The 118,947-nt window shown below is 44.0% G+C and overlaps 2 protein-coding genes across 10 annotated transcripts; both read left to right on the forward strand.

The window, feature by feature from the left end:
- Positions 1 to 14,701: 14,701 nt before the first annotated feature.
- ANAPC5 (anaphase promoting complex subunit 5) lies at positions 14,702 to 44,283 on the forward strand. 5 transcript variants are annotated; one of them, XM_074205585.1, is made up of 17 exons: positions 14,702 to 14,995; positions 17,022 to 17,101; positions 21,227 to 21,336; positions 22,203 to 22,401; positions 29,575 to 29,641; positions 30,263 to 30,364; positions 30,961 to 31,151; positions 32,196 to 32,277; positions 32,881 to 32,970; positions 34,258 to 34,439; positions 35,458 to 35,593; positions 38,656 to 38,730; positions 39,798 to 39,919; positions 41,868 to 41,975; positions 42,575 to 42,722; positions 43,425 to 43,587; positions 43,948 to 44,283. In XM_074205585.1, exons 1-17 carry the CDS (start codon positions 14,789 to 14,791, stop codon positions 44,157 to 44,159), a joined length of 2,274 nt encoding a protein of 757 aa, XP_074061686.1. In that variant the 5' UTR covers positions 14,702 to 14,788; the 3' UTR covers positions 44,160 to 44,283. The 5 variants fall into 5 exon arrangements, with proteins under 5 accessions (XP_074061686.1, XP_074061688.1, XP_074061690.1 ...); XM_074205586.1 differs by lacking the exon at positions 14,702 to 14,995 and adding an exon at positions 15,330 to 15,476; XM_074205587.1 differs by lacking the exon at positions 21,227 to 21,336 and having other exon boundaries at positions 14,907 to 14,995.
- Positions 44,284 to 53,495: 9,212 nt separating this feature from the next.
- Positions 53,496 to 116,674, forward strand: CAMKK2 (calcium/calmodulin dependent protein kinase kinase 2). Of its 5 annotated transcripts, none has more exons than XM_074205595.1 (17): positions 53,496 to 53,579; positions 79,554 to 80,081; positions 85,671 to 85,718; positions 87,020 to 87,073; positions 88,593 to 88,644; positions 90,063 to 90,196; positions 92,340 to 92,376; positions 99,675 to 99,696; positions 99,831 to 99,919; positions 101,295 to 101,494; positions 102,523 to 102,576; positions 104,662 to 104,735; positions 105,168 to 105,255; positions 106,552 to 106,680; positions 110,436 to 110,536; positions 112,804 to 112,846; positions 116,376 to 116,674. In XM_074205595.1, exons 2-17 carry the CDS (start codon positions 79,611 to 79,613, stop codon positions 116,550 to 116,552), a joined length of 1,773 nt encoding a protein of 590 aa, XP_074061696.1. In that variant the 5' UTR covers positions 53,496 to 53,579; positions 79,554 to 79,610; the 3' UTR covers positions 116,553 to 116,674. The 5 variants fall into 5 exon arrangements, with proteins under 5 accessions (XP_074061696.1, XP_074061692.1, XP_074061693.1 ...); XM_074205591.1 differs by having other exon boundaries at positions 53,500 to 53,579; positions 116,379 to 116,674; XM_074205592.1 differs by lacking the exon at positions 106,552 to 106,680 and having other exon boundaries at positions 53,500 to 53,579.
- Positions 116,675 to 118,947: the final 2,273 nt, after the last annotated feature.

Here is a 118,947-nt window from a genome sequence, read left to right on the forward strand (position 1 = left end):
CTTTTCAATAAAATATACTGATTGTAATAATGCAAGAACATAAAACATTCAAGACATTACAGGTTTTTGCCAGAAGCTTAATTGCTCTTTTGGTACAAGGCCATTTAGAGTAATGAAAGCAGAGAAGAATAGAAACATCCAATTTTTGAGATTTAATTATCAGTGAACTGAAGTTACAGGGCTTTGCATAAAATGTGCTCTCCATCGCCAAGGCGATGAGCAATGTGAAACTGTTTTGAGTTGTCCCATCAATTTGGCTTGACAAGGACCATTTGACCATCAAACCAAAGCAGGTTGTACTAGAATCAAGTACATATCATGTGTTGGGCTTGGGTAGGGATGAGAGCACACCATAATGATTCAATAGGAGATGCTAAGAATGTGTTTCTAATTTGTTCTGATCAGACTCTGAGACGCTGCAAAGTTCAGATCCCGAGAGCACTGTCTGTAGTTGGGAAGAATGCTTTTTCTTGCTTTGTTCCAATAAGTTAGTCTGTGGGGGAATAGGGAGGGAGGGAAGAAGTGAAGAGTGAGGAGAAGGGGAGGAAGGGGGGGTAAAAGTGGAAAGAAGAAGGGCATCAGAGGCAGAGCAAGAGAGAGAGACAGAAAGAGAAGAGAGGAGAGAAAAAAAGAGGAGAGAGGAGACAGAGACAGACATAAAGAGAAGAGAGGAAAGAAAAGAGACAGGAGAGAGGAGAGAGAGACAGAAAGAGGAGAGAAAAGAAAGGAAACAGAAGAGAGGAGAGACAGAGACAGAAAGAAGAGAGGAGAGAAAAGAAAGGAGACAGGCGACAGGACAGATAGAGAGATAGAAAGAAGAGAGGAGAGAAAAGAAAAGAGAGGAGAGACAGAGAGAGACAGAGACAGAGAAAGAAGAGAGGAGAGAGATAGAAAAGGAGAGAGAGAGAAAGAGAGGAATGAAGTGGATGAGAGAAAGACAGTTGTAAATCTACATCTAAAATAATTAAATTCAGTCCATACATAAGAATAACAACTTACATTTACATAATGCTTTGTGGTTACAAAACACTCAGTCCACATTATCTCATTCTGAGCACAGAACAACCTTGTGAGCTTTCACAGATTTTCATTTTCACAGAATTAAAGAGATGGAAGCCCAATTCCCACCTGGAAAATAATTTCCTCTACAACCTATCTGACAAGAATCTGCATCAGAAGAGCCCAGAGAGAGGGCTTAAGGAGGGGAAAGGTCCTCCAGTCTGAGCCCACTCCAGCTTGGAAACAGTCCAGTTTTAGGGAAGTTTTTTTTGCCTAAAATCACCTCTTTGTGACTTTGCTTTGCTCCCCGGGGCCAAGCATGAAACCTAATATCTCTTCCATATGGGCCTTCAAATACTTAAATATTTAATTGTCTTATCTAACCAAGGTTCTTCTCCCACCTCCTCCCCAATCCTTGTCTCATTCCCAAGACAAGTTAGCTAAGTCTTCTCTTGCCAGGGTTCATGTCAGCTAGGACATTTATGGAATGAGCTACTTTTCCCTGGTGCTTTCCTGGTTATCAGTATCCTCTGGGCTCAAAGCCACTCATAGCATTCCCTTTTGGTCCCATTTTGCAGATGAGAACACTGAAGTAAGAGAGTTCATAAATGGCAGAACCTGGTCATCCAATACATGATATATGCACAAAAACTTGTATAGTCTAAAAAACACACAAATTGTGACTGTTTCTGCTCTTTTGGGACCCAGTCTTGCCTTCTTCCTATTCAGAAAAGAATTAAGGTTTCAGTCAACTTCTCCAAATGGATTTTTTCTGTTATGCTAAAGATGGGGACAGGGACTAAACTTCCAGATGAAAACATACCCTCTACCAGTGCAGGTCTCTCACTCATAGTCTCAGAGCCTGACCCTAGCCCCCTGAGAGCTTCAGTGACTTGTCCAGAGTCACCTAGCCAATAAATGTCAGAGGTAAAATTTGAATCCAGGTCTTTCTGGATACATAGCTCCTGCTTTGGTTGCTAGAACATGCTACAGAACAGAATTTAACATGCAGTGAAAAGGAAAGAGTGCCCATTCATTAAATAGTCCTGCTTATAGATTAATTGTAAAAATCACTCATTCATCATCTTAAATTATGACCTATTTCTTGATTACAGATGCCATAATGTCAGAATAATGGCATTATTCTGGGGTCCCTTCAAGGAAATGCAAGAGGCATGAAATTCATAATTCTGGAAATTAGCCATATTATCTCTTGGTGACAAGTTCTAATGAAGAGGAGGGCAGTCAGCTTAAAGAAACAAATTATTACAGTTGGCAACCGAAGTGTAAACTGGACCTGAATTAATCAATTTGCTAATTGATCTTCTCCACTGTGGCTGGTGACATTTATTTTCCAGGGGACGACTGGGCTTGTGAGCGGATGAAAAATATCTGCCTTCCCCAGGGAGGGAGTTCAGTTCACTTTTTATGCCTTAAAGCTGGAATGTTACCTTGGGTCTGGAAATCTTTAGTGATGCTTGTCAGGGAATAGATTAAGTTTCTCCAGTGGCTCAGTTAATTACCCAGAACTTTCTGTATTGATTGTGCCAGGAGATGATCTGATCCTTTCAAAGTCAGTGCTCACTCAACATCAAAGATCTTTCCTCCCTGGAGGCCCAGTTTCTAAGTCATGTCGTACTGTATTTTCTCGGGATATTCCAAGCTTGTGTATATATGTTCCCTGGAGGATCGGTTCGTGTATTATTACATTTTCCTTGGGAAGCCTCTGTTGGGTAATTCACGTTGAGCATGATCACAGTGATGATCTGTTTTCCCTAACATGCTGTCTTAGAATTGCCCAACAACCAGAGTCGGAGTTTGTAATTTTCCAAAGCATCAGCTCTTGCACGGCTCACATCAACAGCAGGTAATGCATGATTTCTGCCACTCCGCCAGTTTTCCCATCTGTTGAGGGAGATGAAGCCTCAGTGCAAACACTTTGCTCCTGGTGCACCACTACCCAATGAGGGACATGAAAAATGAGCAATGGAAAATTCCTGTGTTTGGTAGGCCCTATGGCATCTACAAGATCACTTATATCCTCATCCTTGAAACACTCCAAAATTCACCCCGAGATGTTTCTGGTTTGTGTGGTTCTCACCCAGCTCTATCAACAAGCTTATTCTCTATTGGGTGCTGGGAATACAAAGACAGAAATGAAACAGTACCTGCTTTCCAGGAGCAGATCTTCTTCTGGGAGTACAAGTTGTACAAAGATAATTGAGCATATAGAACCAACATCAGGCAAGGTGTTCCTCACAGGTGGTCCCCAGACTCAATTTGGAAGGGTGGAGGTGAGGAGTGGGAGGTAACAGATATACATGAGATGCAGAAACAAAGGACAAATTGAAGTTGAGAAACTGCCCAGAGGCCAGTTGGTCTAGAATGTCAAAATGATGAAGGGGAACAAATGAAATGAGTCCAGAAAAGTGAGAAGCAGATTTCGTGACCCTCTGTTATCACTGAGGCAATTGGGAGCCACTAAAGATTTTTTTTTAGGTTTTTCAAGGCAAATGGAGTTAAGCGGCTTGCCCAAGGCCACACAGCTAGGTAATTATTAAGTGTCTGAGGCTGGATTTGAACTCAGGTACTCCTGATTCCAGGGCTGGTGCTTTATCCACTGTGCCACCTAGCCGCCCCCACTAAAGATTTTTGAGCAGAAGAGTGATATGGTTAAATTATTGACTTGGAAATATCAAGTTGGCAGTGGTGTTCAGAATGGGTTGGAGAGGAGAGAGGTAGGAAGCAGGGAGACTAACTAGCTAGATTCATAATAATCGAGATGGGAGCCTGAACTTGGATGGCAGCTGGGTGAGTGGAGAGAGTAGGAATGTTGCCAAAGAAGCATCAAGATTTGGTAACAGATTAGATATGAGGGATGAGGGGATGGGAAAAGTTGAGAATGGCTCTGAGATGGGCATGTTGCAGGTATATGGTCCCTGCTATTGGGAAGGTTGATGCACTAAGTCAGTCTGATGATGCTGAGCTATGGTAGAACTACAATCATTGGGGGTCCACACAAAGACTCCATCAATATGGTGAGCCTACAGGGGTGGAGAACCACCTGATGAGAGGTGAATTAGTCAAGGCTGGAAAAAGAACAAGTTAAAACTTCTATGCTGATCAGTTTGTGGATTAAGTAAGAGGGTGGTCACTATAAATTTTAACCTGGGAGAGATAGGGGAGGCCTTGTCTCAAAAATAACTATAACAACATTAAGAATAAAAAAAAAGATAAAGGAAAGAAAAAAAGACCGGAACGATGAATTTTCAGGACTGGAAGGATGTTCGTTGTTTGTCCTCAATTCTTGGTAAAATTCTATAAAGAATTTATTATTAGAAGAGTGGTTAGTGTATATCTGGAAAGGGGAGCCATGATCACAAAAATCCAGTGTGGTTTTAAGAACTATTATTCGAGTTATCCTTATTTCTTCTTGTGACAGGCTTTACAGGCAATAGATGAAAGTTATATAGTCTACAAAGATTAGGAAATCAAGATAACAAAGCTCTCATTCTAGGATTATGGAAAACATGAACTAGAAGATAGTGTATTTTCATGGATTCAAAACTAGTCGAATAGCTAGATCTTTGCCAATTGTCAGTGTTTTAATAATGACTTGGATAGTATCCACAGGCAGCAAGGTAGTGGAGGGGATAGAGTACTAGCCTTGGAGTCAGGAGTCCCTGAATTCAAATCTGGCCCCTGATACCTACTAGCTATGTGACCCTGGGCATGTCACAACCCCCAACTCCAACTGCTTCAAAAAAGGGGATGGGGTGAGGGAGAATATAGTACTACCATAGTACCATGGAAATCTAGGCTTATTTAACATTTTTATCAGTTACTTGGAAAAGATATAGATGGCCTGCTTGTCATTTTTCAAAGGACACAAAGCTCCAAGAGTTAGCCAACATGGTTTTCTTATTTCTGTTGAGGGGCATCACCATCCTTCATTCACCCAGATTCTTGCCTTTGGCACAATCTCTGACTCTTCCTCTCCCTCACCATCTCCAACCAGTCGGTGCCTTTCATCAATTCTATCTCAATAATATCTCTTGACCTTTTCTCCTTTTTCCCTCACAAGGACACCACTTTAGTTTTGCATTTCTGTAATAACCTTCTGACTGAATTCCTGACTCTGTCTTTCCCTGCTTTCATCTATTCTCCTCACAGCTGTGAGATAAATCTTCCTAAAGCATAGGTATGACAATTATGTTTTCTTATTTGAGAAACTTCAATGACAACAGATTGCCTCTATGATAAAATACAAATTCCTCAGCTTGGCATCCAAAGTCTTGTGACTTTAACTAACCTTTCCAGGCTTCCATTACTCCCTCAATTTTATGTACTCTGTGCCAACCTGGTCTACCTGCTATTTTCCAAACTTGGCTCTCATCTCCCATCTCCACTCCTTTGACATGCTGCTTCCTATGCTTGTGATGATTTTTCTCCTCCCTTCCATCTCAAAGAATCCCTAGGTCTCTGCCATGTGCCATTTTCATAGGGCAACTTTTCACAATCCCCAACACATACCTTGAGTTGCTGGTATTCTTTCCCTTCTCATATTATCATACACACACACACACACACACACACACACACACACACACACACACATATATATATAATTATCTCAATATGTTGCATCACTCCCCGCCCCCAAGAATGTAAACCTCTAGGGACTGGGTTTTGGTGTTCTGTCTTCAGTTCCTAACCCAGTAATTTGCGCAAAGTAGATGCTTGGGAAATGTTTGTTGAATTGGATCAGTTAAGTTGAATACAAAATGATCAAAAAGATGTTGACAGGCTAAAATATTGGGTTGAATTTAAAAAGATGAAGTTGAATATCAACTAATTTATATATATATATATATATATATACATATATATATATATATATATATATATATATTTATTAAGGGCTTACCAAAAAAATTCCTGGTCAAGGAGCTTATAACCTAATGAGGGGAGGCAGCATGTGTATATTCATATAATCACAGAGATAATGCATTGAAATGCAGGATGGAAAGAAGAAAGAGAATATGGAACTCAAAATTTTAAAGAAATGAATGTTAAAACTTTTTGCAAATATGTGAGAAATTTTTTTTTAAAAGTCCAATATATTTTCTTTCTTTTTAGGTTTTTTTTTTTTGCAAGGCAATGGGGTTAAGTGGCTTGCCTAAGGCCACACAGCTAGGTCATTATTAAGTGTCTGAGGTCGAATTTGAACTCAGGTACTCCTGACTCCAGGGCTGGTGCTCTAGCCACTGCACCACCTAGATGCCCCCCAATATATTTTCCCTAAAAACCCACTTCTCTTCTGAACTTCCTTATTGTTGTCAAGGACATTATTATCTCTCTAGTTAGTCAGACTAGAAATCTCATTGTCATTGCTGATTCACCCAACATAGAGTTGGAAGTCACCAACTCTATTATTTCTGATAAGATGGAGGAGCACCAAGCTTTACCATTTGTCCTGTTTCTTTACCTTCTAGACCCCTCTCCAGATAAGCTTCTTGATATGCTCTAGGAACTCCTGGGCCTCCTAATCTGTTGCTGTATGCCTAGACCTTTTGAGCCTTGCTATCTACTTTACAGCTGAATTCTCTCTCTCTGTTTTTTTTTTGTTTTGTTTTGTTTTGTCTCCTCCAGTTAGAATTCCCTGAGAACAGATAATGTCTTGATCTTCTATTTACATCTGGAATGCTTAATAAATACTTTTTCATTCATTCATTTCTCATATACAGCTCCTCTTTTCTTGGACTTAAGTACACATCACCTGTTGCCTGGACTATTACAATAGTCTTCTAAGTGGTCTGTCTTAATTCTCTCCCCACTCTAGTCAATCCTTTTCCTAAAGTATGGTTCTGACCATTTCACATCCACTGTCCATACATTCAAGTGGCTCCCTATGGCCTCTAGGGTCAAATTCAAATTCCTCTGTTTGTCCCTTGAAGCCCTTTGCAGGTTGATTCCAATATAAATCTCCTAGGCTTAACATTCTTCCTTTCACTCTGCAATCCAGTCAAAATGGCCTTTTTGCTGTTCTGTACATATAATATTCCATCCCTGAGTTTTTTATGAAGGTTATCTCTTATGTCTAGAATGCATTCATTGTGCTTTTAGTTTCTTTTTTTTTTTTTTTTTTTGGTTTATGCAAGGCAATGGAGTTAAGTGACTTGCCCAAGGTTACACAGTTAGGTAATTCTTAAGTGTCTGAGGTCAAATTTGAAATCTGGTCCTCTTGACTCCAGGGCCGGTGCTCTATCCATTAAGCCACCTAGCTGCCCCTGCACCCTTTCATTTCATTCAAGGCTTACATCAAACATCATTTTCTTTATCAGACTTCACCTGATCCCATCAGCTCCTAGCATCTCCTTCCACCCCAAACTGTCCTCCATGTGTCTTGAGTATATTTTGTACAAATGGAGCAAATCACCCTTTGATCCAGCAATACCACTACTGGGTGTATACCCTGAAGAGATGATGAAAAAAAGGGTTAAAAACATCACTTGTACAAAAATATTCATAGCAGCCCTGTTTGTGGTGGCAAAGAATTAGAAATCAAGTGAATGTCCTTCAACTGAATGGTTGAACAAACTGTGGTATATGTATGTGATGGAACACTGTTGTTCTATTAGAAACCAGGAGGGATGGAAATTCAGGGAAGCCTGAAAGGATTTGCATGAAGTGATGCTGAGTGAGATGAGCAGAACCAGAAGAATATTGTGCACCCTAACATCAATGTGGGGGTGATGATCAACCTTGATGGACTTGCTCATTCCATCAGTTTAACAGTCAGGGACAATTTGGGGCTGTCTGCAATGGAGAATACCATCTGTATCCAGAGAAAGAACTGTGGAGTTTAAACAAAGATCAAGGACTATTACCTTTAATTTAGAAAAACAAAACTGATATCTTATTGTCTTGCTATCTCTTATACTTTATGTTTCTTCCTTAAGGATATGATTTCTCTCCCATCACATTCAATTTGGATCAATGTATACCATGGAAACAATGTAAAAACTGGGAAATTGCCTTCTGTGGGGGGTGGGGGTAGGGAAGTAAAATTAGGGGAAAAATTGTAAAATTCAAAATAAATAAAATCTTTAAAAAAAAAAACAGAGCAAATCCCTTCTACCTGAGCCAGACAGGCTTTATTGGCCCCTCGGGGTTCTAGGTATCCTGACATCTGGGTAACTAAGACTCCTGAGGTGCCTTTTTCCCCTTTCTCTACTTCCACAAGTTCAAACCCTTACCAGTTGTGTTCCTCTCTTGTCAGGGGAACACTGCTGAATTAGATCAAATAAATATCAAAAAGACCTTGATAGGTTAGAACTTTGGGCTGAATTTAAGAAGAGAAAGTTGAAGATCAACCAGTCAATATGTCTTTATTAAGGGCTGTTAATCAGAAAAAAATAAAATCTTAAAAATAGAGGATTAAAATAAAAAAACAAAAAATATAGGTTAGACATGAAGTTTTATTTTCTGTTATTTTCCATTTACCTGTAGGTGTAGGCCATTCTAGTAATGACTACCCCAAGTTTAGGGAGATCAAAAAGCTTGTACTGGGCAAGGAGAGGGGAACAGGATATATAACAAGAGTGGACAAAACCTAAAACTTCTCTGGAGACCATTCTATTATTTGATATCAAAGAGGACCATCCTTCCACAAAGCTATCTTGCCAGAGGGAGGTAACATTTCTTATGAGTTCAAACACCAGAAAGGCAGGACAAGTCTCCTTTCAAAGTCTAAAGGAGAGCATGTTCCAGATCTCACAAAAACTAAGATCAACCTTTGACCAGAAACGCTGGAGTAAAAACTTAATAATAATAATAATGATAATAATTGTTGTTATACTTTGAAAGGGCATACAAGAAAAAGGTCTCTAACCTCCTGGAGCTTCTAACCTAGTAAGGTAGGACAACACGAGTATATATTTGTATGTATGTAAACAAACAAGGTACATATAACAGTTGATATGTATGTGTGTTGACATATATTTATACATGGTAAATAACTAAACATATTCTACTATAAAACCTGTTTCAAGAGGCAATTTGAATAATTGATATTTTTTAATCTCAAGTTTGTTTCATTTTTTAATTTTTTAATTATTTTTCATTTTTTATATGTCATTTTTAAGCATAATCCTTATGTACAACGATAAAATGAATTGTGAGGTTTTTCTGTGATATTATTGTTACCACTGTAAGATTACAGCCCAAAGTGGCATATTCTGATTCTTTAGACTATAAAGTTTAGAACTAAATCTCTGATTATAGGAATTTGCTATTAAAGATTTCATAAAACTGAAAACTGGCCTTCTGTATAAAGTCTGAAATACAAGTATCAAGGGAATTTAGGTTGAACCAATGTCTATGAGACCAGCAATTCTATGGTGTTCATCTGTGGGTGTCAGGCTCATTGAGAAATGTGGGGGAAGCGATTTTCTTTTTTTTTAATTTTAGAAAGCTTTTATTTATTTTCAGTTTTACAATTTTTGCCCCAATCTCACTTCCCTCCCCCCACAGAAAGCAGTCTGTTCCTTTACATCATTCCCATAGTATGCATTGATCTAAGTTGAATGTGATGAGAGAGAAATCATATCCTTAAGTAGGAAACATATAGTATGAGATATAGCAGAATTACATAAAAAGGCAATTTTTTAAAAATTAAATTAAAGGTACATGGAAAGTCTTTGGTCTTTGTTCAAACTCCACAATTCTTTCTCTGGATACCGATGATATTCTCCATTGCAGACAGCCCCAAATTGTCTCTGATTGTTGCATTGATGGAATGAGCAAGTCCATCAAGGTTGATCATCACCCCCATTTGCTGTTAGGGTGCACAATGTTCTTCTGGTTCTGCTCATCTCGCTCAGCATCAGTTCATATAAATCCTTCCAGGTTTCTCTGAACTCCCATCCCTCCTTGGTTTCTAATAGAACAATAGTGTTTCATGACATACATATACCACAGTTTATTAAGCCATTCCCCAATTGAAGGACATTTACTTAATTTCCAATTCTTTGCCACCACAAACAGGGCTGCTATGAATATTTTTGTACAAGTGATGTTTTTACCCTTTTTTCATCATCTCTTCAGACCCAGTAATGGTATTGCTGGATCAAAGGATATGCACATTCTTGTTGCCTTTTTGGGCATAATTCCAAATTGCTCTCCAGAAAGGCTGGATGAGTTCACAGCTCCACCAACAATGTATTAATGGGGGAAGCGATTTTCAACACATTTTGAGTATTGAACTTTCCTAACTCAGTTCCTCAGATATAACATTGGAAGATTTCTCATGTAGTAGATTTAAAATCTGGGTCAAGGCATTTGGTCAACCATAGATGATCCATCTAGAAACTGACAACTAAATGAGAAAGAATAGTTTTCCTTTCCTATGTCCTTGATGCTTGTGGTAAATTCCTGTAATCATGTCAGATGATCAATATAAAATAATAATAATAATAATAATAATAATGTTTACAACTATCTAATTCTAATAGTCAGCTAGGCTAGTGTATGGCTTTGTTATATGTTGTCAGATATATGCTCCTGTGAAAATTAAATTCTTTAGCTTTTCAAATGCTAAGGGGTATTTAAGTAAGTTGTGTGACATTAGAATCTTATTTGCTGTCATAAATATCTCAAGTTCTGTTTTAAGAAAAGGAATGTTGGTCAACTAGGCACATCTATCACCTGTGGTCTATTTAAAATTTTTTTATTTTTGTTAATTTTTTTAAGAGGAATCCATATATAACTAAGATTTTACTTTCTTTCTAATTGCTTTCAAACATAGGCAAAAGGTTAATATTTATTTTATAAATCACCTACCAGAAATTCACTGATCCAAAAATGATTATCAAATGTGTGTATTCTTTATTCTTATGGAAGTTTTTTTTTTAGTTTTTTTTTTTTGTTTTGCTTTGTTTTTAGGTTTTTGCAAGGCAATGGGGTTAAGTGGATTGCCCAAGGCCACACGGCTAGGTCATTATTAAGTGTCTGAGATCGGATTTGAACTCAAGGACTCCTGACTCCAGGCCTGGTGTTCTATCCACTGCGCCACCTAGCTGCCCCTGGAAGTTATTTTTGTTAGTGGAACAGCATCTTCCAAATGGAGAAATAAAATAATGCCAAGTATTTTTAAATGAGTTTTAAAAATGGATTGTATAAAACTAATTTCTTAAAATTTTCTATTTGTAAACGAAGTCTCTGGGTGACAATCAGTAAATCAAAGAGGTTCCAAAATCATAGGTTTTGACCTAAAATTTGTGTTGAGATATTTCTTTTACCAGAAAGGAATATACATAGGAGTAACCTGAAATGCAGCAGAGCTTTTATTTACTTTCTCCTCTTGTGCTTCTTGATTCTAAAGGTTACTCAAACAAAGGAGATGTTCCCCTTTTGATCTTTGTAACTTGTCATTGACTCTGTCAAGGCTTCATTAAAATGGCTCATAATTAGGGCAGTTAGGTGGCACAGTGGATAAAGCACCAGCCCTGGAGTCAGGAGTACCTGGGTTCAAATCCGGTCTCAGACACTTAATAATGACCTAGCCATGTGGCCTTGGGCAAGCCACTTAACCCCATTTGCCTTGTAAAAACCTAAAAAAAAAAGGCTCATAATTAAAAACTTAGTCTGGAGTGATTAAAATAGCTTTTATTAACTTCTCTACAGAAAAGGTCCATTTCCCCTATTGGGAAAAGACCCTGAGGTGTGACAATGTTCAGTTTCTTATGTAGTTTGAAAGGTTTCCCCTCCGAGCCAGCCATTGGTCTGAATTGTCAGGGTTACAGGCTAATGACTAGGCCCACTCCATAAGGTCTCTACTTGGTCATTATGCACAGCGGGAGTGTCTAGCAAGGTGTGTGGGCCTCATTGAGCAGGTGCACTTGCAGAGGATTGGGACCTAGGTCAACTCAGGACTAGATGGAGCAGCCTGGGCTAATCTCAGGTATGATCTTCCATTTCTGGGATTGGTTGGGGTCAATTCCCTTGTCTCCCCTTTTGTTTTACTTTCGCATACCAATAATAATATGCCACAGGCAGACCCCAGGCTTTGTCCTGCAAACCTTAGACAACCTCCTTCCTGTGGAAACCAAACACCCTACATTCCTCACATGCTTCATCCATCCTTATGCTCCCCTCATAGACAGACCTCTCTTGTCTGTTGCCTGCCCATTTCTTCAAGCTACCCTAGGTCTCCTAAAGATGCTATCTCTCCCTCCAATATGCCTTTCATTTTTTTCTTTAGTTCATCATCTTTGATCAAAATGAGGGAATGTCAAAGTATAAGAACAATAATAACAATAATAATGATTACTATAAATTTTAAAAACTATAATCCTGGTTGAAGGCTGGTTTTCTTAGCTATTGTGAGGATTGGTACTGTGTCGCCCTTTAGACTTGGAAAAGAAGACTTGGTCTGTCCTGTTTCTTAAATTCATTTTAAAAAAAGTTACCTCCCTCAGGCAAGATATTGTAGAAGGATGATTCTCTTTGAAAACAAATAATAGAAGGGCTTCAAGGAAGTTTAAGGTTTTTGTTTATTCTATGTAGACTCCCTTGCTGCTGAGTAAGTTTTCTGATCTTCCTCAGCTTGGGGTGGTCATTACTAGAATGATCTCCACCTATAGGTTAATCCTAGAGAATAAAACTTCATGTCTAACCTATAATTTGTCATTTTATTTTAGTCCTTTATTTTTAAGGTTTACAGTTTTTAGGGTTAAGTTTCTACACTTGCATTGTCTCCTCTTACAGATTATTGACTGCTTCTACATATATACTAAATGTACATACATACATACTCAAGATAATTTTGGGGGGTTCAGGAAAGATTAGCTATAGAAAGTGATGGTCCAGATGAGCTTGAGGGAACAAAGGACATTAGCAACAGTTCCATTTAAGCACTTAATATCAATTAACTTTTTTTTTTAGGTTTTGTTTTTGCAAAGCAATGAGGTTAAGTGACTTGCCCAAGGCCACACAACTAGGTAATTATTAAGTGTCTGAGGTTGGATTTGAACTCAGGTCCTCCTGCTGTCCACTGTGCCACCTAGCAATGAACTTCTACAAAGAGATATGTACTCCAAAGTTAGCATAAGAACAAACATATATTTCCCCTGTAGAATATATGCTTCTTGAGGGCAGTTTTAGTATTTGCATCTCTGGACCCTAGCCCAGGGGCCCCCCTCATAGATTGCACTTAATGAATTCATTGTTGATCAATTATTGGATTATCTCAGATTATTCCTTCTTCAAATTAAAAAAAATAAATCAAAGTGTGTGTGTGTGTGTGTGTGTGAGAGAGAGAGAGAGAGAGAGAGAGAGAGAGAGAGAGTGCTACCCCTACTTCCAATAGATCTTTTTTCCCCTTGTCCAAAAGGGTGAGCTCATTGGCATATTGAACTCCTCCACTGATAGAGGTGGGGCACTCCTCTGCAGCCAAGAGTCTTAGAGCCGGGTGGCAACACCAAGAACCTCAATGACTGTTACTCCCTGGACCAGACTGTCCTGCCTCCTGGACCAGTTCTCTACCCAGGGCTTCTGCAGGAACTGAAACATACAGATTCCTGGTGATGATAACCATCATCTTCCATAGTGCTTCTATAGGGCTCTTCATCCTGCTTCAGTCCCATTATCAGGGACATACTCTAGAGAGAGAGACAACAAAGAATTTAACCCATTCCTAGTTTCCTCAGTTTCTTTATCTGTAAAATAGAGAGTCTGGCAGTCGTTATGGCTGTGTTTGGGCCTGTCCAACTTTCTGTGACCTCCTGTGAGATTTTCTTGGCAGAGCTACAGGAATGGATTTGCCATTTCCTTCTCCAGCAGTGACTAGCTCAGGGTCACCCAGCTGAATTTGAACTCAAGTCTTTCTGACTCTTGCCACCTTCACTTATTACCTTTGTCCATGTCAGGTTCAATATTCAGTTTGGGAAGGAGCAAGAGTTGACAGGAAAAGGGGCAGGACCTGAGTTCAAATGTGACCTCAGATACTTAATAATTGCCTAGCTATGTGCCCTTGGGCAAGCCATTTAACCCCGTTGCCTTGCAAAAAAAAAACCCCAAACAACGGAAAAAGATTTGAAAAGAAAAAATGAGGTGAAAAGACGGGTGGTTAGAGCCAGATTGGAACCCCAGGGGGCCTGAGTTCCAATAATGCCTCTGAAGCCAGACAAGCTCTTGGAGCTCCAGGGAGCGCTCCGGGCCTTGAAATGGAAGAGAAAGGGTCCCCGGATCAGTGGCACCTGGGGGTGGAGTCCTGGGCCTGGAGTCAGGTAAGACCTGAGTTCAAATCTTATTCGTTGCAGGACCCTGCGCAAGGCTTTTTCCTCAACTATAAAATGGAGATGAGAGTAGCAACTGCCTCCCAGGACTGTTGTGAGGATCACGTGGAAAATATTGGTGAACTATTTGTAAAGCGCGTCCTTTCCTGTTACTGCCCTGGCTCTGGTTCCTGGTGGTCGCTCTGCCGGGGGGACCCTTGCGCTCCCTTTCCCATCAGCACCGGTTTCCGTGGGGACGGAATCTAGCAGCGCACAGCTCCCGCTCAACAACTTCCCCTTCCCGCTTCAAGCTCTGCTTCCTGACTGGCCGGCTGCCTCCCACCTGACCGAGCGCGGCCGCTCTGATTGGTTACCGCGGGTGGGCGGCAGGGGCAGACCGGAAGCCGCCGGTTTCCCGGGCTACGGCGCCGCGCGCGGGCCCGCTGTTACCGCTGGAGGAGCCGGGGCTCCGGGAGTTGCCCCTGTGGGCGGCGGGGGCGGGGGCGGGCGCCATGGCGAGCGTGCACGAGAGCCTCTACTTCAACCCCATGATGACCAACGGCGTGGTGCACGCCAACGTGTTCGGCATCAAGGACTGGGTGACGCCCTACAAGATCGCCGTGCTCGTGCTGCTGAGCGAGATGGGCCGCGCGGGCGGCTCCGCCATCGGCCTGCTGGAGCGGCGGCGGCTCAACCAGCTCCTGCTGCCGCTGCTGCAGGTGACGCGCGCCCGCCCCGCCCCGCCCCGGCTTCCGCAGAGCCCCGGGGCAGAGGCTGCAGGCGGGAAAACCACTACCAGGCCCGGGGGGGGGGGGGGCGGGAGGGCCGAGCCGCGGCCCCACGTGACGGAAGCGGAAGCAGAATCCCGGAGGGGGGCGGACGAGCGCCCCCCTCCACCGCCTTGGCTTTTCCGGGGGCCCCCGGCCTTCGGACAGAGGATCATTCCAGAACTCTCTCCCATTCCTAGCTCGCGCGTGGCGGGCGGCCAGGAGGGAGCAGCCTGGGCCTGCAGGGCCTGGGGGGGAGGGGCCGAGTCCCGGAAGTCCCAACCAATGAGAGCCGACTGAGGGGGCACGTGACCGCCGAGGAGGCGCCCCGAGTCCCAAAGCCCGCAGCGGCCGGGCTGGGGGGCCCCTGCCGCCGTGTCCTCCTCTAAATGCGGGGTCACACGCTAATGGCAGCTAGGAGCCGGGCTTTAAGGTTTGCAAAGCACTCCGGGAGGCAGATGGTTATCATCTCAGTTTTATTTATGAGGAAAACATCATTGGCAGATGAGGTTAAGTGACTGGCCGGCTCCCCCAGATGCGAGGCGGCTGAGGCCGCTGGTCTCGCCATGCATTTAGGCCTGGGAGGCAGGAGGATGAGAGTTCAAATGCGGTTTCAGACACTTGGGCAAGTCACTTAGCCCTGACTGCCGCTCATCCAGGGCCATCTCCAGTCTTCTTGGTTCCTATCTGGTCACTGGACTCAGATGGCTTCCGAGGAGAAAGTGAGGCTGGGGACTCGGCAAAACCTTGCTGGTCATGGCATTACTTCCCTGACTTCGTGGTCTTTTTTGACTATCATCAACATGAAAGACTCAGAAGGGCCAAAGTCTCCCACTGCATCCAGGGCCATCTCCAGTCGTCCTAATTCATATCTGGCCACTGGATCCAGGTGGCCCTGGAGGACCACGTCAGATTGGTGACTTAGCACAGCACCCCCTCCCTCAAATCCAGTCGTGGCATCACCTCCCTGATTACATGTCATCTTTAAGAACATCACCACAGGTTTCAGTGAAATAGTCTATGTATAACACTTGTAAAATTTGAAAGTCATTATATAAATGTGAGATTTTCCCTATTTTACAGGAGACAATCCTGAACCTCAGAGCTGAAGTGACTTAATAGTAAACACAAAAACAACCATCCAGAAGCACAGAGTTTATCCAATTTTCCTCTACTTTAGTCCTAACATGTCTTTTAACTTCATTTTTTTCTTTTCAACTCTTTCTTCCTTCATTTTACAGACAGGGAAAACAGACCTGGGGAAGCTGAGGGAGCTTACCCAAGGTTTTACAGCTATGAAGTATTGTGGGGGCCATTGAGAGACTGTCCCTGTCCTCAGGGAGTTTTCAGTCTAGTAAAGGATGGAAGACAATAATAAAACACTATAATATGATTGTATCGAACTATTGATAACACTATTGTAATAGGATGAATGTGATGGTAGTTACAAAGCAGTGTTAAAATGTTTGTGGGAGAGGTCATCTGTGAGGTGCAGGAAAGATCAGGTGAGGGTTCCTGCAGGAGTCAGTCATTGAGGTGAACTTTAAAGAACAGGTCAGCATTCAGTTTTCAGAGAGGCAGAGGAGAGAGAGAGAGAGAGAGAGAGAGAGATAGGCAGAGGAACCAGACTGGCAAAGGCTTGTGGGTAGAGAAGGCTTGTGGAAAGAGAGATCTCTGAATCCTCATAGTGTAGACCATCTAAAGAGAACTCACTTGTGGGACCCACTCATGGCCAATCCAATTTGGGGCTTTCATGTCTATGTTTTCTGTGTCTTTACATGTCTAACACATAGTCCAGTTTCTGATATAATAGGTGCTTAATACATAATTAGTTCTTGTCGGTTTGGGTCAGAAGAGGCAGGATTACCTCATAAAATTGGGAAGGGGTAAACCAGGAGGGAAACCCAAGAAGTTGATAAATCAGCTGTTTGTCTGCCTGTTCACGCCCTTCCCTTTTTCATCTTTAATGTCATTTTAGGGACCTGATATGACATTGACTCGGCTTCACAAGGCAGTTGATGAGTCCTGTCCACAGTTGGCAAATTCTGTTCAAATCAGGTAAATTCCCCTTTTTCTTCTATCATTTGAAGGAGCAAGTACACTTTTGAGAGTATTGTTTCATTGAAGCCAATATGGGGAAAAGTTTTCGTGTTAAAAAAGAAAGTCATTTCTTTATGAATGCTTTGAAAAACAGAACTAAACATCTCTACCTTTGGTGCACAGCTGAGATAATTACTGAAAAGCTAAAATAATTTATAGTAAGTGCATGTAGTTTAACGCTAAGATTCAGAGACATTGGGAGGGGTTTTGTACAAATGTGTAACTCTTCCGGAAGCTTGGATGACTTGAGATCCTCAAATGACTTGTTCTGATAGGGTCAGCTTCCCTTTCTCCCAGACCAGACCTTGTTCCCCTAATACCCTCCTGACTGTGGCCAGGGCAGGTGTTACCATGTTCATTTTGCTGATAAAGAATCTCAGGTTCATAGAAGCAGAGAATGCTTTGAAGGTTAGGATTGATGGTAAAGATTTTCTGATATCTTTTATTTTTATATTTCCCCTAATACTACCCACAGGCCCTCCCCCATCTTGCCTCTCTTCTCTTCTCCCCAAATCTTCTCTTGTAACTAAGAGAAATGGTTAAGCCACATGATGCAGTTTGAAAGCCGTAGACCATAGAGCTGGACAGATGGTCTGCATCTAGTCCAGGTCTGATTGTACAGATGCAGAGACTGAGGCAGAGGGGTCTTGAAAGACACTTAGAACCACCTTGCCAGCTTCTCAGACCCGAGCCCCCAACTCTGGGGTGGCCTCTCCTCTGTGCTGGCTTTGGAGGGTCCCACTGCAAGCAGATCTCCTAGGGAACTGGGCACAACTTATACAGAATCCTTTGTTTTAGGCCTTTCTGGCAGTGGTGTCACAGGTTAATATTGAGGAACACAAACCCTAAAACAAGATAGAGTTTGCTTGCTTTAAAAACTTGCCTCGCTAAGGGCGGCTAGGTGGCACAATGGATAGTCACCTAGCCGCCCTTAGCAGGCGCCCCTGGAGTCAGGAGTACCTGAGTTCAAATCCGGCCTCAGACACTTAATAATTACCTAGCTGTGTGGCCTTGGGCAAGCCACTTAACCCCATTTGCCTTGCAAAATTCTAAAAAAAAAAAACAGGAAGGAGATGGATATGGTCTTTGTGGCCCCCTGGCCTCCATGGGGTCTGGTGCCTGAATGGGGCTTAGAAGTTGTAGATGAATGGAGGCTCATTGGCTGAGGGGTTCACGTGTCTGTAGGTGGAGCTCCCAAGTTCTCTGGGGTTCTCCAGGGTCTTCTCTGGGCAGCTTTCCCTCAGTCAGTTGGCAAAAGGTCTATACCACTGTCTGTGGGGATGATGGTAATTAATTAATTAACACTTATTCCATGTCTGATTCTGGGCTAAGTGCATCCTCACCACAACTCCAGAAGGCAGATACTATTATTAGTTTTACACATGAGGAAACTGAGGCCAGGATCAGACAAGTAGTGAGTGTCTTGAGGCCAGATTTCTGATTCATGAGACAATAAAAAAAGTCAGTGGTCATGAAAGGGAGTTGTGAAGTTAGAAGGAGCCTTTTCATCATTCACTTATTACAGATGAGGAAGCAGATGGCTCACACCAGTTAAATTCCTAGTGAATTTGCCTCCTTCCTTTTTAGAGAGATTGTGCACATGTTTTAAACCTTCATTTCCTTTGTCTTTCATTGTTTGCAACTCAGTTCATTCTGTCTTAGGTATTGCTTTGTTTTCTCTGTTGACTTCAGCAAATTAAACTCTCACAATATACATTACACATACCTACACATACACATAACACATACATGTTCCCCCCTTTGGTCTCTTTACGCTCTTTCCCCTGTTCTTGTCATTCCATTATGAGATCCAGAACTTTATATCCCAACTCTGACTTTCCCTAACACACAAGTCCCTTTTCTTGTGGGGCTTCAACTTCTTCCTCTTTAAAATGACCGAGTCAAATTAATTGACCTGTAATTTCCTTTTTGGATCTAAATTCTATGTAGTAGGTTTTTTGTTTTTTATTTTTGTTTTCACAGGAAAAAAATGCAGCTAGTGGTAAGAGAGGTCCTGAGTCCTGAGTCCCTAAGATCAGAGTTTAAAAGTGACCTCATTTTTATTAGCTTTGTGACGCCTGGTCAAGTCACTTAACCCTGTTTGCTTTAATCCACTGGAGAAGGAAATGGCAAACTACTCCAGTATCCTTGTCAAGAATATCCCTTAATGGGGCCCTGAACAGTTAGACATAACCAGACAGCAAGAAAGTGACAAAGATGCATTTTGAAGAGAAATTAAATATTTGATTGATTAAAATAATCAGTCCCTTGAAACTAAAGTCTTCTGAAAGTACCCTGAAAGTCTTGGAAAACTGCATAATTTGAAATAGTGGGGAAAATTCTATCCATTCTAAGACTTAAGAGATGTTTCTTTCCTTAGCTTGTTTTGTGACTCTGGGCAAGTCATTTTCATCCTGGGCCTCAATTTCCTCAGTTGCAAAATGAGTAATTACCTCTAGACAGTCTCTAAGGGTTCTTCCAGGTCTCAGTTTTTGTCCTTTGTTTTTTCTTGCTGTTCACTTGGGTCCAATTCTCTTTCTTTTTAAAAAAAAATTTTTTGTGTCCAATTCTCTATAACCCCATTTGGAGTTTTTTTGGCAGATTTCTTGGAGCAGTTTGCCATTTCCTTCTCCAGCTTCATTTTACAGATCAGGAAACTGAGGCAAACAGGATTCTAATTTTCTTTTTTAGAACTACTCATTGAATTTGGAAGGCTCTGTAGAGATCATTTGAGTTCAGCCCCTTAGTTTTATAGACAATACATAAGGCTTAGTGAGATCAAGGGTCTTGGCCAAGGTCCCACCATTATTAGCAAGATTTCTGGAATCTTGGTTTATTGTTTTGTTCTTTCTGTATCACATTTTCTTGCGTCAGAAAAAAGATAAATAAATCTTAGCTTCTCCCCCCCCCCAGAAGCTTTATTTGTTACCTTTATTTTTATATAATATTCATTTCTGAGTAGATAACCCAACTCCCAACCCCAGAATGGAACATTTCCTTTTATCAAAGGAAGCAGTTAAGCCAAAACAAGTGACATGGTGAGTGTGTGTGACAGTGTGCAGCAGTGTCTGTGGTGTTCTGCCATAGTCTGCTACCTATAATGGAAGGGTCATCTTTCCAGTATTTCACCCAGCCTGGAGGTGCAGCAGCCACTTTTATAGACCTTCTTTCTGGTCTGATGCTGCAGCAGCAGCTTGGACATGTTCTGTTTCTGAGCAGGGCTACCTCATCCCTCCTTAGGAAGCCTGTTCCTCTCCTCTCCTTTCCCTTCCCCCCTACCTCCCCAGGTAGTGAGGACACCTGATTGGCTGAGTCCACTGCAGCTCAGCAAGCCTAAGCTTAGTTGATCCATACTTAAAGTCTTATCTTTTAACTACCCATGATCCTTTGCTTAATTTTGTGGCACTGAAGAAAATGAGTGAGATTTTCATTTACAGGAATGTGGAAAAAACTTTTGGAGTTTTTGTTGTATGTCAGGGTTGTCTTTTCTCTGATCTTCTAAATAGTTTCTTTAAAAAAGATACCACATTTTAAACTAATAAATTTGATAACACTCAACATAAACATACAATATAGAATTGGCTCCCATAAACCATTAGACCTATAACATTTGACTTGAAATTTAGTCATGCAAATAGTATCATTCATTTTTTTCAATATTGCTTCATTTGTGTATTTGGTAATTTTTGTTGCTGTTTGTTTCTGTCTGGTCATAGATCTGTTTTGTTGCATACATATTTATCTTTTTATGGAACTGTCTGGTTCCATCATTGATCTAGATTGCTCCCTCTCATCTGTTTTGTCCTTTCCCAACTTCAGTGTAAAATAGAGGCTGGTCAGATTCCCTTGTGAAACATGAAATAGTCAGGGTGTTACAAGACTTTATAAAAGTGAGTCAGTCTTGGGGTGGCTAGGTGGTGCAGTGGATAAAGCACTGGCCCTGGAGTCAGGAGTACCTGGGTTCAGATCCAGTCTCAAACACTTAATAATGACCTAGCTGTGTGGCCTTGGGCAAGCCACTTAACCCCATTGCCTTGCAAAAGCCTAAAAAAAAAATGAGTCAGTCTAAATGTTTTCATTCAGAATCAAGCTGATGGCTGAAGGGGAGCTGAAGGACATGGAGCAATTCTTTGATGACCTTTCGGATTCCTTCTCTGGAACTGACCCTGAAGTTCACAAAACAAGTGTCGTAGGTATGGGCTGCCCCCAGAGCATGCGCCATCGGTGTGGTAGCCCATCAGGACCAGCAGGTTGTTTGTATCAGCCACTGCCTTTGACAGCTTTGAGGATAACTGAGTCCATAGCTGGCACCTATGCTTTTGTCTAATCATAAAGTACTAACTTTGTTATTGGGGTTGGGAGGCAGCCCTCTGATTTCATTGGTATGGAAAGTTTCTGGTGTAGAATGGGATCAACAACTGACCTGTGACTTGCAGACTTGGGGGGGGGCTGTCAGGTGAAGGCTAATGGTCAAGTCTACTACGTGCCAGTCAGAACTTGAACCTAGAACTTTGTGCCTCAAAGATTGACCTTCATTCATTGTTTCTTCATTGAAATCACTGGGTCAGATAGAAGAGTCTTTTCTTCAGATCATTGGGACAGGTTCTTCCTCAGCCTTGTTCATCCCCACTGTCCTTTGCACTCTTGCCCCAGCTCACACAGGCAGCCAAAGAGATGCAACCCTACAGTTTTTCAGGGGCTGCTCTCATCCACTGGCCCAGAGTTTTCCCCAGAGGACCAAGTGTAGCTAAGCTTTACACGCACAATTAGGGAAGTGATGCTATTTTAAATGAAATTTAGGTAGTTTGTATTATTTAAAATCTTTGGCATCTGAGTACAATGGCTAGAAGACCTTAGAATTTCAGAGACTCAGGTTCAAATGCTGCTTCTGACCTATACTTAGTTGTGTGACTGTGGCTGGTTACTGCCCAGGGCAGTTCTGTTGCTGCTCTGGATCCATGGATAGAATTTCCATACTGGGAGGTTCCCCTCTCGCTGCCCTTCCAAGTCCAGATCTTTACTGCCATCATTAACCAGATGTAATTGCATTGTTTTCTAGGTTTATTCCTGCGTCACATGATCTTGGCATACAATAAGCTTTCTTTCAGTCAAGTGTACAAGTTGTACACAGCCCTGCAGAACTACTTTCAAAGTGCGGAAAAAAAAGTGGCTGCCGAAGAGGCTGAGATGGACATGACTAGCTCCGAAGGGCGGCTCATGGGGACGATGGAAAGAGAAGATCTGGATGTGCCCTCAAGGTAAACCCTTGTTCTGTGAACACAGGACCTTAGGCTGGGAAACAGCAGACTGGCTGTTCATCTAGGAGGATGCCTTTGATATTGTCTATAAGGGAAGGATTTAATAGTTAAACTTATTATGCACAGAAGATTAGAGGGAGGGTCGTTACTTGAGACCATTGGAAAAAAACAGTGGCAGAAAATACTCTCCAATCAGATTCCAAGGATCTGTATTTATATCTTGACTCTTCCTGCCCTTTCTAATCTAGAAGACATTGACCAAGACACTTCCTCTCTCTGGGACTCAGTTTCCTCTTCTGTAAAATGAGGGGGTTGGTCTAGGTAAGCTACAGGTGATCCCTTCAGCTCTCACTACGAAAAAGACCCATTTAATTTTATATATTCTAGTTGCTGTTAAAAAGATTTTTTAGGGCTTCATTAAAGCAGGTCCCCCAAAGATCTCTTGGCAATGTCATTCACCTGGATCCATTTGCTATATTTTCTGTTAAGCCAGGCTTTCTTCTCACCGTTGCTCATACACATTTTTCCTCCTACCCTTGCCGTGGCTGGCAACTAAGCCTGGATTCTGTCTCCCTCTCTCCCACCCTCCATCCTACAAGGGTGCTCTCTCTCTTTGCTGCCTTCCTGACTATGACCTCGAATTTATTTTTTGTACACCCGGAGTTGCTTGTTTGGGGTCCTCTGGCTAGACTGGAATCCGCTTGAGGACAGGATTTGTTTCACATTGAGCTCAGTGTTGTATCTGTTGAGGCTGCAAGTCATAGAAAGGGGAAACTGCAGTGTGACATGTCTCTGTGAGCATGACCCTCTGAGCTGTTTTCTGGGAGAGAAATGGTCCAGGCTTTGGGTTTCACTGACCTAGGGAACTTCCAGAGTGGAAACATCTTCCACAGATGCAGATAGGCCACATGTTTGGAATTTTCATCTCAGGGAGGTTGAATGTCCTGCTCCTGGACCCAGAGTCAGGAAGTCTGAAGCCTGAGACAAGCCCTCTGACCTCTGTGCCACACTGCCCATCCCTTCTTCTCATTAACATCATGATGTCGACTGTTATCTGAACATTTAGGTGTACTGTTTGCTCTCCTTTTTAAAGGTGACTGTTGTGGTGGCATGAGAATTCATGACCTTGAAAGAGTCTGTCTTTCTTTTCCTTCCTTCCCCCCTTCCCTCCCTACTTCCCTCAGAAGTCTTTGCTCCAGTGGAATGATTTAGAGGGAGAGGCCCTGGGATTGAATTTCATTTTGGCTAATTCTTGCATGGGTATAATAGGACAGGTCACTTAATTTTTATGGGCCTTAATTTTTACCTTGTTCTATAAAGTGACCTTCTGAGGGCTTCCAGCTTTAAATCTTGCTCCTTTAAAGAACCTCTCTTCAAATTATTTTTCTTCCACTAGTCATTTATTGAAACTGGGAAGGTGGAGAATAAGGACTGTCAACATCTTGAGCACCCACATAGTTCCCAGATCCCCCGTATAGGCCATGATGTTCCTTTGGGTAAGGAGCTAGACCCTTTTGGAAAGGAGAGTCAAAGATAATGGTTTTTTATCCTGTACTTTGGGGGGATTGCTTGGGAAATGCCATAATGGAAACCATGGAATTAAATTTGCTTTGTTGCCCCCAAGTGGTGGCATTTGTGTCTTGCCTTATAAACTCAGCCTCGGGCCTCACCGGCCATTTCTAGAACCTCAGCCCCCACAGTGGCAGCAGCAGGGCCTTGGATGTGGGGACTTTCCTCAGCTTTTGCTGCCAAGGAACCTTGTGGAAGGGGCCACCAGCAACTGAACATAAAAGTCATCCTGTGTGTGCAAGTTCAAAAAAATCTCTGTGTTGCTTTCCAGACAATTGTCTGCCTCAATCAGGTCTTTATTGCCTCCAGTTTGGGCTCCTGCCATGATACCCCTGGTCTCTTCCTTCTCACCTCAGTCAGATGATTCTTTCTTTGAGCACTGGCAGTGGCTCTCCAGGCCTAGTAGAAAAGTTGAAACTGTTTAGCCAACTCATCAGGGCCTGGTGTGTTTTGGTCTTCACCTTATTTCTGTCTTCTATTCCCAGCATGAACCTTATACCTGATGTCACTGCCTTTCTGCTTGGGGTGCCCTTTTTGCCTCCTTTTCCTTCCTTGGGGCATGGTTCTCTTTCCTCTCTACTCTTGGAAGCTGTTTTCTCTTCTTTCTCTTGCTGGAATTGCTTTTTTCCAAACAGGAGCTGCCCTGATGGTCTGAACTCTTTCCTTGGGTGCTCTTGGGGAAACTTAGGCTTAGATGCCAGAGAAGTGTGGGCAGGGGTGGCAGATAGGATGCTCGAGGGAAAGACCTGGGAGCAAGATTGAGGAAGATCAGGGCAACTGGAGGATTCTATTTCTTGTTTGGATTGATTCTGGCTGCTGTGCTGGCCTTCATAATCCAAGTTGGTTGGTTTGTTTACCATTCAATGAGCATTTATCCTGTTCCTTCTGTATGCAAGACTATGTGTTCATTCATTGGGCTGTAAAGACACAAATGAGCCTGTCCTCATGCACCTGATAAGGAATAGAAATCCCCACCCCGTCCAGCTTGCCTGCCACTTTTGTTGGATTCTTTGATGTAAAGGAGACTCAAATGGAGACAGCTCATGTCCCTGCAATGGGGGCATCTGAGACCTTGGCTCCTCTCCCATGTGGGCTGTGCCAGGGTCTGGCCAGGAGCTGCAGAGGCCAAAGCAGCTCTTGAGGTGCTTGGTGGTTTGCTTTCTCCTGAGGGCATCCAGAAGATGTCAGATGGGGCCTTGTCCCCTGTAGCCAGGAGGTTACTGAGAAAAATGAGAGGTGTTTGGTAGAATTTCTTTTGGGAGATGGTGTTTGCGTGATCTGACCCAGAGTGTTGGACCCTGAGAGGAGTCAGTTCTTAGCACCAGGAGAGATGAATGTGAGGAAGCTGAGGATCCTGGTGTTAGGGGTTAATCCTGTCTCCTGAGGCCTTAGCCAGGGCTCCTGCCCTTGCTCCATTCTCTGCCCTCTGCCCAGGCTCACTGAATGGCACCTGTATTTTCTCCTCAAGAATATTTGAATAGTTGGCTCTCTAAGGAAGTGTTTCCTGGTCTTTTCTGTGTTCAGAAGGCCAGGTTTTTAATGGATCTCTATTCAAGTTAGGAATTGAATTGCTGGCAGTCACAGTCTAAACTACTACTTGCAAGTGTACAACCTGATCCTTAATTGTCTTTGAAGTCTTGCTTTGGGAAGATGTTACTTTGAGGGCCACAGTAGAAAAGTAGAATTGGAGAACTCTTGAGTCCACAAGTCATCACTCAGGAAGTGTTTCCTCCAGGCCTGGGTGGCTGCTCCTTCTGGACAGCTGGACTTCTCTATGTCTTTGGACATTTCACTCTCCCTCTTCTTCTGGATACCATTTTCTCTTTTGCTTTTTGGGACCCTGCTCTCTGTGGGTCCTCCTCCTACCTATCTTAATCTTCCTTCTCAGACTCCTTTGTTGGATCTTCATCTAGGGCAGCCACCCGCCCCCCAATCGTGGTGGCCCACAGGGCTCTGTCATTCACCCTGTTTCACTTGCTGATCTCCTCAGCTCCCCTGGATTCAGAGACCTTCTCTATGCAGATGATTCTTGGATTGATTTGTCTTCCTCTAGGCTCTCTGCGGCTCTCTAGTCTTGAGTGTCCAGCTGTCTGTGGCACAGCTCATACTGGGTTTTGTAGATGTCTTGAACATGATTTCTCAACCTCGGCTCATCTCCTTAATCTCTGTCACCACCCCAGAGCCAATACATTGCCAGGTCTAGTTTGTATTCTCTCACCAGTGACATTGTCACTTCCTGGTGCAGACCTTGTCACCTCACCTGAGGTCTCAAGTCTGTTCCTCTCTGGCCCATCTTTCACTCAGCTTCTTAAACTGCAGATCTGATCATGGCACCCTTACTTGGACACCTCTAGAGGCTCCTAACACCTATAGCATCAAATCTGAAATTCTTTGTTTAGCTTTTAAAATCTGTCACTTGCCCCCTTCCTATCTTTCCAGTCTTCTTCCAGCTTACACAGTCAGAAAGCATTTATTAAGCACCTACTGTATGGCAGACACTGTGCTAAGCTCCTGGGAAACAAGGAGAGGCAAAGCTCCAGCTCCAGTTCATGAAGAGCTCCTTCCTGGGTCTCTCTTATGCTCTGGAAGATCTGGTGACCAGGGGCACTGGGAGATCCAGTGACTGGGGTCTTTCTCCTGTCTCTGCCCCTTTCTGTTCCCCCTTCACAAAGCCAGGGCCTTCTGTCTGTGGTTTGTACAGGTTTGTACAGAGCTGTTTCTAGGTGGTTCCTCCATTAAACTGGGAGCTCCTGGCTCACAGGGACTGCACTTGGTAGACTGATTATGTGTTGGGGTATATTCCTTGATGAGGAGCAATATACATACAAAAAAAAAAAGAAAGGAGCAGCTAGGTGGCACAGTGGATAAAGCACTGCTCTGGAGTCAGGAGTACCTGGGTTCAAATCCGGCCTCAGACACTTAATAATTACCTAGCTGTGTGGCCTTGGGCAAGCCACTTAACCCCATTTGCCTTGCAAAAACCTTAAAAAAAATACAGAAGTTATACCAAATAATACAAAGCAATATCAGTAGGGTATATTAGGGGTTCATGGGGAATTTTACCTCTTAGATCTCTGAATAAGGGAAGAATTTATGACAGAATCAGATAAGAAAAGATCATAGGAGTCTAAATGAATAATTTTGATTACATGAAATTAAAGTTTTTGCATAAACAAATCCAGTGCAGGCAAGATTAGAAGAAAAGGAGGAAAATGGGGAAAATTTTTTGTTTTTGCAAGTCAGTGAGGTTAAGTGACTTGCCCAAGATCACACAGCTAGGTAATTATTAAGTGTCTGAGGCCGGATTTGAACTGGTCCTCCTGACTCCAGGGTCAGTGCTCTATCCACTGCGCCACCTAACTGCCCTGGAAAATTTTTTTACTGTAAGTTTCTCTGAAACAGACCTCATTTCTCCAATATATAGAGAACTGAATAAAATGTATAAGAAAATGAGTTATTCCCAATCAATAAATGATCAAAGGATACGAACAGGCAGTTTTCAGAAAAAAATCAAATAACTATATAGAGTCATGAAAAATGGTCTAAATCACTATTGATTAAAGAAATGCAAATTGAAACAACTCTGAGGTACATCTCAAACCTATCACACTAGGTCTGTGTCCCAAAGAGGTCAAATTTAAAGGAAAAGGATCCATATATTATAGCAGCTCTTTTTTTGGAAAGTGAGGGAAGGCTACCCATCAATTGGAGAATTATTGAACAAGTTGCTATATGTGGTTGTGATAGAATGTTATTGTTAGAAATGGCGAACAAGATGATTTCAGAGAAACATAGAAATACTAATGTGAACTGAGGCACAGTGAAGTGAGCAGAACCAGGGGAATATTGTACACAGTAATGGCAATTTAATATGATAATCAGCTGTGAATGATTTAGCTTTCAGCAATACAATGCTATAAGAGATCTTATGATGAAAAATGCTTTCTACTTTCAGACAGACAACTAATAGAGTCAGACTGCAGATTGAAACATACTTTTTTCTTTTCATTATTCTTGGGGTTTTGTTTTTATTTTTATTTTCTGGTCTACATTTTCTTTTGCAACATGGATAACAGGAAAATGTTTTACATGAGTGCACTTGTATAATGTATGTCAAATTGACTTCCCAAGGAAAGGGGAAGGGAGAAAGAGAATATGAAACTCAAATTTAAAAGAATGAATGTTAAAACTTTTTGTAAATATGTGAGAAAAAAAATTTTTTTAAAGTCAATAGACAATTGCTCATGTAGAACTGGAAGCCAACAAAGGAGACTGGTAGTAAGTGAACAGATGGACAGGAGAAGAGCTCAGAGAAAGCAATGTCACAAGAACACCCAGAGGGGAGACTGTCTCAAAGAGGGGCAAGTGCATGGTGTCTGATGCTGCTGCCTACTCATAGGTCAAGAATGGTGATTGAGAAAGGCCACATGTATCTTAGGTCCCTTCCTGCTCTAGCTCTGACACAAGGATTGAGCAGTTGAGATATTGGGCAGTTTTAGTTGAGTGATGAGATTAAGAAGCCACACTGGAACAAGAAGTGAGCAAGAGGTGAGAAAGGGCAGGCAATGACTAGACACCTTCTCCTAAGAATTAGGCTATGTAAGTGAAGATGGCTATTGTGTGGGAATCAGGGGTGGTCTCAGGAGAAAGATTTTTTAGGATGGAGATCTGGGTACATTTGTATGCAATGGGGAAGGCATTCTGTTGGATTAGGAAGATTGCAGATGAGAGAGACAGGGAGGAAATGGAATCTGAGGCTCCAGAGGAGAGGGATGGGCCCTTCTTCTTGTGGTACTGAAGCAAAGGAGGAGGATTTTGGTGGGGGGGTGAGGACTGTTGAGGTCATTCAAAGTGTGCAATTCATTGGTGAGGGAGGAAAGAAACCTTGAAAGGGGCAGGTTCAGTTTTTTCACTGAAGAATGAGGTGAGAGGGGCCGGTTAGGTGGTGCAGTGGATAAAGCAACTGCCCTGGAGTCAGGAGTACCTGGGTTCAAATCCGGTCTCAGACACTTAATAATTACCTAGCTATGTGGCCTTGGGCAAACCTCTTAACCCCATTTGCCTTACAAAAACCTAAAATAAAAAAACCTAGAAGAATGAGGTGAGGTCCTCTGCCAAGAAGACATGGGGAGGGGCTGCTCCAGGAGGCCTAAGCAAATGAAAAGGTTTTTAACAACTCCTGTGGGGAGTGGGACAGAACATCACGCAAGGAGGCCCCTGGCTGAAATCCCATAACACAGAGTGTGGTTGTAATGGAACTGGGCAGCCAGGTTGGGTGGCTGCCATATGGGGCCAAAGGTAGAGCCGGGACTGAAACCCAGTCCTCTCTCAAAGGCTTGTCCCAATGATATGATGCTGCCTCTCTTGGAAGCAGGAGTCTGCACCTACTTCTAGACCTGACTGTCATTCCAAATGAGGAAATTCTTAGCCTGTTTAATAGACCTGTTTTTAATCCTGATTCTTATTTAAGAGTTGAAAGAAAATCTGTTAGGGAGTGTTTTGAGATCCCCCTGAGAAACCCTCCCTTGCTTTGATGGTGTCACTATGTTTGCTGTCGTGGTGTCTGTCACCCTTCCTCTTGCTCACAGTCTTCTCTTTTTTCAGAGAGGAGGAGATCTCTTGCAGTGGGCCTCTTTCCCAGAAACAAGCTGAATATTTTCTTTCTCAACAGGTGCGTTAACTTTAGCAAGGCAGCCTGACCTTCCCTGCCCCTTCCAAGTGGCGATCCAAAGTAACTCTTAATAGTGCAGGGTATACCCACAAATCCACATGGGACATCAGCATTTTCCCTTAATCTCTCTGTCAGTGACACCATCTGCTGTAATGGACACCTTCCTCTGATCTCTTAGGGAATTCCATGCTTATGGTTTCATTCCACTAACAAGGGAAAGGGCAAGATACCTTGTGTGTCCCTCTGCAGTGTACCCAAGGTGGGCAATGCTGCCCAGTGACCCTGCTGACTCTGGGAAGCCTTTGGGATCAGGGTGCTCACTGCTGGTGTCTTTGTTCATTTTAATCACCAGAGATCTGAAGAAGCTTGAAGAAATAGCTTATTAGCTGAGTTTTCAACAAATTGGAAAAATCTGTCTGGGTTAAGGGGCAGTTAGAGATAGTCTGAGTTCATGTCCTGTAATCACTTAATCTAGAGCTGATTTTCTACATGTGATTCTTAAGCATAACTGACCTTCTTTGTAAAACTATCTGAACTTACATCTGCAGAAAAGAAATATGTGATACTCAGCTTCCATTTATTTCTTTGCATTTTCTTGAAACCGACCTCTTATTTTTTTAGGCATCTTTATTAAAGAATGATGAAACAAAAGCTCTCACTCCAGCTTCTTTACAGAAAGAATTGAATAACTTATTGAAATTTAATCCTGATTTTGCTGAAGCGGTAAGTCTTTCCACAAATCATCTTCTGGGAATTGGAATCAAACTAATCTGTTTTGATAATCATGCCACTGGGGCAGCTAGGTGATGCAGTAGATAGAGCACCGGCCCTGGAGTCAGGAGGACCTGAGTTCAAATGCGGGCCCAGACACTTAATAATTACCTAGCTGTGTGATCTTAGGCAAGTCACTTAACCCCATTGCCTTGCAAAAAAAAAATCCAAACACAAAAAAAGATAATCATGCCACATTGTAAATGTTATTTTTAACTCAAACTATTTTTAAGCATAATTGTTTTTCATCTAGTTTCTTCTTAATTAAATAGAATTTCAAAAAGTCATGAATCATGTTTTTCAGTACATGGACTCTGTCATGTTGATGATGTGGCATGGATTTCAGAAATTATTTTTTAAAAGCCCTGCAATCTAAGACATTTGAGGGCTGGGTGAATTGTGTTTACTTTAGCATGGAGGGAAAAACACTCAGAAAGGACCATCATCCTCCTAATGCTGTGGTGACTGGGATCATTCCATTACTCCTCCATATTGGAATTCCACAGAGGGAGAACATGGTGAATACTATTTGTTGTCTTTCATTTTAGCATTACTTAAGCTATTTAAACAGTCTTCGGGTCCAAGATGTTTTCAGTTCCACACACAGTCTTCTCCATTATTTTGATCGCCTGATTCTCACTGGAGCAGAGAGCAAAAGCAATGGGGATGAAGGTTATGGACGAAGCTTGAGATACGCTGCTCTCAATCTGGCCGCCTTGCACTGCCGATTTGGACACTAGTAAGTTTGTGTGTTTCCCTCCCTCTGTGTGAAGAGGAAGGATGCTCAGGGCTAGTACCAGTCAGTCTTACCCCATAGAGGGCTGCTGCCAAGTGAGCGTCCTGCTTGGGTTCCAGCCCTGCATGGTTACCCTTTTGGTTAGTCATGGTCACAGCGCTTGAAAGATTCCAGACTTGCTCTTACTATTCCTATTATTCATCAATACTGTGTGCATCTGTTTACCTTCCACTCATCTTGGAGGGAATTGGGAGACAGAAGGGAAAATTCTAAGCTATGATGGCTACCCTCAGGGAACTGATAGTCTGTTTGGAGAGGCCATGGATAAGCTCATGAATGATCATGTTAACCACGGCCAGGCAGACTTGCTCTGGCATTTTCAGGTTTGGGAAGCACTTTACAAATGGGAAGTGGGTGCTGTTTTATAGAAGAAATTGAGCAGTGGAGCTGAAGTGGTGTGGTCAGGCTCACAACCTGGAGGTATCTGAGGCTGGATTGGAAGGCGAGGCTTCTGGACTCTGGGCCAGTGCTCTTCCTAGGGCTGTGAGAGGAGCAAATGAGGCACTAGATTGGACATGCAGCAAATCTGAAATTGGGCAGAAATGGGAGTGGTTAGGGCTTAACTGCTGTGCCACCTTGTGGTTGGCCCAAGAGACTTACGGTCTGGGGTCGGAAGGGCTTTACTGAGCAGGCTTGGGAGCCTTGGTGATCCCTGAGATTTGGAGGGATCAGGGAAGGAAGAATGCTTTCTAGCATTCAGAGGACAGAAAATGGGATAGGTGAATTGAAATCTTTGAACTAAGGGGACAAGGCCACTTCCCATATGGTTAAATGAGTAGGCACCTTCCTGTATCCTGACATCACTGTCACAAACCAGCGGTGCCTTGATGCTGGGGGACTCTGCCAGAAGAAGCCCATCTTTATCTTCGAAGCTGGATGTCAGAGCTGTAGAAGAAGTCAAGCTATATAAGAATGGTTTTCCATTACTTCTGTAGCTTCTATATGTGTCTTGTACATATTTATCATTAATGCTTAGTCTGTCATTAGTCAACAGGCAGAGCTTGCCCTGCAGGAAGCAATCAGGATTGCCCAGGAGTCCAATGACCACGTGTGTCTCCAGCACTGCTTGGTAAGGCAGCCAGGCCTCTTAGGGCCATTTTGTGAGGCATCCCATTGGAGGCAGGCAAGATAATGATGCCCCCTCAAATGGTGGCAGGAGTGAGAGACTCATCTGGTCTAAGTTAATCAAAATCATGGGAACAGGCCAGGAGGTTCACCCATGCCTCTGAAACACAGCTTTTTATGTCTTAGGTGCTTAACCTAACCTTACCCCCTGTCAGGTAATCATTTGACCACTTCATTCACTGTGGTGATTAAAAGGGCATAGGCCAAACTGATGATGACTGAGACCCACAGTTAGCAAGCATGAATTTGCAATGGACACAGAACCCACTCAGCAACCAAGACTATGGAGAGGTTTTCCTGCTCTTCTCTGGCTGTTGGGTGTGGTATTGCCTGGGAGAGGGAGATCTTTGAAGTGTCATTGATGCCAGCCTGTTGGCTCAGATATAGTCAGGCACTCTACTTTGGGCTCTTCATTTCTGAAAGCAAATGTTTCTTGAGAATTTCTCAGATCCTTTGTTCAGATTTCCTTTTGACCTCACAATGACATTTTAGGATCTTTTTATCCATTTTCATTGTAGTGATACATTTCCTTGATTTCCCCCACCAGAGCTGGCTTTATATCTTGGAGCAGAAGAGATCAGATAGCTGTGTTCTATTGGAACATTCGGTGAAGAAAGCTGTGCATTTTGGGCTCCCGGTAAGGCCCCCCACCACTCTGATCTATTACCCTCAGGAATCAGAAAAAGGCCAAAGCCTTTGTTTGTGTTTCTGCTCACTCCTGGACCGAGCCAGTGACTGTGTCCACGATTGGTTGTATTCTCTTGTTGGTTTAGCCTGGACTTGAGAAAGTATTTCAACTATCACTGAGGCTGCTCAAAGCTTTCAGTTGTGAATCTGAATATAATAAGACAAGTGATATGTATGGAGCTTTAGAGTTAGCCGTGAAGTTGGTGCTGCTATTTCCATTGCAGAGGTGGGGAAACTAAGGCACTGAGCGTTTAAGTGACTTGCTCATGACTGCCTAGCTGGTAAGTTGTCCTTACTCACTTCAAGCCTAGTACTCTACTCTGATAGCCCCTCTGAGTCCCTTAGTATTTGCTTTCATTTATTTATTTATTTATTTTAGATTTCTTTAGTTTTGTGATAAGTCCGCAGTACTTAGCACAACACTTAAAAATGTCCATTTGGTATGATCAGGAACCAATGACACACAGTTTGCCTATTCCCAGGGTCAGGGCAAGGGAATTCATCTTAAAAACTCCCTGCACAAATTTTTGTCATTACTCAGCCTCATCTTCCCTCCAGACATTGGACTTTGTCCTTTCCTGGCTTTACAGAATTGGGGTACAGGCTGCAACCTCTATGCTGCTTGGCATGGGCATCCCCCCACCCTTTCTAGGGAGAAGCTCATTGATACAACCTTACTTCCTCCCTGATCTCATGATGTGGTCACCGAAAGGGGGCATTCAGATGTGAATTGTTGTGCATTAGTCTGGGGTATTCCCCACACTGAGCTCTGCCTCACATTGAAGATTGGAGGTTCCCAGCTGGAGAATTCTGCTGGCCACACTGCTTAGGTCCTGGAGCGTCAGGGACAGTACCATTACTGCCCAGCTGGGGAAATGCAGCTTTGGCCTTCCTTGGCTTCCTCTTTGGCCAGAGGAGAACCTGTGATATTTGGGACTTTTGAAAAGAAAAGAAAAGAAGGGGCCCCAAAGACCTTTTTTCCCCCTCTTTTTAATTTCTCTATTTTCTTTTATATTCTCCTCTCCCACCCACTGAGAAGGCAAGAAAAAGAAAGCTCTAGGGCGAGTTTCATCCCCTGTTGGAGATCCCACCCACCTTTTCTCTTTTTACTTAACTTTCTTAGAAATACAATTTGGGTTCCCAAGCAGTATTTTTCTTAATCCCATCAAGTGTCAAAATGTACTCCATTGAAAGCAGTTCTGTAACCTGAGCCTGCCTTGTGGGTCTGTTTCCCTAGTATTTAGCATCCCTTGGGATCCAGTCCTTAGTTCAGCAAAGAGCTTTTGCTGGGAAGACTGCAAACAAACTGATGGATGCCCTGAAGGACTCTGACCTTCTGCACTGGAAGCACAGCCTGTCGGAGCTCATTGACATCAGCATTGCCCAGAAAACAGCCATCTGGAGGCTCTACGGGCGCAGGTATATCTCTCTTTGAACAGGATCCAGAGCCTCCCCTCCTGCAGTTGTTGAATCAGCATGTGCCTGTGGAGCATCTGTTTCCTTGCCTCCCTTCAGAGATGAGCCATGTGGGAATGGGGAGGTTAGCCCAAGGGTCTGTTGGGAACTGGGGCTCCTTCACAGGGGAAGAGAAAGGATGACAAGACTCCCCCCCCCCCATAGTTTAAAACACTCTACCCTTCTGCCGTCAGTTGTGGTCGAGACTGAGCTCCATCCTTCTTCGAGCTGACTCCCTGCCCTGCTCATCCTCATGATGGGAGAAAGAAAGCTACATCTTACCCTCACATCTTTCTAGAGGAGCCCCTAAAATGGCTTGTTTCTCCTTCAGTCTCCTCTTACTTGTGAGTGCCTTTGAAGCCTGAAGCCCGATGGGTCAGCTGCTTCTGCTCTCTCTCTGCCGTGGCAATTTACTATTTTTCACAAACACCCATTATCTCCCCCCTGGCCTCCCTGGTTCCCTTTTCCAATATTCTGCTATGAGGTTTGCCTAACAACACCCAACAGACATTCTCATGTAGCAGGAGAACCTCAGGATGGCACTGAGGCTTCATTGGTTCAGACACGCCCACTGTATTGAAAGAGGAGCCATGAGCTCCCACTTAGACTGAGCAGCTGCCTCATGGCCTGCCTGGATCCCCAAAGCCTGAGACTGAAGGTGTGGGGGCTGTTGCAGACCCAGACAAGATTCTTCTGCAGCCAGGAGGGAGGGAGGCAGCCATGAGTTTCCATTTGAAGAACATGTTGGTAGTCTTGATTTTAGATCAAGAATTTTTAAATATATCCCTCTGGGCCTTACCAGAGAACCATCCCTTATTACCCAAAGTAGAAAGAAAAGGCATTCAGCAGATTCCCCCCCCTCAACAAGTCAGCCATACAGGGACCAGGTTCCTGACTGTGGGTGCTCACAGGCGCCAGCAGAGGGTGGGACCAGCAGCCCAGGATCGGCTGTGGAAACTCAGTTCTGGTCCTCCATGTGCAGCACCATGGCTTTGCAGCAGGCCCAGACGCTGCTCAGCATGAACAGCCTGGAGGCCTTGAACCTGGGCGTGCAGCAGAACAACACTGAATCCTTTGCAGTGGTGCTGTGTCACCTGGCTGAGCTCCATGCTGAGCAGGTGAGCACAGGGCCTGCTCTCAGCAGGTGTTCGGTGGGGGGGGGGGGGGGAAGAGGGTGGGGATGGATGGGGAAGGGGAGTGGCCGACAGCAGGGCCAGCCTCATGGAAGCCAGGGTCCTGGGATAGGAGGATGGGCTGCAGACCTGGGGGTGGCCATGGGGGATGGAGACAGGTTTTAGTTCAAAATGTAAGCATGTGTTATCAACTTCTCTTGAAAGAAGTTTTTTGGGGAAAGGAATCATCTGCTTTTCCCCTGGCTGTAACTTTTGGTGCTATGTTAAAGGAAATTGGAACCTCAGAAATATTGTCTCTTGTAAGAAAGAAGCCAAAGAAACATGTTTTTTTTCCTTTTGGTCTGAGCATTTTGCCAAGCATTTTCCTGATTCTAAATAATTCCCCTGCCAAACCTTTAGAGCCTGTTCCTCAGCAGTTTGCCTTGTCATTGGCTTGAATACACCATGGCACTCACTTGACCTTGATTTACACTTGAACTTGGAGTGGCTTTTACCCTGCTGGGAAGTCCCCAAAGAAATCCCACTTTTAAAAATACTTTTAGCATTTTGTGATTGTTCAAACAGCTTGATAATGAGTTATGAGCTGAGGTTTTCCATGTGTGTTTTTATCAGCCGGTCTTTCCCAGAGCCAAGGAACGATCCCCTAAGCTTTCTGGTATGAAAACACAAGGCAGCTGGGAGCCTTCCCTTACTGTGCTCTTTTGTGAATGGTTACAATGACTGCTGCCCATTCCCTTCAGTCTTTCCTGTTCATACTCTCTCGTCCCTGCAGTGTTCCCTCATTGGCATGTTGTGCACTGGAGCCGAGTTTCACACAGGTAGTTAGTTTAATCGCTGTGTCATTTTGGGAATATTCTTGAGGTAGATTCTTTTTTCTCCTCAATTACGGAAATGAAATCTGGATGAGCATATCTTTTTTTTCCTTGAGCATGTCTTTATGACTTAGACAGGTGCAAAGAATGCAGCTCTTTTTTTTGCAGAAAAACCTTGACACTTGACTCACGTTTAGGTTTTTTTAAGTTCTTGTGGTTCCTTTAGGAGTGAAGTTAAAATGACCCCGAGAAGGGCTTGTGTTCTTTGGAGCCTGTTTCAGCTTCCAGCTACTTCTCCTATGTCCAGGCTTGAGTTGCGTCTAGCTGGGCTGCCCTGGGACACCAAGGTGGAGAGCATCAAATGGGTGTTTATTTCAGGGTCTTCTTTTTTTTCCTCTCCTCCTCCCTTTGCAAGAGAGCAAGGAAGGAAGTTTAAAATTTAGAACTTCAAAAATAAAAATGCAAAATAATAGCCAAAATAGCAAGATTTTTCCTTAGTATAATGACTATTACAGAGAGATTGATGCTCTTATGAATTAGAATCACTGAGGTTCCTGGGTTATCAAGGACAGGTCCTTTGGACCAGGAGAATCTGTTTACCCGCTTGTCAATTTACTTAGGATTTTTAGCTCACATTTATTTGGCACATTGGCTTTACATTTCATCTCATAATTTCATTTGATCCTTACAATGAGTATAAGTATTACCATCCTCATGCTACAGATAAGGAAATGATGGCCCAGAGACATAATACATCTTAAAAAGGGATAAAGCTGGTGCTGGTCCTGGGGTCTCCAGTGGCCCTAGGGAGTAAGAGCACAGGTGGTATCCCCATTGGACAAGTGACCTCAGCCTTGGACTACTTAGCCAGTTAGAGTCACCTGGACTTGAACTCAGGGTTTCTTGGGATCAAGTCTTTGATCTGGGAGTTCATTGATTAGGGGGCAGTCCACTGTCCTCTATCCTGAGTGATTTTAGTTGACATCTTTCCATAGATTCTGTCTGTGAGGGTATGACCTCCTCATCCTGACATCCTAGGGTCCTTCTCATCTTCTTGATATTATGAGGATGGTTCCCATTGGAGTAAAATGATCATTCATTAGTGGCCCCCCAATTTACTGTATGACTGACTTTCTGTCTTTTTTGAGAAGACATACACCTACCTATATATTTCTTGTGATGTAATCTGAAATTGATTTTCCATGTAATATTAGGTGTTTGATATAGTTTTATTTGGGGGGATACTTGAGGGGAAAATTGGGATTTGCTTATTGTAAACCACAGTTGCTGGACATCTTGAACCATTGAAAATGATGCATATCACTTTATTGGCAGAATGAAAGTCTGCTTGTCCTGCTGGTCAAGGGTCTTGAAGAGGCTCAGAGTCCTGGGCCTCACCCTGTCCAGGCTGAGCCAAGTTCACAGGCCCCCCCCCCCCCAGTGAACAGTTCTTACAGGACTCTGATGTTGGGGAAGCACTTTACAATTTGTTTGTTTGTTTTTTTTAGGTTTTTTTTTTTGCAAGGCAATGGGGTTAAGTGGCTTGCCCAAGGCCACACAGCTAGGTCATTATTAAGTGTCTTGAGACTGGATTTGAACCCAGGTCCTCCTGATTCCAGGGCTGGTGCTCTATCCACTGTGCCACCTAGCTGCCCCATCACTTTACAATTTGGATCTCATTTGAGTCTCACAAGAACCCTGGGAGGAAGGGATATTATTATCCCATTTTACTGATGAGGAAACTGAGGCAGACATAGGGGAAATTATTTGTCCAAGATCACCCAGTTAGGAAGTGTCTGAGGCTAAGTTTGAACTCAGGTCTTCCTGACTTAAGGTACAGCCTCTAAATGGCCAATCGAGGAAGTCTCAAGGTGGCCCTGGTACCTGCTGGCTATGGGTGCTGATCTGGGCTGCTCTCTGGGCTAGTTTTCCTCCTGCAGTCCACGTAGCCCTTTGTGGCAGACCCAAGTTTGCCCAGTATGAGAACATTGCCTATTCTTTCAATTCATGCCCTTGGATGTATCAGTATTGAGGACCAGGGTGGGGCATACTGGAAAAGAGGGAGTGTCCAAGTGTACCAACAATGTCCAGACACTTGATAGTGTCTGTAAGACTTGACAGACTCTTCTTCCTAAGCCAGGGCTTGCCTGTCCAGTGAGAGGCCCAGGCCCCCTCTGCTTGGTCAGGAAGCTGCTGAGTTGGGACTAATTGAATAGGACTTTTCTCTTCTCTCAGGGCTGTTTGGCAGCTGCTACTGAAGTATTGGAGCACTTGAAAGAAAGATTCCCTCCAAACAGTCAGCACGCCCAGGTAATCAACCATTTGTTAGTTGGCCCCACTTGGGCTCCTCTTTTCTAATGTCTGGGTGTTTGTATTCATTGGCAGCAGACAGTCATGAGGGAGCTAAGGGGACCCTGGTGGAGGCCTCCAGTTCTCATTTTCCACAGGACAGATGTGAGGCCCGAAGAGTGGAAATGACAGAGTAGAACAGGGAACTCCTGGATCCACATCGCATGTCTTTCCTAGGACCCCCCACATTGCCTCTGCAGCATCTTTAAGCCTTGCTCTGTGGGAGGTGTGCTGACCCTCCTAAAGGGGTGGCCTTATTCCTAAATAGAACTGAACCAGAGTCTAAGCTGTCCTCAGTGGTATCTCCCTGGGAGTTAGCAGGACCAAGCTGGGCTGAGGTGGCTGGGGTCCTAGGAGTGGTTCTGCTTTGTGTATTGCAGGCTCAGACTCGGCAGCCTCCCCAGCTTTGGGGCCTTCTGTGCTGTCCAGAAAGGCTCTCTTGTAGGGTGTCAGCCTGCTGTCCCTCTGTGCCTCTGCTGACGGAGCTGCGAGAGGCCAAAAGCACTAGCTTTTCTTCCTTCACTTCTGAGAACCCAGAATTGGAAGAAGTTTCTGTCAGCCCACAGTTATTTTCTTCCTAAGACTGGCCCCCAACCTTCTCACCCAGGTGGATTTTAAGAATCCAATTAGAAATCTGCAGTTATGGAGACTTTCTTAATGAACTGTGGCTTTATTAAGCCCCCTGGTGAATGGGAGCCCGTGCTGGACAGGCTGCCATTGTCCATATCATTGAACCATGTGGGCAAGGAGGAAATTCAGCTCTGAAGTTTGCTCAAGAAGGAGAGCTTTCCCTTTGGGCCTGTAGTCATTTGAACTGTGATGTAGAAATGGGTGTGCCATCTCGAGCAGGTTTTAAACAAGGGTGTTGAGTGAGTTCTGTGAGGAGGGGCTGCTCAGCAGGCCAGGGCCCCTTTGTTGTCTCCATTGTCTCTGAGTGATTTCACACTGCAGGAGGAAGGACAGGCAACAACTGCCATTTTTTTCTTACCAGTTTATGAAGGTTTTGGGTTTTTTTTTTTGCCCTCCAGTTGTGGATGCTCTGTGAGCAGAAAATACAGTTTGGAAGAGCTATGAATGATGGCAAATACCATGTAGCAGATTCTCTTGTAACAGGAATTACAGCCCTGAATAGCCTAGAAGGGGTGTACAGGTAAGAAAGCAGGCACTACTTGAAGTTTGAACAATGTTTTTGTTTTTGTTTTATGAATGCTTTGTTTGTGAATGATCAGTTAATAATTTACCTTTGATTTTCTAACATTTTCTATCCTTTAATTCTGCTTATCTTCTGACCCCTTCCAGTTCTGGTTGAGGTAGTTTAGAAGCCTCTCTCCTCCATCAATGATATCGAGTGACTATTGCGTCACTGTTACATTGCTGCTCTGAAGTCTGGAAAGGTGTGGATTAGATAGCATCCCTACCTGTAATGATCTTTTCATAATAATCATCATCACTAGGTAGGATTTAAGGTTGGCAAAGCACTTTACGAATATTATATCATTTTATCCACACAACAATCTTGGGAGGTAGGTGCTTTCATTATCTCCATTTTACAGATAGGGAAACTGAGACAAGTTGTGACTTGCCCAGGATCACACAGTTGGTAAATGTATTGGGCAGTATTTGAACTCATATTTTCCTCACTCTAAGCCTAGCACTTCATAGACTAGATAATACACGTTGAATAATCTTTGAACAAAGCCCTGTTATCTACTGACATGAGATGCCAGCTTGTGTAGTATAACTAATATATACCGTTGATAAAGCTATGAATTGATTCAACTATTCTGGAAAATGATTTGGAATTAAGCAATAGAAGTCACAAAACTCTTTATAATCTTTGACCTTGCTAAAATACTGCTGTTCATATACTTGAAAGGAAGTGAGGAGAACAGTGAGGCCCATATAGACAAAAATATTCATACTGGAACTTTTGTGGTATCCAAGAACTTAAAGGAGGGACCTATCATTGGTGCAATGGCTAAGCAAAACGTGATATTTGGATGTAATTAAATATTATTGTATATTTAGAAATGGTGAGGGCAGCTAGGTGGCACAGTGGATAGAGCACCGGCCCTGGAGTCAGGAGGACCTGAGTTCAAATCCGGCCTCATACACTTAATAATTACCTAGCTGTGTGGTCTTGGGCAAGCCACTTAACCCCATTTGTCTTGCAAAAACCTTAGAGAGAGAGAGAGAGAGAGAGAGAGAGAGAGAGAGAGAGAGAGAGAGAAATGGTGATGAAGGAATTCAGGGGGAATGCAGAAAGATTTCTATATGAACAATATCTACAATAACTACATAACAAAAATGAGGAAAAAAAACTAAAAATAAGCTAGATTTGGAATAATTGCAATGACTAACCTTGGTCAAAGATAACAGGTAATGTCAAAGATAACATAATGAAGCACATCTCCTTTCAAGAGACAGGTTGATCTGTAGATAGTTATTTTTGCATACATGGAAGCAGTCAGTATTGGGCATAAGGAGAAGGGTATGTCTAGAAATAATTATGATGTTAAAGGATTTCAGTAAAAGTCAGCATAAAAATAAATTATATGTTACTGAAAATTGGTGAATAGTGACTGTCCAGGATCTCAGTGAGATGACTACTTCCTAGAAAGGTGCAATCAAAACCCATCCTCTTCTCTTCCTGTGAGCCTCTCTTATCCATGTTCTCCACTACTCCTCCATGGGACCCATCCAGTATGTTGGGGAGGGTTCCTGAGTGTTCCTTGAGAGTTCTTGGCCCAGGACAATTCTTCAATATGCTTTTAGGGCAATCTGGGTTCACTGCCAATGAAGAAGCTTTATCCTGGATGTGGGACTTGACATAGCCTTTTAAGAATGACTCAGTGATGAATTACATGGTACCTCTGAGTATTTTCTGGTGTCTCTACTATTTTTCAAATAGCAACAAAGTATTTTACAGGACAGGGTTCCTGACAAGGTGTTGGGAACACCCTCTGCCAGTTAAGTTCTGGGTAGAGAAGACTGAAGAAGCCAACCCTGTCCTTGGAGAGAAGACTGGATGCCTGGCAAGTGCCTGAGGAGCTCTTCCAGCCATCACCTTAATCCCATCACATTTCTTTCTCTTGTAGGAAGGCAATTGTATTACAAGCCCAGAACCAGATGTCTGAGGCTCACAAGCTTTTGCAGAAGTTATTGGTTCAGTGTCAGAAGATGAAGAACACAGAAATGGTGATTAGGTAAGCGGCAGAATATTTTCCTGGGCCAGTTTGGAGATCACATTTGTGTTGGGCTTCTAATCAAATCTCAGCAAGTCTGGGGCTGATGTTAAATTAAAAAGAGGTCATTTATGTCTAAACTGTATGATTGAAAACAGGATTATGAAGGTCAGGGCTTGTTAGCCAAACAAACACTGGTTATAAAGTACTTTTAGAGAGGAAATAGCTGGATCTCAGCTGAGTGATGTTGGTCCCTGATGAAGTGACCTAGGTCACTTTCTAGTGTCCTTAAATTCATTTGGAATAAATTTATTTCAATTGTAAACAAGATGCCAGCTTTTAGTCTCAGCAGAGGGAGACGGAGATCAGCTTTGAGTGAAGATGAAACCAAGATTATTCTATTGACAAATCTATTCTATTGAAAATAGGAAAAAAAATAGAATGTTCTGTTGAAATTGGGAAAAAATGTAAATTCTATTGAAAAGCTTAAGAGTAAGACATGAATGCATGCTGATTCTTGAGAGGAGGAAGAGGAGGAAGAGGAGGACCAAGGTGAGGGCTTCTCCATTGGGGGACTCTTGCATATCTGGTGCCTATTTGCTTTCCTGTTTCTGGGACAGTGTTCTGCTTGCTGTGGCAGAGCTGTACTGGAGGTCTTCCTGTCACACCATCGCCCTACCTGTTCTGCTGCAGGCACTGGCTCTGTCCAGGGAATACCGGCTCCAGTACCTGGCCTCAGAGACCGTGCTGAGCTTGGCTTTCTCCCAGGTGAGCCAAGCTCTTGTTTCACAGAATGCACTTGCGCAGGGTGACTGGGATCCTGTTGTCCTCTGTGACACTGAGATTTGACTTTCCATTGGTGTAGGTGGGCATGGGTGCTGGTCCAGCAAGGTGGGGTTACAAGCAGCATGAGCCTGGGTGGATGGTGCTGCTTTTGGCTCCCTGTGCCTTTGCAATCGTTTGTTTCTTTTCAAAGAGACAAATGTTGCTGTTAGTTTGTCACAGAGGTACTTTAATGAACCCTGGACTACTTCCCTGGGTCACCTCTCCACCAAAATCCATTGCACTTCTTGTTCTGGGCAGTTCTTGACCCATGCTAGATGGCTTGGGTCCCCATCATAACTCGTGGATGGCCCACACATGTCACAGAATCCATGGCCAAATGTGAAATGTGGAAACCATATCAGCGTAACCTTACCTGTGGTCCTGAAAAGTCTCTAGAAAAGAAAATTATTTTGGATTGCTTAGAGGAGTTATTTAAAGGACACTTTGCCAGTCACTTCCATGAACATTTCCAATTGGATTTTCTTAAAGTGGGAAATGTGAAAGGGGATCATTTTCAGAGGCAGTTTGAGCCAGAGTATCCTTGCTCAGGGAAGCACACAGTGACCAGAGGGATTAGAACCAAAGCTGCTCGATAGCCACAGAGGGGCACATGCTGAGGCTGTGGTTTTGTTTTTTTTTTCCCAGCTTATCCTTGGAATTCCTGAGCAGGCCTTGAACATCCTACATATGGCCATTGAGCCAATCTTGGCGGATGGGGCTGTGCTGGACAAGGGGCGTGCTATGTTTCTGGTGGCTAAGTGCCAAGTTGCTTCTGCTGCTTCCTATGATCCCCAGAAGAAAGTAGAAGGTAGAGTCAAGACAAAATCCTTTTATGTTCTCCCTTCAGGCCATTTTCTCTAATTTGGGTTCCAGTAGAAGGGACGATGTTGTGCTGGGACAGTGTTTTCTGCACTAAGTCTAACAAATTTCTGTTAGATTTTTACAAAAGGTTTGCAGTCCTTATAGGATTATTGGGTTTGGGGATTTTAAAGTAAATAGATGAGTAACTTATCCTCCACAGAGCCATGTACAGAGAGTTAGGGCTTGAAGCCTTTTTCAGAATCTAAGAATGAGAGTTTTCTGAAAAGCATATGGGGCTGTATAGAGAGCCTTTTTCTAATTAACCAAGTTAAAGAGACTCCCCTCCCCCCCTTTTTTTTAAAATCAGCTTTGGAGTCAGCCATCCTGAACCTGGATGAAGCCAGGGGTTACTTTGCAAAAGTGGACTGCAAAGAGCAGATCAGAGACATTCTTTACTACCAGGCCAGGCTCTACCACATGCTGGGGAAGGCCCAGGAGAGGAACAGGTGTGCCATGCTCTTTCGTCAGTTACACCAGGAGCTTCCGTCTCATGGGGTTCCCTTAGTCAACCACCTCTAGCCGAGGGATGGTCGAGACTGGTCTTGATGGGAATGTTTTCTTCTCACCTTTTGAATGATGTATTTTTTGTGCAATCAGTTGTATATTATTGGAATTCACTTATTAATAAAAGAACTGCCTTCAGCTTGTTGCTTTTTATTTTGTTACTGGACTTCTTTCCTTCTCGTCATCGCTCCAGATTGTGACTCCAGAGATTATTGTTTGGGGGGAATTTTTTTGGTTGTTGTTAAATATTGATGGCATTAGCAAAGAATTGTATTTTTGTGACAGATTGTATTTTTCAATTCCTCTATGTTGTAAATTGTCTACACCTGCATAAATGCCTCTGCCAGTTGGTTGCTTCTCCCTTGTTCCGAGATTAAGCCCAGGGAGACAGGCTGGGAAGAAAGAGAGTGAAGTCCAGCTGAAATATAACGGCAAGAGGAAATGATAGAATTGTTTTCAGTGGACGGAGAAGAGGCTGGAAACCAAGAGGAAAAGTAGAACAAGAGATTGTTGAATAAAAATCAGAGGAGAGGCACAGGAGGGTGAGGAGAGAGGGTAAACTCCCTGAGGGCAGGAAGCTTTTTTGTTTTTTATCATCAGGAGTTATCCCAGGGCCTTACATAATGTCATTAAAAAATGTTTATTGATTTACTTGTGAAGAATAGGGCTTGAAGCAGATCTGATTTCCAAAAATACCACTGCAACAACAAAAATCTATAAATTGTAAACAACACATCCACAGCATACTACCTACTAATTCTAGGTAATAAAGAGTGTGGAGTGATAGTTCTGGAACTCAGATGATCTGACTTTGAATCTCAGGGTTATTTAGGGTAAACTGGAAAATCTGGGTTTTCGTATTTCAAATAAAGAGGATTAGCCATATGAAATTAGGAAACACACCCAGACTGACTCCTCCATGATGCCTGATTTTGCTAGCAGGTCTGTGGTTTCAGATTGTCTTTTAAACTACCCACTCTGTGTTGGGCTAGATAAATCCTTGTTTGTTTATCTGAAGACAGAATAATAATCACTACAAAGGCAGGTGCTATTCAAAAAAAAATGTGACTCACTGATCTTGAATGTTTATTGTCTTGTATCTTATGCCTTTGTGGACTTTCTCCATATTCAACAAGATTAATGATAAGGCACAAAAACCTTTATCCACGAATGACTAGTCCTAGGGAATGAACCTCAGGGAGTTAGTTCTGTGTATGTTATTGCTCAAAGGCACTTTGTATACCTCAGGTCTCTGAGTTTGAGGCCTCTGCTGTTTCTCAAGTCCCTTTTGAGTACTAGCAGAAAACCCTTCTGTTTTTAAATCCTAACAGCAGTTGCCCTCCAGACAACCTTATAAAGCAACAAGGACAAACCAGAAATCATTAATTTCGATGTACATTCCATCTTTGGTTCCTGGTTGGATGAAAAATGTTTTTTTTTTCAAATAGAGTTCTGTGAAATAGTTGAAAGCACACAAACACTTCATCACCTTAAGTAGTGGTAGCAGCAGCTTAAGCTACTGAAGCTACCTGAAGCTGAAAGCTACTTTGGGGATACTCTGTATTTTCAGCTTCTTATTTTTGTTGTTGCCATTTGGGTTTTTCTTGGGCAAAGAGTCTGGAAGGGTTTGTCATTTCCTTCTCCAACTCTTTTTTTTTTTTTTAAGGATTTTGCAAGGCAAATGGAATTAAGTGGTTTGCCCAAGGTCACACAGCTAGGTAATTATTAAGTGTATGAGGACAGATTTGAACTTGGGTCCTCCTGACTCCAGGGCCGGTGCTCTATCCACTGTGCCACCTAGCTGCCTCTCTCCAACTCATTTTATAGATGAGGAAACTGAGGCAAACAGGCTAAAATCACTTGTCCAGGATCACTCAGCTAATAAGTGTCTGCAGTCAGATATGAGCTTGGGAAGATTGAATCTTAGCTGCTCCCATGTACATTTTACAGATGAGGAAGCTAAAGCCTGGAAAAGATGAATGACTTGTTCAGGGTCATGTAGTAAGTGTTCAAAGTCAGGAGCTCTGATTCTCAATCTAGTCTGACCTGGCTATGATCCTTATTTCTTTTGGCTCTTCATACTGGACCAGAATGTGCAGGCCAAATTTGAGTTCTGCTGGAACAAAGCAGAGTGTTTTCCAGCCCCAATATCTTCAGAGAGGCCAAAAAGGTGGAACAGGAAAAGCCTTGCCAGGGGTACCCACAGAGTGATCTCAAAGGTATAGATGTAGTCAGAAATGTAAAGGTATTGCAGTGTTTCCTGGAGGCCTTGATCAACGGAGGAAGAACAGGGAGGAATCTGGTCTGATTATGGGGTGGCCAGTGGGAAAGGTAGCTGTTTTGTGGTATACTTAATGGAGAGTTTGTTGAGTTGAACTATGGAGATTTGTAAAGAAGATGGTGAAATTGCTCCATAAGAGATTGAATAATGGGAAATGATCCTTTTAGGATTTGTGTTGATCAGTGGGTAGCATGGTTGGGCAATAACCTGCTCACAGAAAACAGGAGTGACCTTCCCTCTTGGAACTGCCTATGACTTGGCCTATTTCTTGGTGCAGAGCCAATGTTCTCTCTCCCACCCTTTTTTTGAGGATAAGGACCACCTTTTAAAATCCCTAAATTTCAAAGACTCCTATGGTGCTATTGTCAAAGACTACTCTTCTGTCAAAGCTAAAGAAAGTTTCAAAATGGTAGTTTGACAATGGATGTATAGATCCTTAGCAATCACTCCTAGAGGTCTACAGAGAACCACTGTGCTCTATGGGAGCCATTGTTTTGTTCCCATCAACAATGGAGACATGGATAAGGACATGGTCTAGTGAATAAGGTGACCTTAATTTACATCCTATCTCCTAGCCTCACCAACCAAGATGACCCTAGGCATCATTTAACCACTCCCTATCTCAGGTAATGTATTGATCATGCCGGAGGCTGCTTAGTTTTAAATCTGGAGCTATTTCTTAATTCAGGTTTACATAGTACAGTAAGACTGGAAAACTTTTTGCCTCACAGTATATGAAGTAGGTAGTAAAATTATTACAATATTCAACTTTCAGATGAAAAAACTGAGCCCTTTGTTACAGAGCTAGTGTCTGAGACAAGATGCGAGCCCAAGTCTTCTGACTCCAAGTCTTGTTTTTTGGCCACTCCCCTTTGGTCCTTCTTCTTCATCCCTACCTCTTAGAATTGCATGCTTCTTAAAGATTCATTTTTTCTTTTAATTTTTATTAATTAAGGCAATGGGGTTAAGAGAGACTTGCCCAAGGTCACACAGCTAGGCATTTAAGAGTCTGAGACTGGATTGAATTCCATGTTGCTTTTCAAGGCTCCGAAGAAACCTTTATTGATCCTTCCAGGAATCAATATTGATCCCTGCTAGTCAGCCAGATCTCTTCCAGTTACCTTGTATTTCCTCATTGTATACATGTTATCCTCTCTTCAGTAATAAGTTAAATTTAATCTTTAAGTTTGAAGAATGTTAGGTATGGACAAACCACTTTACATTCACGGACCTTGATTGTCCCATCTAGAAAATGGGCTCAGTGATCTCTAATCAAGTCCTTTCCATCTCTTAAACTATATAACCCTATGACTATTTAGTCTTTTGTTTTTGCAAGGCAATTAGTTAAGTGACTTATCCAAGGTCACATAGCTTGGTAATTGTTAAGTATCTGAGGTCAAATTGGAATTCAGGTCCTCCTGACTTCAGGACTGGCGTTCTATCCGCTGTGCCACCTCGCTGCTCCTGACTATTTAGTTTTTAGAGCAATCCAGGTTCGCAAAACTACTGAATATCAGATGTGGAAGCATTAAAATGGAAGTTTCCTCCAGAGGAAAAAATAATATTGTTTGGATATCCTGAAGCTTGTGATTTTTCACTTTCATTCTTTTGAGTCTTATTGTACAAAATGACTAATATGGAAATGTTTTACAAGATTACACGTGTATAACCTATATCTGATTGCATACCACCTCAGGGAGAGGGGAGAAAAGGAAGGGGTGGGGGAAGAGATAGAATTTGGAACTAATTTTTTTTTTATTTTTGCAAGGCAGTGGGGTTAAGTGGCTTGCCCAAGGCCACACAGCTAGAATTATTAAGTGTCTGAGGCTGGATTTGAACTCAAGTCCTTCTGACTCCTGGGCTGGTGCTCTATCCACTGTGCCACCTAGCTGCCCTCACCACCTAGCTACCCCTAAATTTTTTTTTTAAATCTTAAAAATTATTTTAAAGTATAGTTGTGGAAAAATTATATCTATATATATGTAAAGAAAAATTAACATCAGTTTGTTTTCTCTGTCTCTTTCCAATCTTTTCCAACCATTTGTTGCCATATATATACTATATTAGATATGCATAGGTTTATACATAAAACCTAGTTTTCAGTTTGTATTCTAATTTTCCATCCTTTATACCATTTTGTATATTGATTTCCATATTTCTTGGTATTCTTCCTATCTAGGCATATCTTCCAAGAGAACTCAAGTATAGCACAGTTATTGCTATAGATCTCTGTTATAGGATGGGCAGATATGGATGAGTTGGGATCTTCAAAGTTGGAGGGACTATCCCCCTGTGGATAATATCACAAATGCATTGGTGTAGGGAGAGTATTTCATTATATTGTAAAACTCAATTTCTACTACCATTTGCCAGTCCTTGGACCTCCAGATTGCATTTAATTTTTTGCTATTTTGTCACAAATAAAACTACTTTGAATATTTTTCTGCATGTTTTCCTTCCCACATTTAAATCATATCCTTCATATGTCACTAAAATTCACAAAAAGGTCATTGTCCTTGCCCTCAAGAAGCTTACATTTTATTGAGAAGATAACATATACATAAATAATGATATTCAAGATAATGACCTTTTTGTCTTTGTATCTCTCAGTATCTGGAACATAGACCTTAATAAATGTTTGCTGATTTTTAGTATCAATAAGTCACTTCTCAGCTCTAAAAAGGAGTGGGTCTTGCAAGCCCAAACTCTATGACTGAATGACATATTGACACAGTGTGCATGTTCTCTTCTCAGAATGTAAGCTTCTTGAAGACAGGAACTATGTTTCCATAGGGGTGTTAGGATTATCAGGGTCCCCAAGATTTGAGGGAGCAGTAAACTCCAATGAGAATGAACTCCTTTAGGACAATTTGAGAGAATGGAGAAGTTGGCCCTTTGCAAGAATATTCCAATGTTTTCTTTTGTTCAACTTATAAAAAAACAACAAAGAAGGATTCACATTTAGCATTTTCTTGCTTGGCATTGTGTTGCCATCAGTGGCCCAGAATAGGGAGGTTCTCACTGTTCTAGAGGAAGAAAAATAGGGGAGCAGGAAAACTTTGTATGGAATGAGAGGCAATAAAGCTCACAGTAGGGAAAGAGTACTGGGGTGTCTGAGGACTTGAGTTCAAATTGTGACCCTGGAACTGTATGACATCAGGTAATTGCTTGCCCAAGGCCACACAGCTAGGTAATTATTAAGTGTCTGAGACCAGATTTGAACCCAGGTACTCCTGACTCCAGGGCCGTTGCTTTATTCACTAAGCCACCTAGCTGCCCCTCCCTTATCCAAATCTCTAACCCTAATCCTCACACTTCATGAATGAAGGAGACAAATTATTTGGGAGATAAAATTATGGTACTTTCAATTTAATAGCAACAACAAATACTAGTACTGCTAAGTACCACTACAAGCATACCATAGTATACTATACTACTATTACTACTACTACTACTACTGCTACTGCTACTGGTACTACTACTCCTCCTACTCCTACTAGCAAGGGACAGCTAGATGGAAGACCAGATCTGGAGTCAGGAAGATTCATCTTTCTGAGTTCAAATTTGGCCTCAGACACTAACTAGTTGCTACTTAAACATGTAATGAGCCAGAGAAGGAAATGTCAAACCATTCCAAATTGCTCTAGTTCACTAGTCAACCAATGGTTCATTATGTTCTTCTTTCTCACTTCCCCTCCAGCATTTATCATTTCTGATAGATGTAAGGTGGTATCTCATTTGCATTTCTCTAATCCGTAATGATTTAGAATATTTTTTCACATGACTTAAAAATAGCTTTGATTTCTTCTTCTGAAAACTACCTATTTTTATTCTTTGGTCGCTCCAGAATTTGATCTGAGGCATTATTTTTAAAGTTGTTTGGAGGGAATGTTGAGGAAGTTCAGCTGAGTTGCCTCTTACTGGCCAACTTGCACAAATATTATTTTAATTGTCTAATCCAGGGGTGGAGAACCTTTTATCTGCCAAGGGCCAAAACTTAAAAATTAGCCTGGTATATCTGCTCATACTTTAATTAATTCACCTCTCAAAAGCTCTTAGATTTATTGAACTTCTAAATGCCACTGACAGTTGCCTTGGCAGCACCAGCCCAAATGATTTCAGGGCCCACCCTGATCTAATCTAATGATTTTATCTCAGTCCTCTCTCCTTTCCCAACCTCTGTGCTGCATTGAACACTATTGACTATTCTTTTTCTGGATATTCTTTCTTTTCTGGATTTTCACGACTCTCCTTTGAGCTCCTACTGGCTTGACCAATCCTTCTCATTCTCCTTGTCTGAATCATACTGCCATATTGTGGGTGTTCCTCAAAGACCTATTTTCTTTTTCCTCTTATTAAACTCAAGTCCCTTGGATTTTGCTCTCCTTTCAATTCAGAAGACTTTCAGATTAGCCCCAGGCTTTCCCTCGAATTTCAGTCCTACATCAATGAATTACCGATTGGATATTTCAAATTGGGTGATCTGAAGACACCTCAAATGCAACTGAAAAGAAGCCATCAATAAACATTGTGCTAAGGCACTGTGCTAAGCTCTGGAGCTGCAAAAAGAGGAGCTAAAAAGATCTTGTCCTCAAGGAGCTTACAAACTGGGGTGGGGGATGATTTGTTTGCCAACCAAACTATACACAAAGAAAGTCATACAGGATAAATAGGGAATAATTAATGGAGGAAAGGCAGTGGAATTAAGAAGTTGGAGTTAAAAAGAAGCCAGAGAATTTTGTAGTTGGAGTGGAGGGAGAACATTCCAGGAAAGGGGTTCAGGCAAAGAGAATGCTTTGAAACTGAGACCACAAGGGTGTTTGTCAGGGAGGTGATGTGACATTCACGTGAATTGGATTTGAATGGGGGCCTTTGTTATCACCAGCTTCATTTTTGTCTCTGATGCCATCTGGGTCCAGTGGCCAGATAGGAATCAGGACAAGTGGAGATGGCCCAGGATGGGGGACCATCAGGGTTAAGTGACTTCCAAGGTTACACTGCTACTAAGTCTCATGTGTCTGAGGTTGGATTTGAACTTTGATCCTCCTGATTCCAAGGCCAGTGTATCCACTTCGCCACCTAGCTGCCCTTAAGTGTCTTGGAGGCTGTGCCACTGGATCCAAGAGTGTGGTGTGGGGGATGGAGATATAAGAAAACTGGAAATGAGGAGGAGGTTAGGTCATGAAGGGCTTTGAATGTCAAACAGGATTTTGTCTATATTTGGGGCAATAAGTAGCCACTGGAGTTCATTGAGGGGAGTTTGCCTGAGACAAGATGAGGGAACTCATTATCTTTTCCCTTAAATTGTTGCCTCAATAGCCAATAATAGTCGAAAACATTAAGTGCTTATTATGTGGCAGCCATTGTACTAAATTCTGGGGCCACAAATAATGTAAAAAAAAATTCCTTACTATCAAGGAGCTTAAATTATTATTATTATCATCATTCTTAGGTTTTTGCAAGGCAATGGACTTGCCCAAGGCCACACAGCCAGGTAATTATTAAGTATCTGAGGCCAGATTTGAAAAATTATTTTTTTAAAGCAAATAGAGATTTATTAAGGAAAGTTACAGTATATTAAGAAAGGGATAGAAAAATTAGAAAGAGTTTTAAGACAAGACCACGTGGATAGCTGAGTGAATGGGGCCGGCCAGCTGGCCAGGGTTCAGCAGGAGACTGGAAGGTGGGAAAAGGGTGGAGCCCCCCTCAAGTTCTCTCCCAGAGTCCGTGGCAGGGGGTGGTGACCCGGGAGTGCCCCAAGTCCCTCACTGGAGATTTTGCCTTTTGGGGAAGGGTCTCTTTTGGGTGGCCTTCCAGGGCTTGTGCTCCCGGCAGCCCCAGAAGGTGCGGCCTAATTTAGACAATAAAGGAAGGAAGCTTCCCTTCACCACGTCAACAAAAGAATTACCCAGTTTGTCACTCCCATGCCCATGTTTCTCCGCATCCTGTGCCCCCTCGGATTATTAAGGCCCCGGATTCTTCTGGGGAATTGGGATGAAGGTCTGTCTTCTGGAACCTTGCAAAGCTGAGACGGGGCGCGGCAGCCCCCCCCCACCCTCATCTAACCTATTGGGGGCCCATTCGGAGAGGGGATCCCCTGCAGGTGACACTGGATTGGGGCGCCCCTGCGGCGGCGCAGGCACGTGGGACCCGGGGCTTAGGGAGCTGCGGTTGTACTGGGGGGAGGGGACGCCCCAAGAGAAACGGGGAGGAGGGCCCAGGCAATCCAAAGAGGGGCGGCCAGGTGGGAAGTGAGGGGGGGCTCCGGGGCGGCAAGGTGCCGCCTCCCCGAGACTCCGGTCCTGCAGGTAGCAGCGACTCTGCCTTCACGTTGGGACGCGGCGCCGGGCTTGGGGTCTCAAGCGCCGAGTTCAAGTCTCCACCCGGGCACCCCGCAGCGCCTCTGCCTCGTGGGCCTCGTCTGCGGGATGGGCCGAGCCGGGGCCGGGGCCGGGGCCCGGCCTTCCCCGGACTCCGCCTGCTCGCGCCCGCAGAGGCCGCTTCTGGCCGCGCTTCATCCCGCCGCAGCCGGGCCCGGCCCCAGCCCGGCCCCAGCCCGGCCCCAGCCCGGCCCCAGCCCGGCCCCAGCCCGGCCCCAGCCCGGCCCCAGCCCGGCCCCAGCCCGGCCCCAGCCCGGCCCCAGCTCGGTCCGGGCGGCTTGGGCCCGCGGGGCTGGGGGAGCTCTGTGTGTGGGCGCGGACGTGTGCGTGGGAGGCCGCCGGCGTGAAGTTCAAAGTGTGAGCGGGCGGGGGCGGGGGCCGCGGCCGAACTTTGCGGGAGCCCGAGCCGCGCGGGCGGGGCGGGGGCCGGAGGGCGGGCGGCGGCGTCTCCCCCCTCCCGGACCTCCCTCGTGCCCCGGGAGCCAATGAGAAGCCGGCGTGGGGCGGCGCGCCTCTGGGCGGCCGAGCCGGGCCGCGGGCGGCCAATGGGCGGCCTCGGCGGCCCGCCCCGCCCCTGCTCCCTCGGCCCCCTCCCCCGGCGCGGGGAGCCCGGGCCGCAGCCAATCGGCGGCGCCGCCCGCGCCGGCCCGGCCGCCCGAGCCCCGCCAGCAGGAGCCCGGCCGCCGGCGCCGCAGCGGCAGCCCCGGCCGCGTCCCCGGCCCCGAGGCGCAGCCCCGCGGGCAGCCCGGCAGCCGCGCGCAGGACCAGCGGCCGGTGAGGAGCGGAGGGGCCGGGCGGGGCGGGGCGGGGGCCCCGGAGAGGATGCTCGGAGCCGGGCGGCGCGGACAAAGGGGGAGGCCCGAGAGGGCGGCGGCGGCGGCGGCGGGGGACCCCGGCCCCGCGAGCTCCCGCCGCCTCCACGTGGGCGCCCCCGCCCCGCGCGGGCCGGGCCTCGGGGGCGCCGGGCCGGAGCCGCCTCCGCAGCGGGGGGGGGGGGGCAGGGCCGAGGCGCCCCCTGCCCCGACCCGGCCCAGGGCAAGGTCCGCCCCCCCCCCCCCCCCGCCTCGGCCTCCAGGGCGGCCCCGCGGCTCGGCCAGCAGCGCCCCCCCCCCCCCGCCGACCCCAGAGCCCGGGCCCGGGGGGGGGGGGAGTCTGCTGGTCAGGACTCTGGAAAGGTCTAGAAAGTCCGGAGGCCGCCCCGCCCGGAGAAGGGCCGGTCCTCCATGGCTGGGCCAGGCCGGCCGTGGGCAGCGGCTGGGAACCGCCCCCCGGGCCCTGCCCCGGCTGCACCCGCCTCCCCGGGTCTCACCTGCCTCCGGGCAGGAGAGGTGGGCGCTCTAGGCCAGACTCCCCAACCCGCATCCCGCAGCTCCCCAGCCCGCAGCCCCGCAGCCCGCAGCTCCTTAGCCCTCAGCCCGCAGCCCCCAGCTCCTCAGCCCGCATCCCGCAGCCCCCAGCTCCTCGCCCGCGGCCCCCCCAGTTCCTCAGCCCGCAGCCCCTCATCCTGCAGCCCCCAGCCCGCAGACCCGTAGACCCGCAGCCCCACAGCCCGCAGCTCCTTAGCCCGCAGCTCCTTAGCCCTCAGCCCGCAGCCCCACAGCCCCGTATCCCGCATCCCCTCAGCCCCCAGCCCCACATCCCCCCAGCCCCTCATCCCGCAGCCCTCAGACCCTCAGCTCGCAGACCCTCAGCCCCACATCCCGCAGCCCCACATCCCCCCAGCCCCACATCCCGCAGCCCCTCAGCCTCTCAGCCCGCAGACCCTCAGCCCCACATCCCACAGCCCCCCAGCCCTGCAGCCCGCAGCCCAATTTCCCTCCTTGCAATGGAGAGCTGAACCTTGTTGGCCGTTCACCTCCTTCTGGAGATTAAACTTCCATCCACTTGCTCCGGGGGGCACCGGCTAGAGAGGGCTCTCGGGGGTCCTGATTCCTATTGGCTACTGGACCCAGTTGGCCCTGGAGGAGAACATGAGGCTGGGGACCCGGCCCCGCCCCCCTCACTTGACTCCAGTTCACTTGTATGTCATGGCATCACCTCCCTGATGGCGGGATCTTCTAGAACAGATAAACCATGCCAGAGGTTGAACTTGGAGACAAAAGAGCTTCTCTCCCTGGAGAAGAGATTAGGGTGGGTGGGAGGGGAATCCCCCCTTTTCCCCCAGGGAACTATTAGTTTGCTTCAGATATTCAGCACTTTATGTGGGAAGTACCCATGGATAGGACCCAAGTCCCTGCCACAGCATTCTTTTTGCCTAATTTGAGAAGTAAATCCACTTACTTCCTATTAACAGTGATAAACAGTCACTATCTGGAGATGGGAGAGATGGAAAGATGAAAAAGACAGGAGCCTTGTCCTCAGGGAGCTTGCTAGCAGGAGTGGGGAACCTTTTTTTTTTTTTTGCCAAGGGTCATATGGCTATTTATAACAACATCATTCAGGGCCATATAAAATGATCAATTTCAGCATTAGCCTAGTTTTGATCAAACATTGAATTCATCCCTAAAAAATTCCTAGATTTATTGAATTTCAATAAATGCCTTGGCATCATCAGACCAGATGATTTCCTGGACCTTATATGATCCTCAGACTGGACCTTCCCCAGCCCTGCTCTAGCAGGAAAACTCAAAAGTACAGTATTTTAATGCAAATCGGAATGTAAGGGGGTCCCACCATGGGATTCTGGAGGTGCCTTTTGTGGGTGGAGAAGGTGATGTGAGATTGGACCTTGGGGGCAGAGGCCCTGAGCTTGAGTCCCAGTTCCATTGCTAACTGTAGGTGACCTTGTCCTCTAAATATGATCACTTAAATATACTAAGCTGAGTTTTCTTCATCTCAGTTTTGATACCTTTCAATCCTGGGTATGGTTCTGGCACAGATTTGAGCCCCTTCTTTCCTTCTTGTGTGATTCTTGGGCATGTTCTTCCACTGCCCTGGAGGCCTTAGGGCCATAGACGGTGAAAGTCAGAGCTAGGAAGGATGTTAGAGACCTCTGGGTCCAAGCTCCTCCCTTTAGAGGTGAGGAACCATCCTTCTTTCTTCTGGCACTGCTCTGAGTTCTCTTGTTTTTTTTCTTCTCATCTGTAAAATGAGGACAATTAAACTTGTACCTCCCAGGCTTGATGTGGGGGAAGTGCTTTGTATCAGTGTGTTCCACCGTTCTGACTTCTCTACCCACACAGCCACCACCCCAGCGAGGGCTCCCTCCCATTGACAGCTTATTGCAGTAGCCTCCATACCACTAGTCTAGAAAGGTCTTTAGATGCCAAGCAGAGGAGTAGTTGGTCCTAGAGGAAACAGGGGGCCACTGGAGTTTCTTGGACAGGGATGAACCACGGTCAGACTTGGTGCTTTCGTGAGACCTGCTAGTTATGTGGTACTTTCTCCTATCCTTCATCCCTGCTAGCATTAATAATAATAATAGTCATGATAAGGGTGGATAGAACACTGTGCCTGGAGGAAGGAAGATTCATCTTCCTGAGTTCAAATCTGGCCTCGGTCACATCCTAGTTAAGTGACTCAGTCTCAAAACTAGTCTCAGACACTTACCAGTTGGTAGATCCTGGGCAAGGCCTTTCACCCTGTTTGCCTCAGTTTCCTCATCTGTCAAGTGAGTTGGAGGAGGAAGTGACAAACCACCCCAATATCTGTGCCAAGAAAACCCCAAATAGTGTCATCAAGAGTCAGACCTGACTGAAACAACTGAACAACAATAAAAAAGGAGCATTTATATTGTGTTTTCCATATATTATTTCATTGAGTCCTCATAACAATTCTGTGAGTTAGATGTTGTTACTGTTTTACAGATGAGGAAACTGAGTCCAAAAAAGTTATGCAGAATCGAACAACTTCTCAAATCTCCCTACTCCCTGTTTCTTGGAATTCCTAATATCTTTCTAAGTCTTCAGTTATGTCATCTCCTTCATGAGGCCTGTCTATATTCTCACCCACCTCAGATTTCTCTATTATTTATTTACCTTCCTGTCCATATTCTCTCCCACTCCAGATTACTCTGAATTATTTACTCTCTTGTACAGATTTTCCCCCAACAGAATGTAAGCTTTCTGAGGACAGGGACTATTTCATTTTTGTTTTTTGTCTTTATCCCCAGTGTCTGGCACAGAATACAGACTTGTTGAATGTATTGGGTGAATAATTTAATGGGGGGGGGGGAAAGATCAGAGAAGATTTCTTGGATTAGATAGTATTAGATAGTATTTGTGCTAAATGTGGATATAGTGGATAGAGCTGGGCCCAGAGTTCAAATCTGTCCTCAGACACTTTCTAGCTAGATGACCTGGGCAAATGACTTAACTCTGTTTGCCTCAGTTTTCCCATCTGTAAAATGAGCTGGTAAAAGATGGCAAATTACTATTTTTGTCAAGAAAACCTCCAAAAGGGGGTCACCAGGAGTTGGACATGATTGAAATAACACAGTAACATCAGCAACCACAACAAATTATGTCTGTTGGGGGGGCAGGATGGGAGATGGACAGCTGAGACAACGGCTTATCTCCCCAGTCCCCAGTTTAGATGATGATGATAGTTGACATATGTAGCACTTCTGCCATTACAAAAATACATCTTTTGACCCTTGTAGCAGCAAATTGAGGCAGGCATTACAGGGTATTGTCTCCCCCATTTTACTGATCATGGGGTTTTATGAGAGGCAGAATGATGAGGTAGATGGGGGCTGATCAGAAAGACCTGGGTTTAAGTCCTGCCTTTGACATACTCTGGCAGTGTGACTTTGAATCTCAAAGTACTCTTGATACCTAAGTCCTTGATCACAGAGAAGAAAGGAAATCACAGATTTGAATCTAGTCTCCAAATAACCATTCGAAATAATAGGGTAAAGAACCTTCTAATTCAACTCTTCTTTCTTTCCCTGCTCCCGTTTTACAGATGACTATATTGAGATCTATAGAGGTCATGTAACTTGTCATGATTACATGGGTGGTAGAATTGGGATTTAATTCTAATCTGACTTCTATTATTCTTTCTTCTTTACCATAGTGATCTTGATTTCTCTAAAACCCAGATTGATCAGTAACTTTGATAATCTCTGACCAGGTAGATCATAGTATCACAGATCGAGTTCCTTGAGACCATCTCCCCTATTTTATGGGGAAACTGGTATAAAAATTTCAAGGGATTTTCCCAAGGTCTCACAGTCAAGTCTTTGGTTACTTTTTTGGGAAGGAAAATTTGAGTCTTTCTTTTATGAAAAAAACTTTTTTAGGAGTTTATCTGAACAGGTGAGAGAGTTTTCTCAGATGACCCAATGAACAAAACTTCTCTTATGTGAGGGATTGTGTCATTGTTTCTATATTCCTAGCATGTTCTTGGCCCCTAACAGATACTTTATTAAAAACATTGCTCTGAAATGGCCTCTTCTCCTAATGAATTCCTCCCTGATTGTTCAAATGCCTTGGTTTCTCAGCCTTTTCAAATCTGAAGACTCTTTAAAGTTAAAAAAAAAATTCAGACACTCATTCCCCATCATAGCAGTAACCATACTATTAGCATCCATTTATTTAAAAATTGAGTAATAAAAAGGGGTAAGAATTTATTTGTTTTATAATTATGAGATTTGTTTTATAAATCAGAAGGAACATTTACACATATTTAAAGAATATCTCTACATTTATGTGCAAAGCTGTTTATTTATGCTGTCTTTTGTCCATAATAAAGTACAAAATGATAGTACTTGATGCACGCATGAACTCAGGTCACCCCTTAAAAAGTAGCTTCCCGATCCCAGTGCCCAGATTGGGAATTATTGAGCTCCTCAGTGCTTTCCTAGTAGATGGACTCACCCAGGGCATATGGTTCCCATTTTCCTTTCATAATGTTTTCTGTGCCAGTGGTTTATTGGGTGAATGTTATTTCAGGTTTCTCTCTGAGTCAGAGGGCCTTTTTATTTATATTTGCTTTATAAGGGTAGAGTTGTTTTGGCTTTTTCAAAATAAGTTACCTGCCATCTGGTCTGAATTAGTGCATGTGGATGGGGAGTTTCATTAGCTTTTGTTTCCAGAGTCTGTGGTCTATGGGCCCATTCCTTCATCTTTAGTACTATCCTCTCTCTGTCTCTTTATCTCCTCTCTCCCTCTAGCCCCCTCCTCCTTTTTCTTCCTCTTCCCTCTCTCTCCTTCCTTTCTTCTCTCTCTCTCTCTTTTTCCTCTCCCCCTCCTCTTTCCCCTTTCCTCTCTTTGTTCTCCTCGTTCCTCCCCTCTCCTCAGCGTCCCTTTCTTTCTTCCTCTAGCATCCAGTTGTATGGTTATAGAAGAATCCCAGGCCTGGGAGGTATTTGTCTGGTCATTTTGCCCATCCCACTGCCTCAGGGTAGTATTGAGCCTAATCTGGAGCAGCCTCTGTGGGATTCAGCTACACAAATAGCTGCAACAACCACATCTACCACAACCTAATAACAACAGCTACAGCAGCAATCATAACAGCAGCATCATCAACAACTATCTAACAACTCCCCAAGGCTTTGCTTTCCCCCCTTATTTCAGGGTCTGGAGAGTGTAGTTTATGATGTTCCCCAGGGGAGATCTGAGAGCTGGGTTTGCTCACTTCCTCCTCTCCTGGCCAGTTGGGCATTGGAAAGAAGCCCGAGTTTGGAATTAGGTCTGGCTCTGTGACCCTGGGCCTTAGTTTCCTCATTTGTAAAATGAGGGTGTTGGCCTTGATGACCTTCAAGACCCCTTTAATTTTACTTCTAGAATACTTGAATCCTTTCAGTTTTAAGTCCATAATTCTTTATGCTGGGGAAAAAAAAAATCACACAGTCTAGTGGCCTGGGATTGTTTTGGCGTGGGGGGCGGGGGTAGACTGAGATTGAAGGGAAATTTCTCTGTGTTGATCATCATTTGTTGACAAGAGTGAGTGAACTGATCTCTGTTAAGTAGTTTTGACTATTTCCTCAGAGGGCAATGACAAGTTTCCAGGGCCTGTGGTTCTCCTTATGTTATAGGATACACTGCCTCCTCCACCAACTGAAGAAAAGGTGATAATATCTCACATTATAAAACAGCCAGTCCTTTAAGATGTATAAAATGCTATACATGATGGTCAGGTAGTACAAAGTGGATAGTGCCATGGTTCCTGGAGTTCATATTGGAACCCAAATACTGCCTGTCTGTGTGACCTTGGGCAAATCACTCAGCCTTTGCCTTCCTCAACTGTAAAATAGGGATCATAAAATCCCCTACTTCACAGGACTCTTGATGGGGATCAAATAAGTTAATATTCATAAAGATCTTAGTGCAATGGGCCTGGCACATTGTAAGTGTTTAATGAATGCTTGTTTTCTGACCCCCCCCCCCATTTTTTAATTCTTCTAACAGCCTTGGAAAGGTAGTTATCCCCATTTTACAAATGAGGAAACAAGCTGAGAGGGAGAATAGGGATCATTTCCTTATTTGTATTTGCATCCCTAAGGCCTGGCACATAGTAGGGAACAAATAAATGATTTTCTATTGATTGATGAGGTGACTTGTCCAAGGTCACACATCTGTGAAGTGCCTGGGGCAGGATTCAGACTCTGGTCCCAAATGAATTCACTTCCAGTGCCCATGGTGCCATCTTGTTGCCTCTAGTCCTTAGACTTCTAGCTCTAAAGTTAGAAGGAAATATTAGCTTAGCACTCAAGGGAATCTGAGTTCTTTGAGTCCAACCCCCTCATTTTACAGAGGAGAAAATCGAGACCCACGGAGGTCTTAAGTCGTCCAGAGTTGGAAGGAACCTGAGAAGCTATGGAGTCCAGACCCCTCTCACTTGGAAAGGTGTTCACAGCTCATTAATAAGCCCAACTCTCCCTCCACTGATGAAGATCCTCTTTTCCCCTAAGCCCTATCTCTGCAGACTTTAGGGCCTCCAGCCAGTTGACTTGGACCAGCTTCAGAGTTTTCTCTGCAGGGTCCTGATACCCTTTATCAGGGTCATGCTGCTAGCAAATATCAGACTTGGGATTTGGATCTAAGCCTTGTGACCAGTCAGTCGAGAACCTGATCTCTGACCTCTGCTGCCTCCATTCAGAATTGTGTGGCCTGTGGAATTCCTATTGATTATAAGTCTATCTTATTGTGAGATCATCTGACATGAAATGCAAGCCTTTGCCTGTTGCCTCCTCATTTCTGCCCATTGATTCATGGAATCAAGTTTCTTGAGATGCAGAGTTGTTTAGTTGTAACTGTGACAATGACAAGGTTTACTGATGGCATTGCTTAATTATTGGGAAATCGGCTTTTGGGGGATCTTTTGTCGCTCCCCAAACCAAATGAGTGACTCCAGACTTCCTAACACCCTGCTGGAGAGAGGGTCTTGCTCTGCTCCCTGAGACTGGGAGGGAGCTGCTTTAATGGTCAAGGTTTTAGAGGCTCCTGAGGTGTTGCCTTCCTCCATTGGGGTTTTTGAGAAGTGGCATCTTGGGGCTATGGCTTGGGTACAGATTTCACTTACTACCTGTGGGATCTTGGACCAGTCATTCTCCTCTTGGCCTGTTTCATTCTTTGTAAAATGAGGGACTGACCTGCAATGAGAATGAGTGGGAAGAGGACAGCAATTGAAGTCAGGACTCAGATTCAGATCCTACTTTTGCCATATATTCCCTGTGTGTAGTAAGATGAGCCATTTCAATTTCCTGGGCCTCAGTTTCCTCATCTGTAAAATGAAGGGATTGGTTTGGATGACCTCAAAGGTTTGCTAGACTGTAAGCTGTGGAAAGGCAGAGATTGTTTAACTCTTTGTCTTTGTAATCAAAGTGCCTGACATACACAGTAGTGGCTTAATAAATGCTTAATTGGTTGGTTGGTTGTTTCAGAAAAGGTTGGGAAGTCATCCCAGGCATTTATTGATTACTGTGTGTCAGACGCTGTATGAGAGCAGAGAATGAGACAGTCCCTCCTTGAAATGAGCTCACGGTCCAAAGGAGTAGCCAATAGGTATGTATAAGGAGATATATATAAATACACATACATCTATGGCTATTATATAACAAATGTAAATAATGAGAACAGTGCATTTATTTGTAAATGTACACATATTTATTGTGGAATAAATGCAAATACAGACAAAGGAATATTCTGGGAAGGAGGCTGCAGGAGCACCCAGGGGTGGTGGGCCAGAGCAGGGTGCAGTGGCCAGGGACTGAATCGGGGACCTGGATGTTGATGTGAGCTGGAAGCACCTGGAGAAGGGCTTGGGGAGCCCTTTGGAAAAGATGTGGCGAAAACCTTCCCTCCCCCTTTCTGGAAGGAGAAAGCAATTCTTGAGATTCTATTGTATCTTTTTCTGAAAGCTGCAGAACAACTATTTTTGTATGTCCTCTTTTTATCCTGACTTTCTGTAAATAGTAGAGACAGCTAGAAGAAACAGAGCTACAGAGATAAGATAATATATCCTGGCAGAATGGGCCTGGGGGGGGGGGTTTGCTGAGGATGGAGAGGTGGAAGCAGAGGGTTGGGCCAGGTAACCCATGGTTGGGAGTGAGGATGATGTAAAATAAAGCTTTCACTTCTTGAAAGCCCTGGGAGAAGGGGCGGTGTTAAGCCCATTTTGCAGATAAGGAAACAGGCCTGGAAAGGCAAAGTGACTTGCTCATAGTCACAGTCAACTAATAAGTGTCAGAGAACAAGCAATGTTAAAAATGAAAGTCACAATCCTGGGAGCACCTAGCTCACAGGACTGTTGGTGAGAATCAAATAAACTGATGAATGTAAAAGTGTTTTGCCATCTTTAAACCCCAGTTATTATTAATATAATTAAAATTCTCAGAGGATCTTGCTGTTGTTGATTTAGAACTGGAAGAAATCTCAGAGGACATGGAGACCAACATTTCCCTCTTCTCTACCTCTCTCTCTCTCTTTCCCCCCTCCTTTCCCTCTCCCTTCTCCCCTTTCCCTCTCTCTTCCCCTCTCCCTCTCCCTCCATTCTTCCCACTTCTTCCTCTCACTCCATTCTTCCCACTTCTTCCTCTCCCTCTCTCTAACCCTTCCTCTCCCTTTCCCTCTCCTTCCCCATCTCTATCCATTCCCCTCTTCTTCTTTCTCCTTCCTCCCTCTCTCCTTTTCTCTCTTTTTCTCTCTGTCTCCCCGCCACCCTCTCCCCCATTTTCTTCTTCTCTTTTCCCTTTCCCTTCTCTCCCTATGCTTCCATTCTCCCCCTTTTCCTTCTCCCTTCTTCATTTCCTCTATTCTCCACTCTTCTCCCTAACCTTCCATTCTCCCCACTATCTCTGCCTCCTCCTTTCTCCTCCCAGCATTTGGGGAACTTTCTGTTGAGACTGGCATGGTTTGGACAGCTCCAGCCTTGCCCCTCCAAACAGCAGTATTAAGGGTGGACAGTGAGTGGGCACAGGCTGACTGAAGACTACCAATTCCAAGTTGCCAGGCACTGGGTAGATGCCTATGTGAGAGGAATTCATGTTTTCATCTTTTGCTTCCTTTTGTGTGTGTGGGCACAAATCTCAGGAAAGCTCCATGGTCTTTTTTAGCTGGCAGGAAGGGGGGCATGGGCTTGGATCAGTAAGTGGGAGGGAGAATAAAAGCTGATCCTCTTTTCCCCTAAGCCCTATCTCTGCAGACTTTAGGGCCTCCAGCCAGTTGACTTGGACCAACTTCAGTGTTTCCTCTGCAGGGCCCTGGTCTCTGTTATTTAATTATCAATAGGGCAATAACTCTTTTAACAATTAGTTTTCCCGCAGGGCTTGGTAGACTTCAGGAAGAGGACACAGGCACTTCTCTAGCCTTGGTGTGGGCTGGAGCAATAGGTTCCTTCTAAAAGTGCCTGGTGTTTGGCTTGGTGAGTGAAGCCCTAGGTCTGGAGGCAGGAAGACCTGCATTCAAATTCTATATAGACACTCTCTAGCTTTGTGTTTCTGTGCAAACTACTTGTTCATACTTCATTTTCAAAGAGGCCCGCTGACAACATGGTGTTGGGGTCAAGGTACAGTGTATTTGACTGCGGCTGATTGTCTACCACAGATCGGGTACAAGTATTCCCAGAGAAGATGAGGATGTCTCTGGATTTGCACAATTCCCATTTGCTTTCAGCTTCTGCCACTTTGCTTCGACCATCAATCATGGCACCATCTTTTTTTCTGGCATGCTAGGCTGGACAGTCCTGTACCAGGTTCCCCAAGTGATCCCAAAATTCTTTGGAGAGAACTTGAGAATGCCCTTGTATTGCCTCTTATAACCTCCATGTGAGCACTTGCCTAGTACAAGTTCTCTGAAAAATAATCTTTTAGGCAAACGTACATTTGGCCTTCAAACAACTGGCTAACCCATCAGAGCTGCGTTCACTGTCATAGTGTTCAAATGCCTGGCATTTCAACTCAAGAAAGACCTTCATGTGGGGCCCCTTAGCTTGGAGGATCATAGATAGAGCTGGAAAGGAGACCCCTTGGAAGACCATGAGACCCACAAAGATTTATCAGTTTATGTGATGAGGTTGATTTTGTTGGTGATGTTGGTCCTTTGTTTTCTTTTTTTTTTAAATTAAAGATTTTATTTATTTTGAGTTTTACAATTTTTCCCCCTAATCTTACTTTCCTCCCCCTACCCCCCACAGAAGGCAATTTGCCAGTCTTTACATTGTTTCCATGGTATACATTTATCCAAATTGAGTGTGATGAGAGAGAAATCATATACTCAAGGAAGAAACATAAAGTATAAGAGATAGCAAGATCAGACAATAAGCTATCAGTTTTTTTTTTTCCTAAATTAAAGGGAATAGTCCTTGGTCTTTGTTCAAACTCCACAGTTGTTTCTCTGGATACAGATGGTATTCTCCATTGCAAACGGCCCCAAATTGTCCCGGATGGTTGCACTGATGGAATGAGTGAGTCCATCAAAGTTGATCATCACTCCCATGTTACTGTTGGGTCCTTTGTTTTCAAAAGAAGATCATGACATCAGGGAGAATGCCAAGACATGCCCGTGAATGGATTTGAGGGAGGGGGTGCTGTGCTAAGTCACCAGTCTCAGTTTCTCCTTTAGAGTCATCTGGATCCATTGGTTAATATGAATCAGGATGACTGGAGATGGCCCTGGATGGGAGGTAGTCAGGGTTAAGTGACTTGCCCAAGGTCACACAACTGCATATTTACCATATTTAAACTCAGATTCTCCTGACTTCAGGGTTGTGGCTCTACCCACTGTACCATCTAACTACCAACTTATAAGATCTTTCATGATTCTAGAGCTGGGAAGGACCTCCAAGATCTTCTAATCTGACCCACCACTTTATAGATAAAGAACCTGAGGCTCAAGATGCTTACCTAGGTGGTGAGCATCATGGTCAAGGTTTGAACCTGGGACCTCAAACTCCAAAGTCAGTATTATTTCCGTCTACTGTGTCTACAGTAAAGATCAAATAAGGTAAATTCACCAGTCCCAAAGCTCTATACACCATAAACTATTATTGTTATTATTAGTCATTTCCTTTACAGTTGACCTGAAACATATTTCTTAGACTGCTTAAAAAAAATAGAGGAAACTTTGGCTTTAGAAGGCCTACTAGATCAAGAATCGCTTGTTAGCCAGATGTAAGGCTGTAAGGCAGGAAGTTGTCCCTCCTGGTGGCCTGGAGGTTTGCAGGTGGTGGCGTGTTTTCCTTGGAAAGATGCTTTTGGTAGGAGTGAACGGAATGCCTTTTGTTGGTGTCTTTGGGCTTGTTACTGTGGAGTGAGCTTAGCCCAGGAAAACAAAATCTAACCTAAAGAGGAAAGTAGGGGAGTGGGCAAGGTGCTGTGGCTGAGACTGGGAGGGATCTTCCAGGATTTATCTGACCCAGCTTCAAATCCTAGCTCTTGTCACCAAACTGAGCTTCAGTTTCCTCAGAAAGAGGGTCTGACTGAATGGTCCCTAAAAATCTCTTCCAGATCCAAATCTATCAGCTGCCTTGATTTTTTTCTTTTTTCTTTTTTATCTTCTTGAGGCTTTTTAAGCATCACAAAAAGTTCTCTTTAGTAACCTCTTCATTTTTTAAAAATTATTTTTTTCAATGAAGGAAAAAAAATCTCTTCACATCCTCCCCTCCCTAAGTGGAAAAAAAAGGGAAGAGAAATAAAATCCTTATAACAAATAGGCAGTTAGACACACAAAGTTCAATGCTGGTGTATTTCATTCTGCACCTTGTCTCCATTATATCTCTGTCTAGGGACAGACAGAAGACTCCATCATCAATCCTCTGGAATCCTGGTTGGGCATGGCTGACCAGAGTTCTTCAGTCTTTCAAAGGGCAGTTCCCTTGTGTTGTAGAGGGTTAAATAGAGGCCCAGAGAGGGGGAAGGAAGTGATTTGTCATGCCCTTGTTTGTGGCTGAGCTGGGACTGGGTGTGTGCTTTGGGTTGGGGATGGATTAGCCTTTTTAGGCTCTCCTCCCTTTTGGGATCTTTGGCAGATGCCAGTCAGTTCAAGGGCTAGTCACATTTTCGTTTTGATGTCCAGAGATGGGATTGGCTCAGAGAGGAATGGATCTAGGATAGAAAGAAACAAACATGGGGTATGAAGGAGAGTCTTAGCAGAATTTCAGCTTTTAGGCTCTTGCACAGTAGGGACTCAGACATCTCCTTTAAAGAAAAATATATTTAATTTTTCTGTTGCTAGATGGTGTTGTAGCAGGTAGTGCTGGCTCAGGAGTCCTGCCTCTGACGTGCACCAACTATGACTTAACCAGCTGTCACTTAACCTCTCAGTTCTCTTAATTGCAGAGAACCTGCCCTGGGTAGAGGGACTCTCTTCATCTCACCTTGGAGTTCCTTAAATCACTGAATCCACAGACCCAGTCTCTTTTCCAATTCCTTTTCTATTGATGTCTTTTGTTTTTCCATTGTGTTCATTTCTAAACTTATCCCCTCCTCTCCATCCCTAGCAAGTCTTCCTTTGTATCCACTGAAAAAGACATTTAAAAACATTTAGTAAAACTATCCAGCACATCAGTAGTATCTGACAGTATATGGCAGCGTTTAACATGCCTAGCTCTCTGTCCCTTTAGTGGAGGGAGCAAAATATCTTTTCTCACACTTGTCAGAGGCAGCTAGATGATGCTTTGGATAGAGTGGAGGACCACCCCTGAATCAAGGAAGCCCTAAGTTCAAAACCAGCCCTGCACACTTAATGACTTGGGCAAGTCACTTAACCTCTGTTAGCCTCAGTTTCCTCATCTGTGGAATGAGGATAATAGTATATCTCAGAGTTGTTGTGAGGATAAAATTAGAGCATATTGTAAAGCCCTTGGAACAGTGACGGGCATATTGATAAGTGTGGTATGAAGACTTACTGTAAAGTCTTTCGCAAATTTTAAGGTGTTCCATAAATGCCAATTGTTGTTGTTGTTGTTATGACTATCTTTAAGGCCATGTTTGGTTGTTATTGTACATTTTTCATTCCTATTTATTTCTTCCATTTATTATTTTAGTCATCATACTTATGTTTTTTTCTGGTTCTGCATTATTTCCTGATGAATCAGTTCATAGGATCATCAAGCTAGAGCTGGGAGGGACCTCAGAGGATGAGGAAACAAAACTCAAAGCTTAAGTGATTTGCTTAAGGTTAGTTAGATAGATAGTGAGTAACAGAGCCAGGGTTTGAACCCTGGTGTCAGTTCAGCTTAGGGTTACATAGGTCGTAACTGACAGAAGTGAGATTTGAATCTAGGTCCTCTGGCTCTAGATTCAGTGCTCTGTCTACTGTATTTTGCTGTCTGCCTGTTTTACATCGGTCTTCTCATGTTTCTCTGAATTCTTCATATTCATCTTTCTTGATAGTGTAGCTTGCCAGTGGAACTCAAGTATAGTATCCATACGACACTTCTTTCTCTCTCTGGACTGGCTCATTAGCCCTCAACCAGAACTCACATGGAAAGATACAAAGAGGTTTCACCAGAGTATAGGATAGCCATGGGTTCCATCTCTTAACTCCTGTTCAACTTTCAGGATCCTGGGTATGACAGTAGTATAATGCAGTTACTCATCTGTTAATGGTATAGCTCCTGAGCCCCTACTGGTGTGCTTCCTTTGTGTACACTATCAGTTCCAATGATGTTATTGACTCTTAAACATGAAACATTTTCTAAACATGCAAAAACAAGAATAAGATTTATTTATTAGAAGGTGAAATCATGAATTATAGAAGGATCACCCTAAGTTATAGTTATTCTTATAGGGCAACTCAGAGGCACAGTGGATAGAACACTGATCCTGGAGTCAGGAGGACCTGAGTTCAAATCCAACCTGACACTTGCCATTTACTAGCTGTGTGACCTGGATAATTCTCTTAGCTTTAATTGTCTTATATCCAGAGCCACCTTCAGTTGTCCTGATTCATATCTGGTCACTGGACCCAGATGACTCCAGAGGAGAAAGTGAGGGTGGTCCCTTCCCACATTTAAATCCAATTCACTTGTATGTCATGGCATCACTTCCCTGGTGTTATGGTCTTCTTCAAGAACAAAGAACAAACAAATAACAATATACTTATGCCAGCAAACATAGTGACTGTGACAGGGAAGAGGGCGCTCGTGGAAGCTGGCAATGAGTACATGAAGTGGGGAACCCACATGCTGGGCCAATTTATGACTAGACAGCTCTTCAGTGAACGTTTTGACCCTCTCTGCTAGAATTTCTCCTTTTGTTTCTCATAGTTCTTCCACTTTTTGACTACTTGGGCTGCTGAAGCAATGTCGAGTTGTTTTAGCAGATAGCTATCCATGGAAGGGCATTGAAAAAGTGTTACTCTCTTTTAGCAATATTTATTAGCATGACTTTGTTTCCTTGAAAAGTAGTTGTCTGGGGCAGCTAGGTGGCATAGTGGATAGAGGACCAGCCCTGGAGTTAGGAGTACCTGAGTTCAAATCCGACCTCAGACACTTAATATTTACCTAGCTGTGTGGCCTTGGGCAAGCCACTTAACCCCATTGCCTTAAAAAAAGAAAGAAAGAAAGAAAGAAAGAAAGAAAGAAAGAAAGAAAGAAAGAAAGAAAGAAAAAAAGAAAAAAGAAAAACAAGAAAAGTAGTTGTCTGAAGTTTAATAGTGGCCTGAAGGCAGTAAGGAGTCATTGAAGCTTTCCGAGAAGGGGAATGATATGGTGAGAGCAATAGTTTAGAAATATCCCAATAGTAACAACTTGGAGTCTTATTTCCTTTAATTCAGTAAATAGGCTACATGATTTGAGTGATGTCAGAGCCACAATTCTATCCAATGTACCACCTATCAGTCAAAATTAATAGCTGCCAGCATGGAGAACGGATAGAGATTGGTACCATGTAACTGCCAAATTGATGATATGAAAGCACAAACCTTGACTATAGCCCCCCACCCCTTTCTCATGAAGCTCCTATGGCAGTCTATCAGTCTGTAGGATCAAAGACAAGCCCCTCTATTTGGCATTTGTAAGCCTTCCAAAGTCCAACTTTATCTTTGGAAGTATGGCAAATGGAGTGGAGAGGGAGACCAAGAAGGAAACTATTGTAATAGTTCAGTGATGAGAACCTGAACTTGGATACAGGAGATGTTGTGAAAGTAGAAATGACAAGATATGGCAACTGATTGGATGTGAGAGCTGAGGGAGAGGGAAGAGATGAGATGCCCCTGAGGTTATAAGTCTGGGTGAGCTTTAGAGAAGGGAAGATTTTGGGTGAGATATGAGTTCCATTTTGGATATGCTGAGTTTGAGATGTTATGAACTATCCAGGAGTAAATTTTTCTCTTTTTAGGTTTTTGCAAGGCAAACGGGGTTAAGTGACTTGCCTAAGGCCACACAGCTAGGTCATTATCAAGTGTCTGAGACCGGATTTGAACCCAGGTACTCCTGACTCCAAGGCCTGTGCTTTATCCACTACACCACCTAGCCCCAGGAGTAAATCTTTGATAAGCAGTGGGTGATAGGAAACTTAGGGTTCAGGAGAGATTAGAGCTTTAAGAGCCTCCTTCATAGAAATGATCTCTGAATCCTTGGTGTTGAGAGCACTGGAAGAGAGATATAGCAGGAAAACATAGACTAGGATATAGCCCTGAGGTATGTTCTGGGTTAGGGGATGATGACAGAGTGATGATTCCTTGGAGAAACCTGAGAAAGAGCTTGTCAGAAGGATAAGAAGAAAATTGAAAGAGAAGTCTTCAGGAGGGGTAGCTAGTGGACAGGGCCAGAGACTGCAGAAGAGTCAGTCAGTCACATTTAAGAGATATTGGGGAGCAGTTTCAGTGGAGGGAGGAGGACAAATTGAAAGTGATTGAATATTTTGGTCATTTTTTTCTTTTATTTTCTATAATGGTTGGATCAATTCACAATTCCACCAAGGTGTATTAGAGTGCCAGTTTCTCCTCAATTTTTTAATTTCTCCATCTTTTATCATCCTTAATATGATGGGTGTGGGCTTATATTTCAGAGTTGTCTTAATTTTCATTTATCTTATGAAGAGAAACTTGGAGTCCTTTTGGAGGGGGTAGTTGATAGTTGCAATTCTTCTTTAAAGAACTATTTGTTCCTATCTTTTGACCACCTATTTATTTTGGAGAGATCCTGATGTCTTCAAGATAAGGACTAGCAGGGGATACAATTGTCAGACTAAAAGATTCTCTCTGAAAGCTCCCCACTGAAGAGGTGGTTAAGTAAAGCTGTGAAACTCTATCCCTGAGGCCAGCCTGGCAGGTTGGGTATCACGGGATTTCAGAGCCTCTAGACTGTGCCAAGATGCCAGATGGAAGCCTTAACCCCTGATGTCCCAGCAGGCTGGCAGCTGCAGAGCCACCTTGGTCCTCTGACTGAAAGCCATCTGGTTCTCAGCATTGAGTATTGGCAAAAAACCTCTACCTGTGAGACTTAAAATAGAGGCAACTAAATTCACCTTTATCCAATAAGTACTTTGCGAGTCCCACTGTGTGCTGATTGAGTGTGGTACTAGATGCTCAAAGTTCATGGGATTCAATTGGAAGGGATCTAAGAGGCCATCTAGGCCAATCCCCTCATTTTACAGATGAAGAAACTGAGTCCTAAAGTAGTGAAGGGACTTGATCAAGGTTACAAGAACAATTGTTTCTGCCTTTGAGCTAACCTCAAAGTTAGGATTCTACCAGAGAGTAGGGGGTGAGGATGACAAATGGCTTTAATAGCTTCTCCCATTTTGGTCCTTATAGTTCTTCAACTGGGCAAAACCATTGGGGTGATGAAACAGAGCAAAGTGAACATAAAGAAATATATTGTTTTTCTTTATATAATACATATATGTGCGTGTATATATATATATATATATATATATATACATATATATATATATAAATTATTGATACCTTTTGCTTATATATCACCTTTATTCCCCAAAAGATCCTTCCCTTCCCTTGCCCAGAAGAATTCCTTAAAGCAAAACTAAAAATAAATGGGAGGGAAAAAAAGTTCAGTAAAATTAGCTGCAAGTAAGCATTTAGGAAAGACTTTATTCCTCCCTTCCTCATTTCCTCCCTTCCCTTTATTTTTTGATGCTTTTCATCAATCTTTCCTCTCTTCCTTCTTTCCTTTCTACCTTTTTACCTTTCTTCCTTTTTTTTCTTTTTGGTCTTTTCCCTCCCTCTTTCCTTTCTGTTTTTTTTCTTTGTTTCCTAAAATATGGAACCCAGAACAAACAAAAAAAGGATTGGTCTTTTGTACTGACCATTATATATAGCTGAATGGCAGGGTCATTGTGTTTTACCAGTCGGTATATATGGAGGGCAGACACACACACACACACACACACACACACACACACACACACACACAGAAGGTGATGCATTGGATAGAATGCTACCTCTGGAATCAGGTGGGCCTGAGTTCAAATCCAGCCTTAGACACTTCCAAGCTGTATGACCATGGGCAAGTCAGTTTACCCTGTTTGCCTCATTTTCTTCATCTATAAAATGATCTGGAGAAAGAAATGTCAAATCACTCTAATATCTTTGCTAAGAAAACCCCAAATGGAATCACAGAGAGTTGGATGTGACTGAAACAGCTCATCATCATCATCATCATCATCATCATCATCATCATCATCAACAACAACCACACACATATATTGAGACAGACACATACTGAGATATAGTTGATATAGATATAGATATAGTGGAGACTAGTAGAAGGAGGAAATTCTTTCTATCATCTGGAAGGTATAGACTCGGAAAACCTGGAACACAGAAAAGTTAACTGAATTGCTTTCTTGATTCTGGGGATGATTCCTTCCATACTTCCACGCATACAAAATAGAGAGAGTGCCCTCAAAGTAATTTCAAGGTAGGTAGAGCACCCACCCACAGTTAGGGGATCCGAATAGGAATCCTCCAGGAGATGGTATTTAAAAGATAGTGGAATTGAGGAGGAATGGCATTCCAGGCAGGGGTACAACTTGTACAAAGATACCTAGGTAGGAAATGGATGTCAGCCAGAATGAACAGCTTGCAGGCCACTTTGGTTAGAATGTGAAATGTATGAGGGGGATGGACTTGGGATTTCAATGATAGAAAGGTCTCCCCAGTGAGGAAACTACTGCCAATGCAGATTAGGAATTTCTCAGCAACTTATTGATTTAGAAACTTGCACAGATGTATCACCATTTAACCTTGACCCCAGGTCACAGTCTGAACTTCTAAGTAGTGTCCGAGGCCCAGGAGGTCATCTAATCCACCGCTTCACTCTCCCAATCTCCATTTTAGAGATGAGGAAACAGAAAGGTCAAGGAACTTGTCTAAGGTCATCTAGACAAGTTTATTCCTTAGTCAGGATCCTGATGCCAAAGGCCACTTGTACCACCTTGCTGCTCACACATGTTCTTCTAGTTCCACATCCTTCCTTCTGCAATGAGTAAACACTTATTAAGACCTGCTGGGTGGCAAGGTCCTGTAAGTCTCCCCATATTTCTTTAAATTCCTCATTGTTACTGTTTCTTAGAGTCCCATCCAGGGACCTCAGCTTGTTTTATTATTCCCCAGGATGTCTCTTGGGTCCCAAGACTCTTGTCTGGCATTGCCAGGATTCTTGTTCTTGGGGATGACTCTGGGAGAAGAGCAAAGCTATTTTGGACAAGGCTAGACACCTGCCTGCCATAAGCCTGTGATGAGTGGCAAGCCTGGCCAGAGGAATTTTTCTCCTAATCCCTTCTCTGCCCACTCTTGTGAGGCATCAGCTTCCCTCATGTAATTGGCTGAGGTGGGAGGCAGTTAGGTAGGTGGGTCAGCACTTCCAGGGACTATTTCTACTTTAGTTTCCTGGAAAAGGAACCAAGATTATTCTGTGTCACAAGGGTGTTAAACCCATGGGGAAGGATTCCTGATTGGAGATTTTTAAAGCTCCATTTCCCCTATGACCAGGACTCTGTTATGATCTGTTAACACTGGGTAGTTCCCCAAAATGGTAGGGGCAGCTAGATGGGGCAGTGGGTAGAGCACTGGTCCTGAAGTCAGAAGGACCTCGGTTCAAATTTGGCCTCAGACAACTGACACTAGCTGTGTCACCCTGGGCAAGTCACTTAACCCTGATTGCCTTGCATCCTGTTCTATCTAGTTGTCCTGGTCCATACCTGGTCACTGGACCCAGATGACTCTGGAGGAGAAAGTGAGACTCCTGCCCCCCCCCAATCCAGTTCATCTGCTTGTTATGGTATCATCTCTCTGATACCATGCTTCTTTGAGAATGAAGGACAAACATCATCAGTCCCAAGAATGGAACTTTGGAAAGGCATGGGATTGGGGTCAGAAGACCCGGTCCTGAGTTTGAATCCTTTGGCAAATCACTTTGTTTCTTCCTCTGTAAAATTAAGGGACTGGAGTATGTGCCCAAAGGTCTGTTCCAGTTCTAAATCTATGAGCCTATGACACTTCAGTCCTTGAAAGAACATAAAAAGTTATCGTTTGGGGGGGCGGCTAGGTGGCCCAGTGGATAGAGCACCAGCCTTGGAGTCAGGAGTACCTGGGTTCAGATCAGACCTCAGACATTTAATAATTACCTAGCCATGTGGCCTTGGGCAAGCCACTTAACCCCATTGCCTTGAAAAATCCTAAAAAAAAGTTATCATATACATGAGCCTTCCACTCATTCCTTCTGTCTCCTCATCTGTCTCCCTGACAAGAGGTCATCCTGCTTTGGCTAAATGTTTAACACCTGGCTCTCTGACAGGACACATTTCTCAATAGAATCTGCACTATTAATATTTTCTCCATCACTTTCTTGAATTTAGTCAATCAGTAAAACAACAAATCAATCTAATTTGTGTAATTTGTAAAGCACTTTTATACTTGCGAAGTACTTCCTATTTCATTTGGTCCTTACAACAATTCTAGGAAGTAGTTGCATTTTGCAGAAGAGGAAACTGAGGCTGAAGAAGGTTAAATAAATTGCTCAGGGTCCCATGGATAGTAAGTGGCCAAGGCTGGATTCAAATTCGGATCTTCCGGACTCCCAAGACCAGAGTACTATCTAATGTGCACCCAACCTGCACATCTTGGTTTTGCCAGAGGATTCAAATAGGAGCAAACGAGACAAACCTTTGTCCTCATGGAACTTCTTTTCTAGTGAGATAAACAACATGGGAAATATTGTAGACTGATGATATGTTGAGCAGATGGAAGGCAGGGGGTGGGGAGGGTGGGAGGGGAGTGGGGCAGGGGTGAGGAGCAGGTCCATTCCTTTGATCCAAACCCAGCTGCCTGGGCCTTTCAGAGGCCCTCCCTTGGGCAGCAGAGGCTGCCCTTGCCCTGGAGTACAAATCAATAATAATTTCCCTGCTGGAGAGAAAAAAATCTCTACTGATGGTTTCTGCAGTGACACCTCAGGCCTTAATTTCTTTTTCAAAAAGGCTGCAGCCTTTCAGGGAGGGAAATCGATGGGAGGCTTCAAGCCTGAATGCTTTCTCTGAAAGGTGAATTGGTAGGTCTGGCCCGTTGTCCTGCTTGCTACGTGGGCTAACAAACTCTTCTCACCTCCCCTCCTTCCCTTCTTCCTTCCTTCCTTCCTTCCTTCCTTCCTTCCTTCCTTCCTTCCTTCCTTCCTTCCTTCCTTCCTTCCGTTTTATATGGGAGCATTATAAACTATCATCACCTGGTGTCCTTGAGCACCAGAGGCTTACTTTACTAAGTACTGGGAATGGATTAGAGACTGGGAGGGATATTTAAGCATACTGGTGCTTGTGTTCTGGTGAATAAATGGAGACCTTAGTGTACAGTCTTCCTTGTCTCCTGCCCCTCTGCCCCTTGCCTTGGGAAAGGATAAGGGAGTCTAGAAAGGGACTCAACATATGGCACCTGTACAGGGACAGGAAGGCAGAGTTATCTGAATGAAGTCTGGGATAAAGACCAGCAGATACAAGCAAGGAAAAATTCCAGGTGACATCCAAAAGACTTCAGAGAAGGTAACAAGTTTATCATGGGGCTGATGTTAAGGAAGTTGGTACAAGGAGGTGTGGACAAAAGCAAAGGTAAAGAGAAAGTGTATTCACATCCATAGCCTGAGTCAGAAGAAATAAAGAAATTTTATCAAGAAAAGCCTAGGATCAGCCCTAAAGCACCTAGGGAAGAGACTTCAGCAATGCAAAAGGCCATCGAAAAAGCAAAAGATCAGGGAGACAGTTTGATGGATCTAGGAGCTGAATTTCAGTTATATCCTGTTATTGAGGAGCCAGATCCTTTTAATCCAGGAAATTTTAGGCCAAAGACATATAATCCACTAGATATAAATGCAGCCAGAGATTTAAAGAAGGCAGTGGGGGAATGTGGGCCAAGATCACCTTTTGTCTTGCTACAATTGGATACTCTTGCATATTCCCTATTAACACCTAATGATTGGAAGCAGATAGTTAGAGCATGTTTGTCACCCGGACAATCTGTTTTTTGGATGATGGCATTTATAGAACAATGTAGACAGATGGCTTTGAGGCATGCACAAGGTCCCAATGCCCCCATATATTATGAACAATTAAGTGGCACAGGTCAATTTTTCAACAATGCAGACCAACTATATTATGGGTTAGAGACATAAAAGAATTGCTACCTTTGTAAAGAATGCTTGGGGATATATTCCAGTACAAAACCATTTGCACTTATTAGACAAAGATATGATGAGGCTTTTGTAGATTTCTTTGCCCTGTTACAGGAGGCGATAGGAAAAACTTTAGGAGATGTAGCAGGAATAGATGTATTAATAAAACAATTAGCATGTGCTAATGCAAATGCTGATTGTCAGAAAGCACTGATTGGCTTAAGAAGGGATGCCACCATTGAGGAAATGATTCAAAGATATGACAGAGTAGGGTCTCAAGTATATTATGCAGAATTAATGACAGGCATTTGCTAATATGCACGTGAGAAATAGAGAACTGGACTTGCTTTGTTTGTGGAAAACCTGAACATTTAAAGAAAGATTGTTGGAGTGCCCAAGTTGCTAAACCCAGAAAGGTCCACATCATCCCCAAATTCCTTGCCCAAAGTGTGAATTGGCAGGACACTGGGCATAGAATGTAGGAAAGAAAATTTAAATGGGGAAAGGGGCCCTCCTCCCCAGGGCCCCTCAAAAACAATTATGGGATATGACAGTTCAGGACCAGCAGGAGATGGAATGGAAAAGCCAGTATACAGCAGCAAGCTGACCCATATTAAACTATTGACTGCCAAAAGTTCTGGGAAATTGAGGGTGCCTCAATATGCTTCTACTAAAGTACCTATTCACCCTTTATGATTAATGGATGAGGAGTTTGTAATCATTTTGGCTCCACCTAATCCAGATTATGCTCACATTATACCTTTAGCAAAGCAAGTGAGTGGGGAAATTTTCTTTCACAATAATGAATGCTGCTGCTGCTGCTGATGATGATGATAGCTACATAAATGAGAACCAAAGCATAGCCCAGTTATGTGTTTTTTCTAGATATGGTATAAACAGGAAGGAAAATGAGTTGAAAAAGGGACCATAACCAAGAAACCACAATGAAATTATGTTTACAACTACAATTTCTTCAGAAAAATCTCTTTGTGTTATCCAAGTAGAAGGAATTGCTTTCCTAGGCTTGATTGACACTGGGACAGATCAGATGGTGTTCCCCATACAGAACTGGCCACAAGCTTGGCCTAAACAGGCTGCTTATACTAACCTAGTGGGCATTGGAGGTAGACAGGAAACAGAAGTTTCTTGTCAACCCTTGAAATGGAGAAAAGAAGATAAAGCAGGGACTGTCACTCCTTTCATAGTTGAAGGACTACAATATTATGGGGGAAAGATATATTATGTCAGGGACTAGAATTAACACAGATTCTCTGATTGGGGATGCTGTTGAGTTGGGAAGTAGAGTCTCTGAGGCAGTGCCACAGGGGGACTGAGCTTCCTCAAGCAGCAGTCTGCTGCCCTGCCAAGCAACAGTGCCATAGCCAGCGAAAGTGATGTGTTCAGTATTGAGGAACCAGTGGGAAGTGGAGTCTCTGAAGCAGTGCTGCAGGGGATGGAGCTTCTTCCTCAATAGCATTCCGCTGCCACCAAGTGCCAGCATCATGAACGGGATGCAGAGAATCTGCTTGCCTTCTTTTTGGCATCTGCTGCCCGCCTGATTGCGCTATGTGTGTTAAGCATGACCCTGAGCAGATCCTGATGCCTGACCATGAGTTTCACTTTTCAGCCTACAGCCGGGCATGCCTCAGTCATCGCTATGGCACCAGAAGACTGTGATTGAACACTAACTGCACTTTCTCTGTTGAGAGCAAAAATGTCACATGGTATCACACAGTTTGTAATGGTGTTGACTACTGTTTAGAAAACTCAACAACTCCAAATTGTACTGTTGTCAACAACTCAAGTAATTGCAAATGCTCTCTCTTATTCTCTGCTGCTCCTACCCTCTGCGGGGGGGTGGGGTGGGGGGGAGAAGGAAAATCTTCCTTTTTGGAACTTCGAATCAAGCTTATGTCTCAGATGGAATGCAGGCTTCACTACAAGAACAAGACCCCTCCAAAAACTTATTCTAGAAATAAAGGGATCCCTGTGCCTTTTTCCTGGCTTGGAGAGGAAGGGAGGGATTGGGCAATGGCTTTGTTTTTCAATAGGTTAGTGATTGGGAAGCTTCATGGTTCAATTAGTTAAGAGAAAAGGGGAAGATTTTTTTTTCTGGGATTGGGAAATTCAGATTTTATCTTTTGAATGAAGCCTGTGCCTATGGCTAATAGTTTGGTGTGTTATATATGTATACGTGTATTTAAACATCTGTAGGACATTTTACATCTCTCTACTGGCCTGGAGAGGTGGGAAAATGTTTTTATATTCTGAGATCTGGTACTGGCCAGGATATCAATCTCAGCTTGCTAAATGTGATACAAGAGAATTGTTTCTGTGTTTGTGTTAGTATCTAAACTCCTGTGTGTGTGTGTGTGTGTGTGTGTGTGTGTGTGTGTAATTCAGATCTGAAATAGTTAAATGTTACCTTAGTTAAGTTACTCTTTTTAGTTTGGATTTTGAATTTGATTGCTTTGAAAGGTTTTTTTTGCTGGCAAAAGAAAAAATTTTGTAATCTTTGTCTTATTTCAAGGAATTTGGGAATATTGGTTTTTACTATTGTTTATACTATTTTTTTTTTTTTTAGATTTTTCAAGGCAATGGGGTTAAGTGGCTTGCCCAAGGCCACATGGCTAGGTAATTATTAAGTGCCTGAGGTCGGATTTGAACCCAGGTACTCCTGACTCCAGGGCCATTGCTCTATTCACTGCGCCACCTAGCTGCCCCCTGTTTATACTATTTTTGAACTTTTGTTTACAACTTATGTGGCATTCATTATGTAATAATCTTGTTTCAAAAAAAGACCCAAAGGGGGATCTGTTAGGGACTGTTGTATGTGTGGGAGCACTGTAAACTATCACCTGGTGTCCTTGAGCACCAGAGCCTTGCTTTGCTAAGTGCCATGGGAGTGGATTAGAGACTGGGAGGGATATTTTAGAACTTGTGTTTTGGTGAATAAATGGAGACCTAGGTGTACAAAGGGAGAACTTGTTTGCCTTGTCTTCCCACCCCTGCTGAGGAAAGGATAAAGGAGTCCAGAAAGGGACTCAACACTTTTTTTCTTCCTTCCTCCCTTCCTCCTTCCCTCCCTCCCTTTCTTTGTTTCTTCTCTTCCTCCGTCCCTCCCTCCATTCCTTCCTTTCTTCTTATCTTTCTTTTTTCCTTCTCCCCCCCCCTTTAAAAGCTGTGTATGGGATGATTCCCAGCAAAGACATGATGTTTGCAAACTGTTTTGTAAATGGTAAAGTTCAAAGCCCTTATTGCCCCCAGTACCCAGCAGATCATCATATCCACATCTGTGCTTAATAATGGAGCCAGAGGAGATCTTCTTTTTTCTTTTTGGTTTTAGCAAGGCAATGGGGTTAAATGACTTGCCCAAGGCCACACGGCAAGGTCATTACTAAAATGTCTGAGGTCATATTTGAACTTAGGTCCTCCTGATTCCAGGGATGGTACTCTCTCCACTTCGCCATCTAACTGCCCCAAGAGGAGATCTTAAAAGTTGTTAATCCAACCACCTTATTTTAGAGAGAAGAAAACAGAGGTCTGGAGATATTCAGTGATCTGCCCAAAGTCATGCAGATAGTGACATTTGTAACCCTGGAAGTCCTTGAGCTGGAAGAACCAGATGAATTTCTCTGGCTTTGAGGAAGATGGCATCTTCAATGTGACGCCCCACATTGAGACTGCCTAGGACCCTCCTCGTGTGGATGGTCTGATGATGCTAACAGTCCCATCTTTCCGTAGGTCCAAGCTGTCAGATGGGAGAGCCCCAGAAGACTGGATGAAGCTGGCGTGGGCACCATGTCATCATGTGTTTCTAGCCAGCCCACCCCCACCCCCCCAGAGAGACCCACACCTCGGGATGAGAACCCCAAACCCTGCGAGGCCCTTCACGGGCTCTCGTCTCTGAGCCTCCATCTGGGGAGCATGGAGTCCTTCATCGTGGTGACTGAGTGTGAGCCCAGCTGTGTCAGTGGGGCCCAGGGCCAGGGCCAGCCGGAGGAGCAGATGGAGCACAGCGGGGAGGAGGAGAAGGTTCTCCAGGCACCAGCAGACCCTGGATCCCAGGCCCGGCCCCTCCTCTCTGGCCGCAAGCTATCCCTGCAAGAGCGGTCCCAGGCCACCCCATCCCCTGGAGGGAGCGGGAGCGTGAATGGTCGCTTCATCTACCCCTCTCTTCCTTACTCTCCAGTCAGCTCACCCCAGTCCTCCCCCCGGCTCCCCCGCAGGCCCACAGTGGAGTCCAGACACGTCTCTATCACCGGGATGCAGGTAAGGGAGTGGCTGGCCATTTCCAATGTCTTGTGGGGTGTCTCCTTGTCATTTTTCTGTAATGGTGGTTGAGGGGTGGGAAGGTTGAATTCTCACTAGAATCCTTATGCTATGCCCTTCTCCCCATTTATGGATGATGAACTTGAGGCAGAGAAGTTACGTGACTTGTCTCAGGCTCACACAGCTAGCAAGATTATGAGGTGAGGTTTGAAACCCCTCCTGAAGCTACAGGGCTCTTTCCATCTTCATTCCCATAAGTCCTTGGTGTCAGAGCACAGGAGGAGTGGAGAGCCTTAGACTAATAACCATTGCTTAGGCTCCTAGTATATACAAAGCAATATGCTAGAGGCTGAGAGAGGTACAAGACTTGGTCTCTGCCCCTTGGGAAGCTCCTAGGCTGGCCTTGAAAGCAAGGATTGCTTTTTGTTTTGTCTTTGTAGTCTGGACCCTAGCATGGTATGTTGCCTGGACTTCAGATGGTACTTAATAAATGCTCATTGGAAGAGCTTAGGTAAGATACCAGGACAGATTGCACTTTGTATGCTCTGCTCACTAAGCACTGATCATGTGTTGCCTATTAGAGCTCTGTCAGATCTGAAGGAGGAATCAAAGAAGGTGGAGGTAGCCTTTGAGTGGGACTTTAAAGGATGACTAGTGGTCCTGTTGGCCAGGATGAGGAAGAAGGGAAAGCTGTAGGGTTCTGAGAGCATAGCAAACATTCGCAGAATGGTCTAGTCACTGGTGTGGAAGGACGTTATCTAAGATGAGGCAGGGAGAACAAGGTGGTCCTAGAGTATGGAAAAAAGAGAGGTTTGAACTTTATTTGGAAGGAAAGTGAGAGCCATTGAAACTTCTTGAGCAGGGGAATGATGTGGTCAGATCTCTTTGGAAGAATGATTATTTGTGAAGGTTGAATTGGAGGAGGGAGTGTGGAAAACTCTGTGGAGGAGACTGTCAGCTTTAAGAACAAAGATCCATACTGAAGAGGTGGAATCAATAGATCCTAGATGGGAAAGAAAGCAATTTCTCAAATGAGGATGCCATGGATCAGAAATGGAAGTTGGGAGACTGGGAAAATTTGAAAAGAAAACTAAATAGTCTATTGAATGCATATTGAATTTGAGATACTAGAGAGAAAAATCAGCTAACTAGAGATAATTTAGTCGAAACCAAGGCCCAGAGAGATCAGCTTAGTCAGGAACTATCAGAATGGAGATTCAAACCCTAATCCTCTGACTCCAAACCCATCTATTTTTCCTATAATCCTCTAATACTCTGCATAGAAGGGTCAGATGATTGCACCTCCAGTTTAATGACTTTCTTTCCACTGGCCTGAACTTCATGGGTATGTTTCCTTGAAGGCTAAACTTGGGGCTTTCACTGAATTCTGGAATTCTGTGGCCTAGCCCTATAGATTTCTGCCAGAACCTTAGCTCCCCAGAGTTATGTTAAGCAATCCTGGAGCCTTCCTTGGGGATGATCTTTTCCAAATGAAGACAAATGAGGCCCAGGACAGAGAAGGAATGGGCTCCAAGGACAAATCCGGAGTGAGGAAGAGAGCTAGGATGAGAATGTGGCTCTCCCCATTCCCAGTCCAACATCTTTTCATGAAAAGATTTCAATTAAGGGTGGTATAATGGAAAGTGAACTCTGAGGCTCTGGGTTTGAGTCCCACCTATGAGGCTTACTGCACATGTGTGACCTTGGGCTAATCATTTAAGTCCCTGTTCCATATCTCTAAAATGAACAGGTTGGACTAGGCAGACCTCATGGTCTCTTCTAGTTTAGATCCTGTTTTTGTTGTTGTTTTTCAGTTGTGTCTGCCTCTCCATGATCCTATTTGAGTTTTTCTTGGCCATTTCCTATTCTGGTTCATTTTACAGATCAGGAAACTGAGGCAAATAGGATAAAGTGACTTGTTCAGGGTCACACAGCTAAGAAGTGTCTAAGGCTGTATTGGACTCAGATTTTCCAGACTCCAGATCCAGGGGCACTATGATGCCTCTTAACTACCCCCAGGTTTTATTTTCTTAGGCCATTTATCGGTTGTTATTTTGTTCTTATCTATTTGTAAATTGCTCATATATCCTGGATTTCAGACCCTTATTATTGAAATTTGATACAAAGTTTTCCCCTAGTCTACCACTTGCTACTAATCCTAGCTGCATTAATTTTGTTCATGCAAAAATTTTTCAATTTCACATAATTAGAATTATCCATTTTCTCTCGTAATTGCTTCTAGCCCTTGTTTGGTTATTAATATTAATACTTGCAACTGTTTTGTTATGATGATGTTTGTTTTTCCTTTTTTTTTTTTTGCAAGGCAATGGGGTTAAGTGGCTTGCCCAAGGCCACACAGCTAGGCAATTATTAAGTGTCTGAGACCGGATTTGAACCCAGGTACTCCTGACTCCAGGGCCGGTGCTTTATCCACTGCGCCACCTAGCCGCCCCTGTTCTTGATTCTTGAAGAATCTCATGACATCAGCGAGGTGATGCCATGACAAGCGTGTGTGAAGGCTCTGGATTTGAATGAGGAGGCTATGCTAAGTCACCAGGCTCATTTTCTCCTCCAGAACCATCTGGGTCCAGTGGCCAGATATGGATCAGACTGGAGATGGTCCTGGATGTGAGGCAATCAGGGTTAAGTGATTTGCCCAAGATCATACAGTTGGTAAGTGGCAAGTGTCTGAGGTCACATTTGAACTTGGGTCCATCTGACTCCAAGAATGATCCTCTCTCCTCCATAGCACCACCTAACTAGCATATATAATAGGTTATATAATCACATTTAATGACAGAACTTTATGTTTGAGACCTGTTCCTTCCTTGCTTTGGATCTCTTTTGTCTCTATCTAGAAAACACCATCCGTAAGGAAGACCCTGGGGAACTATAACCTGTTCCAGGAAAGATTCTGCCAGGAATTTTCAGGGCTGAGTCATGGTCAAGGAGTTCATTGAAAGCCCCCATTTAGCCTTCAAGGAAACACCCAGGAAATTTAGGTCAGGTTGGGGGAGCAGGCAGAGGAAGAACTAATTAAGCTCTTTCCATATGACCTCATTTAATCCACACAAAACTTTGGGAGGTAGGTGCAGTTATCCCCATTTTAAAGATCGGGAAACTGAGACAGATTAAGATTAAATGGCTTGCCCAAGGTCACACAGCTAGTAACTCAAGCCAGGGCTCTATCTTATAGTTTCATGTTGCTGATTTACTTATCATGGCATTTGTGTTACAGCAATGGACTAAAAACAGGATGGGGATTGGAGGCTGAGATAACCAGCTGAATGTTTTAGGATCTGCCTACAGAAGGGGCGATCACAAGAACAGAAGGAAGTAGACTGGCTGTACATGAAGCCCAAGCTTCCCTAATTATGAGGCTGGGAGGAAGTCACTGCAATTCCCTCTGGGGTGGGAGAGCCATATGGATGAAAACCTAGTGGGGAGGCAGCCGTGGGCTGCCTGGGGACCCCTCTGAACTCCTGAAAACACCCGGGGGATTCTGGGAGGACTCCATAGCTATTCCCCCACGCGTGTGGTAGCAAAGGAGTCAGGGTAGAAGATGGAAGTTTTCCAGGCCCTGGCCAGGCTTTACCTTTCTTTTATGTCTTGGAGCAAGGTGTTTGAGGGTGTGTGTGTGTGTGTGTGTGTGTGTGTGTGACACATTCAATCAGTCCTTACCTTCAGCTAGGTGGGGAAGGTCACAATTTCAGGTACAGGTGGGGCCTGACATGACCCTGCAGCCACTGAGTGTCCCTGCCAAAAAGGGGTCTGGTCCTCTGAGGGAGCCTTGTTTCAATTTAGCTTTTGAAAATCTTATTTTTAATGATGGAGGATAGGGACCGGACTTGTGATTTCATTGGTTTGGGGACTTCCCAGGTGAGAAAACTCCCTCTCCTGATGTAGGTTAGCATCCTCTCTGCAAGGGAGTCAACAAACATTTAAGCACTTGCTATGTGATAAGCATATGCTAAGTGCTAGGGTTGCAAAGAAAGACAAATGCACGTAAGTTGTCCCTGCCCTTATAAGAGGAGCTCATAGCAGTCAGGGGAGATGACATATGAACAACTGCGGACTTCTAAGATGTAAATGGGAAGTAATGTTTGAAGGAAGTGTGGGGAAGGGCCTCTTGCCAAAAGAGAAGCTGAGCTGAGTCTTGACAAAGTCCAGGATGGCCAGGAGGTGGAGAGGAGGAGGAGGATGTTGTGCTGGGCTTGAAGCAAAGCCAGGGCAAAGACCTGGAGATGGACCATCCCAGCTGCTGTGAGGATCCCAGAGCACCAAGGCAGCTCTGGCTGGATCTTATAGGAGGGGGCCAGACTGAGCTTTTTATATTGGATTCGGAGGGGTCATAGGGAGCCACTGGAGTTTATTGAGGGGGGAAGGTCTGACCTGGCAGATCTAGAGTACTCAGAGGTTAGTGCATATATGTTAGAGGTGGGGCTTAACCCAGGCCATCCTGTATCTGAGGCAGGCCAGCTCTTGATCCACCAGGATGTGCTGCGTCTTTAATGAGATTTTTTTATTTTTACAATGCAATTTTTTTGATTCACTTTAATCCAAAGTATATGTGTGGCGTGACATCACTTTCTTGATATCATGGTCCTCTTTGAGACTAAAGAATAGCTTACTGTTTAGTTGTTTTCAGTTTTGCTGGACTCTTTGTGACCCACTTGGAATTTTCTTTGCAAAGGGATTTGTCATTTCCTTCTCCAGCTCATTTGACAGATGAGGAAACTGAGGCGAACAGGGTGAAGTGACTCACCCAGAGTCACCCATCTATTCATTGTCTGAGCCCAGATTTGAGCTTAGGTCTTCCTGATGCCAGGTCCAGTGCTCTGTCCACTGGGCCACAAGTGGGCTGCAAGTTAGCAAGCATTTATTAAGCCACTGCTGTTTTCCTCACCCAATGTTTAAGTGCTGAGGAGACAGACAAGGAGACAGGGTCATGGTGGGGGAGGATGTTGGTTTTGGAGTCAGATAACTTGGGACTTCAGACCCATCATTTAATCTCTGAGTGGCCTTCCGGCTCTGGATCTGACTCTGATCCTCCAGATACTTTTTCTTCCAGGGGCAAATAGTGGGTGGTTGAACAGAAAATACCAAGAAATGAGGGGAAATGAGAAGATACTCTTTGCAGGAGATGGAGAGGTAGACCTGAAGAGGACATTCCAGGCATGGGACACAGCCCCATCAGGAAATGACATGTCATGGATGGGAACAGTGTATTATTGCTAGCTGTTGTTAGTGTTGTTGGTTGTTTTTTGACTTTCAAAGAGGATCTGGCAGGACAGGGTTGGTAACAATTGTTTTTTCTATTTTATTTTCCTTATTGATCTATCAACTGTTTTCTGGGGCTTGCCTACCTTTTCTGCTCGGGATCAGAGCCAAGACATTTTCTGAGTGTCTAAGGAGGTCTCTGAGCCCACCCCCTACCTCTCTGGGTCCAGTTAGACGTACCTTTATTTTTTTTATCTTAGTTTTTTCCCAAATAATAATAATGATCTGTTTTCTCTTCTCCCCTTCCTAACACCTTGATAGGAATTCCTCTGACATTTTCCCCCTTGTTTTCCTCTCTCTCAACCACAGGACTGTGTACAGCTGAATCAGTATACGCTGAAAGATGAGATTGGGAAGGTAAATAGAAAGGGGGGTTGCTGTCAGGGTCTGGGATGGTGCCTCTCATATATTGAAGGCTGGATGGGAGGAGGAGGGAGAGGGGAGATGGAGAGGCGGTGAGTTAGGGGAGGGGAAGGTTTCATTGAGTTTGATGCTGACTCTTTGGGTGGTTTTCTTTTTTTTTCTTTTTTAAAAGAAAATAAAAGTTATTTCTGAAAGAAAAAAATGCTTCTTCAGACTTCAAATTCTACTCCTCCATTACAGTGGTAAAGACATTGTTCCCTTTTGGTCATGGAAACTTGGAACTAGAAGGAATTTTAGGAGGGTGTCTAGCCCCATCTGGACTTGGGCAGGAATCTCTGCTCTAACCCTGACAAATGGTTGTTCAGCCTTTCCTTGGATACCTCCATTGAGATCACTTAGTCCATCCCCTCTGTTCTGTTTATAGGGAAGCTGAGGCCAAGGAAAGTAGAAGAATTGACTCAAGGTCATAGGAATTAGCAGGAGACTGAGAAAAAAAATGACTTTCCTAGACACTCATTGTGAAACATGATGGTGGTCTTCAGGGAGGGATGGAGGAGAGTATGGTCAGCCCAGATCCACTATTGGAGAGAAGATTTGGAGTGTGACAGATCATATAACCTTAGAGGTCATCAAGTCCACCCCTTCATTTTACAAACGAGGAAACTGAGACACAGAGGTTAAGTGACTTGCCTAGGGTAACCAAGCTAGTAAATTTATGAGGTTGGGATTTGAACTCAGGCTTTCCTGACTCCTGAGTCTTGATTTCTCTATTGTATGTGTGTGTGTGTGTGTGTGTGTGATGTAAATATGTCTAGACATTCATAGACATACGTATATATACAAAGAGAGGTTGCTATAGACTCTCTCTTTCTCTCTCTATATATGTATGTATGTATATATATATATATACATACATACATATATACACACACACACACCCTCTTCCCGATGGCTGCAGCATTTCCCACTGAGGAAGCTAGATGGTTGTTTCTGGCTTTATGCTTGATTCTGTAGAAATTAATAATATGGAGAAAAGACACAAAGGAAATGATAATGATCTTGGGCTGATTTGCCAGTTAGGCTTTGGTACCTGCAAGTGCTTAGTGTGAGTTGGAGGAAGGCTGCAGGCTGATTGGGTGTTGATGGGGGGCAGCTGTGGCTATTCCAGATCTAAGGGTGGGCCTGTCTCAGGCTGCATCCAGACCAGACTGTCCAGGGGAATATCCCTGACCCCTGGCCCAGGGGATGTTAGGAGGGAGGAATGGCGGATCATGGATGTGTTCTTCTTCATTTAGGGTTCCTATGGTGTGGTCAAGTTGGCTTACAATGAAGATGACAATACTTACTATGTGAGTACTTGGCTTACCTGCCCTTGGGGAGCAGCTGTTCTAGAAGAGTATGAGCTCCTTGAGAGCAGAAATTGTTTCTTGTACCTGTGTCCTCACTCCTTGTTTTGATTAAGCCCTTTCAACTCCCTTGTTTTACAGATGGAAAAACTGAGGTACAGAGAGGTGAAGAGATGATTACATCAAAGTTTTATCACCTAAATCCATCTAGTCCAATCTCATTTTACAGATGAGGAAACTGAGGTCCAGAGAGGTCATAGCACCATAGATTCAGAGTAGGAAATGATCCCAGAGGCCATGGAATCCAACTCCTCATTTTGCAGAAGGAGAAACTGAGACCCTCAGTGTATGTGGGGGTGATGAAGCAACTTGCCCCAAGACAGCAGAGAGTAATAAGTAAAAATCAGAGCCAGGTTTGACCTGGGTCTGTGAGGATAAATGCAGCACGCTTTTTCACTGAACCACAATGAGAGAGACAAAATCTTGGTTTATGACTTCGCATCCATGTGACTTTGAGCAAATCACTTGTCTTTGGGACTCTGTAAAATGAAGGGTTTGAACTCCTCGTGTGAGTAATAAAAATAGCAATAACAACTATATTAAATAGTTTATAATAAATATAAATAGTTATAAATGCTAAACTAGTCAGGATTTATAAAGTACTTTAAAGTTTGTTAAATGCTCTTCACACATTGTCTTATCAAATCCTCCCAATATCTCTGAGACATAGTTACTATGATCCCGTTTTACAGATGAACAGCTGGGACTGAGAATGACTTATCCAGGGTCAAACAACTAGTAATGATCTGAGGTGTGATTTGAACTCAGGTCTTCATGATTTCAAATCTAACACATATGCAGTGCTATGCAGTTGCCTAGGATCACTAGAAGACCTTTGAAAACCCTTCTTGCTCTAAATTGATGATAAAATGATAATAATAATAAATAATAGCAACATTAACAACAGCAATAATAATAGCTAGCATTTACATGATACTTTAAGGTCAAGCAAAATGCTTGGCATGTGTGATCTCGTGTGATCCTAGGAGCCATAGAATGATTCTATGATGAACTCATTCTTATGTGTTCAGAAAGTGCTTTTGTTCCCATTTTTGCAAATGGAGAAATTGAGGCATAGTCTGAGGAAGAGGGCTTACCAAAGTCACACAATCAGTTATTGGCAGAACCAGGACCTTAACCCCCAGGGTTTTCAGCCCCCAAGACCTAGCCTTTTCCCCACTTCCAGTGGTGCACCTACATTTTCCAGTTGTCTTGCCCCAAACCCTTTCCTGTGGCCTCTTTTTTTGATAGGAAGTCCTAACCATTGTAACTTCCCATCAGGCTGGGAGGATCCATTGGAGAGTTACTGTGGTAGTCTGTGTTCAGAGAATGGCATGAGACTGTGAGAACCTGGGAAAGGTTGGGGTTTAGCATGAGGGTCCTGGGATAGGTGCAGAATCCACCTGCCTGGTTGGGGTGACTCCTCATCAGTAACTTGGACATTGGGAATTTTCTCTTCCAGGCTATGAAGGTGCTTTCCAAAAAGAAGCTGGTGCGGCAGGCAGGCTTCCCACGTGAGTGTATGAACTTGGGATGAAGGATTTAAACAATCCTAAGGGTGAATTGATGTGGGAGTGTGGGCCGGGCATTCCATGACAGAAGATAGCAGTCTAGGCTAGAGATGGGGATGGGCGAGGGGTCTAGAAAGGAGATGTTCTTTCAGCTAGGCCTCCTGACTTAACTTTTCCCTTGGCCTTCCCTGCAATCCCTCCCTCTCCTTGGCTTTCACCTCCCCCCCCCTTGCTTTCCACCTCCTCCTTTTTTCCCTTGGCCTCTACATTCCTCCTTCCCTTGGCTTCCCCCCTAATCCCCACCCATTGGCTTTTACCTCCTCCCTTTTCCTCTTGGCTTCCCCTCCATTCCTCCTTCTTGGCCTCCACCCTTTCCTTCCCTTGGCCTATCTCTTCTTTCTCCCTTGGCCTTCCTTGCATTCTTCCTCCTCTTGGCTTCTACCTCCTCCCTTCTCTTCTTAGCTTCCACACCCCTCCCCCTTACCTCCCCATCTGCCACAGGAAGAAGTGCAGGAGAGGAAACAAATGATAATTTTGTTGCTACCTTGTTAAATTTAATATCCACTTAAAAAAACAATACTGTACCTAACAAGATCTATATATATAATCATCTTATTTGTTCATTGTATGTGGCATTAATTACATTTACTCATTATTGTTCTTAAGCAAAAGAAAATTGAAAAAAAATCCAAGAGTAGGAAAGTTTCCACTTCCCTTACCCCCCCCCCCCCGAAGTATAAATAACTGAGTAACACAGAGTAGATGGAAGCCTTTTTGTTCTTCATGTAGTCCAAAAGCATCCTAGCTTTCTGGGCTGCAATGTTGAGCTTGCAGCCCATTGAAATTTCCAGGCATTTTTTCAGACAAATGATTATCTTGCTCCCTTTTCCCTGTCTTTCCTCTTCACCCCTGTCCTTCTCTCTTGTTCTCATTTAGGTGAATTTTTTTCCCCTGTTGTAAGTCTTTCCATTTATCCCTATTAAATTTCATTTTCTTAGATGTGGGCTAGGTCATCCAATGCTTCAGAAGGAAAAATCTGTTGAGCCTTAAAGCCTGGATAGGGTATCAGCAGGCCAAGAGAGGGATGGGGCGATATTCCATGTACAAAGATTGAAAAAGGCACAGTGATAAAAAAGGCTGCAAAGCATGGGTGTATAGTCCATTTAGGTTGGAATGTATGGTTTATAAATGGGAATAATGGGAAATTAGGCCCCAAAAGGTTTATTGATACCAGATTAGTACCTAACATTCCAAGATCTTTAGCTTAATCTCCATTGAATAGGCAGAAGGGAGCTAGCTAGTTTGAGCACTGGAGAGGCCCCAGTATCACAGATTCCCATTGGATTTTTTGGGGATGGCTAACTCTTTCTTTCAGCCTTATAAGATCCTCACAGTGTGGTGTATCTGTTCTTCACTATAAGGCCGTCCCCCACCGCGTGGCACCAAACCCACTTCAGAAGGTTGTATCCAGCCCAAGGGCCCCATTGAACAGGTCTACCAAGAGATTGCTATTCTCAAAAAGTTGGATCATCCCAATGTGGTGAAGCTGGTGGAGGTGAGACACCAGGGAAGTGGGAGGAGAAGGGTAAGGGCAGACAGCTTTGAGATTAAAGTAGTCAGTATAATAGAGATGGATCAGACATGAGAAGTGATTGGAGAGAATTGGAAATCATTGCATGGGCTATAGTCTGAGCTTTTACCAAGAATAGGAGTCGCCTATATGCTCATGGGCATAAAAGGGCTAGGGACAAAATAACTTTCCTTAAAAAAACAAATTTTTTTGCTATCTTTATTTATATGTTACCCATATTTGCCAATATATCCTTCCCCTTGTCCATCCCAGAGAGCCATTCTTTATAACAGAGAATGGGGGAAAAGGGTGAAAAAGCACTTTAGCAGTGCTAAAGCACATATTAAAAAGTTTGAGTATGTATTATTTCATATCTTCTGCAAAGAAGGTGGAGGGAAGAAGGTCAAAACATTTTGGATAGGCTTATTAATCCTGCAGATGGAAATTTGTCTGTTCTTATATAAATGTGGGGAAGCTAATGGCGTAGTGAGTAGTGTTGGGCCTGTCAGGAATACCTAAGTTCAAATTTGACCTCAGATACTTCCTAGCTGGGTGACTCTGAGCTAGTCACTTAAGCCTGTTTGCCTCACTTTCCTTATTTGTAGAATGCTCTGGAGAAGGAAATGGCAAATCACTCCAATATCTCTACCAAGAAAACCCTGAAAGGGGTGATCCTGGTTTTAGATAAGACTGAAATAATTCAACAATAGTAACAAGATAGAAAAACTCATGAGATGTTATTCTTTGGCCTTGGAACTGGACCTTGATACATTTTTTTTGTTTTTTTTTTTTGAAAGATTTTATTTTGTTTTATAATTTTCTCCCATTCTTGCTTCCCTCCCCTCACCCCATAGAAGGCATTCTGTTAGTCTTTTTTTTTTTTTAAGGTTTTTGCAAGGCAATGGGGTTAAGTGGCTTGCCCAAGGCCACATGGCTAGGTAATTTTTAAGTGTCTGAGACAGGATTTGAACTCAGGTACTCCTGACTCCAGGGCCGGTGCTTTATCCACTGTGCCACCTAGCCGTCCCCTGTTAGTCTTTACATTGGTTCCATGTTGTGCATTGATCTCAGTTGAATGTGATGACAGAGAAATCATATCCTTAAGGAAGAAAAATAAAGTATAAGAGGTAGTAAAATTACATAATAAGATAATGGTTTTTTTCCCTAATTTGAAGGTAATAGTCTTTGGTCTTTGTTCAAAGTTCATAATTCTTTCTCTGATACAGATGGTATTCTGCATTGCAGATAGTCCAAAATTGTCCCTGGTTGTTGCACTGATGGAATGAGCAAGTCCATCAAGGTTGATCATCACCCCATGTTGCTGTTAGAGTGTACAGTGTTTTTCTGGTTCTGCTCATCTTGCTCAGCATCAGTTCATGCAAATCCTTATAGGCTTCCCTGAATTCCCATCCCTTCTGGTTTCTATTAGAACAATAGTTGGACCTTGAAACATATGTTGAGAGGTCGAGTGGATAGAACACTTGCCTTAGAGTTAGAGAGAATTAAGTTCAAATCTGCTTTAGACAATTTTCTAGTTGTGTGACCTTGGGCACCTAGTAGCTAAGACCTCTTTTAGGCCTCAAATTCTTTAAAATGGGAAGACCTCTACAATCCTTTCCAGGTTTAAATCTATTATCTGATGATCCTGTGGAAGAGGCATCAAAAGTTGTTTTCACTGGGGCAGTACCTTGCTCATCTTTCACCTGAAAATTGGTCTATTTGGGTGTAGGATATGGGGCCAGGGGATAGCCCGCATATGTTTGTGGAAGGAGTCATACTGACTCCAAATAATTATTTCCACTTCATACCACTGCGTGGCCTAGAAAAATCTTCACAAACACAGGTGGGGAAAGTGTATGGGGAGAAGAAAGACAGAATTTGTGAGAATTGATGTGATTGTTGAGAAGAATGAGTGTGATGCCTCTGGTTGGCAATTCTGGACCTTGGGAGTAAGTTTTTAATTTCCAAGTCTTAGGCTTTTCCCTACATCTTTGTCTTCATTCTGGAGAGGAGGGAATAGAAAGCATAGTAGACCTGCCACCAAAGTATAGACTAGGAGAATATTGACTTTATGCCTTTTCATTCTCTTCTCTTTTAACCTCTCTTTTTTTTGTGTCTTTCTTGATAGGTCCTCGATGACCCAAATGAGGACCACCTATACATGGGTAAGAAAGCCAGCTTTCCCTTCCACTGCCCCCATATTGTGCCTGCCAAACCCCTTCTCTACTAGCTGATGTGCCCCTTCTTCGCTCATCACAATGGCTTACATTTCCTATGTGTTTTAAAGGTTGGCTAGGCGCTTTTTTATACCCATCATCTCTTTGAGACTTACAACAGCCTGTTGTGAAGAAGGAGCTATTTTATCCCCAAACTGAGACATAAAGTAGTTAGCTAAGTGACTAGAGTGACTGTATAGGGCAAGTCTCGAATTCCAGATCTTCCTTATGGCAAGTGGGCAGCTTGGTACAGTGGAAAGAGCTCTGCCTCTGGGGCAGAGGAAAGACCAGGAAGATGGGATAGGGGACTCTCAGGTGAGTAAGCTCCATCTATTCATGCTGGTCAGTCCTTCCTTGTAATTTAGAGACTTTGAGAAGACAATGAAAGCTGAATGACTTATCAGGGGTCATACAGATAGCATGGGCCAGAAGTAGGACTTTGGGCCCAACTCCTCAGCTTTCTCTCTAGGAGGCCTCTCATAGAATTAGAGACCCTGGGTCCAAATTCTGCTTCTGACACTGTGTGCCCTTGGACAGTCGTTCATCATTTTGGGTCTGTTTTCTTATCTGTAAGATAATAATCATAGCGGTTCGTTAAGCTTTGTAAAGCATTTTACAAAACTTGTCTTATTTGAGCCTTACCATTTTACAGATCAGGAAACTGATTTGCCTAGGATTGTATAGCTTGCTCGCTTTTTATGTCTGTCTATCTATCATCTATCTATCTACCAACCAACCTGTCTGTCAGTCTGCCTATCTATCTACTAATTTGCCTGTCTTTTGATCTGTCTGTCTGTCTCTTTGTATATTTGACTATCTACTTACCAACTTGTCTATCTACCAAATTATAAGTGTGTCTGTGTCTGTCTACCAACCTATCTGTCTACCTGCCTGCCTGTCTTTTTGTGTGTCTGTCTATCTGTCTGTTTCCTTTCCTCCCTCTTTCTCTCTTTCCTGATGTCTAAGGTCAGATATGAACCCAGGTCTTCCTGACTCCATGTCCACTTTGCTGCCAGTGGGAGAGGAGAAAGGGGAAGTTAGACTCTGTGGCCTCTGAGATCTCTCCTGGTGCCCCATTTGCTTGCAGTCCTTTGAGGTAGTAAAAGAAAGGCCCTGTAGTCAAGGAGATGTCAGTGTACAGGAGAGGCAAGGGGGATTAGCAATCACTACTGTAATAATCTCACTTACTGGTACTAATAAGAAGGAAGGAAACAAGCATTTATTTATTAAGTGCCTACTGTGTCAGCTATGGTAGTGTTTTATGGATATTATTTTATCTGATTCTCACAACAACCCTGGACAGTAGTTGATATTATTATCCCCATTTTACAGATGAGGAAACTAAGGCAGATGGAGATTAAATGACTTGTCTAGGGTCACACAGACTAGTAAGGCTGGATTTGACAGGCTGGATTTGAGCTCATATTTCCTAAGTCCAAAACCTAGCTGATTTGATTCTCTTGATAGACAAGAGAAAAGTCCATGATGATGATGATGATGATGATGATGATGATGCTAAAAACCAGGAAGAATCTTTTTTATTGGAATTGGGCCTACATTCTGGGCCATATCACTCTTTTGCAGTCAGTATTATATCTTTATGAACCTCTTTGGTTTGGACTTGTATTTCCTGAGTCGGTGCCAAATAATAGTGGGTAGGAAAGACTCAGTGTCTTGGGAGTGGAGGGGGAAGGATGTGGGAGGAGGGAAACCACAGCAGCCTGTGCTTTCCGCATTGTGGGTAATCCCTGGGGAATGGAAAGCTTCTTGTACAGAATGACAGATGGAACTCAAAAGCATCTGAGACTTTTATAAGAAATTACCCAGAACTAGTGTGTGCAGAGGAGTAGGGCCTCCATGGTCCAAAGATACTGTCCTTATTCAAAGCATCTTAGGAAACTCCTCTTTAGAAATCCCAGTATCCCAGGATGGGAAGAGTCCTCCGAGATCACACTGCAAGATTGGAGAAGTGCCTCGATCTTCTTTATACAGCATCTTTGACTTATCTGACCTGTGCTTGGAGACCTCGAGGGGTGGGGAGCTGGCAAGTCCTCTTATGGGCTGTTCTCACTATTTGGAAGATTCTTCTTAGAGACAGCTAAGGGACCTGGTGGATAGGATGATAGACTGAGCAAGACCTGAGTTTGAATCTTTCCTTAGACAAATTTAGTTGTGTGACCCTGGACAAGTCCTTTTACCTCATTTGACCTCATCTTTCCCCATCTGCTATATGGGAATGATAATGAAATAGCATATAGAAAGTGCTTTGCAAGCTTCAGCACATTATATAAATGCTAGCTATTTTATTGTAATATTAAACATAAATCAACCTCTCTGCAACTATAGCCTGCCACTCCTGATCCTTTCCCTGGGGGCCAAATCCAACTCCCTCTTGCATATCACAGCTTCTCAAACTTGAGGACTAGAATGTTTTCCCCTACCTCGCCTCCTCAAACCTCCCCTAGCCTTCTCTTCCCTAGACTAAATAATTTCATGTGCTTCAATTTTGCCCAACTCAGTCTTCTTGCCCTTCTCTGTATTCTGATCATCTATCCATCTCAGTGCAATTCCTAAATTGTGTCCAGAGCAGATCACAGTACTTGAGATGTGTTTTGACTAGGGCAGAGGGTAGCAGTCTGGTCATTTCTCTGGTTTGAGACATTGGACCCCCTAGTTATGCAGCCTGAGATCCCATTGGCTTCCTTGGCTGCTATGGTAGGTTGTTGACACATGGAGCTTCCAGTTCACTATGGCCTCCAGGTCTTTTCCACATCAATCAATTAACAAACAAAGGTATTGTGGCCCAACCACATTTCTCCCCTATCTTACAGTTGTAAAGTTAATGTTTTTGGCTGCCTGAGTGTAGGATTTCATATTTTTCCCCATCACCTTTTATTATGTTTGTTTCATCCCATCATCCCTGCCTTTCAAGATTTTTTTTTGATCCTAATTTTGTCATTTTGGTGTGTTAGCTTTTCCACCCCACTTCCTGTCATCTCCTACTTTGCAAAGAGAATACCATCTGTCCCTTAATCTAGCTCATTGATAAAAATGTTGAATTCTAATCTTAAAGAGAATTATAAAATCTTCAAATGTGAGTTTTTGTTAAGTGCTCTTCTCACCAAAAAAAATCCTGTGAAGGAAATCTGTTATATTGCTAGATCCTGATTAGTGGAAATAATGAATTCCTGACGAGGTTGCATTATATTAGCTTCGAAAGGCCAACTTTTGAAGCTCCCACTACATCCAGGGCCATCTCCAGTCATCCAGATCCATATCTGACCACTGAATCCAGATGGCTCCAGGAGAGAGTGAGGCTGGTGATAAAACACAGCATCCACCCCTCAATCAAATCCAGTTTTCTTGCTTGCATTGGCATCACCTTCTTCATGTCATGGTCCTCTTCAAGAAGGAAGGACAAACAAGAACAACAGTTATCTCTGTGATGTAGATTTGCATCATGTTTCCCTCTGATTTGGAATGAATGGTTTATAGAATTATAACTTTTAATAATTCAGATTCAAGTTCATGTGATCCCTTTGGGAAATTCATTATTTATCCTCAATGGGACATTGCTGTACTTGTTTACAGATGAGGAAACTGAAACTGGTCAAGGTTTCCTAGCTAGTTAAGTATTGGGGAAGAGATTTGAACCCAGGTCTTCTTGACTCTTAAGTCCACTAGGCCATGTGGTTTATACTTCCCCCTCCCTCCAAGAGTTGATCCAAACTATCTAATCGGAGTTCCATAGTACATATCACCTTCCACTTATGTACATTACCTGCTAACAGAAAGGAAGGATTTGTCTGAAGTATGATAACCATAACTGATGGTTGAATGTGAATGTTGTCCATCACATTTGACTCGAGTTTAGAACACCTAAACCATGATGGCTTGATTTATTTTGTCATCTTCTTATTATGGATTGTTTTTTGGATTCTGTTTTCTTCACTCTGCATCAGTTCCTATAAGTCCTCTGGATTCTCCTCCACTCATCATTCCCAGTGATACAGTGATGCTCCATTCTCTTTCCGTACCAAATATCTTACACATGTTTCCTGTCCAGATTTTGTTATTACATGGAGGTCTTCTCTCGCTGCCATCTGCCTCCTTGGGGATATTGTGTTTTGTATGCTTATTAAATAAAATTATAGACTATTAGACCTTGTAAGGACGTTTAATTTATATATCTTATCTCATTGCCCTAGAAAAATGCTTCTTATCCTTATTTCATGCTCTGGATCTCTCAGCCAGTCTGGTGAAGCTTAAGGATCTCTTCTCAGAAGAATAATAGCTTAATTTTCACATCAATCTTATTATGGGCCAGGACTCGACTAAGCACTTTATAATTATTATCTCTTTTAATCTTCACAATGACCCTGAGAGATAGGTGTTATTGTTATTATTATTATTATTATTATTAGTAGTAGTAGTAGTAGCAGCAGCAGCAGCAGCAGCAGCAGCAACAACTCACATTTATTTAGGGGTCAGCTGGGTGGCACAGTGGATAGAGTGCAAGGCCTAGAGTCAGGAAGACTAGTCTTCCCTAGTTCAAATCTGACCTTAGATACTTAGTAGCTGTGTGACTCTAGGCAAGTCACTTTACCTGTTTACCTCAGTTTCCTCATCTGGAAAGTTAGCTGGAGAAGAAAACGGCAACCACTCACTCTTCTGCCAGGAAAGTCCCAAATAGGGCCATAAAGAGTCTGACATGACTGAAAAATGACTGAGTAACAACAAAACGTTTATACATTGCTTACTATATAACTGTTATCTCATTTGATCCTCACAACAACCCTTGAGCCAGATGTTATTTATTCCCATTTTACAAATAAAGAGGAAGTGACTAGCCTAGGGTCACATAGTATTTGAGGCTGGACTTGAATGCAGATCTTCTTAACTCTGGGCCATGCGCTAGGCACTATGGCGCCACCTAGCGCCGCAATAGGCATCATCTCCTTGATATGGTCTTGGAGAGGAGAACAGACGAAAATGTCTTCAAATGCATAAAATAAAATTCGTGGGTTACAGTGGAAAGAAATCCCATTGAAATAGAATCCAGCCGGGGGGGGGGTCATAGACCCAGATTAAGAGCCTGTGTTACCCTCAGTCACCTCTTGACTTGGAACAGATGTTCTAGATGTCTCTGCAGGATCCTTTGGGTTTGGTCAAATAAAGAAGTCAAGGAAAGGAGTAGAGAGCCAGGATGGACCCCGGGATCCTTCACTCCATCACTTGTTTTAGAGAGAAAGACACTGATAGTAGACTGTGTCTAAGGCCACACTTTTTTATTTAGTTGTTTTAGCCCTGTCTGACTCTTCATGACTCCATCTGACGTTTTTTTGTCAGAGGTACTGGAGGGTTTGCTGTTTTCTCCTCCAGCTCATTTTACAGTTGAGGAAACTGAGGCAAATAGGATGAAGTGACACAGTTAGGCCATGTCCAAGGCCAGATTGAACTTAGGTCTACCTGACTCCAAGCCCAGGGCTGTATACACTGAACCACATAGCTGCACCCATTCTTTATATACCCTTCCATTGCTGTCTCAGCTTTTTGTGGCCTCCTAGATGTGATCATCATAACCTGAACTTCTCTGGGTCTCTTCCTTTCCCTTCTGAAATCTCTAGAATTGTTTAATAATTTGGACCAGAAATGGACCGGATACAAATGGATCAACCCACTCCCTCCTGGCTGGATCATGATATTTGGGTGGAGTAAGGCAGAGGCAGGGAGGGAGTTGGACTATGGTGGGTTTTATGAATCAAGCCTCAGCCATAAAGACTAAAATAACTGTGACAAATGAGGGCCAGATTCAGTCTCCATGATGTGTGATCTGCTCAGACCTGGTTGAGTTCTCCTCTTACCTTCTTCTCTGAAGTCTTTCCCAAAGCACATCCGATGTCATGTCGTCACAGCTACTTCACCCTAATTTGTATTTGCCTGTCACACATCAGAATTTAAGACTTGGAGAGGGGCAGCTCGGTGGCACAGTGGATAGAACACCACCCCTGGAGTCAGGTGTTCAAATCCGGCCTCAAATGACCTTCGGCAAGCCACTTAAACCCTTGCAAAAAAAAAAGACTTGGAGAGTGAACACTGTATTGGGATATATAGTAGCAGCCCACTGTGGGGAAAGGAGGTTGTCATACTTGATTGGAATCAAGAGAGCTAAGTTTCAGTCCTTCTGATGCTATCAGTGTGATGGGCATTTTTGCGGTTGATTTGTTTCAATGACATCTGACTCTTTGTGACTCCTTTTGAGTTTTTCTTGGCAAAGATACTGATGTGGTTGCTATTTCCTTCTCCAGCTCATTTTATAAATGTTTTTAAAAATTTTCCTCAATTACATACAAAAGCAATTTTTAACATTCATTTAATTTTTTTAAGTTCCAATTTTTTTCTCTGTTACCTTCCCCTTTCTGAAACAGTAAACAATTTGATAGAGATTAAATATGTTCAATCATGCAAAACAAATTAACATTTTAGTCCTGTTGTGAAAGAAGACATAGATCCAAAAGAAAAGAAGAGCCCCAAAAATATTGAAAGTGAAAAATCCTAAGTTCTGATCTACATTCAGACTCCTTCTGTTCTTTCTCAGGGGGTGGATCACACTTTTCAATACAAGTCCTTCAGAGTTGTCTTGTGCCATTGTGTTGTTGAAAATAACTAAATTGTTCACAGTTGTTCATCATACAGTGTTGCTGTAACTATTTACAGTTTTGCCTACTTCTCTTTGCATAAGTTTATAGAAGTCTTTCCAGGCTTTTCTGAAATCTATCTACTCCTCATTTCTTAAAATGCAGTAATATTCGATTCCAATCATATACCACAACTTATTCTTCAGCTCTTATTACAGATGAGGACTTCATTACAAATTCCTTTATGTCTGTGCCTCAGTTTCCTCATCTGTAGAATAGGACAGATAACAATGTATTACGCACCTAAAAACTGTTGGTTTTTACAAACCTTAAAGTGCTATGGAAATGTGGGTTTCCTGAGAATGATGAGGATGCTAGGAGGCTGCTGATTTGAACTCTCTGTTTCTGAGGAATTCAGCTCCCTACTCCTTTGCTTTCCTATCCCCTACTGGTAGAACCTTAGAGGTCATTTTTGGGGGGAACTCTGATAGAGTAAAGTGAACTATGGTTGGCCATGGGTGGTAGTGAGGCAGGGGAGGAAAGGGGAGGATAAGACTGGATTGTAGAATGATCAGCTCCCAATTTGTCACCTTCTCTCTTTCCTTATAGTGTTTGAACTGGTCAATCAGGGGTGAGTATTCCAGGCCGGAGGCTCCACCATATTTCCCAAGGGGCTGAGCTGAGGGCTGTGAGCCCAGAGACTGGGGGAGGGGAGCAATTACAGTGACCTAATTAATTTTTTTTTTTTGACTGATGAATGTTCAGGCCTGTAATGGAAGTACCAACAGTCAAGCCACTGACTGAGGACCAAGCCCGATTCTACTTCCAAGATCTCATCAAAGGCATTGAATACTGTAAGTCATTCTTGAATTAGTCTCGGAAGAGAGTAGGGTATTAAGGCGGTGGTGGAAGCACTTCTGAATTTCCCTGGGGACTGAGGGAGGAGTACATTCTCTAAGAAATAGTCATAAACTGCCTCAGGCTCTGCAATGACCAATTATGGCCAGGCTTTGTTGTTGTTGTTCTGTCCTGACTCTTCATGATCCCTTTGGAGTTTTCTTGGCAAACATGCTAGAGAGGTTTGGCAATTTCTTCTTCAGCTCATTTTACACATGAGGAAACTGAGGCAAGCGGGATGAAGGGATTTGTCCAGGGTCAGGGTCACTCAGCTAGTAAGTATCTGAGACTGGATTTGACTTTAGGTCTTCCTGACTCAAGGTCCAGCGTTCTATATATTGCGCCACTAAGCTGCCCTTTATGGTCAGAAATCAAAGACTAATCTTGGGTAAATAAAAATCAGGATATCTCCCAAATAGCACTGAAATCAGCACAGTTTGCTTAAAATTCAAAGGACTGAAAGATGGCCAATCCTTAGGGAAGAACAGTTAGTAAGATACAGTGTGGATTACCCTTTGTTTACTTTTCAAACCAACAAGACACAAGTCTTATTGCTTGAATCAAGACCTTTTTCAAATGGAAGGAAGGAAGGTAAGGAGCCTACTGTGTGCTAACTTCTTTACACATCTATAATTTGATCCTCACAACAACTATGGGAGGTAGATATTTTTATCCCTGTTTTGCAGTTGAGGAAACTGAGGCAAACAGATGTTAAGTGACTTGATTAGGGTCACATTGCTAGCAAATGTCTTGAGGTTGGATTTGAATTCAAGTCTTCCTGACCTGGTCCAGAGCACCACTTAGTTGCTTCATGAGAACATGCTGGATTTTCCAAGTCTTGCCTTTCTTTTCTGGGTCAGTGAAATCCGTAGATTATGACTTAAAATTATTTCTAGTTTTTGGAACAGAAGGGTAGTTTGTGAAGTTACTCCCCACTATGGTCTTGAGTGGAACACAGGACTTTTGTTAATTTTGAAGGTGGAGGAGGCTCTCTTTCTTTTCAGAGCAGGGTTAGGCCAGAGAGGACAGTAGAGAGCTAGAATTTACTATGAAACCCTGCTTCCAAACTCCTCGCCAGCCTTGGTCATCCCTGAGGCAGCTGAGCGTCTTCCCTGAGACAGTTTTCCTGTTCTAGAAGGTAGCAAAAGCACATGTGTTGATCTCAGGAGATCTGGGTTTGAGTCCAGGCTACCATTAGCTAACTGGGTGACTTTGGGCTTCATCCTAACTTCCCAATTTCCTTATCTATTGAATGAGTTGTAAGTTGGGTGGGGAGCTTTTCCGTGTCATCCTGTGACTGATGTGAGCCTCCCTCCCTCCCTCCCTCCCCAGTGCACTACCAGAAGATCATCCACCGAGACATCAAGCCTTCCAACCTCCTGGTGGGAGAGGACGGACACATCAAGATTGCCGACTTCGGCGTGAGCAATGAGTTCAAGGGCACTGATGCCCTCCTCACCAACACTGTGGGCACACCTGCCTTCATGGCCCCTGAAACACTCTCTGAGACCCGGAAGATCTTCTCTGGGAAGGTAGGATAGGTATGTGGGTGGGGATCCTGTTACACTGGAGGATCCATTGTACTGAGTTTATACCAAAAAAGCATTGACTTTTAACACCTTACTATGTACTTAGAGCCAGGAATAAGTTGATGCCTCCACCCTGGAAGAGTTTACATTCTAATGGGGGGGTGCTAGAAAAGGGGATGCCAAGGTGGCATCTTGGTGTGGAGGTAACTGAAGTATTAGGAAAACCTGCTTCTAGACATGATAAGGCAAAAGGTCATCTATCAGACTTAGGAGATTCAGGGAGTGGACAGAGCTTGGGTTTGGAGTCAGGAAGACCTGGATTCAAATACTTCCTTTGATGCTTGCTGTGTGACCCTGGGCAAGTCAGGTTACCTCTGAGCTTGTTTCTTCATTATCTGCAGGGTCCCTTTCTCTTGTTCGGGGTTAAAATGAACTATTTCTATTACAAAGTATTTTGCAAAATTTTAAGTCCTTTAAGAATGTCAGATGTTAGGGGCGGCTAGGTGGTGTAGTGGATAAAGCGCTGGCCCTGGAGTCAGGAGTACCTGGGTACCTGGGTTCAAATGTGGTCTCAGACACTTAATAATTACCTAGCTGTGTGGCCTTGGGCAAGCCACTTAACCCCGTTTGCCTTGCAAAAAAAACCCTAAAAAAAAGAATGTCAGATGTTGATGAATCTAGATGGAGTCAAAGTATATAGAGGCTGGAGTCTGAAATAGGAAGACTTGTCTTCCTGACTTCAGATGAGGCCTCACTCTTTTTTTTTTTTAATTTTATTTATTTAAGGCAATGGAGTTAAGTGACTTGCCTAAGGTCACAAGCTAGGCAATTATTATGTCTGAGGTTGGATATAAACTCAGGTACTCCTGACTCCAGGGCCAGTGCTCTATCCACTGCGCCACCTAGCCACCCCCTGGACTCACTTTTGGTAGCCTGGGCAAGTCACTTCACCCTGAATGCCTAAAAAATTAAAAAAAAAAATGCCAGCTATTTCTGCTGCTATTGTTGTCATCTTCCTCTTCTCTTTTCAGGCTCTGGATGTATGGGCTATGGGAGTGACCCTCTACTGCTTTGTTTTTGGCCAGGTAACTCAGTAACTCTCCCACCTCTTACCTAATCCAACATAGGAGGGAGTGAAGTGGTGGTACCCATCTGGTCACTGATATTCACTCTCATATAATCATAGAGCTGGGAAGGACTCAGAAGCCACTGGGTTCAACCTTCTCATTTTACAGATGGGAAAAATAAAACCCAAGGCCATGAAGTGACCTTGTGTAGGGTCACAAGATAGTAAGTGGAAGAGCCAGAATTTGAACTCGTCTTGAATCAAAACCTAGTGTTGGTTCATCAAGTGGAGTCTGTGATCCAACTGGACAGACACTGTATTGACCTCTTCTAGGGCACCACAGAGCCTAGATCAGGAATCAGGAATCCCAGGGGGCCCACATGTAGGCTCAGATACTTACAAGCTATGTAATTCTGGACAAATCAGTTCAGTGTCCTCATCTGTAAAATGGGCTGCCTCCCAGATTGTCGTGAGGATAAAATGAGATATTTGTTAAGCGCTTTGCCAGCCTTAAAATAAGCACAAGATAAATGCTAGTTCCTCCTCCTCATCATCATAGTTATTACCATTTTTCTTGTTATAGTTCTTGTCAGTTGCCATTTTCAGATTTCTCTATCTAGATCCAAGAATGCAGAAGAGTGGCCTTTTCCATTTGTGTCCTTGGCCTCTGTCCAGGGAAGCTTGAATCTCTAGCCCTGTGAAGGCCACTGAGTATTGAGGAAGGTTGGAAGTTTGGGGATAGGGATTCTCTCTGGATGTGACCTTTGTAGGGAGAGGACCAGGAAGACCTTTTCAACATGGTGATCTAATAGAAAGCCCCATGCAAACTGCCACTTTTCAAGTCAGTATCTCTGTCTATCACTATGAGATTCTGTTCTCTAGGAGAACTGGGGGCCTCTGACTTAGTCATCTATGTGGCCTCATGGCTTCTAGAACCAGGCCCTGACAGAAAAGGCATGTTGAATGGAGGCAGTTGTCCTTGATAATGAGCATGAAGGGTATCCTGGCAAAAGGACTGGAGAGTTGGCCTTAAAATCAGAAAGAATTGGATTTGAATCCTGCCTCTGATACATACCAGCTGTGTGACCCTAGGCAAAGTAGTGAATCCAGACAAACTCTTTAAGATGAGAGTATCAATGAAGAGCTTCCCAAATAGTTGAGATTTATCAGTCTAGGTTGAGAAAAATCATAGTCATATGAAGAGTTAGCACTGTGGGAGCTGATGCCATCTATTTCTTACCTGATTGGGGGAGAGGGGAAGAAGTGAAGGGGAAATGGGAAAACAAGGCACCCTCAGAAGTCATATGCTAAAGTCACAGTGGGACCAACCGTGATATGTAGCTGTTGCCTTTACCACTGATGGCTTCAGTTTTTCCTAAGAATTTAAGGGTAGTTGCTTTCTTCCCTGGATTGGACTTAACTTGGTTTCTCTGTCTATGACACAAGGAATAATTCTTGCCATCCAGGTTCAGTGGTGAAAGGCTGGTCCCTTTGATACAGGAGTGTCTTTTTACAAATATTCCTAGAGAAAAATGATGGGAGTCAGTCAAGAATGTGCTGATAAATGCTTAATAACCGGCTCTCAGAGGGAAAATGCTCACACACACAACACACTTCTTAATTAAATCTGGATTATTGAAATTTTTTCTATCACTTTATTGAGGTTAGATAATTAATACAACAATAAAACAAGCCTTGATTTGCAGCATTTGCCAATTTCCAAGGTGCAGGTCCTCACACTGAAAATTTAACAACCAACTCTCTGGAGCCAATTTCCAAACTGCAGATCCTCACACTGAAAATTTAACAACCAGCTCTCTGGAGCCAATTTCCAAGCTGCAGATGCTCACACTGAAAATTTAGCAACCAGCTCTCTGGAGCCAATTTCCAAGGTGAAGATACTCATACTGAAAATTTAGCAACCAGTGCTCTGGAACCAATTTCCAAGGAGCATATGCTCACAGTGAAAACCAAGTGGCTCTCTGGAGCCAAGTTCTAAGATGTCTGTGATCATACTGAAAATGTACCAATTATCTGGAGTCCATGAGTTGGCTTTAACATGCCATTGGAACCAACTGATTCTTTAATGACTTTTTTTCTCTAGTGCCCATTTATGGATGAACGGATCTTATCTTTGCATAGTAAGATCAAAAGTCAGGCCCTGGAGTTTCCAGACCAGTAAGTACCACTCAAAATCTCTGCAACATATATTACAGTTATCCCCTTTTTTTTAATTCACAGGGTCATCACCCTACATCTGGCCCTTAATGCCTTCATGTCCCATCACCATGCCTTTGCTTAAGCTATCCGTCAAGTTTGAAATGCCCTCTTACTGACTGAGCCCCTTTTTTAAAAGATATAGTTCAGGCACCACTTTCTATATAAAGCTTTTCTTGGTTCCCCCCAAGTGATAATCCATCCCCCCCCACCATCTTGTATTTATTCTCTTTATATTTTTACTTTCTATACTTATATATATGCTTGGCTCCCTTATTAGAATGTGATCTCCTTGAGGAAGGAACTGTTTCAACCATTGTCTTGATTTCCCCAGCACCTTGATAAATGTTGGTTGATCAGATGGTTGATTGCTGTCTGTCTTCTCCATCTCAGGCCTGATATTGCTGATGATTTGAAGGACTTGATTGTGCGAATGTTGGATAAGAATCCCGAATCCAGGATCATTGTCCCAGAAATCAAGGTACTTCCAGCCAGTCCAGTCCTGGGGGCTGCCAGGGAGGGGGTGCGGGCCAGGGCAGCAGGCACATCGTGTGGCTTAATCTCTGTCCTGTGTGCTTCGATGTGTTTGGCTGACTTTCCCTGGGGCACAAGCCTCTGCTTCCTCCGCCCCAACCTCAGTTGGTATCAGGCAGCTGATGTGTCCCCTTCTCCCCTTCCACATTGTGCCACCTTTAGGCGACCATGAGATTGTTGATGGCACTGCCTGAGTTCATCTGCTGGGCACTTGTGTATCCCCATCCTGGTTCTGGTGGTCTGCTGCCTTTTCCCCTTGTGCTCAGCTCAAACCTACCGGACTGTTGAGTTGGGTCTATCGCTCCTGCCTTCCCTGTGGCAGAAGGGCGAGCACTGGTGGCTTTCTCCAAGGTTGAATTGACCCTGACCCTGACCCTAACAGGCTGAGACCTCATTCTCTTCCTCCTGTGCAACAAGGAAGCTTCCCAGGATGCAGCTTCACTTGTCCCTGCGGAGCTCCTAGGCTTAGGAAGGAGCCGGGGTCTTTGTCCAGCAAGTCTTGAGCTGACTGACCAGGAGAGCTGGGCAGGGAAAAAAGACCTTTGCCCTAACCAGGGAAGGAGCTTCGGAATGCCATATTGTGTTTGAAAGAGGTGGAATGGAGTCAAAATGTGGTGTGTTGTGGAAATGTAGTCTGGGAGAATACCTGAGATGGGAGGGTCAGGACTCCGGAGTTCCCTCTTTCCAACTTTGCTGCCAATTACCACTAACCTTTTGGGCCTAGTTACTGTCTTCCCTGAGCCTTGTTTGTGCCTTTTGAAAAAGAGTCAATTCATAGGATCATCATGAAATCATAAATCTAGAACAGAAGCTGTCTGAGGCTCAGAGAAGGGCAGTGACTTCCTCAAGGTGTCATGGATCCTAGATAATGAGGCAGAGGGCAGGCTTAGGAATTACAGGATGGAAGCAGGACCTGAGGTAGTAATAATGTGTTGTTGGCCTTAGCAAGATTTAAAGTTGTTTTTTTCAAATGGATATGAAGATAAGTCCAAAGTGTCTGTGATCTTAATGGTCCTCCCTCCCCTCCTTTCCATATTTCCTTCTGATCTCTCTCCCCTCACTGCTTCCTGCCACCATCCATCTGCCTGGCTGGCCCACTCACTTGCATGTCTACTTGGGTGGGCTGTCCCCTCTCTGGTCTTCTCCCTGCATGCTCCTTCTGTCCAGCTGGCAGGTCATCCGTGTTGCTTTCCGTCCTCCCGGAGGTGCGCCCGCCCCTCACTCCTCCTGTTATTCATTGAAGCTACACCCTTGGGTCACAAGACACGGGGCGGAGCCGCTGCCCACGGAGGATGAGAACTGCACCTTGGTCGAGGTGACCGAAGAGGAAGTGGAGAACTCCGTCAAACACATCCCCAGCCTGGCGACTGTGGTAAGGCGGGCAGAGCCCACTGAGTGCAGAGACCGAGACAGAGAGAGAGGAAGGCAGGAGCGCCTGGCTAGGGAGACCCAGTGAGAGGCAGAGAGCTGGGAGAGCTTAGCTTCTTGCCAGTGAAGACCTAAAGGAGACAACCTTTTGTCTTGGAGCCTCCACTGACTTCTGTGAGATTGGAAACAGGAATGCTAACTTTGGGAAATTCTGAATTTCATGCTCAGAGGAATTACACATGGGGAGGGGGAAGGAGATAAGATGGTGAGCTGGAGAGATTTTGAGGGAGCCACAGACCACTTAGAGGGAGGGACTGATAACAGTCAAATCTCAAAATATCCTTCATTGGAATAAGTGGGCTAATAGAAGAAGCCTGCTGAGGATCCTGCATAGGTTTCCATTATCTGGGGGAGAGCCTAGGACTTTCACTTTCAGATGGGGACCGAATTGGTGATTTCATTGATATAAGGGACTCCCAGATAAGGTAACTCCCTACCCCAGTGCAGATTGGCACCTTCTCTGTAACTTAGAGACTAACCTTGTTAAGTGACTTACTCAAGATCATAGAGCCAGTTCATATCACTGTGGGCACTTTAGCTATACTTCCTCTCTTGAAAAAGCCTGGATAAATTTCCCTCTTCACCCTAGTAGCAACTGAATCTCCTGAAGTTGCCACAGGGCTGCTTGATACCCTTATACCCTAGAGTTTGGGTTTATTCCAGAAGGGGGGGAAGTAGAGGAGCTTGGGACCCCAGGCCTCCTGCCCTGCCTTCTCACGTTGGTGAGCCAGCACCGGGGATAGGATCTTGTTCCCCAGCTAGTTGTAGATTGACTGTGAAGGTGCCATCTGGATGAACAGGTTGTGTCCTAGCTCCCTCCTGTGGGCTTGCCAGAAACAAGCCAATCTGTCCATCAGATCCCTGACCTTGACTTGTGGGGTCCCCAGTGAGGAGATGACTCGTCAGAATAGATAAAGGGGTTCAAGGGCATTAGGGTCAGTCTTGATGGGACCATGGTAGACTTCCTGAGGTTTGAAATCTCAGCTTGGAGTAATTTCCCTTTGTCATGATGAGGACAAGTCTTAGACTTCCACTCGCTCAGCTCTGCACCTGCCGGACCCCACCTTGCCTCTTCACACACTCACTCCGTATTTCTCTCATTCTCTCCCTCTCAGTCTTTGAATCTCCTGGGCCTGGAATTCATGAACATCCTTCTCCTCTCTTTCTATAGGTCTCTGCATGTCAATCACAACTTAAAATCTCACCACCTCTTCACTCTTCTCCGTCTCCCTTGGGTAGTGTTTCTCCTACACCCAGTGGTGTGGGCCCCTGAATGCCATCCCTCAGATTCTTCAGTTTGTGGCTGTGGGCACAACCTCTGCCTGGGCAAAGGGAGGCATCGGATTTAGAGCCTTTTGATCTTCACCAAAAGAAAATCCTGTGACTCTCCCTGCCCTGGTGAAAGCATATGGGTCTGAGCTTTCAGCCTCTGAGCCTGGTGGGGGTGGCCTTTTGCTCCTGTGCCTTTGAAGGGATATGCTCCCCATCTCCTGGGCAGTTAAATAGAAGAGATGTTTCTGGTTGTCTGGGAGGCACCAGCCTGGCTCGATGTGCCAGGAAATAGCTCAGAGAGAAGACCAGAAACAGTCCCTGGAGGGACTGGGAAAGGGGGAGTGGGGAATCTGACCTCAGTCTTCAGGAATTGAAAGAGCTGCCATTTGGAAGAAAAATCAGATATTTTCAATGGAGAAAGGTTATTGAGATGCAGATTTAGGATTGATGTCAGGAAAAATATTCTTGAAGTTTGGTTTTTTTTAAAAATGCAGTGGACTTCCCCAGGAGATATTGTAAACTTGGAGGCACAGTGGTTAGTTGGAGCATTGGTCATAAGGTCAGGAAGGCCTGAGTTCAAATTCTTCCTCAGACATTTTACTGGCTGTGTGACCCAAGTTAGCCAAGTTATTTAACCTCTGCTACCTCAGTTTCTTCAACTGTAAAATGGGTAACTGTAAAACCAAACTCCCAAGATTGGTCAAAGAAGATAATTTATAATTTATAATTTCTGCTTTGTAAACCTTATTAATCTCTATTTGCCTCAGTTTCTTCAACTGTAAAATGGGGGTCACAATAACACCAAACTGGAATTGCTTTTTGAACCTTATTAATCTCTATTTCCCTCAGTTTCCTTAACTGTAAAATGGGGTTAAGAATAACACCAAACTGCCAAGGTTGTTCAAAGAAGATAATTTATAATTTGTGTGTGTGTGTATATTAGTGGGTTCCCCTTCAACGGGAATTCATCTAAAGCTGGGAGGGCTCTTGCCCACCCTCCCTCATTTTATAGTCAGGGAAATTAAATGCCTTGCCTAGGGCAGAATAGGTAGTGACTGTCTTAGGCTAAGGCAGGATGTTCATCCAGAGGCTAGTAGACCACTTGGGAGTGCTGCGGAGGATTCCCGTTCAGATTTTAGATGGGGTGCATGACCCCCCACATCCTTCTGACTCTCAGATTCCACAATTCCTGGGGGCTAGCTCTGTGGGTCCTCTTGTTAAAATGACTGGTGAAGTCTTAAATCCCCCCCCCCCACTAGGCCTTGGCTACTGGTGCTCTCAAGTTGGACAGATCCCTGTCCTTGGTGCTGACACCACAGGTCTCCTCCATCAGTCTTCCTCCAATGTGCAAATGGCACAGGTCAGTTAACATTTAATGACTGACTTACTCTGCGGCAGACCCTGTGCTTGGCTCTGAGAAAGAAAGGCAAAACCCAAGCCCTGTTTTCAAGGAGTTCATTTTCTAATGGTTGAGAAAACTTGTCTACAGCTATGTGCCAGATAGATATATATACACCAGAGGGGAAGAAATGAGTAGCTGGGGGCCTGGGAAGGGCCTCCTGCTAGACAGGTAGCACAGCCAGCCTTGGTTAGCTGGAGTTTTTCTCTTGAGGCCTATACTACCTGGAGAGGAATAATCCACAAAACATTGACTGTCCCAATATAAAGCATTAAGGGAATACAGAGCCATCTAAGGTTGTTGATTTTTAAATTAAAGCTTTTTGATTTTTTTTTCTTTTTTTCTTTGCAAGGCAATGGGGTTCAGTGATTCACCCAGAGACAAAATCATTGATCCTTGACACAATTTGCTAGCTTGTGAAGGATTTAGAACCATAGATTTAGAGTTGGAAGGGACCTTAGAGATCATTGAATCCAGACTTCTCATATCATGGATGAAGAACCTGAGACCCAGAGTTTCTTGTTTCTTGTTCAGAGTGACACAGCTAGTCAGGGTCTAAATTGAGACTTGATCCAGGTCCTCTTCAACCATTTTGTTCCGTTATCCACTATATACACTGCCTCGTCTAATATAAGGAGAGAGTAGGATGAAGGGAATTGAGTTACAAAGCTTTGTTATGGAACAGTCAAGGTAGAGGAATTAAGAGCCAGGCCCAGGAGAGGCGGCAGTAATCCTTAGAAAGGAAGAGATCAGTTATTCAACAAGTAGTTATTAAGTACCTACAATGACAAACATCATGCTGGAACTGAAGGGCCTTTTGTAAGAAGAGCTTTCTGCTAGGTCCTTGGTTGGATTTCTCCCAGACAGGAACAGGATCTCTTGCCTAAAGGGCACTGACGAGGTGGATCCCTGGGAACTGAGTGCCTACTGTTGTGGCAGAGAGGCTCAAGGGGGCAAGGGACTGTGGGTGAGTCTTGCTGCCTTTTGTACCTGGGCAGTCATGGACATACTCTTCTCTTGCTCTCCAGATTCTTGTGAAGACCATGATCCGTAAACGATCTTTTGGGAACCCTTTTGAGGGCAGCCGGCGGGAAGAACGTTCCTTGTCTGCCCCTGGAAACCTGCTCACGTGAGTACCCTTCTCCTGTCTGATCTCTCTGTCTCTCTCTGTCTCTCTGTCTCTCTGTCTCTCTCTGTCTCTCTCTCTGTCTCTCTCTGTCTCTCTCTCTCCCCCCCCCCCCCCCCCCCAGCCTTCACGGGGGCCTGGAAACCCTGAGGGAGAAGGCCTCTGGCTTCTTTTGTCATCTTTAGGCAGGCTTCCGCTCTGGCCACGGGAGCATCTGCCTCACAACCGTGAGTAAGTCACATGACCCTTCACTGTCAAATAGGGATTAAAGTATTTGTGCCTTACTGTTGATAAGATGATATGTAGAAGCTCCATAACATCTCACAGGGCGGAGGAAGGAATGCAAAGTGGTGTGCTGTAGTGAGAGAGTGTTGGGAAATGGAAAGACCTGGGTTCAAATCCTTTTTAACTGTGTGATTTTAGTTTTCTAGCCTCAGCTTCCTCGTCTGTAAAGTGAGAAGTTTGGACTCAATGGCCACTAAGGACCCTTTTCATTTTAAATCTATGATCCCCATGAACCTTAGTTATACATCATGCCCAGTGGCACTTCTTGGTAGATGAAGCCAACAGTAACCAACCTGGACCATACTGTGAATGAAGGGATTTGGTCCTTCCCATCTGTCACATCTTCTTTTTCCTCTATTCTTTTCCAGCCTATATTTTATTCTTGTAGGACTTTGCTCTCAATTACATTAGAGGCCATTAATTGAAGATAGGTGAGACCACTCTTTGTTTGGGATTTTGAGAAAGAAAAAGTCTTTAGAAACCAAAAGACTAACTCTGAAATGGTAGAATTTTAGACTCAGTCATCTACTATAAAGGAATACTCAGAGAACTAGGCCTGAAGTCAGGAGGATCCGAGTGTGAATCCTGCCTCAGACCCTGACCCTAGAAAAGTCTGGTTGATTCGGTTTCCTCATCTGTAAAATGGAGGGGGGGGGAAGTAAAACACTTTACACAGTTATTGGAGGACCAAGTAAGGATAACATACAAAATACTTTTCAAACCTATATAAATGTTAGCTATTATTTTTTTCCCAAGAAAGGGCCTCCTTGGGAGGTCTATGATAAGGAAGCAGTAGCCCCTGCCTGAAGGCCAGCACAGGCTCTCTTGGAGACCTTCATTCTTTCAACAAAATTTTACTAATTATCTACTATGTATTTGGGACCTTGATAGTCACTGAATATGCAAAGACAAAAATAAAATGAGATGGCCTCCGCTGTCCTCCATTTTACTGGAGAAGGGGAGATAGAATTCATACACATTATATTCTTCCTGAAACCTCCACATAAAGACAGCTCAGAAGCCCAGGAATTCTGCATCTCACTCTTTAGATTCCATCACTTGATTATGTCTCCTCTCCCCATCTCCTTCCCCTCTTGAGGTAAAAGAGTCACAATCTGCATCAGTGAACGTGCTTCCCCCAATGACAAAATCATGGATCTTTGGCACAATTTGCTGGCTTGCAAAGGATGGTTTAGAACTATAGATTTAAAGGTATAAGTGATCTTGGAGGGTATTGAGTTTCAAAGGATGGGGAAGGCAGGGAAGGAGCCAGAAGATAAGAAGAGATTGAAGATTAATGAGAGTGGGGATGATTGTGGAGACAGTCTGCTGGAGAAGATGGTAAGGGATGGGCTCAAAAGTTGGCCTTGACAAAGAGAAGAGCCAACTCTGTGATCAGGGGCTAGAGTGAAGGAGGAGATAATGAGAGATTGGTGTCAGAGAGATGTGAGGTGAGGAGGGAACAAGTGGATAAAGAGTAAAAATTAAACAGAGAAACGAGATTGAAGGGGTAGACTCCCAGAAGAGATCGAGTGGTGAGAACAAGGTTTTCTTCTGAGACTTTAACAAAGGAGAGAATCAAAGGTAATGTTGAGGGGACTTGAGATGTAGAAGTTGGAAGCACAGTGGAGAAAGGAGTAAGTCATCAGCGTTAATTGAATGAAAGACCTGGGCATTTGAGGGAGGGAGTTGGCAGGATCTAGATTGAAGTCTCCAAGTTCACTGACAAGGCTAGGGTAGAGAGGAAGACAGTGAGCCAGCTCGGGTCACCTGGATCTGGGGAAGGTCATCTGTCTGTTTTTGAACAGACCTCAAAGGATGAGCAGGTTTCATAGTATTCAGAAAAGGACTTGGAAATGACAGTGGGGAGTAAGGAGCCCTCTCCTCCTGCCTGGGACCTGAGTGTTTGGGCTGGGGAAGGATCTTTTGAAGCTCTCCTGAGTCCTTTCTCATGTCCCTTTTCCTTCCCCTTCCCCCAATTTCAGAAAAAAACAAACAGGGGGATGTGAGCCCTTCCGGGAGTCCAAGGTAAAGCCAGCTCTACCTGCCTGCCTGCCTGCCTAGGCCTCTGTCTGCCTGTGCATCTCTGGGGGCACGGGGATGGCTGCTGAGCACGTGGGCCCTTGGATCTGGGGGTCAGGGGGCCTGCCCACTCCCTCTACACTCAAAGTACTAGGAGAGCTGAGGCACTGACCCAGGCCCCCACCTAAGGAGCATTGGTGGAGAAGGAAGCCAGGGGCTAGGGGATGGGAGTGGGTGTCCCTTCAAGGATCTCCTTGGCATGGGTGTGAGGATGCTTTGGAGGGCACCAAGTGCCCTCTCAACAATGTGACTGAGGGACTGGGACCACCTTGGACTCAGTGCATGCAGTCCTGTGATCTGCTGCTGCATGGAGCTGGAGGGGAGGGTATCCAGGGATTTGAAGTTAAGGGGCCTGGCATCACCCAGCACTGTGCATGGGGATCAACATGCAATTGGCTGCTGCCAGGGGATTGGAGCTAAGACCCTAGAGCAGAGGGGAGGGTAGAGAGGGAACACGTGCAGTTGTTGTCACATCTGGTTGGGGTGGGAGCTTCAGTCTGAGGGATCTTCTTCCCTTTCCCACACTCTAACCCCTTAGGCCAATAATATTAAACTACTCATTCTCTGAAGGTCATTTTTAAAAAGAACCCATGTGGATCACAATGGGAAATGGTGTTCTTGAGATATTTCAGGGGACATAACTTTTTTTTTTCAATTAACCATTTATTTTTCTCTCTTCTACCTCCCTGCCCCTAATTGAAACACAAAACCCCCTATGACAAATATTCAAGGTCAAGCAAAACAATTTCTGCAGAGGCCATGTCTAAAAATGTTTTCTGACTGCATGCAGAGTCCATTCACCTCTCTGTCAGGGGTGGGTAGCATGATCAGGTCTCTGGAATCCTGGGTGGGTTGGTTGCTGTTTCCTCAGAATCCTGCAGTCTTTCAAAGTCATTTGTCTTTGCATTCTTGTTATTGTGTGGATTGTTCTGGTTCCGCCTGTTTCACTCAGCATCAGTTCAAGCAAGCTTCTCAGGCTTCTCTGAAACTATACCTTTTTGTTTTTTGATCACCCAATAGTACTCCGTTGTATTCTTCTATCATATCTTATTCAGTCAGTTTCCGGTTGATGGGCATCCCCTCAGCTTCCAATTCTTTGCCACCATAAAAAAGAGCTGCCATGTGTTTTGGTACATCTTGGGAAAGGACTTAGTTGCCTCATCCTTTCCTAGGTGGTGTAGTGGGAAAGAACATGAAATTTGGAATCAGAGGCAAATTCTACTTCTACTCATGCCATGTGACATTGGGCATGCCCCCTCCCCTCTCTGGGCCTCAGTTTGCTCATCTGTAAAATGAGGGCTTTGGACTAAATGATTGTGGTTCTCTTAAATGAATTTCCCACTCTTAATCCCTGTGATGTCAGTCAGTCTCTATAAACTGTATAATTCCCTACCTCAAGCTATTTCCAAATCGTTTACAATTTTAGAAATGAGAAATCATTGGAATTTATAACTTTGCCTTTATGTGTGTCTTCAGCTTGATTTGATGATCTTTTATTATTATTTACTAAGGACAGGGAGCTGGTCCTTCACAGTTCAGTCTGGTGGATAAAAAGGGTATTGGAAATGAGTATAATAAATACTAGGGAAGCTAGATGATACAAGGTGTAGTGCACTGGACCTGGAGTCAGGAAGATCTGAGTTCAAATCCAGCCTCGAACATTTACTAGCTGTATGACCCTGAGCAAATCAACTAACCTTGCTTGTCTCGGTTTCCCCAATCTGGCAAATGAGCTGGAGAAGGAAATGATAAATAACTCTGGTATTTTAGCTAAGAAAACTGTCTGGACAAGATCTGTGGGGGTCATGTAGAGATGTTGCTTCTCGGGGGTCCATTTGGGGTGTAGTCATCAGAGGACTATTGCTTTAGGAAGGGACCTCAGAGATCCTCCCCAGTCCAGACCCTTCCACAAAAATGAAGATTTGGAACTAGTGAAGCTGGATGCAAATCCTAGTTTACAAGATCCTAGATTTAGATGCCAACAAGTCCAACCCCTCCATTTTACAAATGAGGAAACTGAGGCAGAGGTTAAAAGGCTCCTCACAGGGCTAATAAGTGTCCGAGATGTCATTTGAACCCAGGTCTTTCTGACTCCAAGTCACTTATTGCCTGTGGTAATCAGTTAACCTTTCTGTACCTCAGTTTCACTATCTGTAAAATAGGAGATTGGGTCAGACCTTTGAAGTACTTTCTAGCTCTATTTCTATGACCACAGTTATTTCAAATCAGTCAATCAATAGACATTTATTAAACTCCTTTATTGGGCCAGGAACTATATGTCATTATACCCTGAGGATACAAAAGAAGCAAAGGACTGTCCCTACCCTCAAGGAGCTTACAGTCTAATGTGGAGACCACAAACAAACACATATGTACAAAGCAAACTATACATAGGGTAAATAGGACATAATTAACAAAGAGAAGGCACTAGAATTTGAGAAGGATTGGGGAAAACTTCCTGTAGAAGGTGGGATTTTAGTTGGGTCTGAAAGAAATCTTGGGGTAGTTGGAGTGAAGGAGGGAGAGCATTCCAGACATGGGGAGCAGCCACAGAGAATACTCAGAGCCAAGAGATGGAGTTTTTGGTCTATAGGACAGTCAGAAAGCCAGTGTAATTGGATCCAAGAGTGTTTTGAGGTATAAAGAGCCTGAAAAGGTGGTAGGGGCCATGTTAGGAAGGGCTTGGAATGTCACATAGAGCATTTTGCGTTTGGTCCTAAAAAAGGGAGCCCCTGGAGTGTGTGTGTGTGGGGGGTGATAAGATCAGACATCTGTTTTAGGAAGATCTCTTTAGTTGCTGAATGGAGATGGATTGGAGTGGGAAAAGCAACTATAGCAGGAGTCCAGGTGTGAGGTGATGGGGGGTGGCAATGTCAGAGGAAGGAAGGGGGCAGAGGCAGTATCAAGAGGCCCTGGCATCTGATCAACTGTGAGGAGTGAGGGATGGTGAGAATCTAAAATGATAACAAGTCATGAGCCTTGGGCTTTGGGAATGATGGTTCTGCCCTCAACAGTTGTAAGGAAGGGAAGACAAAGGGTGGCGTAAGGGGAAAGACCACGAGTTCTATTTTGCACATAGTAAGTTTAAGGTGTCTACCGGTCATACAGTTTAAGTTGTTTGAGAGGCAGTTTGGAGGGGTGAGATTGAAGGGTGGGTAGTGGCTGAAACAAACTGTGTAACCTACCCGTGGTCAAATGAATCTCAGAGCTAGGGTTGAGCCCAAGGCTGGGACTGCAAGCATTGCCATAGCTCTCCAAAGAGCTCCTTTATTTCCATTCTGATCATCAGCCCAGGAACCAAGTCTGCTCTTTACCCTCTGCTGGACTTGGGAGAGAGGAGAGGAAGCCTGTTCACAGGCCAGCTGAGGCAAAGGGGAACCAGTCCATTATGTGCTGCCTTTGTGGGTCAGCTTCCCTGGTGGGCTGCCACTGGGAGGAGGAAGTCTGAATGACCATTGGTTTTCTGTGTTTCAAGCAGGAAGCAAGGCAGCGAAGACAGCCTCAGATGTACCGACCTGCCACATGTCGGGGAGGAGGAGGTGGTCTGGTGAAAACTGCTGCCCTAGTGGAAGCGCGGGCACCAGACCGTCTGATGGATAATGGGCACCGGCCGCTGCCACCGCCAGGAGAAGCAATGATGGAGCCTGAATAGCGTCAGGTGGGCATGTCCACAGACCGGCCTGCCCACCTCTACGGGCCCGTGCCACCAACACATTGTTTCCATAGCCGCATGTCCTACTGAAACCGACCACTTGTGTAAAGCGTTGCCCGTCATCTCTGGTTGTTTCTTTTCCATTGTCGTTTTAAGGGGTGGGGGGCGGGGGGAGGCATGGCATCTACTCCACAATTTGGACGTTGGCCTTCAGCAGGCAGGAAGGCCTAGAGAGAGTTGCTGCAGGCTCCTTAACTTGCCACCTTCAGGGTGGGAGGGATGGATGAGGCGACTCCTTTGGAGAAAAAGTTTTGATGCCAAATATTTCAAGTCTTGTCAAATGGGCCGGACCATGGTGGGTGTCAAAGATGACGTGGTGGAGGAAACACCAAAGGCGATGGTCCTAGGGATGTGACTGCTGGGAAATGTGTCCACCTTGCACTTTTGATTCACCTCCTTTCCAAAGGGCACTGGACTTCAGGCAAAGTTTGAAAAGTCCAGACAAGACTCATTCATCCCAAGGACTTTGTTTGCCTTAGCCTTCCTCCCTCACTGGTGAAGGACATTCTTTATTTTGGGGGGGATAAAACCCTCAAACTTTTGGATATATGAATACCTTCATCAGGAAAAACAAATTTCTGAAAGGGCTCCATGTTCAGGGTGAAAGGCTTAGTGGGAGGGGAGGGGGACCGCCGCAGCTGGACTGGGGGGACCTGGTCCTCTGGGGGTGGGGTGGGTCTCAGTCTGTTGCTTTTTGTCTTTTAAAGGGCAGCAGGGAGAGCGTGTTTCTGAAATCGATTCCTGAGCTCCTCCTTTATTACTGTTAACTTTAAAATTCAGGGTGAAATCCAACACTTCCATGTACATTACATGGCTTAAGATTTTTAATTCTTTGAATAGGTTAGAATTTAGAGTTCAGAAATTCTCTAGACATCAGCTTAGTGGTTTTCAAAAAAGTGCTCTCTTGGAGCTTCCGACAGTGCTGCTGGGGCTGGGGCAGCGTCTCCTCTCCAGCATCTTTGCTCGTTTACATGGGAGGCCACTAGTGTCTTGTTACCACCTTCTACGCTAGCTGGCTACGTGTAAAGCTGGTGACTTATCACAGCTTGCTTCTGGGGGGCTGGGTAGGAAGTTTCCTTTTAGAGGTTCTGCAGATTGCAAACTCTGCTGAGAAACCTCCATGTCCCCAGGTTACAGGTGAGACAGGTGTCTGCTGTCACATTGAGATGTTCTTCCTGGTGGTGGGAAATTGGGATAATTTCCTTTTTTCTCTTCCCACCAAGAGCATGACTATGCATTCTTTTTTAGCTTGGAATCTGCTTTCTGCCAGAGACATGGGTTGGTCCCATTTGAAGCCCCAACCCAAGGGAAATTATAGCAAGGTTCCACCTTTGTTTCTTGGCTTCAAAGCACACCTTTCTTACACATTTTGAAAGTTTGATCTTGTGGAGTCGTTCAGGTGCCTGAGGCCACTTTGTGGAGGTACTTTTCACACTTGTCTGAATGGCTCCACAGCCACAGAGACAGAGTGGGCCTGGTGCCCACCTCACCTCCTGGGCCTCCTTATGTGGTTTGGGCTCCATCCCTTTTCCCTTGAGTATTGCTTAGGCAGACTTTCCGATATCTGGAGACAAGGGCTGAGTCAGACTGTTTGCCATTCTGACATCCAACCATAACCGTTTCGCGATCGTCTCTGACCACTGACTACTTTATCTTTTAGCACATTTAAAATTGATGACTATTCCCTGCACAAATTTGAGATCCAGCCCCTGATCTTGATAAGTGGTGCACTCCTCTTGGAGGTGGTGACTGTTCACCTTAGTCACAGTCCCAGTGTGTGTGAGATGGTCAAGCAGGACGTGGACCTTGTACCAATCTCCCTCCTGTTTACGTGACTGCATCGGCCAGTTTCAGGGGCCTGGACCTCACTGCACTCTCTGATGTCTGCTGCAGGTCAGCCAAAAATCGGGGATTAAGAGCTAAAAGGGACCTTAGAGGTCATCCAGTCCAACTCCCTCCCGCTCATTTTAGATGGTAAACTGAGAGGTCAGAGAGAGAGATTGGCCGGAGGTCACACAGATGGTCGGTTGGTAAGGCTGGGATTGGGACCCAGAGCCTGGGACTTCAGATTCATCTCTCTGTCCAGGTCAGTTCCACACCATAGGACACCATAGGCAGGGGCCACTCAAGGTTCACAACCTTCTTTTGGCACAAACTCTTTGGAGTTCAAATCCTTAAAAAAAAAAAAATTAAGCACAGTTATTAAAGAAGAGAGTGACCACCAAGCACCTTAGGCTTTTTCAAAAGTCCAAACAGCAATCAAGTAAATGCAAGCATGGAGGAAAAGGATACTCAGCCTTTCCTGCTTTGAAGGGAGATTTAGGTTCAAATTCTG

This window comes from Macrotis lagotis, chromosome X, assembly GCF_037893015.1.
Source record: "Macrotis lagotis isolate mMagLag1 chromosome X, bilby.v1.9.chrom.fasta, whole genome shotgun sequence".
NCBI classification, from domain to species: domain Eukaryota; kingdom Metazoa; phylum Chordata; class Mammalia; order Peramelemorphia; family Peramelidae; genus Macrotis; species Macrotis lagotis.

Excerpts from the sequence above, each read along its gene's own strand:
- ANAPC5 (XM_074205585.1), top strand. The coding sequence starts at position 14,789 with ATGGCGAGCGTGCACGAGAGCCTCTACTTCAACCCCATGATGACCAAC. Across the intron at positions 14,996-17,021 it reads TCCTGCTGCCGCTGCTGCAG|GGACCTGATATGACATTGAC; the intron begins GTGACGCGCGCC and ends ATGTCATTTTAG. Across the intron at positions 22,402-29,574 it reads GATCTGGATGTGCCCTCAAG|AGAGGAGGAGATCTCTTGCA; the intron begins GTAAACCCTTGT and ends CTCTTTTTTCAG.
- CAMKK2 (XM_074205595.1), top strand. The coding sequence starts at position 79,611 with ATGTCATCATGTGTTTCTAGCCAGCCCACCCCCACCCCCCCAGAGAGA. Across the intron at positions 99,697-99,830 it reads TTTGAACTGGTCAATCAGGG|GCCTGTAATGGAAGTACCAA; the intron begins GTGAGTATTCCA and ends ATGAATGTTCAG. Across the intron at positions 104,736-105,167 it reads GCCCTGGAGTTTCCAGACCA|GCCTGATATTGCTGATGATT; the intron begins GTAAGTACCACT and ends TCTCCATCTCAG.